Source organism: Notolabrus celidotus, chromosome 2 (genome assembly GCF_009762535.1).
Source record: "Notolabrus celidotus isolate fNotCel1 chromosome 2, fNotCel1.pri, whole genome shotgun sequence".
NCBI lineage: Eukaryota > Metazoa > Chordata > Actinopteri > Labriformes > Labridae > Notolabrus > Notolabrus celidotus.
Window position 1 is genome coordinate 15,371,883 of NC_048273.1, and position 119,378 is coordinate 15,491,260.

Sequence of the window (119,378 nt, forward strand, 5' to 3'; positions counted from 1 at the left end):
TCTTTTTGAACAGCATTAAATCACTCTGGCTCTTTATTGTATTATTTTTTATATACAAGACCTTAAAACATTTAAATTAATCTTTGCATGTAGTCCTCTATTACACCGTGTAAATGTATGTATTAGATTTAAGTTGCCTTTTTACTTTTGGTATGAGTACAGAAATTAACCGCAACATTTTTTTCTTTTATTATCAAAGTATTTGTATGTGCTTCTTTGTTGTCCCCCTCCCCCTTCTTACAATAAATAATAAATAAAAAAGTGCTGTTGTGGTATTTTGACGATCATGAAGTCATTTGATGACAAAATATGCCTAACATATAACATATTTTTGACTTTTTGACCTTGAGTTGGACAAATCAAAGCATTGTAAAGCTCTCAATCAAACTCCAACATGTTCAGTTTGTCTCTGCAACTTGTGCATTGTCTGCAGAAAGCTGTTGTTACTGTCAAATGTTTTAAAGACTTGGATTAATGCCGTTTCTTAAGAAATACAAATGTGCTTGTTTTATTTTAGGGGCACAGATAATTATTTTTGGACTGATTGTATAAAAAAAAAAATACAGGCAGAGCATTCAGCTGTGACTTTGTTGGTTATCATTTTTGATCCAGAGACTTATCAGCATGGGCGTCTGTAGACCTCCTAGCAAAAGGCAAAGAAAGCAGAGTTGAGGCAGGCCTTTAGCCTCATTGCCAACAGCTGCAATGTCCACGACTGCCATTTAAGTTAGACATGCTCATAAATGTGCAAAGCTTATTAACGTGATAACTTCAAAACAAATGACTTGTGAAAAAATCCACCCACCATACAGTTTGTGCATGTCGAGAAATGGGCTGTTCAGGCCAAAACCATCTCTGAACCAGGCTGTAAACGTAGGCTGTTTTCAAAACCGCCTACTATGCCAGCAGTACAAAATTCAGTATGTAGTATGCATTATGTGAACAAGAGCAAAATCTGCAGTAATGCCAAAACTCCCTGGATGTTGTACTGATTTGAGAAATTTCAATGTGCATCGGACCAGTCTGCCTAGCGTACTGTTTCCCACAATGCACAGCACTAACATTCTGCTTCTTCTTTTTGCGTATATTACGGGGGGCGCTCAGTTTTTAGGTGCTGTGAAAATGATTAAATTCCATAAAGACCACTTCTTAATTTTTTTAATCGTAACTGATCCAAAAGAAGTAGTTACGTTATCAGCTTGGTCGTTGTTTACTTCTGAAATCGGAAATCAAGTGACGCCTGACCCAGCGTACTGCAGAACAGATCCAACAGAGCAGTCATACTACAAACTACCTTCAAACGCAGTATTCAGTATGCAGTACATAATGCATACTACATTGGTGGGTAGTATGTAGCAGGCGGTTTCTAAAACAGCAAGAGCCTTATTAACATGATCATCTCCAGCAGCCTGTTGTACCAGCTGTGCGTGAGTTTGAACGTAGCCTAGTTTGAACGTAATTTCTCATTTAGGAGGGAGTTTACGCTCTACTAACGTTTTGGGCATTGCACCAGCTAAGATGGTTCCAACGTAAGTCTAAGTTACAACTTAATTCTTACACTTGGCTCCAAGTAGGTGTAAAGTCCTCCGTAGAATACCGGTTGCTAGGAGCGTCGTTTTGAAAGGTGGGATCATTTGGAGGATGAGGAGATACAAAGGGTTCTCCCAGCTATATTACTTCGGCAACGCGTTATCTGCGAGAGATTACAGATTACATCCTTTGGAAAAATATGATGACCAAGATTTGCACTTCAGAATATCAACGTATGTTATAGTTGATAATTTGACCACTTGATATCACTGTTATTATAGACACTGTAGATTAAGGATTTAGGCTTTAGTCATCACCTTACTATGACACTTTATCAAGATTTACATAACTTTTGTTGTTGTTCTGTGACTAGCAGCAGTTGGCAGAAGTTTGTTTCAGCAGTTGGTCAGTTCGGAGACTATTAGGCACGAAAGAAAATGTAACAACCCCTGCATCAAAATTGATGCTTTCCTCTGATTGGCTGCTGGAAGTGTAAACGTCATATCTGTGACAATGTTTAGTTTGGACGTTACAGTCTACTAGTTAAGATGAACCTTACGTCTCTGTGGTGCAACAAAACAATGACACAACTTAAAGGTGACATATCATGCAAAATGGACTTTTTAATGGTTCTCTACCTGAAATATGTTTCCCTGGCATGTCTACAAACCCCCCGAGAATGAAAAAAATCCATTCTGCCCCTGTTTTGATTTCTACACCTTTCTGTAAATGTGTGTGAAACGAGCCGTTTCAGACTTCCGTGTTTTTGTTACGTAACAACAATATCCGGTCTGTCACGGAGTCAGAGCTCGGAGCCTGTTCAGCCCATAGACTGCATAAAATACAACTCAACTTCTCCATTTCTTAATTACCTGCACAAATGTGTGGTAACAAGGAGCTTAGGAGGGAGGCATGCTAGTTGTAGGCTGTCTTAATAAACACAAAGGTCAGTTTTACTCCCAACGTCTGCAGATTTGAAGACCTAGTGGATGATTTTTATTTATCATGGATAAGTGCTAGCGCTAGTTAGCATAGCCACATAGCTACATGCTCGTAGCTGTGTACCAAGACACACGTCGACATACTGATAAATAAAACAACAAGAAACACTAAATCTGTGACCAATCCTTCAGAAAGGTCCTGCTACAGGCGCCTCTCCATCAGGATCAGATTCTGGATCAGATTCAGAGGGTTGAAGTAACGCGATCTATGAGCAGCCGGGCATACTCAGCCAACATGTAACCATTAGATCAACGTGCTGGAGAGCCGAGGCACAGCCACTTCCTCAGGGGGCGTGGTCAGAGAGAAAACAGAGTGTTCTGAGGAGGACTGAAGAAGAGGAATTTTCAGGCAGGCCAAAATCTGATTTCAAAGTGTTTTTTTGAGCATAAACTTTAAAGACATGTTTTGGGGACCTCTTAGACCAATATATATTGATGAAAAAAGCGTGATATGTCACCTTTAAGTTACAAACTAACTAGCTTCAAGGTATGATTTAGGGTGGACTTTACACCCTAACTTAGGACATAACTTTCACACAGCTTGTGTAACAGTCTGCTGGGCTTTAGAGACCAGCCTCAAGTGAACTCTGAAGGAAGTGCAGTTCCTAGCACTTTCATATTGGCTTCACTTTTAACATTGGAAGATGTTGCCGCTTTCAGAGGATGAACCTAAATAATACGGGATACCCTTTCTTTTCTTTTTGCACAACCGTGTGTGTCTTTTGTTAACATTTTTAAAGAACCACTGGATAGAGTTATTGTGAGCATGTTATTAAGCCAACGTTCGCACTTTGCATAAAATCCCCCCTTAATACAACCTCAGAGCTTCTAGCGATGCAGTGAACAACAACACAATCTATTTTTAAATAGTTCCAGTGTGTATATTTTAATGCGTTGTGGATCATCAGCAGGCTTAAGGCATTGCTCTGTCTTCTTACATGTACGTCACACAATCCACAATTAGTAATAAATACAGTACAGGGAAAAAACGAGCAAACATCTGTCCTATCCTACTCATGTCTCATAAAACTCAAGGAAGACAATAAAGGGCAGCTTTCATAAAATAGCACACACACACACACACACACACTCATAAACACACACACACCTGTTTTTACACACAGGTTAGTAAAAACAAAATGCTTGGCACAGTGAATTACTTGTACCACATTGCAGAGTACTAGCTAAGCTCATACCGAGACACATTTGGATACTTCGCTAAGGTAGTATTTTTGCGCAATCTTTCCCAAACCAGTCTTTAGTCTTTGAAGGCAATAACAACACATGAAAAAGTTATATTGTACATATCTGGCAGTATCTGAATACTGGCACAGATAGGCACATATAGGTCCAGGTGTAAAAGGTAAGAGGCCAGTCAGGTGGGATGATTCCTCGTCAATGAAATGCTTCTATTTAGCGTCCTCTATAAAAATCTGTTTCATGTATCCATTGTATATTTCTCTATTTCCATTACAAACTCCTGGGGGACAAATATCACAGAATTAGCACTTCCAGAGTCTTTCAAGTGTTTCTCAAACTCACGATAATGCTGTGTCATAACTAAGTGTCACTTAAAGAGCAAAGAATTCAAGGCATCTATATGTTTTTCAAGCAGGTTTTTACATTGTACATCTGTCCCTCCTGTCCTGTCCGCTCCGCACAAAAAGTGTTCGTCATGGAAACACTATAAGTTGGAGATAAGCCTCATGAGTATATGCACAGCAGACACACTCATGGCAGGTGGCTCAGCTGACTGTAGACGTGCTCCAAGATCTGAGAGTAGGCCTGGTCTTTGGGAGCATGGCAGCTCAGAGAGCCCTTAAGAAGAAGACAGAAGTTTGTAGTAAGTACAGCTGGTGTGTGAAGTCTGGAACATGGGATAGTACCAGGATCATCATCTTGAGTCTGCCTAGTTTTTAAGATGTCATTATCCTACCTTAATCTTGTCCATCATGGTTGTATCAGGACACCAGTACTGGCTGAAGTGGACGAGATCAGGAGCTGCTCTGTAGTAGTCAACCAGCAGCATCTGTGGAGGAAAGAACCAGAACCTCTTTACAATGAAATACAGTATTACCAAAAAAATGATCATACAACAATTTTAAGTAGAAGCACCAAGGCTGCTGTATCCATACCATCTCATTGAGCACATCACTGGTGAGAAAGTTGTCCTGTACATAGGTGACCTCCACAGCCACTGGAATACCATAGTCATTGGACCGTTGCTGCAGGGAGGAAACAGATGCAAAAACATGAGCATGAGTATGATATACTATTTAAAGTGACAGTAAATAAGTATGAAGGTTTAACAAAACTTTACCCTCACCTCAGGGGGTGGCACGACCCAAAATGGAGTTATTGTGGATGCCACTCCTTGATTGCCGTGGTAATATGGACCTGCATGAGATGTAAAGTTGATGAGTAGGTGATAAAGTGGCTAAACATTTACATATGTGCAGTTAACATCCACAAAAGACTCTCCTTACATCCACTTACTCTTGCTTGTATGATAAGAGGAAAAACACAGATATCAATAAAGGCCAAACAGTACAAGTAAAGGCACACACTTACCACAGATGATGCCCAGACACGGCTGGAAGCCGTTGTTCGAGCCCTGCAGTCTCAGCTGATGGTCCATCTGGGAGTCGATGTCCTGCAGCGACGGCAGAGCAGGACCTCTCGGGTGACTGTGGTACCAGCCCACCAATGACAGCCCGCGCATGAACAGGTTCTGACAGATCTGGAGTAGAGTCAAGATGACAGAAGGTGATCAGAAAAAAAACAACTCTACTTTTGCTGTAGTTGTTTTACTTTAATGCCAGAAAACTGAATTTAAACTACAACAGAAATGATCATACACAGGTCAGATTAATCTCTGTAAGAAGTCTTTTTACAGCATAAGATTATATCAAAGTTTCAACTGTTTTCTTTTTTTATATTCAGTTATCTAGCCAATGTCAAGAATTCAAATAAAATGTGAATTGCTACATTTAAACAAATAATAAATGTGCAAAAACTTAAGGTAAGGAAACTTTTTGAAAAAAATAATAACATCAAGGTTTTTTTTATCTCAGGACAATTCGGTCAGTGATTGTAACTTTTGTAAAACTGCAGCTTCATATGAAGTATAAAAAGTATTAAGTCTAAGCGTTAAAGCAGGAACTAGCCAATGTTTTAACTCCAAAATGGATGAAACCTTTGGATCAAAACTCTTTTAAAGTGACTGAAATGTATTATTGTGTCCTTTGGTTCCGTCTCTTGGAAAGAGAGATACATGTTGAAAAGCACTGGCTCCTGATCTGCCCTGAGACGCTGAAAGGACCTGTGAATTTTTAAAACGGGTATCGTTCCGCTTCATGTTTTCTAAAGGCATGCATGCTGTTTTTACAGACTACTGGTTCACTCTGTATGTGTTACCTCCTCCTCCACAGCAGATGCGGCTTCTCTATCTGCCAGCCTGGTCCGACAAGGAAAAGCCCTCAAAACGGTCAGCACTGAAACACAACGACCACAAAGAGAGCCACGACAGAGCTGGTTTCACTTTTATCTTCCACTGATGTATATTTAACAACATGAGGTAAAGTAACACTCACATTGCGTGTTAGTATCCCATCTGCCTCCGAGGTATCCCACCACCTCACTGGTGGTCAGGTGGCAGTGGAAGTCCTGATGAGCAAAAAAACGTAATAATTCTGTGTACTCACATGCTTCTTAATATCAAATTCCCTTCTCTTAGACGGTGAGTACTTACCATGAGCAGCAGCACATTACTGGATACGGCTACATTGAAGGGCTGGAATCTGTTGATGGCTGAGAAGGCCGAAAGCTCCACGAGTGTGTGAGGATCTCTGAGGATCAAAATTAAAGTATATCACACTCTAATACACTCTGACCAAGAGGAATGCATCCCTCACATGAAATCACATCAATCTTTGAGAATCAAAGTCAGTACTTGGCAGCATCTCTGGTACCCAAGGTGCAATATCTGACAGGAATTCTCTCTCTGTCGGCCCTCCGTGAAACCATTATGTCTGGAAAAAAACGACATTTCTTTTCCATCTTGTTGTAACTGCATGTATATGAAAGGTAAATGTTTTCACTTAGAAGAGCCGGTAATTATACCATGAAATCCAGGTTTGCTGTTCTTGTTTTTATCATCTGGCTGGACAGCTGTTTTCCCTTCCTCTTCATCCTCATCATCGTCCTCCTCACTCACCAGGCTCTGGCATCACAAGAAATGAACAATGAGTGGATAAAAATGTAGACCAGGGTAATGTAGTCAATGTGGGGTAACAAATTCAGAAGAATGTGGACCTGATGGGTCATAAGGTAATTGTTATTTGAAGCTTTAGTACATGAAAGGTTTCTGTTGTTAAAATAAGCCGGGGGAAATTATACTGCAGTAGAATGTGCTTCAGTTTTTACAGAGGACTCTAAAAAATCAATCAACTTATTTCTCTCTGTGTATTTTAAACCAGCAATCTTTGTTTTTTTCAGATTTGCCATTTTTAGAATCACAAAGTTAGCAATTTGGGAATTAATTTGAGATTATTTGTAGATTAACAAAGCACTTTTCTTTGCATCCTAAACCTTTAACAATCAGCACCTACTTTGTTACAACTCTGCTTGTCCTTCTTCAATTTACAGGAAATTCATGAGCAGAAATCTCACATTTGTCTAACTTCTCGCTCTGGGAAAACCCTGCAACAGTGCAGCTATGTTATTGGTTGTGTTTTACTACCATTAAGTTGAAAAGCTTCATCTTAAACCAAATAACAAAAGTGCTTTTTGAGTACTTATGACTGTATGTGAGCTGCTTTAGAAGAACTTTTTGTTTCTAAAGTTGTCCAATTCAAAATGAAGGCCATGTTTGATCTTGACAAACATTTAGCTTTCTACTGCTTAGGATGTGTTGTTCTATTGGAAATGTAAGGCTATGAGACTGCCTGTCATAAAAGCTACGTTGTTGTTGTCTTCTCACCATGTCTGCGCTGGGTTGGTACTTGTGCAGCCACGTGGTTTTGTACTGGACCAGCTTCTGTCCTCTGTAGCGTACAGACGCCCAGCCACAGCCAGACTTCTTGGCCGGGTTTACCAAACGTTTGCAGTGTGTCGCCCAGGCACTGGGGGAGTTGAAGATCTGGCCTGTCTCCACCCATCTGATTTTCCCATCAGTCAACAGGTCTCCAACAAAGTTTTTACCCTGAGGAAACAGAGAACTTTTCACTTTAAACAAAGTCAAACCAGAATGAGGATTTACTCGTTTTTAACTACTGCTTTTAGCATTTGCTGTTGTGTCATGGTTAGTTTTAACAAAATGTACAACCCAACATGATATAACAAGGGCATAAATAACGGATAACATCCTTACTACACTCATCTGTAGTATCTTGTTATTACCAAATAGTGTATGGCCAGCACCCCGTCCCCTGGTTCCACAAGCCCGTCCTTGAGCAGCACCCTCAGAGTGATCCCTCTCCGGGTCAGCAGGGAGCCCCTGCCGGAGCTGGAGCGCAGGTCTGCCTCCTCCCCACCGCTCAGCTCCTCCTCATCCTCCTCTCCTCCATCCTCCACCACCTGTGGAGAGCTTGGTGGTTCTGAGCCTGGACACACACACACACACACACACACACACACACACACACACACACACACACACACACACACACACACAAATACACACAAATACACACATTCATACTTCATGGAGACTGGTGTGCTTGGGTCCTCTTGGATTAAATATACTAAATATGGGTTTAATAATAGTGTTGAAAACAAAACTAGAATGTAGGGATGTTATGATGCATTTATTTAATGTTTACTAATTCAGCAGTGTTGGATTCAAAATGAGTTAAGACACCTGATAACCAGGAAAACATCTGTATACTCGCTACATCAGAGCACAACCTTTTCATAAACTCATTGTTTTAATAATAATGACTTAAAAAGGAGAACTCCAATGCAATGGCAGCCTTCCTCCATCAGAATGGCAGCATGCTAAGATGATAGCAGTCCTATCACAGTGAGAAGAATGTGATGAGGGTAAAACAGCTATAAGATCATCTAAATTGGCTTTTCATTAATTACGACTCGGCAACGCGGTTGGTCTTTGTTCCCCCCCACCCATTAAGATACGGCTCTGTCCGTAAAAGAGGCCTCTCCTCCTTCTGTTAATTTAAAAAAGAATTACAATTAAACCTCTCTTTCATTATCCTCACCCATATCTCTTGAAAGCGTCCGAGAGCGCCTTTAAATCCAACTCGGTGGATAGCTGCTCCTTTTCGGGGCACTTGCCGCTGTGTGGGACTGAGCTCCGGGCAGATTTCACAGATACACTTCGCCACACCAGCTCCTGCTATTATTCAAAAACATAAAATGAAGGCGTCTGAGGCTCTGCAGTGTAGTTTCCTTGTTGTGTTGCTTTAATGTCAGTTCCCCTCCCCTTTCTTTCTCCCTCTCCCCGTCCTTGTCACTCTCCCTGTGTTCTTCTGTCTGACGTGCCATGCCGGTTTATCTGCCATTATTCGCACATTCATTAGACTATAAATACTCCACAGTCAGTGATTAGATAAAATAATCGGTTAGGATTACACCAAATGTCTTGAATGTTGTTGAAATCGCAGACAATAGAGCGGTAAATCTGCGTTTCCTCCGGAAAAGATGAAGTGTCGCCCCGTGCGCGTTAACCACCCGCTATTTGGCATTCAGGCAGATTAAAAGTCCATCCTGAAGACTGCGAGGTCTCTGTGTGCAAGAAACACTGCACAGGAGCGAAGACCAGTGCTTGGTGTGGGGTTATAATACGACCTAGTCTCGTACTTTTCTCAGTTACACTGTGGTTTTCTTCCCCACCGATGTGTTCCTTCTTTTATCTCCGAAAAGAGCCACAATTACCGGGAAGCAGCCTGCGGAGGGCAGCAAACCTCCGGCAGAGTTCAGTTCCTCTTACCCCCACGTGGTGCTAACAGGCCTGTGTTTAGAGTAGACAACAGGAAAGGACCGATGGCGTTTGACCCATAAAAGCTCTGTGATAAATAACTCAGCTGAGTAGAAAACTTCTACCGTGGGATTTCTTCGTACTTTTACTTTGAGTCTAACGACTACATGACAGATAGACTTGCCAAATAGCCATAATGACTCTACATGCAGTACACTGGAAAAAATGCCCCTCCAAAAACTTATTTCGAGGTACTTTTACCTTCAAATAAGCAAAAAATAATGATCTGCCAATAGAACAAGTGAGCATTTGCTTGGTAAGATTTCTTAAAATAAGACGTAATATTTAGAAAACTGTGATCTTAAGATTAGCAGGGAAAACTTATTTTAAGCAATATTTTACCAGTATTTTAAAGATTAATGTCTCAGAATAAGCCAGGAATTATAATGCCACTTCTCTAGGTTTAAGACCATCTTGTACTTGAAATAAGATTAAAAAGTTTAATTTGAGCATTTTGAGATATAATGTCTTCTCATGAGCTGGATATACTAATATTCAGTCATGTTGTTTTTAAGGATAAGCTAGCTATGCTCAAAAGTAGGTGTTTCATTGTGTGCATGTAGTTTGAGGATGTATATATTTTTTCTGATTTAGAAGAAACAGTGCCTGAAAACTGTAACCCACCCTTAAAAAAAACTACTTTTTCTTTCTTTCTTTCTTTTATCAATTGAGTGGTTTTCTGATAGATTCTCCAATACAATGCATTATCTTCAACAAATAAGATCTCAGCTTGAAAAATGTATGAAATGTAAAATAAACCTTGTTTCTTCTAAATGAAAACTCAAAACAAGATCATTTCAAGATTGTTTGACTTAACAAGATATTTAAGATGCATTGTCTTAAAGCAAGTCCCTCTATCTTGCTCAAATGTTACTTGTTAAGTCAAAAAATCGATTTTTCCATTTAAAATATAAGTGAAAACAACTTGGTTTACACAACTTGATACTAGACTCAAAATAACAAAAAATTCTCCTAACTGAATGTTGAAATTTATTGAGGTGAAACAATCTCAGCTTTTAGTGTAAGGGTGCTGCTGGAATGTGGAGTCATTTTTAAATAATTTAATAATTTAAATATTTGTGTCAGGAGCCCCAATAGATGAAGAAGAATAAATCCTTTATGCTGTTCAACTTCAGAAATCATTGTGTCATCAGTATCAGTGTCACAGATAACTATAACAGTCTCAGCTGATGACTTAAGACAAGCTATAAAGACATTCTAAATTAGACTGTATCGTTGAAAAAATGCGGTATCTAGTCAAGCAAATAAACATACATGCAGTAGGCTATTTTTCTTTACACGTTTGTGTGGAAAAACTAGTTTTGGAACCACAATAGTAGCAATGTTGCTGAACAAAGACTTAATGTACCTTGGAAATACAAGAGCTTTAACAATCATTTAATTAACAATTAATATACTACCTAGATCTTAGCCAGTTCTTCTGACAAACTTAATTACGTTTTAAAAATGACTTAAGGGGACATCTGAAATGAATAAGAATTTGTTTATGCACATTGTCTTTTATTTCAAATTTATAGGGTATCTTCATAAACGTTTGTAAAATGCATTCAGTAGCTCTTTCCTCCCCTCCACCCCACCCACAGAGAAGTTTTTACAGTGAAGCTGCTTTTACAATGTGCCACCAGGTAGAACAGGATTGTCAAACATGGGCAGACTTGTCCAGTACTTGTCTTGTTTTACAGTACAGGTGTATGTATGAATTATATTTAAGTTATTTGTTTAGGCTGTTATTAAAAATAACTTTGTCAAAAATGTATCTCAGAAATTTTATCTGTGAATGTGCAGATACACTGTAAAGAACACTGATAATGTAAAGGGAACAGGTTTTTACCACGAACTGAGTTACCCTTTGTGATATAAAGGCTGTTCTGTAAAGCATCAGCAGCATCTCAATGGGTTTTTCATTTACCACAGCTGCATGGTAAAGCAAAGGGAAATGAAACCAGGCTAGTCGTCACAAACACTGTTTTAAGCTCGGGACTACCGAGCCACAAATCCTCTAGTTATAATGAAACTGTAGCAAGCTCACATACATTGAGAACCCTCCTTGTCTTGATCATCCCAGTTAAAATTACCAAGGAACAGGAACTAGTCTGTCTACTTTTAAGGGTGTATCACTTCTTGGTGGTTGAACATGTTTGATGGTCATGAGTGGACTTGTTCTCAATCTTCAAACAAATAACTGGCAAAGAGGTATAGATATTTGAAATTGAAGACTCTTCATTAGTGATTATATCCTATGCTGCTATAGGCTTAGACTGCTTGGGGACTTGATACTCCAAGCTCTGGCCACCTTATAATCTTCAACCATAAACCTAGCCCTGACCCAACCCATAATCATGAGATTAGGGTTAGGGTAACCCTAACCATAAGCAAAACCTTAACCCTGAGCCTACGCCATAACCTTAACCCTAATCATAAACGTAACCCTAATCTGAACCCTAACCCTAATCATAACCCTAATCATATCCTCAACCCTAACCCTAATCATAACCCTAACCTTAATCTTAACCCTAACCCGAATCATAACCCTAACCCTATTCAAAACCCTAACCCTAATCATATCCCCAACTCTAACCCTAATCTTAACCCTAACCCTAACCCTAACTCTAACCCCAACCATAACCCTAACTCTAACCCCAACCCTAACCCTAACCCTAACCCAAACCCTTACCCAAATCTTAACCCTAACCTTAACCCTAATCAAAACCATAACCCTAATCTTAACCCTTACCCTAATCATATCCCTAACCCTAACCCTAATCTTAACCATACTCATATCCCCAATTTCAAAGGAAGTCTACATTACCTCAGGAGATGACACGTAGATGTCTAGATTATTTAGCAGTGTACCTTTACGTGGGCATATGTTGAGCATGGTTGTGGTTTGCACGCCTAAGCTTAAAAAATTTCATGGGCCCATCTTTAAACATAAGATAAATAATCTTGAATGGTCATGCTGTATGCGTTTTCAGGTGTGTTAATGTGTATATGGATTCCTGGGGATTATTAACTGAACGACAACGGGAGGTTGCTTTAAATTGAAAATAGATGTGTGTGTGTGTGTGTGTGTGTGTGTGTGTGTGTGTGTGTGTGTGTGTGTGTGTGTGTGTGTGTGTGTGTGTGTGTGTGTGTGTGTGTGTGTGTGTGTGTGAAGGTTTTTTAATTACAACACCAAATGTGGACAGGGACAGACATCGGCTGTTCCGGTCCTGTCAAAAAAGTAGCTCAGTAGGGGGCCCCTTCTGAACATGGGCCCTAGGGCGGCTGCACCCTCTGCCCCCGTGGTCACTCCGCTTATAGTAGCAGGTCTATCCTTAACACGACAGGGCTGCTTAGATGAACTTACTTTTGCAGGTCTTTTCATTCAACCATTTGGATATTGTACTTCAAAGGCACAGTTCTCATTACAGTGTGAAGAAAGTGTTTTAATTCCATCCCCCATAGATGGTCCATGTCAGGGTTTTGATCCCAGGATCCTTGCATGGAAAGGCAACTGTCATATCCATCACACCACAAAGATGCTTGACAGTGATTGCTTTTTTAGGTCTTTTCATTCCATCAATTTGTCTTAGTTGTTTAAAAGCACAGTTCAACCTCATTGTTAGGAAACTGTTTCTTTTCCATGTTACATTTGAAGCCCTTAGTGGGATTTGAACCCTGAACCATCACACTGTAAGGCAGCTGCCCTGTCCATCGCATCACAAAGCTGCTTAGCAGTGCATGCTTTTTTATACGTTTTCATTCCACAATTTTGTTAACATAGTTCAAAAGCTCAACCCCATTGTGAGGAAACTGTTTATTTTCCATCTTACACTTGAAGCCCTTAGTGGGATTTGAACCCCGAACCATAAAGCAGAAGCCCTCTCCATCACACCACAGAGCTGCTTTTAAGTGCTTGTCTGTTTAGGTCAACAACGAGATGTCTTCCATTTTATTTATTTATTTAAATAATTTTAACTTGCTTTTCTTACCCATTATTATAAAAATGTAGACAAACAAGTTACATTTGAATTAAAACCTGCAAATAAGTCCATTTCATTAGTTTTCTGCTGTTCTTTGTTGCCAGATGACTCCTAAAGTCAGGGTTAGCTAACAGTTGATTAACAAAAGGATCAGTAGCAGCACGTTAATTCACAGCAGCACAGGAAACACAGACACATGTGCATGTAGGTAAACTAATTTTGAAGCAACATTTATGTTAGGTTTCAGTTACGGAAAAACCCAGAGGCAGGCTGAAGCAGGTAACAATTTAGAAACAAACAATTTAATGTTAAGAAAATAATAATTAAAAACCAGGCAGTGAAGGCTGGGAGCTGGCTGGCCGGCCAGGAAAGGTGATCCTGATGGCAATGCAGGGAACACAGGCAAGGTTCAACCAAAGCAGTACCTGAGCAAAAAGAACACAGGTAAGAATGGACAACTTCCTAAGCAAAAAAATACATATCTAAGAAAAGCTAAATAGTCCACAGAAAGAATCACTAGAGACACTACCGAACAAGACAAAATTATCTGGCAGAGTAGTAAAGTGAAGACCAGGATGATTAGTCAAGTGGAGCCAGGTGTGCCCTGTCTGTTGCTGATAGAAAGCCAGCCACACCCCCTGCCACTCATATACCTGCAGGAGAAGGAAAAACAGAAAGGGAAGGGGGAGAAGGAGAGCAAAAGCAAAACCCCTACAACAAAACCAAAACCAAATAGAATCATCCCAATTTAACCACTTCGAGGGACAGTGGGGGTCACAAGTCTTTGGCACCTATATTTTGGGGGTCGCAGACTGAAAAGTTTGGGAACCCCTGTTTTACCTTGTTTTGAAAAGTGCTAAATAAATTAAGATTATTATTATTATAAGAAATTGAAATAATAATAATTGTAAAAAATATATATTTAAAACAACAATATTAATATTAATATTAATATTATTATTATTAATAATAATAATAATAACCTGCCAACCTTAGACTTGATGAATTGAGTCAAACACTTTTATTATGGGGCGTTACCTAGCAACCGTAAACAAGCTGCCATAAGCAGAGTCGAAGCGCGAGAAAAATGATCGTTTTAAACATTTAAACACAGCCATTCGATTGATAATATAGCTTTTATTTGTGCATTAGCTTAAGACTTCAACTCCCAGTTTGTTTGTTTTTGTTTGAGTAGGAATACATTTTATCGCCAGCGTGAAAAGAGGGAAGACAAACTACAATGCTTACCCAAGGTGACCAAGCGAGTATCGGCAAAGTCCTCAGCTTTCTCCGGGAGTGGGACCGTGGTGACAGGACGGTCCGCGGCCGACTGTTGAACACCTTCCTGATCCAGAACACAGGAAAGACGTTCTATGAGCTGGAGCTTGAGTTCGCTCAGGTTGCTAGTCTGTTCCTGGCTCGAGTGACCACCTGGATGAGACTCACGTATCCTTTCTTCATCATTAGCGTGTCAGTGTCAGTGGGGATTCAACACTGTACACCAGTGGTGTCCAAATTATTTTCAAAGAGGGCCACATTTGATGTTGTCAGATTACCTCAGGGCCAGTGGCTCCTACTGAGACTTAGTAATCATAGTTATATCAAGTTATATGAAATCTCTATTGAATAACAATTATTTTAATTTTCTTTTCTCAATAAATCAGTAACTAGGAAGTCCTCAGTTCTCCACAAGCCACGTTTCATCAGCAAACTGTATCTTCTTCAGGAGGAAAAAGTTTTTCATTAGGGTCGGGGAATGTGGGAAAAATATTGTCTCATTATTTTTCTATGGCAAGATCATCTGGATTTCATCACACTTCATTTTCCTGTTGTTTTTAAGACTTTTCTGACCAGCAGACAACATTTTAAGAACTAAATAATAATTTTCCTGAGTTCTGAACAATTGTTATGCACCTAATTTTGCCTTTTCTGGACAATTTCATAATTTTGATCTTGTCTTGTGTCCTCTTTTGTGTCTTCTGAACTTTTAGTGTTTATCAAGAACATTTCCACATCATGATAAAAACATTAGTTTGAAAACCTGTCAGCTTAAAGAGTTCTTGTGTTTCTTTTTTATTGCCGTCTTGCAGAATTCCCATTGCTTTGGCTTTATACAAGTAGTTGATATGAAGCTTTTTGAGACGTTTCTGGATTGACTTTAGTTTTGTGTGTGCGCTTGCAAGAAACTGCAAATGTACAGATGATTCAGAATGCGATTAATTTCTGTGCTATAAATAACACGTTTTTAGATTGGAAGCTTGGGGCCATAAATGAATGGACCGTGATTGGACCCTGGGCCGTACTTTAGACATGCCTGCTGTACACCTTTAGAAAAATTTGTGGAATAATAAAGCAGCACAAAGTATACCAACTCTAGAGGCCAGTCTTTAACTGAATATTCAGATTCATGTTTGGCACATTTTTGGGATTGCAGCTTAAAGCAATAGGGGTTTTTCTTTCTGCATCAAGCCAGTAAGTGAGATTTAATACTCCTGTAAAGTTTCTCTGCTTACATCTCAAAGCTTTGTCAGTGACCTTTTTTTTCTCATCCCTTAGTGATCAGTACCTTGTGGAGTTTGTAGAGGATGGAGGTGTTCTCACTCTCCTGGAGATCTTGAGCCACTCTAAAAGTAAAGAGGAGGATAAGACAGCAGCCCTCTGTCTGCTGCTCACTGTTTCAAATGCTGGTCGCAAGTACAAAGAGTTCATCTGTGAAAGCAATGGTAAATTTGCCTGGGAAACATATTCAGTTTATTTGTGTACAGTAGTAATTTTATGTGTAATTTCATGCAGATGAGATGCTTTTCCATGCTACCAGATTCTTTCTTTCCTGTGATTCATTACTTGATCTGCAAGGCTCCAGAGATGTGTTTATTTTGCTTTGAGCTCTATGTGTTTATTTTTGCAGGTGTGAAAGTCATAGCAGAGTCCCTGGCTACATCAAACACTGATGACACGCAAGAGTCAGCTCGAGCCCTCCTGGAGTCCCTGTCCCATGGAAACCCAAAATATCAAAACCAAATCTACAAAGGTCTGATTACGCTCATGACTTGTTCCTCTCCAAAGGCACAGCAGCTGGTCCTGTGCACCTTACACATTGTGCAGGTACAGCAAGAGGGTGCACACTCCGTTTTTATATAAAAGCATTACTTCTATTGGCTTAAAGGCATGTTTTTGCCCTCATCTGGCCACCTTGTTTGATATTCATGTATGGTGAAGAAGAACAGACCTGTGTTCAAAGAAACATGTATATATTTAACTTGCGTTCCTCTCTAACAGTCCAAAATGAAAACAGCCCACCATAACATTGTAGAGCCTCTGTTACACATGCTCAGGTCCCTGCACCTGGAAGTTCAAGATGCAGGTAAGCAGATATCAGATTTTGTTGTATAACTTCTGTTGTGCTGACGATTATTTTTTAAGGATGTATTTTAGCATTTTTGTGTCTGTCCAAATTTTTGTTTGTATACTTGCTTTATACTTCAGTTGCAGTCGTTGCAGATGTCACAGAAAAATCCCCTTTGTGTAAATCTCTCCTCTTCTTTCGAATGTAAATTCTGTAGCTATAAATCTTATCCTGATCCTGAAGCCTTATGATGTCAGGCCAGTGCTGCTCAGTGGACTGGTCGCCCTGCTGAGACCCAGTAAAGAAGAAGTAGAGCAGCATCAGAATACAGAGGGTAACATTTTGGCCCATAAATATTTAGTTTTTCAACTATATATTTTTTTTAGACTTAACACAGTACAATAACAAGTCCACTTTAGATAGAATTTCATATTAATTTTTTCATGCATTTAATCCTATCAGAGTCTGAGATAACCCAGATGACAGGATCTCTGCCTGTGTTTGTGCAACAAGCAGCTGCAGCTAAAACTATGCGGTATGGACTCCATGTGTACTTGTTGCAAAAACAAACGTAAACTGAACATTACATATAAATAAATGAAATTCTATTGCGCAATGTTTAATGAAATTTCGATGAATGATACTGGTATACTGTTATAATAACTTGTATTACCTCATTGTAACAGTTCAAGCTGCTTTAATACAGTAAGTATATATTCTTGTTATCTTGAAGCCTGCTGGCTGAGGGAAGTCAGGAAGTTTCCAGCGAGCTTCTCTCTCTTGGTGTGATCCAGCATCTCCTTTTTGCTGTGGGCAACAGAGAGCACATCGATTCCCAGATACAAGCCAGCTTGGCCTTACAGGTACACCCCTATTTGCTCTCCAAAATGATTCCCAAATCTACCATGATGATTTCCATGCAATCTTTGCAGAAACACTATTGAAGAAAATCCTCTAAAGATGAAATTTACTGAACAGAAGAAAACTTATACATTTTTGTAAAAGTAACGTTAACTATTTCTTCCTTTTGTGGGATAATAAAGAACAGTATTCATGAAATTCATAGAGCAGATACTCCATATCTCAACAAATTTGGTGTCCAGTATTGTGCTGTATCACTTAAATGCAAACCTTTATAAAATGAACACTATGATACATTCACATGTAAAAAAGCACTGATGCCTTTATTCATGTCTACTCAGCATTTTGTCCACTCATACCCTGCGATAGAGGAACATGTACAGAGAGTCACTGGCAGTACACTGTTTGCAGCACTAATGGTAAGCTTTGATAACATGTTGTTTTATAACATTGAGAGGTAAAAGGTTCATGTGGATACTGCTCAAGGGTAAAAACCATCTAACTAACTGCTTCAATCATCCTCTCTCTGCAGTACAAAGCTGAAACTTTGTACATGAATATGGATGAAACACAAGCAGAAATTCTGCAAACTAACAACCTGCTCATAACTGAAGGTATAATGGTATTACTAGTAGCTCTTCTTCAGACTGTTCAAACATACTCATTTTTTAATCTAAGTCATAATAGTTGTTTTACCTGGTAAGTCTTTGCTCTGCAGGTTTTGATGGTGACCAATCCAAAGGCTGACAAGGGAAACAATCCATTAAATTCGGGGTTTCCAAACTTTTCAGCCTGCGACCCCCAAAACATTGGTGCCAAAGACTCGCGACCCCCCAGTGACCCTCAAAGTGATTTAATGTGGCTTCTTTTAGCTGGTCTGGAGAAAATTAGTCTACCTATATGAGCATGTGGCTGTGTTTCCTGTGTCGTTATGAATTTACCTACTGCTACTGATGCTTTTGATAATTAACTGATCACTAACTCTAAACTTAGGAGTCATCTGACAAAAAGAAAGGCAGAAAACTCATTACATTTTCTATTTTCAAGGGTTTATTTTAAGTGTAGCTACTATTTAGGCTGATTTATTTTACAATAATGGGTAAAATGTACTATTTTTAGATTAAAAAAACATTCTGGAAGACATCTCACAACCCCCCATTTGTGTCTCGCGACCCCCCTGGGGGTCCCGACCCACACTTTGGTAACCCCTGCATTAAATGATGCAGACTTAAAGAAATGTTGAAAATATGATTTGGACTAAGAAAGCAGATTTATTCTTAATTTCCTGTGGACTATTTAATTTAGCATTTATAAAAAAACTTGATCAATGGACTTTGATTTTGTTAAAAAATTGCAATCTGTAATCATTATTGCCAAACTGTACATTTATTTATCATAACATTGCTTATCATGTTCTTAATTCTGCGATTTTTTAATTTGTTTTGTTCGAAGAAGTACTGAAATAAAATGTATATTCAGTCCAGTGCATCTGTAATAGCCTTATTAATGTAACATAAGCGCTACACATGGTGTTTACACAATCTCAAATTTGACCCTCCCACCGGAGATGACGTACTATGACGTTTCCCCATTTCCATGCAGCTGATTGGACGATCGGTGACTGACTGTCTTCACAGTGGCGGGAGCTGAAATAAATCCGCAAGGTAAACACTACCATCCATGCTGCGGAGCGAAGTTACTAATGTCACTTGGTTCCTTGTGTAGACATGAGCAAGTTAAGGTCTGTAGTGAGCAAAGGGAAGGGAGTCGGACAGGAGATGGTAGAAAAAGCAAAACCCAAGAGGAAGAAGTCAGCTCCTGCAGTGAAAGAAGGTGGGTACTTCATGCAAAAGACGAACACTTAATTCATCCAAAAACAATGTGTGAGCTTTAATGAACCTGCGCAGTGTTGTCTATCGGAGCCTGACTGGAAACACAGCTGCTGCGTTTGAGGTTTATGCAAAAACTAAATGCTTTTAATCTATCAAACACATCACGTATGGATGGACACGCTCGTGAGTTTTTTTCAGTCATGTCGCTAGAAGTAACTACAGAAATGATAAAGCACATCTACAAAACCAAGATGCAGATAACATTTATTATTATTTGTTAAGCAGTTGTGAAGTATTCACCCCCGTATCTTGTTTGCTCATTAGTATAACCATTATGTTAATAATCTTTAACTCAGAGTATTTACAGTTACAATTATGAGAACACCTGACAGATATGAATAAATTGACACTTTCTTTGCCTCCAAACGTGATTTCATCTCATAATGTTCATGAAACACGGAAATGGTTGCTCTGAGCACAACAAATATCAAATGAAGTGAGTCCACCCTTTGCAGTAATTACAGCAGCATCTCTCTGACATAGTATCAATGTATTTCCTGAGAACTTCAGCACTAATGTTATCCCATGCCTTCTACAACTCAAGCCAAAGGCTTTCCTTTGAATGTGTGTTTGAATACAATAGATCTGTCCAGTTTATTCTCCAACTCGCCCCAAATTTGCTCAATGGGGTTGAGGTCCAGACTTTGAGGGGGCCAGTCCATAATTTTTAATGTTCCAACAGACTCCTTCTGTCGCAGGTTGTTCCGGCAGTAATAAGAAGAATGTTTTCAGTCATTGTCCTCTTGGGAAATAAATCTGTGCCTAATAAGATGACTCCCAGATGGTACTCTGTGCCTCACCAGAATGTTGTGGTATACTTTCTTATTCATGATGTCATCAGTTTTCACTAAGTCACCTGCTCCTGAGGCTGAAATGGCATTTTGATATGCTTCATTTGTCTGTCTGAAAGTTTATTTTTTCTACCTCTCCTCTTTTGGTTCTGGTGTGAATTGTTGGCATCATGGCAGCTAAAGTCTACCTTACAGTGCTTGGACCTCATCTCAAGCCCTTGGCTATGCGGTGGTAACTCCAGCCAGTATCAAAAAGGGCCTTTATTCGTGTTCAAGACTACTTCTAGAGTCTTTGAATTTATACCACTTGGTGATGTGGCCTCAGTGACAAAACCCTGATGTTCTGGGGTGGAGCTAGACTCTCAGCGCAAAGGGGGCGGAGCATCCTCAAGGGGCCCTTCTGATAGTCAAATTTACAACTGTAAAACAGCTGATATATTTTCTCCTTTATCTTATCAGTAAAAAACACATTCTTACTTATTGATCCAAGACAGCCAAAGGCAACAGGTTCCTTGTCGAGTTCAAATGTTTCAGCTGCACCAAGGACAGCACACAGCACTCTACTGAATTGATTAATGAATGGTTTAGCACCGACCCCCATGGACAGAGACAGGCAGGAACATTGTCCAGTACTGTTTTTCTCAGGAATAACATAAACATAAAACAGAAGATAGGCACCGCGGTTTAAACGCAATTTCAAAGGAAGTCTACAGCACCTCAGGAGATGACACCTAGGTGCCGAGATCCGTTAAACATGTCAGTTAAACATCAGTGTTAGGATCCATGGCACACAATGAATAAAATTAATTGACCTAATAGACACCTGAAAACACATTACAACCACAGTCATAACATAGGATTCATTAATAAACATGGCCAAAATATATAATTAAACTTGGGCTACCTACAGTGGTACGATGTAGAAAAAAAATGCGCAGTCCATTTGTAGTCTCCAAGGCAATTATTATTGATTTGTTTGTAAACATTTGAATTATTTAGCAGTGTACCTTTACGTGGGCATACGTTGAGCATGGTTGTGGTTTGCACGCCTAAGCTTAAAACATTTCATGGGCCCATCTTTAAACATAAGATAAATCATTTTGAATGGTCATGCCGGATGCGTTTTCAGGTGTGTTAATCTGTATATGGATTTCTGGGGATTATTAACTGAACAATAACGGGAGGTTGCTTTAAATTGAAAATAGATGTGTATGTGAATGTTTTCTAATCACAACACCGACTTTAGACAGGGACAGACATCCGCTGTTTCGGTCCTGTCAAAACAGTAGCTCAGTAGGGGGCCCCTGCTGAACGTGGGCCCTGGGGCAGCCGCACCCTCTGCCCCCTTGGTCACTCCGCTTATGCTGATGTTACTAATCACTCAATGAGCAGGGTAAGCCTTGTACATTCAAAAGAATCACACAGATGTATCCTAGACTTGTGCATCACCATCAATTTAACCATGATCACACTTGCAGTGATAACATATCCTTCTTCTGTGAAGGAACATGATTGTGTGATAATGACAGTGAGATAGGCCTAGCTTCTTTTCTGTAAGGAAAATGACCTAAATCTCCTTATGATAGCTCTATTCTATGGGTAATAGAGCCTGATGATGACTTTGTAGGTATTTCATTAATTTTATGGGTATTTTAATGGCCAATTCAACCAAACAACTGAAACCTCTTAAATATGCCAAGTGTTCTAATAATAATCTAAAGTTGTTGAAGTTTGAATGAGAATGATTTTTATGTACTTTTAGAGAAAAACACAAACGCCACATCACTGCCCACATACCATACTTTCCCTGATCCTGCTGATGTTGTCCGGCTGCGCTCTGACCTCCTCAACTGGTACGACAAAGAGAAGAGAGAGCTGCCATGGAGGACTCTGGTAATCAGTTTTGTCTGTCCTTTTATTTCTTTATTTAATGACATATTATTATGAAAGTAAAGGCAGATTTGTAGTAAGTATGGTTCAGAGTGAAACAGTACATCTCATCTTGTTAACAGAAAGTTCTCATGGCCACTTCAATGCAATATATTATGTGTCGTTGCTATTCTGTTAGCTGGTTGGAGATAGGCTTGGCAGTTTTTTTTTAACCCTGCTGACTTCTATAACTAATGAATACCTTGTATTCTTGCACAGGCTATAACAGAATCTGACCTCAACATCAGGACATATGCAGGTAATGAAAAAGTTCTTGTCAATATCAAAATGTATATTTAACACTGTTTGATTCCCTTTACAAGACCGTTTCTTTTTTGTATAGTCTGGGTTTCAGAAATCATGCTGCAGCAGACCCAAGTTGCAACAGTAATAGACTATTACAACAAATGGATGAAGGTAGGCAACTGTTTCTGTAACATTTAAAATGTTGTGATTGTTTGTCATGTGATATTTGAACGTCTTCCCTCACTGTGTTCCAGCGGTGGCCCACTGTGCAGGATCTAGCAGCTGCTACACTGGAGGTAATGATTTAAAAGCCATTACTAGAGATTATTGTGATTTTTGATAGTATTGATTTTAGATCAAAAGTGTTTATTGTATTCATATGTAGGAAGTGAACCAGATGTGGGCAGGCCTTGGTTATTATTCTAGAGGGAAACGACTGCATGAAGGATCTCAGAAGGTCAGTGATGAGCTCAAACTGATGCTACATACTGAGATTGTTCTCTATGCTACATTTACTCTCAGCTTGGTGCACAGTGGAAATATTTATAAAAAAAGACTCAGCCCAATAATGTGAGCTGTTGACAAACAGTGTTATTTGTAGTAAATTGTATCTCTGGTCTGTTTCAGGTGGTGTCAGCGCTAAAGGGACACATGCCTCACACAGTTGACAGCCTGCTGAAACAGCTTCCTGGAGTGGGACGCTACACTGCTGCAGCTATCGGCTCCATCGCTTTGGGCCAGGTGACTCATTATACACCTTACAACACCTGGAGAAACACGTCTCAATAGCTGCACTGCCTTTTTAATCCCCAAATTTCTGTTGCCTAGGTTACTGGAACTGTGGATGGCAATGTGATTCGGGTGCTGTGTCGCCTGAGGGCCATCGGAGCTGACAGCACAAGTCCTGCAGTAACAGAGGCACTCTGGTCAGATTCAACTTCAAACTGTTGATTTCAAAGAACCTGAGTAGCATGTACCTTTAAACATATCAGTGTTCAATTCATGTTGTATTTGCTTGCTTTGCACAGCTATTTAACAGGGGATTGGATATTAACTCTCAAGCAGAATGTCTAAATCTAGACATTATAGTTTAATTGGATTTGAAATTAGGTCACTTGACAATATTTGAATGTGAAGAGAACCCTGTGTTGAAAACTGAAAAATATTAAACTTCAAAATTGGGCATCTAATGAATCTAAATCTATCTCGTATCAGTGTGGTTTTAAAACTAGTTTCAAAGCAGCATAGTTTTTAAACTTCTCCAAATACCGTCTCAAAATGCCACCATTTGCACTCTTTCAGGAGTATAGCTAACAAACTAGTGGATCCTGACAGACCTGGAGACTTTAACCAGGCCATGATGGAGCTGGGTGCACGAGTCTGCACCCCGAAAGGACCTCTGTGCAGCCAGTGTCCCATACAGACTCACTGCCACTCCTACAGCAAGGTAAGAAACATGCCATGTGCTAAAGCAGTGTGAACAGGCATGCTTTATTTTATTGTTAACTTGCTAAAGAACTTCAGCACTTAATAACACAAGCTAAGTGCTAACATTGAGTTTAAAACCTTGTATCATGATAGTAGTCATACGGTGTTTAACCGTGCAGGTGCACATCAAACAAGAAAAAAACTCCCAGAAGCTGTTGGGGAAGCTTGACAGGAAGCCGTCCACCCTGCCTGATATAGAAGACTGTAGTAAGTGTCCTCACAGACCTCCACACACCTTCATCTGGACGTGATTTCATATTAAAGGGTTTTCTTGCCTCTCTCAGTAAATAGTGGGACATGTACGCTGTGTCCCTCTGAGCCCTGGAACGATGAGTTGGGTGTTCAGAACTTCCCCAGGAAGCCGGCAAAGAAGCCGCCTCGTGTTGAGCGAACTCTGACCTGTGTGGTGATCAGAGCAGGAGAGGGGGGAGAGGACGAGTATCTGCTCACACAGAGACCAAATAAAGGTCAGTATGGTCAACACTTTAACAGGTCACATGTAGTTTATATTTCTACTAGATTTTTTTTCTCACTGCAGCTTTAATTATGATTAATCTTATAAGGGCAAACTTTAAAGATGTATTAAATGCAGGAAATAAAAATCAAACTGTAGAAGGAGGTCATGTTTAGTGCACTGCATGAAAAATATCAACACAGGATATTTGAATACATAGGATGAGTCAAAAATTACAAATGTTTAAAATACAATAGAACTAGATTAAAAAATAATGTGCGTGCGTGTGTGCGTGCGTGCGTGCGTGTGTGTGTGTGTTGACAGGTTTGCTAGCAGGCTTGTGGGAGTTCCCAAGTCTTCTGCTGGAGGAGAAAAACTCTGATGTGAAACAGAAGAGGGCGCTGTGTGCTGAGATCAGCAGGATACTGGGAACTAAGTTGACTGAAAGCCTCCTCCAGTATGTGGGAGAGGTGAGCTGCTTATGTATTATACATTTTCATATGCATAATAAATCTCAATAGGAACCCTGTTTGCAACATCTGATGGATCATTGATTGGCTATTTGCAGGTGGTCCACATCTTCTCCCACATCCACCAGACCTACATGGTTCACAGCGTATGTTTGAGGGACAGTGATGCACAAATGCAGAATGAAAATGCACAATGGCTTACCAGAACGGCTCTGCAGGAAGCCGCCGTGTCCACAGGAGTGAAAAAGGTTTTTATTCTGTTCACTGTGTGTGTGGAGTCATGTAGGTCAGCGGTACCTGCTGCATCAGGAATAGACTGATGCAGCACAAAGAGCAGGGCTTTTCAACAGAGATGCTTTTTGCAGTTTCCCTGAATCTCATTACACGTTGTCACTACTTTTCAGAAGGGGGCTCCAGTTAAAACAATCTACTCTTATTGATACTGTGCTCAAAAAGTTAGGTGTAAAAACTAAAAGGATTCTTGTTATTGTGAGTCGTATAACTGAGTTTAGAGCCCGTGGATGTACAGTTAAAGCTGAGTGTTCACTTGATTGTGTAAAGAATCTGAAAAGGAATAAACATGTCATGTCTCCTGCAGATTGTGAAGCTTTGTGATTCTGTAGTTGGCGCCAAAGAACAAACCTCCAAGGTAAAGCTTCTCCTGACTTCTATATACTGAAACATTGATCTCATTCTATAATCCTGTACTAAATAATGATGCTAAAGTCATCATTTGTCTCTGCTTGTCTGACTCAGGATGGAAAAAGGAAAAAGCTCACTGATAAGAAGAACGACAAGAAACAACCAACCCCCAAAAAACCCAAACTGGATGCAGCTAAAGGGGGCAGCAAACAGCTCTCCCTCAACTCCTTCTTTAAGACAGTAAAAGAGGAATCAGATTGATGCATGGGAGTGTCCATCATCGTGCCTTTTCATACATAGGTGCCTATTTTGCCCCATGAAGGTATTACTTTAGTGCCACATTTCCATTACTCTGAAAAAAAGTTTGTTTACAATGACAATTTATGTCATGATATTCCTGTAGAGCACTTGGAAGTGTTAGAAACCTATAGTTGATCATGTAGTTGATATTTTATGAGTAGTTCTAGAATAAAGTCACTTATCTTTTTATGTCAAATCTATACATGCTTTTAAACTGAGTGTAAGATAAATATATTGTTTATTATCACAAAAAAATGTTCTACTGGTTGGCAAGAAAGTCACTGTGTGATAAAGCTCTGAAACCATGTTATGGCTTGTGTGAACTGCTGTTTATGTTGAAATCAAGCACACTTTTTCCCATATTATTTTTCATCATAAACATGAACTGCGTTTTCATGAAATTAGTGTAGCTTTTACAATATCAGAATTACTATCTTTCTACATAAAGGTTACTAAAATTAAGTAATGTCTCAGGTCAGAAGTATTGTAGTTTATATGATGTATGTATGTATGTATCCTAAAGTCCTACATTCAATTAAATTATTATTTTGGAAAAGTAGATATAACTGGAATTTTAAATTCGCCCTGTTTTGTATCGGTTTTATAGTTTTAGACAATTGTACATAATTAAGGAATGCTAACTTGATACTGCGTCATCGTGCGTCATACATCATCAGTGGACTTTTAACTCTTGGTTTACTGATAATGATTGGGATTTTGCACTTCAGCTCAGTCTTTCTTTGAATTTAACTGTTATTAATATGAAGCTTTATTGTTTTTTGATTTGAAACAAATACGAATAGACTTTTAGGTCTGCGTTAGTTTGTAAAATTGCCTCATTTGTCTGTCTGGCTAGCTGGCTATGTAGCTTGCAGCAAGCTGGTGGCTATTGAAATTTGATTGACATGGATTTGCATTTATCTCGCAAAAAAAATACACTACATACGATACATCGAAATAAAAAAACCTAAGCAGAATATTTATAGTACAATGCAAGGGCGAGTTGGTCACATTACGGGGGGGATACAGCGCCTCTTGCTGGGCTGAAAGTGTAACAAATGGTTCACAGTAGCGCCAAATGTGTGGAAAAACAGGAAGTGAACCAAAAAGCTATTGATCATCTTCACTACCGTTCAAATTATCTCAGCCAGTGGACAAACTTTGGCGTCTTTGAGCATTTCTGTTTCTGGTACAGCTGTTTGGTCCAGTCTGTCCTCAGTTAACACAGAAGAAGCGAAGAAGAACGAAATCTTGCTGCACGCGGGAGGGGCTAAGAGTTGAACTTTGTAATACTTAGTAGTAATTGTTTCTCAATAAGAGTGCAAAGGTCCTGTAGTGCTGTCACTAAATTTGGAGCGTTTTGCCAGGTGTGCATCGGTGAGTGCATTTTGTGTCTGTATTAGTCTGTGCAGATTTGTTTAATATAGCCTGTCATTCATTCGTCATCTTTGTTTTCAGATGGCTTCTGCATGGCAAACTGTCCTCTCTGTGCACCAGAGAATAGTGGACAATGGAGGTATGATGCTGATTATTTTTTACCATCATGTTCAGTTCATTAGCTTGAGTTTTGCAGCACATTTTCATTTATAGAAATGATTCCCAGTTTGAATAAAAACACAAGGCAGTGTGTGGGAGTTGGGAGCTGCAGATGTGCTTCTCAGCTTGCCTTCACAATGAATGCTTTGTGGCTTTTCACATGATTTGCCACCATAACTGTGTTAAACTTCTATTATCTTGTTACACTGGTAGACAGAGGAGTTGGAGTCACCAGAATACAGGATTAATACGGACTATGTCAGTATCATACTTAAACTCCCCCTTTAGTTTTTTCCTTGTCATACAAATATTGTTTGTGTTAAGAAGAAGAATTTGGTGCCAAAAACTTCAAAAATGACTGCAAACATTGTACAAATTTGGCAGCTGCAACCCTAATTCCAAAATAAGGTTGTGATACTGTGTGAAATATTAAGAACATTTTTTTCTTGCAAATTATTTTAGTCCTATTGTAACTGAAAATAGCGCAGACAACATATTAATTGTTGAAACTGAAAAATATTATTGTTATGAAAAATATATGCTCATTTCTAAATTTTATGTCAGCTACCTATTTCAACAATAGGCACACTTACTGTACAGGAACAACAATACACTGGAAAAAGTGGTGATGCAAAAAAAAAAAAAACACATGGAGGAACCTCTCCCTACCAATAAGGTTAATTGGCAACAGGTTAGTAAATGACTGGCTATGAAAAACATCTAGAGAGGCTTAGTCTCTCAGAAGTAAAGATAGAAAGAGGTTCACCACTCTCTAAGAGATGAGGTGAGCAAATAGTCCAAAAAATCAGCATGCAATTGCAAAGAAAATGGGGATTTCATCATCCACAGTACATGATATCATTAAAAAAGGTTCAGAGAATCTGGACCAATCTCTGTACAAAACGGACAATTCCAAAGAAACAATACTGGATAGCTGTGATCTTTCGACCCCCAGACAGCACTGCATTAAAAACAGACATGGCTCTGTAGTGGAAATCACTGCATGGGCTCAAAATCACTTAAAAAAACATTGTCTGTGAACACAGTTTGTCCCTGCAACCACAAATGTAAGTTAAAACTACCATTCAAAGAGGAAACCATATACAAACATGATCCTGAACACAGATCCTGAAGTAGGAAACTGTCATGTGGTCTGATGAATCATAAATTGACACCTTTTGGAAGTCATGGATTTAGTGTCTTTGTCTCAAAAAGGAGCCACTCAACTTATCAGGGCACCGTTTAAAAGTCAGCATCTGTGATGGTATGTGTATGCATAAGTAACCATTGCATGTGTAGCTTACACATCAGGGAATGCACCATTAATGCGAAGCAATATTGAAAGGTTTTGGAGCAACATGTGCTGCCATCCAGACTATGTCTCTTTTAGGGAATACCTTGCATATTTCAGCAAGACAGTGCCAAACCACATTCTGCAAGTATTAAAAGTGCATGGTTACATAATAGAAGAGTGTGGGTGCTAAACTGGCCTGCCTGCAATCCAAACTTGTCCCACATTAAAAACATTTAGGCCATCACGAAACAAATATGTGACACAGGAGACGCTGAACTGTTATGCAGCTGAAATCCTATATCAGGCAAGTAGGGGACATTTCATTTCAAAAGTTTATCTTCTTGCTTCCCAAATGCAAACAAAGTGTTGTTTAAAGAAGAGGTGATGCAACACGATAGTCCCAACTTTTTGTGAAACATGTTGCTAGCACCAAAGTCAAAAGGAACATATATATCATTGTTTAATTCAGTTTCAACATTCGATTTGTTTTCTTTGCTCTGTTCTCAATAAAACACAGGGTTCACATTTTGAAAACCATCAAATTCTGTTTTTGTTAACATTTTACACAATGTTCTTACTTTTTTTGGAACGTTTGTTGAAATCACTGCAGTAATATATTGATTCATTTTTTTTCAAACCGGCCAGTAAGTCCCTGACATAGATTACTGTTATGTTCCAGATAAGAGGACAGACCCGTGGCTGCTGGTCTACTCCCCAATCCCTGTGTCCCTCATCTTCCTTGTATACCTGTGTGTGGTCTGGGTCGGCCCTCGTCTGATGAAACACAGACAACCTGTTGACCTCAAAGTCGTTCTCATAGTTTACAACTTCGCCATGGTTGGCCTGTCTGCCTACATGTTCTTTGAGGTGTGTTTGTGCTGCTTTGTGTTGAAACACAATCGACCCTGAACACAGTACTGATGGAAAGACTTAATTTCTCTTGACTGTTTTGAGTACTTCCAATTGTGTTTATTTTCTCAAAAATGCTGCTTCCTCTTTGGTATTTCTGGTTCATGATATAAGTATTCATATTGATGTGGTATTTTTTAAGTAATTGTATTACTACTTAACAGTTCCTGGTTACATCCTGGCTCTCAAACTACAGCCTCCTCTGTCAGCCTGTAGACTACAGCACCAGCCCGCTCGCAATGAGGGTGAGTGATCTGAAACAAATGTCATCTGAATGTGTTTGTGCAGAGATCTAATGAAACAATATAAGTCTGGGAAATTATTATGAGTAAAAGAATCCTTCAAGATAGCTGATGATGCTATTTTTATGACAAAATATACAGTTTTTGAATGAGTAACATGTAAAACTCCTTCATCCAGATGGCCAGAGTCTGCTGGTGGTTCTTCTTCTCTAAAGTCATAGAGCTCAGTGACACGGTACATTGTATTTCTTGATACATTTGACCTATCAGTGAAAACTAAAGGTGCAAGAATGAGAAAATGATAATTCAACAGTCTCCTCCTCTCCTCTCTTTGAGCAGTTCTTCTTCATCCTGAGGAAGAAGGACAATCAGGTGACTTTCCTTCATGTTTACCATCATGCCACCATGATCTTCAACTGGTGGGCGGGAGTCAAATATGTAGCAGGAGGACAATGTAAGTCAAGTATTTGAAATAATCTTAGATGTTATATTCATACTGATATGGAAATGTATTATACATCTTGTGCATTTCTTTAAAGTAATTTTAGACACATAACCAGTCATGTTTTTACACTGTGTGAATTGACCAACTGACTCACTGAAGGTAACACTGAATCAGTCCCAGATTCACCGTCATACTGCTCAATAATCTCCATGTCATCAGCTGTGTATAAATCCTGAGCCGATAGTAGTCCCTTACACTATTCATTCCTTTTTAATGTGACTTGTTTGCTTCAGTACCCAGCTATTATTTCAAGTTACATCTCTAGTAAAAAAAAGGCTTTAGATTAAGTTTCAAAAGCAGCTCAGCAGGGTAAGAAGAATATACTGAAATACAGACAGACACACCGCTAAAGGGGATCTATGGAATAAGAACAGCACCAGTGTTGTTTTTTTAACTGTAAGAAGGAACAAGTGCTCCAGTAAAACACTAAACGAGGCCAACACAAGCGTGCAATGTGCAATAACATTGTTATATTTTGGCATAATGACATGGAGTGTAATAGATAACAACAAATGTAGAGTGTTGGCTCTACCTCACAGTTTTTATGTCTATCTGCTGTCCTTTGTGTTTAACATACCTGTGTTTGCAACATGTTCCTTCTTAATCCAAAAATAAGTCAAAGCATTTATTTTTCACATCTAAATTGGCACCAATTCATCTGGGGTTAGCACACAGCCAGCTTGAGCTGCATGTGACTTCATCAAACTGATGTGAAAGCATGGCCATTACACTCAGGCCGCCGTCTTATATTTAAAATTAACCATGTCGAGAGAGAAAGTATTGCTTGATTATATGAAATGGCTTTTCTAATTTAGTGCAATAAATTCAGTCGTTCACGGCTTGCAGTGTGTTTATGACGAATGCTCATATTATGATAACAATGATATTGCTATTAATTGCTCTGCCCTACACTAAACTTCAGTTTGATAAATAAGGGTTATCATTGAAAGTGATGGCAGAGTCAAACACTTGTGTTTGTGTTCATTTGATGACTGTTTATATTCCAAGAGGATCAGGCATTCAGTTTTGTCCCCATGCACTTAAGCAGGAATGATGTTTATTGTGTCATGCTGTGATGGTGTCTTAATCAGAAATACAGAGTCAAAAAACAGAGATGCTTGTCAAAATGACACACAGAGGAAAAACAAATTAAACAAATAGTACGTCCAAATGTATCTTGGTTAAAGAAAATTGTCATATTTATTCAAATAAACCATTATCTCAATGCTATCTAGCCTGTTGCATACCAAGAGCAAATTTATACACAGAGTCTATTTTAACTGAAAAAAAAAAAAGTATAACATTTATAAGAAAGTTATTTTTTTCATTCTGCTGCATGCCCACTGATCATCTATGCTACTTGACTACATTTTATTCAGTAAACAGTACTCAACCTTTTTTTGTTTTTGTCTGGTATGATTAAAAATGTGTGATCGTAATCTAACAGCTGCTCTGAATGGTTTTACCCATCCTGCAGCATTCTTCATTGGCCTGGCCAATACATTTGTCCACATAGTGATGTATTCTTACTACGGCCTGGCTGCCATCGGTCCACACATGCAGAAGTACCTGTGGTGGAAGCGATATCTCACGTCCCTGCAGCTGGTGAGTCGTGATTTAAAGCAACTATAAATATGTAGACTTTTTCTCAGTGAAATAATCCAATACAACCCTCTCTGCCTGTCCTCCCAGGTGCAGTTCCTGCTGTTCCTCCTGCACACAGGCTACAACCTGTTCACAGAGTGCGATTTCCCTGACTCCTTTAACCTAGTGGTGTTTGGTTACTGCGTCACCCTCATCATTCTCTTCAGTAACTTCTACTATCAGAGCTACCTCAACAGGAAGAAGCAGAAATAAGACTTTATGAAGGAGCTGACATGACTGTGTGACCAAGTCATCAGCCTGTGTCTGCAGTACTAACCAGCATCCACTAGAGGGAGCAACATGCTCACAGTCTGAAGGTTTACTCAGTGCTCGGCCAGTTGAGCTCTAACTGAATAGTTGACTGAATTACAAATACCATGAAGGATCTGTGTAACTTAGGCATTTTTGGTGAGTTATAATGAATGGCAAATGCGTCATGATGATCATACAATTATTTATTTCTTATTAGAGAAAGGACAAACATTCAAATGACTGATGTAAACAAACTGTACATTTTTTACATATAATAATAAAGTAGGTTGGTTTCTGCATTATTGCTGAATTAATGAGTTCAGGAACCTCTCCAGAGATAATTCAAGAGAACCAACACAAAAATCACAAAAATTGACAAAATACAGATATGCAAAAAAAAAAAAAGGTTTCCACTGTTACAACAACACAGCAAAATGATATATTCTTTTCTACACTTCAGTCTAAAACAGAGTGAAAAATGTAGATCAGAGAGGAAAACATGGAGAAGAAGGAGGGGAGTGTTACTATAACTGAAGTTTAAATATTGAGGCTGAAAAAACATTCTCCGTGATCTTAAACTGCTGATCTGTCCGTGTGTAAGTTTGAGCACCAGTATGAGGACATCAGAATCTGTAAAATTAATAATTCTAAAACAGAAAAAAACACTTAGTGGTCCTTTAATGAATGAAAGTGAATATAAAAAAAATCATTTTTTTTCTTTCAATTTTAAGTCAGTTAATATTGGGATATTTTTCTCTCTCACATAGAGGCTCTCACATAGAACCAAAGACATATCTGAAGGCTTATAAGTGCCGTCATGCTCGTGAAGCATTGGTCTTTTATTAAACTAGAGGTCTTGCAAGAGCAATTAAACCTGAATGATACTGGAAACACTGAGAACGTTTACAGTAGGGGTCAAGCCATGACAGCATTGAATCCTACAATTCCCATAATTCAGTTTGGCATCTTTTATTAGACGTGACCTGCCTGGTTAATAACCCTATTCTTAAAATGTAAGCTATAAATATATGCTAGTTTTAATTCAAGGTTCAATGCAAGTTTGAAACACAGGCTTGCTGTCTCAAGCTCAAAATGTTTCAGGCCAAATTTCAGTATCACTGAAATCACTATGACAGTAATATTATTATTACTACTATTACAGTAGGGAATACCTAAAAAGAAAAAAAAATGTTTAGGTATTAAAATTCTTTAAAGCTTTCCTCAATTTTTTTGCTTTTTTGTTATGTAACTACTCCATAAATGTACCGGTGAAAATGATTTGAATAAGATGAGTGAGAAAAACAGTTTAAAATTGTTGCGTTAAAAGACACAAGTAGCTGGCGCTCAGACATTTTCTAAGGGGATATGAGTCAAAGAGTTTCGGACTCTGTAATAATCACTTGGTTGGACTCTTAGGAAATGAGAAGTGAGATACTTTGCAGTGTTCGTCTGTTTCTTTCAGCTGGTTTCTTGGTGTGATGTCTGTGGAAGCATTATAACAGTAGAGTACTGGAGGAGGTGTGCTGAAGTGTGCCCTGCTCCAGTGCTGCTCTATGTCTCTGTGTAGACAGAGGACATGTGACTCAGGCTGCGGTCGAAGCTGCCCACCTGGAAGAAGATGCTCTCCTCAGGGCTTGAAGAGAACTGGCACCCTGCGCTGCCTTGCAGCTCCTGGGTCAAGCTGAAACCTGGAACTGAGGAGATATGTGCAGTTTGTTTAACATTTAGATGAGATAATTCAGATCAGCTTTGTGGCATATGGGCTCTGTGTGAATGTCCTCACCTGGAGTACCTGCATTGTTGGTCGACATGTGGAAGCCATTGTGCTGATGGGAGTTGTAGGCATGAGAATCTCCTGGAACGTGGACGCCACCAACAGTCTGCTCCATCCTGTAGGAGTCTCCGAAGTGGAAGCAGCTCTGGAAGCTGCCTTGGTATTCTAGGAAATAAGGGAGGATGTAAAGGAGGAGAAGGAGAAAATAGAAACCAGACTTGATCGGCTGCCACCAGTGTCTATGGTCAATTGTCTCAGAGGTAAGTAAGCATCCTCTCCATCCGGCTGAAACCTGATTTGGATCTCAATTTTATGACAATGCTATATTTGTGTTTTAGCTAACTGTGCCAGCCCAACAGTACGTTGCATCTGTCCCAGTTGTCTCAGTCTGCATGACCGCAGGAGTCACGATAATGGGGAAGCAGTCTATCCTTGAGCACTTTTACGCAACTCCCTGACCACGGCGTGGTTTCAGCGACGTCCATGTGTAGATCTTTACTGGGAAAACAGTGTTTAAGGCATTAGGAAAAAAGGCTCTGGAGTGACAGCTGAGCCTGCCATGTTAGGGCGCTGAGAGACAGCTGAGTACATGAGCCAGCATTTTCTTGGCTAATTCAGCGCAGGGAAAAGGCTTCCGGCATGTGGTTTTCCCTGGTCTGTCTCTACAACTCTAATCTCACTCCGTCCTAAAAGCACTCTGACGGAGCTGCGGGGCCGAATCGCTGCTCTGAGAGACAACTTCCTCCCTTTTGGGCCTTTCATGTGGCTGTGTTAGTTCAGTACGCATTCAAAAGAGACACAGACTGTTCTTGTGTGTATTCAAGTGATCTGACACTTGAATCCCTCATAGGAAGTTATATGAAAGTAATACCCGCTACATGTTTCTGAACCACCTGCCGCAGGAAATAAAAATCAGGATATTAAATTGAAACGCCAATGAACATTTCTCAAATCCAAGTCAGAGCAGATTTCCTGAAACAAGCTAAGCAGGATGTCTTGGGTTGGCCTTACCGTCATTGGCAGGCTGATGGTGGTGATAGTGGGAGTACGGCTTGTGTTGAGGGTGGGCATGCTGTTTCTCCAAAGGAGTGGGAGGAGGAGGAGATGTCCCTGTTCCCTTCATCCCTGGAGACAGGAGGGGACCAGACACCCTGAAGCAGACAGAAATTGTGGGTGAAACATACATTAAGACATCTAGATCCATTATCCATTCCTCTTACGACAGTGTCAGAAATGTCCCAATAAAATGCTTCATGCTTTGTAACATCCCAATCAAAGCCGGAGCTACACGCCGGCCTTTGACCACATGATTCGACAAACCCAGCAGAGCATTTTAGCGATCCCGAACACACAGAGGAAGAAACATTCCAGGCGTGTGGAAACTTGGGCTCCCCACACGTAATGGTCCTCCTACCACATATTATGATCTTAAGTCAACAAACAGCAGAGTGTGCATTCAACTAAAACCACCCTCTCCTCACACACACACACACACACACACACACACACACACACACACACACACACACACACACACACACACACTGCCCACAGTGCAGTAACTACAGGCTTTGTGGCCTATGGAGAATAAAGCACAATAGTGTTTACATTCATGACTTTTGAGAAAGAGAAATATTAAGCTGACATGTTTGTGACTTTGTGGACTCTAACGGCCTGGAGAACAACTCAAGTTACCATGCCGGCTTATTTTTTGTGGGTATTGATCATTTAAATAAAAGGTCTGATCCTGCAGTCTGAATTCTCGAACTTCTTTCTAGTGGAGTGTCCTGCCAAGTGTTTGTCAGTCACATCAACTAAGGTCACACTGTGCACTGGGAAAGCCACATTACAGAGATCAAAGAAAATACTGAAATCTTACAATAATACCAGCTGATCGTAATTCCCCCATTTAGCGTCACAGTTAAACTAGTTCAACCTCAAAAAAATCACAGAATGAAATGAAAGACTGCAGCATGCTTCAGTGAGGATATGCAGGAGCTGTCAGCAGCATCCAAGACCACGCTCTGTCTAACATCACATCATCTAACGTCAAAAGTATGCTGATATCATGGCGGTTGTTAGTTATTTAAATCTTTGTCTTTGTTCAACAGTGTGAACATCAATGGATTTCTAAATATTTGGAGAGTTACATCATGCATTTAAGGGGAATTCCATCTCAAATCAAAGTTGTACAAACATCAGAAGAATTGTAAAACCTCCTTCAGCATTGCCTCAAGCACCTGAGTCAACTTTGCATAAAAGTCCCCACTGTGGTCTCACTGGGTCATGAGGATTGAAATTCCTTATAAAATAACACAAGCCTAAAGTGAATCCCTATAAATGCATATTGAGACATTTTTGATGAATACAACTTCTTGGTGGGAGTTAAATGACAAATTAGTCACCATTTATGTCTGTACAATCACTGTGAAGCGAGAGTTTGATAAAAGTTACAAAGCCTGTAAATAGAGGAAGAAAGCTAAAATAATCTGCCCACACCTCTACAACTCAGTGATACACATGGTCTGTGTTGTAGATCTAATCCAAGCCTTATTTGCTAAGACAGGGACATTTAGCATTAGTATTTTCCTTCATCAGATCCCTTTTAATAATATATTTAAAAGTAATATATGTAACCCCCCCCCCCCCCCAAAAAAAATATAGGTAAGTTCTTTTTTGTTGGTACCTGTTTGCAAAAAGGTACCTCTGATCTCTTTGCTGGTTTTATCCAGTACATGGGTAAGTAGTGTTTTTTTACAACCTCCATTTCATCTGACACCCACCCCACAGCAGCAGTTTCAGGCATTGTTAATAACGACATAGAAATGATTCATCTCCATGCTGGTTGTCCTGTTTGCTTTTGTAAGTCATATAGAGACATCACTATATATTTCAGTCCGTTTCATAACAGGTAAAAAAAATCCTCACTGCAGCTTAAATGTTGTGCATTTGACATTAACTTATTAGGACAGCAATCCACTCCAAATCCGACCTTTAAAAAACAGAGTGGGCCAATCACTCCCAAAAATATTCAACAGCCACTTAGTGCCCTCTCATGAGTGCACATCAGGAATGCCAACACATAAACTGCTGCTGTGTTACTGTGTGCCGCTTTGCTGTGGAAGCATATGGTTTGCACTAAGCGCTATATGAATGTGATGACAGAGTGCTGCTGGAAGCAGGCGAGCCCTTAGATGACTGCTCACTGCATGCTGGCCTGGCTGGAGCCTACAAAATGACCTACTCCTTTATGCATGGGGGACGTCCCACCTGGCACCAAGTTGCCAGATATGTGTACAACATGTGGCAAATGAAGGCTGATGATGTCACACGATGAATTAACGCATGCCCTGCAATGCAACATTTTAACAGCAGGAAATACAGTATTTCCAAATTCTTAAGTGATAGTGAGACTAAAACAAAAAGGAAGGTTGTTGTAATTGCTCTATTAACTTATTTGACAACTTGTCATATATGATGTGTTCTAAAATATTAGACCACCAAACTTAATATGAAGTGATGAATAAATTACTTTTAATATCTACAGGAAAGCATTAAACAGCAGTTCAATAAAATCCTAGTAAGGAACACTTTTATTGGCTTATTGAGACTTGTATTGTCAGTATTTAAAGCTCCTGTGAGGAACTTTCAGTTTGTATCAATTTTGGCGCCCCCTGTGGAGAAACCAGTACAACTTATCCCTTTGCTGATTCTGTCCAATATTATGTCAAAGGGCTTTTTTCAAACAAAAAATCTTGTCCTGCTTTCTCTTAGAAGTCAAATGTATCATACATCAAGAATCTCTACTGTGGAAAATGTAAAAAAAATAGGCTGTATAGGTAGCGTACAGTTAATCACTTGACACCTAACCACTAGCAGTGGTCTCAGGTGCAAAAAAATAACTATTTAAAAATGGTCAACTTTTATGCTGATGGTTCTGATTTGCTTTTGTTTATCATAGAGGCATCAGTATCAATATCAGTTTCATAACCAGTTGAAAATTCCTCACAGGAGCTTTAAAGTACATTTTGTTGCTAACTCTTCTGACAACGTATCAAAAGCATACTTATTTATAATGTATAAACTGTGTTGTTAGTATATCCAAGATTTATTGACTCCCTGAAGCAATGCTTGTTACCTTTATACAAGCAGAAATAAGGTCATTTTAGCAGGAAAAGCAGATCAACACTATTCAAATGTAGGAGGGTAGGATTGAGGCCTTTTTGGGAAAAAATAAATAAATAAACATTTAACTTGTTCTGCATTGGAGGTTCTCTCTCTGAGGGCCTCCTACCCATCAATATGTTAATCTGGGTATCACATTTAAGTGCTTAACTGTAAATGTACTGCACTTGACCTCCATGTCCACCTCTTGAAATTCAGGAAGCTTGTGTGCCACCTTGTGTCAGTCCGGCTATGAAGAAGCTAGCTGTTAGCGAGCGCGGCTAATCCATGGGTTGGCACAGGCCCAGTGCGTGGCCATGTGGTCCTGCAGAGAGCAGCATTCCCTCAGGAGCTGCTGTCAGCACAAACTCAGGAAACAGTTATACTGTTCATATTTTTACAAGCTGCCTCTATGTGCAGCTAAAGTGAATCATAAGCTAATCACTGCCAGCTGCCCACAGCCCTGCTCTCGTTGGTCTCTAGCTTGCTGGCTACTCAGGCTGGAAGTATGAAGGGTATCTTTCATATTCCACATTAATCTCTAACCTGATATTCATCTTCACTGGCCATCCTGCATTACTCTGCTTTTTCCAGCCAGCCCACCCACTCCTGTCCCACAGAGATGAGAAAGTGATTTGACCTTTGACCTGTTGATTCCTAAAGGTAGAGTTTGATCGGATTTCAGGGTGAGGCAACGAGATTGATGGTCTAAATTCTAATAACTTTTAAGGAGGGTTTAGAGGTGATCGAGAGTGTGGACAGGTTTGAAAAATACCTTTTTGTGCTGTCTGCTACAGCAGACTAATTTTACCTCTGTTGCATGGTTGGTGGGATATGCAAGCATAAACATTTCTGAAGTGATGTACTTGTGGTTTACTAGACCTCACTCGTTGTTTTCTGAAAATACAACTCAGTGGCTTAAAACTTAAGTGGCTCAGTGAGTGCTCCTGTGAGTAATATGGTAAAGCTGATGTCATTCTGGGAATGGGATTTGGTGAAGTTCATGACCCAACTGTAAGCCTGAATTTGAGACAACATGTCTTGTATTGTGCTCTACAGATTATTATCCAGAAATGTTACAAAAAGTTATTTAAGGCTTGTTGTGTGAAAGGAAATCATCCCTTAGAGTCTTGGCTCTTTGTACTCCGGCGTGATGGGATGGAAAGAAAAACCTGAAGATTCATGAGCAGTCCTGCTCTGCTGCTCGTTCGTCTTCTTTCACCTGCAGCAAACTGTCCCACCAGGGAGCAGAGATCAGACTCTGTCCTCCACAGACACTGCATTCTCCACAAACACCCTCGGCCTCCTCTTCTCATCTGCTCCCTTAGCAGCCGACCATTAAGCCCCTCTGATGGATGACAGGGGCTACTTTGGCGCAGAATGGTGGGAACGCTTCTGGTTCTGGTTAGCAAGCTAAAGCTGTGCTTGAGAGGCAGACTACAGCATCCTGGCTAAAGCTAAGCTAACGCTAAGCCGACCCTGCAGGCCTCAGTGTGAGGACTACATTTAGGGCTTTGGATACTTTTAGGGCATTAAAGCTCTGTGAAAGTCCCAGAAAGATAACTACCCTAAACACAAAGGATCTATCCTTAATCACCATCCTTCTTGGAAAAATATTGATGGTAAATCATCTGAATCTTTTGTGTGAGTTAACCGTTTCTGCAGACGGGTTAATCAATGACTACGAATTAATAACAGAGTACCACAAAATGAGTTAGTGACCACATTCTGCCATGACCTACCACCCTAAAAATGTTATTGTTTGGGCTGCGAGATTGACACTCATTTTCTGGATCACAGTAGAATGATAATAGCTGGAAGTCAGACAGTGTAGAGTTACGAGCAGTGAACGTCCCCCTTCAGTGCCCAAATTCTTAATGTAGCTCTGTACCGTCCCCACTGCCACTCTAATTCAATTAGCCTGCGTCAATCACTGCTGAGGTATCAAACCCCCTCAGACTAATATTTGCAGAGGGGCTCTAATATCAATACGCAGGTAAAGGCTGCATACTCTCCCCTCTGCAATTTTATAACCACATATGGCTGAGGCAGTGAATGACAACATTTACCACCCATCCCTCTGTGAGCACAGGCTGCTGTGATGGAGCGGCCGTTTCCATGATAGTCCCTACACACAGACGCACACTCGCACACATGCACTCGATTGCCAAATGTATTTTAACTGGCATATTTTAATATTAGCTTCAGAAAAATGACACTGGTATTTAGAGAGTAAAAGGAGTCTAAATGGCCCATTTGAGCCAGAGTAAACACATTTAGCTATGAGGTCAGAGGCTGCCACACTAGAGGCAGGTTAGTTTGATAATTTTGTCAAAATGTTTAATGTCCTGCTAAACCGTTTGGGAAAAAACAAGTGCGGCACTGATATTGACTTTGGCAGCAGCCTGTATACTCAAGGCTTTAAAACATGTAAATCAAATGCTCCATCTTCAGGCTAATGTGAGTAGACGTTTCATGCCCGGCTCGTTGCTCTGTAGGTCCCTGCCACAACCTCACTTTTTTGACTCCTTACCCCACCCTCAGTACGTTACTGTGTGATGAACAGATAGGGCAACAGTGTGTGTGTGTGTGTGTGTGTGTGTGTGTGTGTGTGTGTGTGTGTGTGTGTGTGTGTGTGTGTGTGTGTGTGTGTGTGTGTGTGTGTGTGTGTGTGTGTGTGTGTGTGTGTGTGTGTGTGTGTGTGTGTGTGTCAGAGCTTTGAGGTAAAATATCTTGATTTTATGAAATTTGGAAATTTGTAAATTGCTGCAATTTGAATGCAGCGTTGTCAACATGTCACAAGCATGAAGGAGAAGGAGCTGGAGGTGGAGACAGAAAGATAAACACGAACACGGCGAGATTACTTGAAAGGCATTATGGGTACTTAAGTTACAAATGAAAGAAAAAATGGGATTCTCACTGTCCAACACAAACATTCAGATGCTTCTCATCAAGCCTCAGAAGGAGCGGACTCATGTCTCACTTTCAATATGTCCTTTTGCATGAGTAACTGCTGCTCCAGCGTCCCCTCCTCAGGTCCTTTTCACTCTTCATTCCTCTCCTTTGCTGGTAATTGTGCATGCCGTCGAGAAAGAGTCACTGCAACCACACCGTAATTTCAACAGCGTTCCCCTCCTGTTTTCAAGGCTTGAAACAACACATCACCTTCCAAATGCTTTCAGGCCGACCAAACATTTCTCTGCGGCACTCGGACGTTAACATCCAGACGGTCTCACCGCCTCGGCTCGTTGCTCTGTTTGTGCTGGAAGTCTGCTGTGCCTCACACCCCAATCACTCGCAATCATGTGTGTTTCCTGGATTACTATATGTAAACTCCTCTCACTCACACACACTCCCACATATGTGCACACATGCATGCACGGCTCTTAGAGTAAGAAAGCTTTCAAATCTCATTCTGTCACAAGCCTGTGCTGTATATACTCCAGTTAAAGCGCATATATACACACAGACACCCAAAGAGCGGACCACAGGGTTAAAATAAAGCATGTTTACGCAACGGGATCACTTTTGTAACACTGGGTTTATCATGCTTGATTCCATCCACTCTTTCTCAATGTTATTAAACTGTAAAAGACTGTTTTCCTTTTCTACCTCCCTGGTTTTCGGCACAATGTTTAGTACAGTACACTCTGTGCCTCCTGACGACACTCGGGCTCTCTATTTCTGCTCCACCAGTTCTCCCGGGAAATCTTCTGCACTAATAGGAAACACGCCGAGTCTCTCACACATACTATCACAAAGGACAAATGAAAAGGATACATGAAAAGAGTTGTCCTTTCTACCTAAGTTTTCTCTTCCGAGATACCTACACTTGTCCCTTCATTTCACTCCGCTATATCGTATCGACTGCTTCAACCCAACAAAGGTTGGGGCCATAATTAAGGGCAAAGTATCCAGATAAGTAGCTCTCAAGCAATGTCTTAAAATCCCTATTTTTACGGCAAAATTACATATTAACAGCTGGGTTCCATGACCTGTTTTGGGGTATGTAGCTCATTTGTATAGTTAGCAGGGGGGTTATTGAAAAAAAAAACCCATCAGTTAAGATAATACAAAGGGTAAGAATTATAAAAAAAAAACTACTTCATAATTGACTGACTAGTATGTTGTAGCAGTTTGCCGGCCAAAGGCCTCTCTCAAATCTATTTCTTTGCTTGTGTATAGGTTGATCAAGTGTTTGGCTGAGTCAGCATTTTCTATACAGCACCCTGCACACCTCTTTAGAAACCAATGGGTGACATCACTGAGACTATATCCATGTTTTGTGCGGCTCATGGTTGTTCTCATCCTTATGGCCCAGGCACAGCAAAACAAGAACACACACACATCCTAAGGGGTCCAGATAGTTTTCCAATTAAAGAATGAAAGTGAGCTTTCAGGACAGGTAGCCTTAAAGAGACAGTACCTGACATCGCCTCTGTCAGACAATATTTTGTGTGTGTCAGAAGCTGCAGTTTCAGGACCACAATTTTGGGACAGCATTTCTGGGGCCCTTGAGTTGTTGTGGCAGTGAGGGTTAAGGTTACAGTTACACACTATAAATAGTTGCATGAGGCACCTATAATGCAGTCCTCGGTGATCCAATGCACTAGGTGATGCTGTCTCAATCAACAAGGTACCTAGAAATTGCAGTGCCAAAAATTTGGTCCTGAATCTGCAGCCTTGGGGTCTGCAGACACATGCTACTTGTGTGGCGAAGACTTGACTGAGGGTTTTCATTGACATCAGGGCGATTTTTTAATCCTACATCATTCAAAGCTACTGCAGAGGTTTAATAAAGCGAAAATATAAAAGTTGTAATGAGCATAATATGGCCACTTTAAACATCAGCACAAGGGGGTTTATACAAACTAAATTGTAAGGTTATGTTTTTGGGAGAATTTGTTGAATCATGTCATCTGAGATTCAAACTCTTCACAATATAAACACCGAATAATGATCCTATCATGCTGTTCTGAGAGTGTCCTCTCATTAAAGTGTGAACAATGTCAGGCCAAACAGTTTGGTCATCACGCTGATGGTGTTGTATCCAGTGGAGATAGGGGACCTTGTGTACACTGATTATGGTGCCAGAAGTAGAGCAAGTGATGTGTCACGTTGACCCTGCAGTGACCAGCACAGCCCCTCTCCTCATGAGGGAGGTCTCAGGGGTTATAGAGTGGAGTTTGTTTCCAGTCAGATGACCAAATGCGTTAAGGGGCTTAACCTAACATGATCTAAGAGGGTTCGCCCTGCTGTGATTCAGGATAATAAATAGGTGAAAAACAACAAAAAACCAGAGGATCCAAATTTGGGAGGATCACACTACTATCAGCGTGATTAATGTAGGATGAAAGATAACAGACTCCTATGTGTAAGTCTAGTTACATGGATATCTTTTGTTTGTGAAAGTAGTCGTAAAATTTACTACAGGTAAACACTCCAATTAATGCTGTACTATATATAGGTACAATATTTTTGGGGGATTCACACACATCACTGATGGTAAACACCTTTCTTATTTTGTAAATATTTATAAATTATAATTATTCACAAATCATAAAAAAAGTCAAAAATCTGAGGTCACTTGGGGGTCTTGCTTTGTGTCAAGATGTTTCTCTCTGTTTGCTTTTGGTAACTTTATCTAGAAAAGTTTGACCCCACGACACTGTGAGAAGAAATGATGAACAGATACTTTGTTAAACTAAGAGGAGATTTCAGTTATTTGTACTTTACACATTTATTATTTTTCTGAGGACTTTTTTGTATAACTTTATTGTGCATCATTTGCACATACCTGTCTCACCATAGAAAACAATTTCAACAAGAGATGTGTGTGATTAGTTGATCAAATGTTTAAACCTCGTCACCCTTACCAGTCGGTACAAGAAATGCTGGTTGGTTAAAACAATTATCAATATTTGTAGCTCTGGCTAATGGTGACTGCTTTAAATTAAGTTAAGGTGTTAACTTAGATTCGGGAGCAGGACCATGCCTAAACCACACCCTCAATCACCTGACAAGCCTACTTAAACGTAGCCAGCCCAGTGGTATGTGCCCTTGTCTGATTCCAGGTACAGCCTGGGGTCAAGATCAGCTCCGTCAGGATAACGCCAAGACGTAACCCCCATCCTGAGTCTCCTTCTGCTGGGCTACTCGATGCACAATTAACTCAATAAATGTTCAAACTTATCTCCTTGTGTGGCGTGGTCCTTGCTAGTGAATGCTGTACTACCTAGATGTAAACAAGAACAGATGCCAGCTGGTATCTCCTGACGAGGCACAGTTTGACAGTACTTTGATCTAGCAAATGGAGATTAATTTGTATGTAGGCTGGTTAAACTGATATATAACCACTCGACGGAAGTCATGTGTCACCAGCACCGGCATGAAGGCTGGTGGTGCTAGCTCTGCTATTGTTAGGCACACTTCAGGGCACTTAGGGGTTTCAAGCCCCGGTGATGGATCAAAACTTTACAACTAGCTCAATTTGGCAATATTTTGATCTAGGAAATCGAGATCAAGTGGTATGTCGGCTGTGTCTGGTTAAAAGGCTGGTGGTGCTAGCTCTGCAAACTGTATAATTTTGCTTGATTCTGACTGTTTTCTTAGAGGTTTTTTTTACCATTTGACTAATCAGATAGTCAGAATTTGAATATCCCTTAGAAGCCTTTGAAAAATAAGTTGCCCTAATTTCGGATAGGATAGGAAAGGAGCACCAAGGAAAGATGATCCTTTGGTGTCTTCATTAGTGCATATCACGCACAGCAGATGTAACATGACATATCTAGACGAAAGAGACAAAAGAGGGTTGCTTCTTCACTCAGAAGAAGCTTCTTGGCCATGTGTTTCAGAGCAGCAAGCAAGCAGCAATAGTTTACAGATTGAAACATGGTTATTGTTTATTATTTCACTGTATTGTGTTCCTATTTTGTTGAGCAGTGCAATTCTATCTTATTGAATTTTAATAATCTAGAAAACACAAGGTTTCAGCTAACTTTTCACAGACACAGTCCTGAAGAAACCCTCTCTAGAGAACTACATTAAAGTTTTATACTTCAAGTATATTTCAGAGTCTTTGATTTTTCACTTTTAATTTAGTACAAAAGTTGAATCTGTACCTTTGCTCTTCAAAGTTATTTTTGAAAGGAGTATCTGTACTTCTACTAAAATAAAGTAGCTAAGTAAGGTGTACTTTTGCCATCCTCTTCCAAACTGCAAAAGTTGTAGCATCTCCCTTATCAATTACTATAAGTGTAGGTAAGAATGACACACAGCTGGAACATCTATGATACATCCATAGAGGACTCACCCATCTCTCGTCCCATCCATGGCAGTCAGCGGGGACAGGTGATGGGGGCTGTTTAGGTCACGGTCCAGTCTGTGTTGTCTTGACGGCAGGTCATTGACAGATGTGGAGGCGGGGTTGGGGGTGGGGGAGAGGAGCTCCACTGAGGCGCTGTGATGGGGGGTGCTGGAGACAGTGTACAGGCCTGAAAGACAAACAAAGCTAATTCAGTAAAGGTGCAAATAAACCCAAGAACCATGCACTTGGAGTTTCCTTTAAGCTAATTAAAAGCCATTTCACGGTAACAGGATTTTGTTTTGACAACCTTCATCCAATCAGAGAGCTCTGTGAAATCAAATGTTCTGTGTTTGTGCTGTTTGTAATTTAGGGTACATTGTTTGTGCTGCCATGGGGATTGGCCCTGTTTGTCCTTTCAGCTGATTGTTCTTATTACACAATAATAAACTAAAATGTTGCATGTGTTTATACAGTGACTTTAAACAGTAGGGTATTCAAAAGGGAGAATAGGTTTATTGGATATCCTCTGATGTGTGTTTGTGTGTGTATGTGTGTATATGACTCTCATGGTTATGGTTTTGTGAGTACATTGAGACACACATGTGTTGTGTATGTCTCAATGTACTCACATATGTAAATGTCATGCTCTTACAACTTTACAGCTCTTGCCTTTCATACATACGATGTGATAGCTTGGTCTTGTTTACTTCCCATTGTCTTCTTCTGTTAAGTTTTTGTTTATCATCCTACTTCCTTCTTCAAATGTTTGCTGTTCAACTTCTTGGTCAAAGCCTGGGGTATGAAATTTCTAGCATTTGCAGAATGCCAAGGCCATATTGGGACCACTTGTGGTGTATACATGCAAGAGAAAACAGATCCCTAACTGCATTATCAAGGTTTGTTAGTCCGACTTAGAGAAATTTGACGTAGTGTGATTTTAGTCTAACAAATATGTATACATGTATTTTAAAAGTCCTGTTTCAGTCAGACTAACACAATAAATAAGTTTCTGTAACATGATGTAAACGTGTGTAGTGATTAATCACAGCCACTCATTTTGCTGTGCCAATGCTACCGGCAGGTTGTTATAATACAGCCTAAATACATTATTTGGGTTTCTGGGGTAGCACCTCGGGTGGCCAGTCAGATTTCAGATGAGACCCAAGCCACCCTGGATCTGCCCCTGCCTGCTCGTCAAAATTACCTGAGTCCATACAGCTCATTGCGCACACTACCACGCAACATTAAGAATGCAAACACATGTCCACTCAGACAGTTATGTTTGCATTTCCCACATATTTAGCCATACACCCCAACTTAGGCATATAAGCATATGTTTAGCCTACAATTATTGCCATTAAGTCAAAGACACTGAGGGGCTTACCTAGTGCAACAGATGGTGTCTGTTATTCTGGCTGGCATAGATGTTCACTCTCTTCTCGAGAGATAGCTTTGAGGTCAGATTGTCACATTATGATGCATGAACTATGTCTCAACACGCTATGAATGACTTGATCAAATCCACAAAACTGCAAAGGAACTTCAAACTTCCTGTCTCTATAAAGATTTATATCACATCATCACTGTGCTCCACTCTGTTGTTTTATGCCACACGGCAGCACCAGCTCTAGTCTCACTTTCTCTGCATCATGGTTTGTTATAACAATTCAATATTCTCTATAAGATCTAATTTAAATAACTAAGGCTCTGTGTATTCTGAATTTGAAGTGGGAGAATCGTATTTGTATTAAACATAACCCCCACTTTAAGATCTCTTGATTAATTGCATGCATCAACATTAACATTTAACAACAACTGAAATCCTACTTTTGAGTTATACAAAAGCTAGGAACCATGTATCACTTTGGAAAACTTTCACCAGCAATATATGCTGATCTGACCTTTTGATTAGACCTTTTATTTCCTTTAATTTGACAGGTTTAAGCTAATCTAATCTCTATTTAGAGCTTATATAGAGGTGCAGAGTCCAAGCTGGATTAGATTTTGGAATCAAGAGTTTTCTTTTTTTTTGTGGTATCAGATAAGTCATCCACCAGTGTTTCATTGGGCACTGACCTGATATTGTAGAGAGAAAAAAGCTGTGGAATTGCAAGATGCATTTACAGACACCATCAGTCATCATCTAACAATGACTTGGCTTTAATTTATGTATTTTACTAGATTTCTGCTTAAAAGTGCAGCTAACAATCTGCTCCTAGACATCATCTCTCAACTCCAGCTCCATTCTTATTTTTCAGATGCTTGTCAGGCTGCAAACAATGAAAAGGAAGGAAGAAGTCAAGTTCTTGGCCATCAGTCCTTTATCACTAAACACTAGCTGCACCAGCAGACCCAAAAGTTAGCTGTCGCTTCTAGAGGCCATCATCGGCGGACGACAGCTGACAATGATAGATTGCTGCTAGAAAATGATAGATTTCTGCTGCATTACTCCAAAAATATTGCTGCTCGAGAGAGCCTTGACACATATCATAGTGAAATCTAAATGTGCAGTCCAGATCTCAACATTTAGGACAACTAAGTGTTGATAAGAGAGGTTACCCTCGACCATCACAATAAATCTGCTTTTTCCATCTCCTTCTCCATTTATTCCATGATTTCTTTTCCAGCATCCACAGGAGAGGAGAGAGCCGTGCTGACTATCTGGGGCAGTTAAAGAAGCGATGAGAAGGGAAGACAGGATGAGATGAAAGTGGGAGAAAAGATTGGCGCTCCTGGTTTTGCCGTTTCCCGGCCCAGCTGTTCTCAAGTGGAAGCATGCCAAGGTCTGATCTGACAGCGCTCTGAAATGGCTACAAGCCTGATTCATTACCCCCAAATCATCAATCACAGACCTTAAATGTTTTCCCCTTTAGCCCCAACATCTGCTACCACACCGGCAAAACAGTCGGCAAATAATGGCTTTGATTGCCTCAATTTCATGTTGGGTTCCTTGTGGAGGGAGAGAAAGAGGAGATCTGATGGCACTATTTAGGGGTCGGTTGAGGTTGAAGGTTTTGTTCTGAAGCCGTTTAGGATTGGCTCTGAAAGGCTTTTGGTCATGTTCAGGAGGAATTAGCTCAGTGTGAGAGCGAGATACAGAGGTGTATCAGTCTCAGAATCACAGCAGGAGTATGTAAACCTCTACACTAAAATTATGATGAGTACTTCCTCTGGTTAATCAGAGAACAGTGTAATTATGCTCTATAAAACAGAGAGGGGCTTCTCGTAAGTGGCTCTGCAGCCTTGTGAATAACAGCAGAGCAGACTTATAACCAACGTACAGGAAAATAAGTTGAGCTCTGACTGGAAGCATGACTCATTTTCTGCTCCACAAGTGTTAATGATGGGATGGCTGCCCACTTTGCCCCACCTCTCCCATGCATCCTATTGGCACTGGAACAAAGTGAAACTCATGTAAATGGGGAAACTCAGTGCCAACCTGCAACATCTTTGCTGGCCTTGAATAACTCTGAATCCCTGGATGCTTTGGCACAGGCTCAAGAGCCAGCTCCTCTCTGCTTCAGAACATTTTAAACAAGTGGGCAAGTAACTTTAACTCCCAAACAGAGGGGGACTGAGGAGAAAAAGCCAAAACTATGAGGCTTGGTTCAACATTCAAATACAAGTTGAGCGTTAACAGTCGTCAAACATGCGCTGGGCTTCCAGCAACAATAACAGAGAGCAACAGGGAGCCTGGATGGGATACAGGCAGAAAACAAGGACAGATGTCCATAAACTGAGGACGCTGCAGGAAATCTCTCTTGTCTTTAAGACTGTTAGAGCCCATTTATCTCCCTCTTGTTACCAATTCAAAGTAGTGCTGACATTTGGTGACGGTCAAATTCATCAATTAGAAATATGTTTTAAAGGCCACATGTGATGGATAAATGTTTATGGCTGTTTGTGATGGTAATTACTTTTGCAGTTTTTGCATGACAAGATGACGGGTTAACATGAAAGGCCAGCTACACAATCAAATGTGCAGGGCTGAAACACTTCCTTCTAAAGTGAAATAACTATCCAACTGCTAAAAATGTTGATATAAATGCTGATATAAAATGTGTTGAAGCAATTATCGTAAAATTACAGGAGTATAATTTGTTTATGTTTGACCAAAGGCGCCGTAAGTATGATTTTTACTGCCTGGAAACAGAAAATTACCACAATACATCTGCAGGAATGTTGACATGGCTGTTGATTACTACCTCTGACTGGGTGATTGCTTTACCAGGTGTTGGGATATCTGGCATTCAGGCATCGCTTGCTGGCCTGTTCTCTAGTTTTGGAACAAATATACCCCAGCTATCAACAATTTGAGACACACCAGTGTCTTCAACTCAAATTCCATACTGCTCTACTAAAAAGATGGTGCTACAATGATTATCACATGATGCATGTTTTATTCCAACACAAGTGATAAAGAAGTATTCCTAATGTACTTCTTGCTTGAAGTTAATTTGAGGACTTAATGTCTGCATTTACTCAAAGTCTAACATGTTTTGGGGGATGAAGGGAATGGGGAAATTTAACATATGGCAAGTAAAACTGGATTCAGAGATGTTGCAGAATGTGTGATGTTCATCTGAAGTCTTTTCAAAGAAATGTCAGAAAATATCAGTGTTTCACTGTACGGAATGTAAAGAGCTACAGCAATTTCTAGGTATAAATACAATAGAAATTAAGTTGTATGGTACTTAATTTATTTAGTTAAGCTTGATAGAGTACCAGCTCTGAAACCATCAGCCATCGTCTGACAATACACCTCTGGTAACAATTGTCACCTCCCACTGTAGCCAGCAGCAAGTGATAAATGACTTCCAGCCAAGACTTCCCTTCGCATGAGTTGTACTGCAAAAAGCAAGCAAAGCTAAATGTGACCCTCCAGATGTGTCTGCAAATTATAAACATTAATTTCTTGGCTCATTCCATTTCCTAAGTAGCACACATTCATTCAGTGCCTGCTTCTGGTAAGTCTCAGTTTCACTGTAAATAGCACAGTTACACAGAGGCTTCACTTTGGCTTACTTCAGCGGTACAAACTTGAAAAATAAAAACTGTTCCTTGCAATTAAAGGGTCTAAAGTTTGTGGAAATAAAATCATGATGCAGATTTGCAAAAGTATGAATGCACTTTTCAATATTTTTACAGAGTATTTTATAAATCTGTCAACCACAGGAGAGGAATAAAACTTGTCAAATGCTTTCTTATTCTTATGGGGTCGGAACGATTAGAACATTCACTTCATTCCAGAAAGTTGGGAAATCTAATGCCAAGGGGTTTTCTCCATTAGCAGATTTTCTAGTCAAGATCAACTTTTTGATCTAGTACAGATTATTATTTACACTTCCATGCAGATATCTGTCAATAGAGATACATTAATTGTGGCCAGATGGGAGCCAGAATGACTTTGTGGCAGATTGCTTTCTACTTGCTTTCGCACTCCACATGGACTATTTCTCCTGCAAACACCTGGTTCATTACATCCCCTTAGTAACGGGTAATTTGTTTGTTTCTTGGGAGTCTCAGCTTCATTGTAAATAGAGTATTACACAAAGGCTTTACTCCACATTACTTCAGTGGTACAAAGCTGAAAAGGAACACTTTTTCATGTGGTTTCCTTTCAATTAGCTGATCTTACTGTGAATAGGAGCCAGGAAGTCATTATGGTGGATTGTATTGAGAGCAAAAACAAGCATAACACAAATCCTGATGAAGTGTGATTGATCAATACTACTCAGTCTTAACAGAAACCAGAAAAGTCCCCATCCTTAAATTCTATATATTTATGCAGAGGCTGTGAAGTGAGAATAAAGAAAGTATAATAATAATGTAAAATGTGTAATATAATACAGATATAAGGAGAGGAGTTATTTTGACTATTAGAAGTATGACATCACTCAGTGCCTTCAAGGGGGAAGAAGCTATATTGACAAGGTGTTACATGACAGAGCAAGATCCTGTTTGCACCTGTGAAGATGTCCTGGCCCAGTCCAGGAGAACGACTATCTTTCCCATTGTAGAGGTGCTGTGAGGAGGCTGAGCTCTGGAGGTGCTGCATGGAGAGACAGTCACTCAGAACGTCCTGCTCCAGATGAGGACAGGGCCGGAGCTGTCGATCACAAATAAAGGAAAAAACAGCAAATGTTTACAAGAACTGATGTTGAGTCATTTTAAGAGAACTACATCTGGTTTGCACGATTACACAACCAGAAGAACAAAACACAGCTTCAGTTTTGTCTATTTGTAGGTCCAACCCAATGTGGGGTGTGTTTTCTCTTTTTGCAATAACGTGATTGTAATGTTAATTTGAAGCAGTAACTCAGCAAACAAGAATACTCTCTCAGTCAGGGGGAACCAAAGGGAAGATCATACGGTCCTTTTTGAGTCATGCGTTGGCCTTGGACCTTGCGGGTAAGTGATCACTGTACCAACTCAGAGCCAATGCAAGATTGCTTCTGTTTCTCTCTCTGCCAAGAGTAAAGAGGGCAACTGAAGACAGATTTCAGCAGAAGAGTCCTTCACACGCCAGGCAGAAGAAACCTTAACTTAAGGAGGCCTGTTTTTTTAGTTGGAGAAATGGGACACCTGCCCTTTGGATCAGAAGAATAGCTGATTTCTGTGATATATATATTTACATATACATATTTCCTTTATTCTAGAGATTTACCTACAGTTTACCTATGAATTTAAAACAGGGACTGGGTCAGGGATACATCATAAATAGGTAAAAGAAAATACAATTTAAACCAGCAGTGTGTAATACAACACTGTTTGCCAGAATCATGACAGTGACTTTAAAAAGGACAATCCACTAAACATGTCATTGGCATCTGCTCCAGCTCCAATATCAGATGAGGTTTTAAGGAAAAACAAGAGCAGTGAACAGGATCTGCAGCAGTAAATGTAACATTTGTTTGAAAAGCCAGATATAGATGATTGGTTTGTGCCACAGACCTCAATTATTGTCCACTTAAAAGACAGTGAAAAAGCATTATTTGTAGAACCAATCCAACATTTTGAATTAAAACATACCTCATCCCTCGATCGTTTCAAAAAGTCACACTTACCTTTTTTTCTTTTTAAAGTGGACTTATGCAAGCTAACACACCAGCTTTGTAGCAGATACAACAGGTAGTTACTGGCTGTACATTTTTAATAAAAATAGTTTTCTTTGTAATATGACATACCTTTTAAAATGTATTTTATCATCATGCAACTTTATCTATTAAATTATTTATCTATTTTACTCAGCCTGCTTTATTAATTTATACAATAAATAACATTTTATTGATTAATACAATAAAATAGTAAGAGTAATATGAACACATGAAAATGTTTCTTCACTTTGTCAGCTCCTGTTTTTTCCAGTCCTTTATTAATGAAATTTTTTTCAACTTAAGCATGGGACTGTTGGTTGGTGTGCTCATTTTATCTTTTTTATTTATTTACTTACTACTTATTTACTAAAGCACTTTTTGTTAAATTATTGTTTTGTGAAAACTTCTATACAAATTAAGTCTGACTGATTGATGTTTTATACCTTCTACAACTCTATAGAACTGGTCTTTTTAAATGTTGTGATGCATCTGGGCCTGTGTCCACTCACAGTGTTTTTCTGCATTGGCAGTTATTGTTTGCCATATAAAATCACTGCACCTCGGCACTCTATGTCCTTAGCACAAAAATACCCTGGGCATCAGCTATTTTCTGTCCCTGTGCTCTTATTTTAACATTGCCATGCTCATATATGTCAATTCTTCATCACCGACTAATCAAAATCAAGAAGGGGCTGATTTCGAAAGTCAACTTCATAAACAACAAAAGCAGAGTCTGTATGGAGGAGAAAGTCACTAAACATCTATTCAAGGGTATCATTTCTAGGTCTAAAATTGATGTTAATGATACAACACCATTTCAATCAATTGTTTTTACTTTTCTTTCCAAAAGGCCAATAAATAAAAGCAAATATGAGCTGTGCAGGACTTTGAAAAACAGCTTTGATGGTCACAACTGAGGGAGGTAGAAGTGCTGGCACAATTTTCACAACGGCAAGTGCTGGTGAGGAGCACTCTATAATTGAGGTCATGGGTGCTGTCAGCAGAAAGTTTGTGTTAATGGACATAGGCCCTAAATACACACTCAGCAAACATTTTAACTAAAGCTATAGGCTACGCTCGAACCAAAGAACAGCAGATAGCATATTTGGGTTACTTTATCAGGAAGTTAAGCTTAATTTTGTCATAATGCAGTGATAATAAATATCTTCAATAATACACGTCTCTCAGCAGAACAAGTCGTGAAATCTTAATGATACTAAGATGAATGTACAGTAATCCAAGCTATGAGTCATTTGGACCAGTACAACTGAATTCTGTATTTAAAAGAAAGTGCTGCCGTAACAGATGAGTTGGTCCATTTTGCTCAGTAGGGTTTTTGTTCAATCAAACATATCAATACAACCATCTGTTTCCCTGTGCCTGCCTGTCCATCAACAAACCCAGCCTTTGTTATTCACTGAAAATCAGTTCCATATCTTAATGTTCTCGTTGGACTGTGTGTAGGAACATTATTCAACATTATCATTGAAACTACTCTTCCCTCCAAGTATCTTCACAGAGTTTATTCACCTCAATGAGTTAGTGTGCGAATAAAAAAACTTTATCTGTGCGTGACTTACAATCCTCAAGACCTTCTGCCAGCGAAATCAAATATGATTGAACAACTCAGTGTTGTTTTATTCCACAGTTTCACAGCTGGCATCATGTACGTTATGATTTCACACTTCGAGCTTGTATGTCAGTAAATGTGTATGGGCATGTCCTCCTGGGGATCCTTATGAGAGCCCTGCAAAACATTCATCACGTGTAATTGGGGCTCTGTTTTCCCCACAGCGACACTCCTAACTCCTAAGTTTTTCTCCCCACCGCTCCAAGAGTGGAGTCAGAACGTTTGTTTGACATTTGTCCATAACATCTGGCCACTGGGGGATTCCACAGTACAGCTTATTAACAATGCTACAAGCACACATGTGTTTCCCTTTACAACGCTAAGCGAAGGAACACATCATCCAGCCTGCCACTATCCAGCCCCTTCCACAACAATGAGGCCTTTCTCTGTTATTTACCCGCTTCTAGTCAGGGAAAGAATCAGCTTTTGACCATGAACATGGTGAAATGTGGTCAAACCTGATCTATTGTTGGGAAAAGACATCCCTCTCCCCCCCAGCCCCGGCCTCCCAACCCTTCAATTAAGTCACTAGACGGATCTGCGGACGATGCACATCAGAACAAGACAGATTACATGTAGTGGTCTGTTTGTAAAACCTTTAGCCTCAAAGTATTGACTTTAAATAAAGTAATGCACAGTAGCTTTTGAAGAGAGCAAAGCCACCCACATGTTTATATGTCCTCTAGGAATTTTAAGGACCACTGCAAAAGAAACACTAATATTTTCTAACAGCTTCCTTAACTCATATGATTAGATTAATTGTGTAACAACTCAAAGATAGAGACATATCTTTCAGTTTCTCTGATTTGATAACACAAATGATGCCAAATAAGGAAATGAAGACACAGGAGTCTAACAATTTAATACTTGTTGAGATTAGGTTGGGCGTATTCATACCAGGGTATTGGCACTTAAAATGCTCTCATTTGGTATCAATTACTTTCAAAAGAATAATGAGTACTGGAGCAATAAAAGCTTCTCTTCAGGCTGTTTTTAGTCATTTTCTGTCATTCCTGTGCTAACACTGCTCTGTTGTTCTGGTCACCCGTTTCAGATGACTGGAGACCAATCGGACGATGCTCAGCAGCATTTGTTCCATGCGTCCAACTTATCAGGGTCATTTTTTGGTTTTGCATGAATACTTTTATGTGAGTTAAGTATCAAAACACTTTCTCTGCCACTGATTTTGACCTCTGCTGAGAACATAGCTGTGTTTATTCAGGATGTTATCTTCACGTTTTTTCTTTATACTCTGTTGTAATGAGTACAATCAGAATAATAAAAGTAAAAAGGCATATCAAGAATTGAAATGAATTTATCCTTTTTTGATAGAAACACCTTAAACTTAAATTCATGGAAATACAAAGGGTCATATTTTATGTTGTTTGTATTTAAAAATAAATACATTTTTATTAATATCTATTCAATGATAATTTATCTATTTCACTTTTATTCTAAACAATGCATTTCTGCTTCATTTTGAGATTTTTTTATACCCTTTTTCCACAAATTTGACTTAAACTGAACTTACTTTCTCAACACATTAATTAATGTCTTATTTGTGTTTAGTGATTTGCTGTATTATTCAAGCCTATAAAGTATCGGCATCAGTTAAACTGCATTAAAAAGTATCAGTATTGTATCATATTTAGACATTTTGGTATCTTACATCCCTAGTCTAGACCAGGGCTTCCCAAAGTAGGGGTCGGGACTCCTTGGGGGATCGGGAGACACTTATGGGGGGTCGTGAGATGTCTTCCAGAATGTTATTATTTTTCAAATAATCTAAAATTGCATATTTTACCCTTTAGTGTAAAAATCTAGACACAAACAGTAGTTAAAAGCAACTCACATCAAGGGACAAAGGGGGTCGCAAGTCCTTGGCAACAATATTTTGGGGGTCATGGGCTGAAAAGCTTGGGCACCCCTGGTCTAGACCATATGAATAAAGTTTCACACTTTATATTTTGATGCATCCCTCTGTCTTACCTTCCTACGCACCTGTTGCTCTTTTGCTGAGTGGATCTTGACATGTTTGCGTAGTGAGCTGGGATCTGTGTATCGTTTGGTGCATCCTGGGATCTGACATGCGTAGGGTTTCTGAGGAAAGAGAGCAAGTGTTCACATTTCATTTCAAATTCAAAAATACATTTAAAATCACTTTACAGTAAAGACAGAGATACAAGAAAATTCAGGTGCCAGAAAAATGTGGGAGAGAGCAAAATAAATTCAGCTAAGACTGAGGTCAATAAAAGTAAAGGCAAAGTGAGAGTCCTACCTTTGGGCTGAGAATGACAGAATTTGAAGAAAGAACGAGAGAAAAAAGCATGAAAAAGAGAAAAAAGAAAATATTTATTATAGGAATGATTAAATATTTCAGCATGAAATTACCTACTTGAATAGGGTCTAAATTCATGACCTAAGTCCACGTTTCTTCTGCTGATGCGCAATATACGATTCAGTCATAACTAACCTGCTCTTTTCATATTAATATCAGATGTGCATGAAATATAGAAATAACTGACTAGAATCAAAAACACTCGGCTAATAATTCAGAATTGTAATAAAACATGGTCGGCTGAAATGGGGCTATAATGGGTGAAAAACATATCTAATCAGATTGAAGCTGGTTGTAAAGAGGGAGATGTGGACAGATTAGAGTAACAGACATGACATCTGTAAAATGACGGCACTGTCATGATGTTTCCTCATCATTTCACATTCTTCCCTTTAACCAAGCAAATGCAGCATGTAGCTAGCTGATTGAGGGACTTTTCCCCCTCCCAGTGATTTTTCTTTCATCCTCAGGAATATAGGATGGCCATTAAAGTGTAAGTGGATACACGTCTTTATTAGCTCTGCTTCCATACCTCGACCTGCTCTGTAAATAAGCCATTGTTATTGCAAGCCTCTTACAGTGCCACTCATCCCCACTGCGTTTGTTTTGCCAAGCAACCCGCCGAATACAGTACAGAACCCTGAGAAAAGAAATCAAGCACAACTTCTGTGTAGAATAAATATCATTAAGTTTGAAAATTATTTTCCCCCGAAGTGTTTTTGGGCAGCCACGGTGACTGCATTTGCGGGGTGTTTATGTGAAGCCATAAGCATTGAGGTCCCAGATTAGCCGTATCATTTGTCCTACTGTGGAAAGAGAGGGTGGTGGAAGAAAATCCTCAAATGATATAAAAACACAGGTTCACATTCAGAACTACGCTGAAGAAAAAGTTCAGAATGATTTACTCTTTCACGCAGTGAAGGCAATGGTAGCCGGCCAACCCAGAAACACAGGGGGGAAATATTTTAGAAATAAAAATATTATTAAAATACTGCTAAAATGGATATCTTTGTCAATTAAAGGTTGGCTGAAAGTGGTGAATTTGAGCCTTTGCAGATTAATAAAAAATACTCCTCACAGCCATAAAGTGTATTTCTACAAATATTCTATTCTGTGTCTTTTTCAGTAATTGCCCTGAATACTAGCAAACTTTTGTTCTTTCTATTATTTCAAGGAACACGGGACACCTTTTGTAACAAGTTTGAAAAACTGTTAACAAATTCAAGACACTAAAGTAGAAATTGTGGAAGAAATTATGCTGATAGTGTTTAATGTTTGATGAACTTCTGAAAAATATGTGCATAGCTCTTCAGTCCAAGACAAATTCCCCCAAAGGTACAATAAAGTATTACATATCATATTGATCGTATCGTATCCCATCGTAGCGTATACCATTGTAGCGTATCGTATCGTACCGTACCATACTATACCGTATAATATCGTATATAGTATCATATCATGCTGTATCGTGTTTTATCGTAGCGTAGTGTATCTTTTTATTGTCATATTGATTAGTTTACATTTTATGAAGGGGAGTGATCACATATTTTCTTGCCTTATTAATTAATATTTTCAAACGTAAGTATATTTACAAGAGGCGTTTGAATTTAAATAATTAATAGGAATTAAAAATGTTTTCTAGACTGTATTGTAAAGCCTAGTTATAGTAAAACATCTTGTTTACTCCCTGTCCGTGTTGGCGTGTGCAAGGTGATAAAGTGAGGTATTGGTGGGGGTTACTGAGACATGACGAGAAGCAGCGATGGATGACTCAACCTTTCCTTTCCTCTCTGCAGGTCAGAGAAACAGGCGAAGCTCTGTGTGCGTTTGCAGCTCAAATCCAAGTCTGTAACGGCCCAAAGCTGCGACCTGGCCTAATGGAACTGATCATTTAATGATCTGTGGTGTGTCACTGCCGGTACACAGAGAGTGAGAGTGTCACTCTACCCTCTGACTGACGGCACAGTAAAGCCTGACACTGTCAAGATGTGGAAACAGGCAGTGAGACTTGGATGGCAGTGTAGGTATAAAAGTAAAGGGGGGTTTAGTATGAGCATTCAAGGCTAGCCAATGATATTGGCTACTTTAGTACTTAATCTGAATGGTTTAACAAGAGAGCTACAGTCTTTTATAATTCTTAATTTCATGCTGTCATCTCTCCTACAGTGTAGTGACCACCCAGCATTTTTAAGTGTCTGCCTGTGACAGGTTAAACATGCATCTACCCAAGAGAGACATTAGGAGGTCACTCAGAGCAGCGACTTAGTTTCTGACCGTGTCCAGGTGAGTGCGCTGATGCTTGGCGCGATCACTGGAGTTGCTGAAAGCTTTCTGGCAGCCGGGGTGCTGGCACAGGTACGGCTTCTCTCCTGTGTGGCTCCTCAGGTGGATCTTCAGGTTCTCCAGACGTGAAAATGCTTTGTTACAGCCCTCGAACTGTGGAGCAGGGAGAAAAGCATACATACCCACACAGACACACACACAGGACACACAGACACACACAGTCAGCCACAGTCAGACAGGTATGCATAAGACCACACAGGGAAATAAACGAACGCCCACATGCATGCATGTACACACATAGAAAAAAGGAATCAATCAGTATCAAGCTGGTGGATTCTGCTACAATGTGGGCTCTGTATATGTGTGTGTCTGTGACTCAGAGAGAAGCTGTCCCACTCTTTCCCTCCGTCCCTTAATCACTGGCAGAGCTGGAGGAGTTCACTCTACACCACATATTCACCAGCTACGGAAAAGTAAGAGATGCTTAAAACATGGGTGGTATAATTGTGAGCATTTTTTCCGTGGTTTGAATTACGCGACCAATCCAAGGACCTTTGTTGAAAACCACGTCCACTTGAAAGACAGCAGCGTGCGTGACTGTACACCTGCCTCAAGGCTGCCGTTGCCGTGTCTAAATTGCAGGGAGAAACTGGAGTGTGCCGTACAGTTAATGGGCTGTAATGCATAGCATGAGATAAGTGCTCTGCCGTGAGCTGTATAGTGCATTAGACTGACAAGTGACAGTGACTGTAAACAAGCTCGTATCCGATCCAGCTCGGCCCATTTGATCCAAAGCACTCAGCCAATGAACACCACAGATTTGTTAACAAGTGAATGATTCATGAGGCCTCTCATGTATCCATTCCTGCTCTTGGGCAGAAAACACAGCTGATTGGTTGATGAGGCCGCCCATGTCAAGACCCCCTGCAGGAGCTGCTGTGTAAAGAGTCACAAAGTGTATGGGTGTACACTGTACAGTTTAGTACGGCTCAATGACACTTACATCTACTTGAGCTTAATCTCATTTAAGTATTCTGCAGCACTGTGCCATGAACATGCAGAGACTGAACTGTCAAGGAGAACAATAAGAGTATGTGAGGAGGTCATGTCTGATTCCGTCCATCCTACAGCCCAGCTATCTCACTACCTAAGACTTTAGATGCATGACAGGCAGATAAATACGATTTAAATGCGCCTTTTTTCAGTTGTCAGTTGTTGAAACAAAACCCAACTTTGTTCTTAAGGTGAATACACATTGAGAATTATCCATCCCTCTGTTTCTAAGAGTTCTTTCTGGAAAAGCAACATAAACAATATGATTTAAACATGCATGACTAATCAATTTAGCATAGGATTGCATCATAAACATAAGAAGAAACTTAAAAGATATTCTGCTCTCTTATCCCAAATGTGCACACACCACAAGTTTTGAAAGCAATGGTTCACTCACTGCAGAGTGTCAAGGTTATTGCACATATCACCTTAAGTGAACTCGTTACATCTCACATGACCATTTTTCACATGAAACATGTTTGACATTACTGGGACTGCTATGAGTAGTTTACGAGACATTCCTGAGGATACAGATTGATCTTCAGACCCCTCAGATTACCAGAAAAATCCTCTCTGAACAACAGTATGGACCAAGTCCTAAACCAGCCATCTCGGAGGTGCAGATCAGGTCTAAACTGGCAAGAAACTTCTGCATTGCTTCTCAAGTCTTTGATCTAGTATCAAAGACACACAGACCACTCAGTAAAATTGGACATATATGTAACTATTGCATTTACAATTTCTACAGAGGTCTATCACATTAACTTAAGAAAAAACAGCACTTTATTTTCTGAATTAAAAAGGTGCCTCCAAATCCCGACTGTAACGCCTGCCTAAAGTGGGCAGGCTTTATAGCCTATACAGAAATCAGTCAGTAGGGGGATCTCCAAATATTTTGGATTCACAGTCTGTAAATATTGATGTTGTTCATGGTCATTCTCCTCTCTCTTCCGAGGTTTCACTGTCTGTCTACTATCCTCTGAATGAAGGCATTAAACCCCCCCTGAAATATTAGTACTCATGGGCATAGCAGTCTAAGCGCACCACATGTACAGAGGCTATAACCCTTGTCGCAGAGGTTGCAAGTTCAATTCCTCAGCCTCAACAATTTACTGCATGTCCACCCCACTCTCTACACCCCACATTTCCTGTCTCTCTAAAGCTGTCCTGTTCATTAAAGGCGAATATGCCCCAAAATCCAATTTAAAAACCCCCCAGAAAGTTACCATTCAAAAGTAATTCCAACATAACTGAAAGAATTGGAGATTCAATAGCATACTTAGTCATTGCCATAAACTCTCATGTTTATTGAGAACTGAAGAGCAGGAGAGCAACTTCTGAATAAAACATGGAGCAATTAATCCAAGTTTAGCCCCTGAAGTGACCACTTAAATGTCAGTGAATATCTTCTAAAAAAACATTTTATCCAAGCTTTAATCTCACCTGTAATCTATTTCTTGTAAAGGCTCAAGCTGACCTCATGGATGAGCTGCAGTTAACTTGCTACAGTCTGTACTGTCCATTGTGGGCTGACCTTTAGTGAAGCCTGCTGACAACAGGTCAGGTTACGGCTAAGAAGAGAGTGACTCCATTCTTCTAATGGGTCTCCAGCTTCATCGAGGCTCACTATACTCATCCTCCTCCTCCACCTCCTCCACCTCCTCCTCCTCCTCCTCCTCTCCTTCATTCACCCACACAGCACAGGCAGGGCCTTCTATTCACTGAGGCTCCATTTAATACAGACGAAACCTAAGCCAGGCATGGTAGAGCCGTGTTGGGTGACCAGGATGATCTATGAGTGTATGTTTGTGTGTGTGTTTGTGTAGCTCAGTAGGAGCATCTTAATCTCTGGGATTTTAGATACCAAACACACAGATCTTAATGCAGGATGTAAGACCTGTAAAGATATGAAGTTTGAAACAAAAACACCGTATTGACAATAGATAAGCTGTTAACTAACACATTTGACTGAGGTTATGAAGTGGACTTAAGTAAAAAAAAAAACTGGGGATGTAACTATGGAATACTAGTTTATTAAAACGTGAAAGAAAAATATGTAAAAGCTTTATACTGTATGGCTCTACTTTATGAAAAAATAAGATTCTAAGAAATATAAAAACTTAATTAAATACAAGTTAAAGCTAAAAATATTAGATTTAAACTTAAGAAATGCCGAAGCTAACTTAATAGTCTTACTTCGGAGAGCTTTAAAACCTACAGGTAAAGGTACATTTACATTACATATCAAACAGAGTTGATACATTAATATCTCTGGACATGCATTCTGTGTGGTGTGGGTGAAGCTGAGACACAATCAGAAGTACTGCACAGCTCACAGACTGACTTCTTAACCAGACACGAAAAGAAATATGAGTATAAATCTCTGATTCATCAACACACACATATTCTGTCTAGACTTCAGCATTCAAGCGTGGAAAAATGTCTCGAAGAGTTCACATTTTACAGTGTTGTACAGCGGAAACATATTATTCTAAAGTCATGCCAATCAAATGTTTCGGATGGAAACGAGAGCTGCAGTGAGGGTGGGAAAGTTTAATAAAAATCTCAGTGCAGAGGGAACATCCACACTGCCATACCAGTCATGACAGACACGGCCCATGCTGGCTGCTGAAATACGGCGCCGGGCGTTTGAGTTTGGAAAACAAACACGGCTATTATTGACGTGCCAAATGTGTGTATTTATGTATAGGGGAATAATCACTCTTTCATTGCTTTCTTTTCCGCAATACAAATTTGAGGCTAAATTATAGTTACGGGCCCGGGGAGGAAAGCGTGTTAATCGTGTAGAGCGTATTATTACTCTGACGGCTGAGAACGAGGCTTTTCTGCCTGCTGGGAAACCAATAGGTAGTGCCACCTCGAGGCATGGATACTACCCAGAGCCCTGTATGAAAAATGTAATGCTTCAATAAGATGTAGAAGCTTTGCCAATATGTTGGCTTAAATTACTTCTTTTAGTGATTTCATGGGTTGTCAAAAAACTTACTTATGATTGAATGTTTCTGAGCTGCAGTGCGATGCTGTTAAATTCCGGCAATCAGGTCTTGTTTTGGGGAGAGAAAGGTGACCATTGGCTCTCACTCATCCAGGTTTCTGGGTTTGTTCCTCCCAAACTGCCCCAAAGTTAAAAATAAAATGAGTCTTTAAAAATAATATAAGGACGTTAAATAAGCACATATGTGAGTAGGTCCCCTGTGCATGTCATGAGAAGCTGCCTGAAATACAAACAGTTTAGAGAGTAATGAGCTTATATACATTAAAGTGGTGTAAACAGAGAATTCTGGTGGCTCAGGCTTGTGACACAGCATTGATTACATCTTTGATATTATCTGTGAAAACAGTTTAGACATCGCTAATCACATTAATTGCTTTAAACATGTTTAGTTTTCCTCTATGAGGCCTTCATCTTAGGTAAACCAGTAGATCGCCACAAGAGGGGGGAGCAACACTGGCAGCATGGAAGAGAGATTTGAGCCCCTTTTGACACTGTCTCACTCTTGAGTGCTGGGGCTTCAGTTGCTCGGTAAACATTCAGGATGACAGCGGGGCCTTGACATGGCTGAAGGGGGCGAGAGCGGCTTGAAAGGGGTGGATGGGCAGCTGATCACAACAGACAGATTATGGGCCCAACATGCAGGCAGAGTAGAGGAGCGGAACAGCCTGAGGCCTTCATGGGAAATGACTCCTGACTTGCGGGGAAAAGGCCAAACAGTGTCGGGGCTAAAAGGCGGCAGTGTACGGCCCTCCTCACAAGCAGCGGCTCATTAGCAACATACTGGTGCAGAGGATGATGGAAACAAAACGGCTGTTTTGGAGCAGTGTACAAAGGGAGGAGGAAATATGGCCACTGACATGCAGGACAGACACCGGATTAAGAGATTGAGTGAATGGCATGAGAAAAGTATGAACCAAAAGAGAACCATAAACTGCAGTCCCTGCAATCCTTGCAGTTATGGTGATAACCAGAGGGGTCTTTTTACTCCCTAAGAATCAGCTCCAGCATCCAGTTGTTAATTACATATCATGTGATTGGGTTAAGCTATTAATTAAAGTCAGATCCAAATTTTAAAACACGGTTTAAACAAAAATAGGGTTACAAAATCAGGCAAAACAATGTAATCCTATATTAGTTTTTATACCAATAAAACTTGCAGTTTGTGTTTTTCAAAAGTTTTCAGAAGGAATGGATTAGCTATGATCCAAAAACAAAACAAAACAGGATTATCCTGTTCTCAAAAAAGGGCTGGCATGAGGCTGGATTACAAGAAAGAAAAATCATAAAACTTTAACAAGGGCAAAAATTGTTGTTATATTTTCATTCTTAACTGCTGAGTATGAAGTTATTCTTCCCCACAAATAATCCACAACAAAGCATTGAGATCAAACACAGAATATTGATTTTTAAACAACTAAGAGGATCTTTCAGAGTATATGGAATTTGGCGCCCCCTGTGGGTGAAGTATGTAATTTCAGAGTCCCATTTAAAGTAACGATAATCTAAATCTGGTAATCTTCAACAGTCTAGACGCTATTATGTATTGCCAGAACAAGGCAGGATATTGATGCCTCTCTTATGCCTCACCTGCAATGTGTATCACACGGAGGCTGGAAGGTGGCCTCTGGCTCTGATCATAGACTGTAAAAAATATGGACGTAGTATCCGTGACGTCACCCATCTGTTTCTGAAGAGCTGTTTTGAGACCAATCGGCTGTGGCAGCCATATTGCTTCTGTCGAGCCAGTGTGACGTAAAGAGGCGGGCTTTGAGCCTCCTAGCCAACAGCTGCAGTGTTCCCACAGGCAGCTGTGCCTCTCATTGGAAGACTAGTAATCTCAATATCTTCGAAATTGCCGAATTAGAAAAAAATTCACCCCTCTCACAGTGAGAGGACATCGAGAAATTAGCTATTCAGACTACACTCATCTTTTGTACCAGGCTGTAAACATGTTTATTAATGCTGCAAAGATCGTCTTTTCCCCATTCATGTGTATGTGACTTCCGGTACTTCCGGAGCCAGCCTCAAGCGGATCCTCGATGAACTGCAGCTTTTAACACTTCCGCATTGACTCATATTTTTAGACCGGAGGTTGCCGCTTGGCTCTGATCCATTGTGGGTTGTAGTAACTGGGGGGATGTTGGTGGCAATTTAGAGCATCAGAACTAGCAGTGCAGTTCAGTCTTGGTGTGTGTGTATGTTGAGCTCCTGTGTGTGTTGACACGTCATGCCTCTCTTGCTAACGCAATGTGAAATCACACACTGAGATACATCGAGGTTGATCTTGTCTCAGTGTGTGATAAAAAACGGGGCAAAAGAAAGCTAGATTACCTGATACTAGATAGCAAAAAGTGGATTTACAGATCCAGATTATTCGTACTCTCCCCTGTATTATATATTTGTGTTATTTGCGTAGAAAATGAGATGATACATCTCAAGGGGTTATTCTTAATAAAGAACTTTCCAGATTAAATCATTTTGAGTAATCGAGGTCTTTGATCTTCACTTCTAATGGTCAAGCCTTTCTGGGGTTGCTACACCAACAAAGGGATCCCCCTCAGAGCACTAACTCTTTGGCCGTGGGCAGTAACTGTGGATCAGGCTTCTGACTAATGATGAGGATATAGGAGTCAATCGTTCAGTTGCTTATTAGCATGAAATTCACTATTACTCATGTTCAGACAGGGCCCCCCATAAAAGAACAAGGTTCCGGGAGACTAACAGCCTCCATAGATTCTCCACTGTACATGCTTTTACCAAATACATCCAGGCTCCTTCACAGCCAAGCCTTACAGATGCAATGAAGGGCAAAGAGTTTTGGTGGCAAAAGAAAGCCCTGCCAAATAAAACATGTTACAAAGTGCCAACGCTCACAAGCAGCCTGTATAACTTTATGAGTATGAAAAAAAAGGGTTTGAGGGGAATGAGTTGGTTTATCACAAGGTGTCTTTCTCTGCCCTGACCAACGAGGAAAACCACCAACACTTCAGGATCTGTTCGGAGGGGAGGTAGCGGAGCGGAGTGGCCCGGCTGCGGATGGGGAGGAACATGTGCGTTTAATCTGCCTGCTTCCAAATGCCCTGTGGCAACCACAGCAAAGAGCAGCAAAACGTAAATGGATGAAATTATATCCATATGATTCAACGAGACAGCTAAGGAGAGGCAGGTTTCTCATGCACTTCGTCAGGATACAAAATTAAATACAGGTTGGCTAAAACATTCACATTACATAGTTTACATATATCATTTCCACTGCAAAGCAGGAACCTCTTAGCAGCCAGCTTCATCTAATACAGCTAGTGCTTTAATTAGAATCTAAGAAAGTGATGGATGCTTTAAAAAAAATAATTCGGAGAAATGTGGATCAATAAATTCACACACATTGCCTTTTTTTCCCTGGTATATAATCTTTTTTAATGTCTCTCACGCTTTGCTGAAGCTTTGGGAAGCCTTGATTTATGATTGCTGGGATATGAGTTCACGCAACAAACAACTGAAAGCCAGGGAGTGTTGTCCAGATGCGAATGAACAAGCGAGCAGACCAAGAGCTCAGCCGATAAATTGGTGGGAGGAAGTAGTCATGTAAATGACTAAAGAAATTGTTCTTAACAGCCATTTTGCACTCACGCCTGAATAGTTTGGGGGCCAGATTAAAAACTTTGTGGATGGCACAACAGGAAGCATTCCTATGATGACTAAATGAGGCTGCTCACATAATGAGCCGGCCCAGCTGTTGGGTACCTCTCGCATACTGTTTGCTGGAGATTGAGGAGGAAGTGTAGTGATGGATCTGAACCCCTGCTCCTGCGGTGGAGGCCTGGCACAGGGTGAGCCTGGCTGCACAACAACATATTGAGGCTTCATGGAAGCACTTAACCCGCTGTGATTCAGAGGCCTTCATTCAGACGTCCACCAGCTCTGCAGACCTGCATCAGATTAGAGAGCTAAGATGTGATTTCCTCTCAAACCAGGCAGCCTGGGGTTTACCGGTTCACCAGGTTGAGGGAAAAGGAAAACAGGGTCACGTTCTCAAAGAGATGAAGCGGACTGACAGGGAACAGGATACGGTTTGTGTCTTATCATGTAGCGTTAGCAGAGAAGCACACAGACTTCCAGCTTGATACCTCTGTTGCCCGAGCATATTAAATTTTCCTTCTGGGCAAAGGCTCAGAGTGTCAAGAAATCATTTTCACACAGATGTACTTTACACCCAACTGTAAGAACATAGGTCAGCTGAACAGTTCTATTTGAAACAGACTCATACTGTGAACATATCACTGGCTCCATCTCCGTGTTAGACACTCTAGGTCTCTTGAAATATATTCTCCCGTCACAGCTGTATTCAAAACTGACAGGACTGTATTGTTTGCAGGGTACTTGGCCTGTTATGTGTAACAGGAGTGCAAAAAAACACTTTTGCTTTTTGTAAGAAGCCCAGAGATCCTTCTGACAAATGTACCCATTCATTTCTTTAACAATCACAATCATGTCTTAAAGCTACCAACAGTGCCACAGCACCCAAGAGTAAACAATTGAGGTCAACACTCTCAAAATGTGAAAAAAAAATCGAATTTAAAATGTAAACATTAATACTGTGAGAAGTTGCAATCAACCAGAGATTATAATCTACAGGGAATGTGCTGATTATATTACTAATTTAAACATTTTTTCCCCTGACATGTTGAGGAATAAAAAGCTGAGAGTTTAATCATTTTATAAGTTAAACAAGTCAGGATGAATTTATGGTGCTGGAGTATTTATGCAAATTAGAATCCAGAAAGGGTGAGCAAGACCCCAACATGGAAAGGACAGGTCTTGTCTCAATATATAATACCCTGTATGTTACATGCACTCATGCTAACTAGCTCTCAACTAAAGCTATAATCAAGTTGACACAAAGTATTGCTTTAAAGAGGATTTTGTTGGTTTTAAAGGATTTACACATGCAGCTTAAAATATAGTCCCTTCAATTCCACAGTTCGCAATGGATTCTCATCAGCCTCCTCACGAGACGATTTAACATATAACTGAACATTTCAATTTACTGTCAATTCACAGGGAAACACTTGTCTGTTTGTTTTTTATTTATTAAACCGGACATCTGCATTGTAACTTAAGTTAGACAAGGTGAACAGAACTTCTGCAGGAATATATATACAGTTGTTCTCATACATTTACATACCCTGGCAGAATTTGTGATTTTTTTTGGCCATTTTTCAGAGAATATGAAAGAAAGGAGAAAAACTTTTTTTTCACTCATGGTTAGCAGTTGGGTGAAGCAAATTATTATCAAACAACTTTGTTTACTCTTTTTATATCATCATGACAACAGAAACTACCCAAGAAGTTATAAATTCTGCCAGGGTATGTAAACTTATGAGCACAACTGTACGTTGTTTCTGTCCTCATTCAGCTCTCTTTCTTCTCAAGGCTTTGCAGTTCACACACCTTTAGACATGAACAAATAAAATGCTGTAATTTTGAACATTTTTGCTATTACATTATTGCTTATGGTTTAAGTCACTTTATAGCAATCAGCAGCTTGGAGATGTAATCACTTTTTGCCACAGTGTCAATAGGCAGAGGTGTAAGATTCAGTTGCCACTTTGCTATTGAGGATTAGTTACAGTTTTTATGGAGTATTGACCCATTAAAACCTGATAATCAACTCATCTGGGCGATGAGTAATACAAGCTGGTCCTTTTTATTTCTGGGAATGCAGGAAAAAATAATGAAGTGACTACCTCAGAGTCATTAAAGTTGTATACAACGCACTCATTTCCTTTCTTTTTCTTACTTTAGCCTTGTGCTGTTTCAGCATCTTTATAAATGTGAGGGTATTCAGCGTAATTGGAAGTTTAACAGAATATTAAGTAGGTCTGACAAAGTAAGATCTCTGTCAGGAGCTTAAGTAAAGGGAGCAGCTAATTTTAAACATTAGATCAATACGCACAGTTTCATCCAGTTTAATGTGTTAGGTATAAATATAGCGGAGGCTTTTACGCTTTTCAAAACAAAGTCAGTAATCAGCACAGACGAGGACATTACTTTTTTAAATGTAGATGAGTATTGACTAACTAACTCCGGGGAGATGAGGGAGGGATTTGGGGAGTTCACTTCAGTGAGGAGACACATGAGTGAAAGGCTTTTAAAAAGAACAGTGACAGTGTGACAGATTGTTTAACCTCACAACCAATCCCGACCATTTATAACGGCTAATTAGAGTGCAACACAAAGCGTCCAGTGCCACAGCCATTAGTAACCATTAAGCCATTAATTATAAACTCATTCAAGAAATCCGAACCCGCCATGAAAAAGACAGACTGAGGGTTACGCAATGAAAATCCTAAACATGATCTGTGTTCTGAGCCGGCGCCGGGACTGGTGTTACTGGCAGTGAATGCAGGATCCAGTTTGACGGGCCCATGAGCTACGGCGTCCTCTGACACCCGGGCTTCAATCTGTCCAGCACCTTTCACCCACACATGCCTCCATTCTCACTCTCTCTGTCTCTCTTTTACCCCCTTCTGCCAATACGCTCCTCTCATTCCAGCAGTACAAAAGGGTGTCAGAGACCTCAACGTGCTCTGGGACTCCATTTCATATCAGTGCTAATGGGAGATGATAGAAAGCAATTCAACTCAGACAGAAATGACAGTTCAGGCATGTTTAATGGATCCTTTCCTTCTGTTAGACTATTGGATAAATACAGCAGAATCCAGTTTGATGATTGGCCTGTTCTTTTAAATCATCATCCATCATTGTTTTAACTTTATTAATAAAGATATTATACGCTTTTTATTTCCTTAACACGCCAAAATAAAAAAAAGAATGGTTTTCCTTTTTTTGCTTTAACCTTATTTCTTTGGTAATTTCACAGGATGAAAACAGTCCAGACCGAAGGAAGAAATGTCACTCACTTGCTCAAAATTCAACATGACTTGAGATTGTATTTCACTGTTGGCCAATTGTTGCTGCTGGTAATGGAAAAATTGGCTTTTGTTGGATATTGCAACAGGTCTTGAAACAGGCCCTTAACTCTTACAAAAAGTCCTGACATTTACCATTTCTGCTTTGGAAAGAAAAAATATCCACTGCTAAAGCACAGTATTGATCCAGTGGCTGAGTTCAAACAATCTGAAGGTGTTAATTTATTTTCTGTGAGGATGTTTTCAGTGGTCAGACAATATTTCATGCATATGTTTTTACCTAGCAACATTAATATTAACCTAAATGCAACTTTATGTGAACTTTGGTTATAAACTGGTTGTCATTCTCAATTTTTCTAACTTGTTTTTCACTTCTGCGGGACAGCCTGATGAACACAGAAGTCGCAGTCAAAGTGTTCCTGTATCATAAAGACGTTTAAGGTAAAGAATTAAAAGCCACATTTTAGAAAACCGTTCAATGTCCACATAAGGCAAGAGTTGACACAGCTGTCTAAAGGCTCACACATACTGTAGCGTACACTGTGCGACTCTATAACCCTGACATGACAACAAATAAACACTGCAGAAGTACCGCAGAGTTGCCAAGCCAAATACCTTGATGCCAGAAGCAATGTAGTTTCCAGACAGAAAACATGCCAGCAAAATTAAACAATAGGTCAACATGGCGTTATGAGCAACACCAGCCCAAGGACTCAGGAGCAGGGCACAGGGGAATAGAGCGCATTTATGCAACCCTCTTGAAGGGGAACCAGACCACAAAGCCTTTTGGGTTAAAAAAAAAAAAAAAAGCTGCTGCCCAAGAAATGTGGTGCAACCAAATGCCACAGTGCCCATGGATTTGTTCACTCGTCAGCATGCCAAGGTTGTGTTCTTTTCTGCTCTCTGCGGGTTTCAGGGTCCACTTTCCAGTTCTGTGGATACGGCTGGTTGCAATATATCAGACCGCGCGAGACATTCAGTGTGTCAGCTCCAATAATGGCTCAGGCATTCTCAGCCAGCACATCACTGTTCATTCACATTACAATAAATCAATTCACCACATTTCAGTGTATACTTCTGCATTCATATTCAGTAATCCAGCCCATACCAGCATGTCTGTGCCCACTGTCCTTTAGGAAAACACATTTGTTAAAGTACGGATCCACTCCCCATTCTTGGGCACTATTATCGACTTACCAACAGCAAAAATGCAAATGTCCCACTATTCACTAGTACTCTGTTAAAAGTTCTTATACTCATAGAATATTTCCTTCAAATTCCCCTCGGAAAAATGTTTATGTTAGCTATAATTTGAGTCCAAGCCTGGTACAGGCTAGCCTCAAACAATTTGCCTGCTAGGTTGCAGGTACATACAATACATAATTTCCCCTGTCTACATACTATACGTACCTCTTGGATAAACTTGAAATCATGCATGACCTTATCTTAATTTCCAGGCTTAATGCCCTCCAAAATTAAATTGGCATACTGGTGGTACTAATGTTTTATTTGGTTTACCTCTAATAAGGATTCAGTGCAGTCTAAATGACAGCTGCTACATGAAACAGTATGAAAGATCTATGTTATGAGAAGCTGGAAGAACAGAAGAAAAACAAAGGGATATTCTCTGACTTAAAGGCTTCTTACGTCTACTGTGATTCTGCCCAAATAACTAAACCAATCTGGTTCTAAATCCTGCATAAATCTTTTTACATCGATGTTGAACTAATCTAAAGCTGAACAGTCATGATGTGAAACAGATGTGTGTAAAAGTGAACGAAAAGCAAAAGGGCTTCTTTCTGGAGACAGTTAGAGATCATTGGGGTGTAAAACTCTACGGGGGAGGTAAATCCAAGCTCAAATATCAGAGTCACACAATCATAAAACAGTGTACAAAAAACTGAATCACACTTTGTCCTCATTTGTCCCAGTGCAGAAGACTGTCGGTCCTCTCTCTCCTATTATCAATCATTAAATTAGATGTGGTTGGTAGAGGCTCACTGTTTGATAAATGTACCGTTAAACACCACAATCCACGCCTCCATATTCTACTCGGATCTTTCCATTTGGATCTCTCTTCACCCTCTGACTCTCTGGTGGTCATTTGAAAACACACACTGAGCGTCCTGACAGTATAAACACACACACGTCTTGGCTTGGAAAGCTCAACCAATTGTAACCAACACTTTGAGTTGTGTGCGCAACAGCTTTGCTCACGCTTCAAAAATGCTCTCAAGTCCGCATTCAGTGCATACCACATCACTTGTCGTGCATAATGCCTTGTGATGAATTCTGGGCCAAAAAAAATGCAGTTTCTTTGGGATGACATCAGTGGAGCTGAATTGCCTGTCTGGCTCCGTTTCTTCCAACCTTCACTTCGTTTCTCAAACATTCAAATTAAAGCCGGCACTCTTACCACAGAACACGGCAGTGCATAATTTAAACTTGACACCCTGAATGTAAACACGTCTTTCGCTACATCATTTATCCATACTTCTCTCAGTGTTTGTTTTGCACGGTAGCAACTCAGTTCCTCATATGTATTAGCTGCAGGTCTAGCTCTGTCTGCTGTGTGGGTCTGGCAGAGTGAGGGATACTGTGGTCCTGGGGCTATGACGCAGCCCTGAGGCAGAAGTGGTCCCAGTGTGTACAAATGTCCTTTTTGTTTGCTTATATGGTGGGTGCTGTGAAGGCGGTCAGAGGTAAATGTCGCTCTGGGCTCGGATCTGTGCAGTGCCCTCTGCCACACTGATGAGTCAGCAAAAAGAAAAATCTCTCAGAGATTTACCTTTGTTCCACACATACAACAAACTAAACAGTTTGGTTTGTATGTTTGCAGAGCTGCTGCTGTGGCACAAGTCGTAACTGGGCACAAAACGAGGCCAGTGTGCTAATGTAAGGAGTGGGAGAGGATGTAGCCTCAGACAAGAAAGAACCGGTTATGCCTGCCTTGTAAAAATGCCACAAACAAACATTTCAGTACGCCTCCAAAATGCACATGATCCATGAAGGAGTACAGCGAAAAGTACAACTGTTCATCTTGAAGGACCAGGGGAAATTTTTACAAGTCTGCAAAATATTCTAAAAAATGCCCATGAACTCAGAAGCAGATCCTGCAGCCCTTAACCATGAAGCCTCCTTCCCTTAGTTGTATAAACTGACTTTGCATCCCTGAAACAGCCCCCTGATGAAGATGGAGACCCTAAAAACACACCCAGGCTTCATCCATCTGATGTATTAGTAAACTGATCTGGCTCAGTAGAGAGGTTAAACTGATTAAGCTTTTGGATGGGACACAATTATGACACAATCTCTGTGCAATGCATAACCAGCCACAGTCCTGGGTCTTCGGGTTTCCGATACCAAAGCGTGATAAAATGTTGAGGAAATTGGGAAACTCAAAATATTGCATTCCAGACAAATGCAATTAGAGTGTATCACATGTAGTAAATCCTGAATGCTTTGATACCTGGTGATGAGGTTGAAAGGAAGGTAGCTGTGGAGGTTTGACCTTTCGGAGCAAGAGTTCAGCAGTGTACAATATTGTCATGACAATATTCCTTTGCTCATGTTGTTCAGGTTAAACCTGTATTTCCACGACTGGAAGTAGAAAGGTAGAACGTAGAAAGGTTTCCATAATTTACACAAATACAAGTTTGTTATTTGCTTCATCTGTGAGACTAAAAGTTAATTTGACAACTTTGGTATATTTCTGTACTGTACTGTAATGTACTGAACATCTGTTTGACTAGACATCTGGACACAACTGTTAACATGGTGACCCAGCAATTAATTTTTGTCCTCTGTGGAGGACATGCATTTTAGCTATCTAAGTTAAGCACCATATATGCAGTCTGTAAAAACCCCACTGTCCGGTGAAGAGGACATCCGGGGGACATCTTTCTAATGATGTCTCACTTGCGGAGGTGTGGCCAACACATCAACTTTCTTTTCAAAATGGCTGCAAAATCAATTTTCACATTTTATGGCACCAAAAGAGGTGAGGGATCTTTTTTTTTTTTTTGCAGATATCATGTTTCTCTTGCAAATACTCAATTTGATTCTTCAATGTAAGAGTCAGTAAGATTTCACAAATGTACAGTAATTTTAACCCTTTCAAAACACAACTTTTATTCGGTGTCCTTTGTAGTGGACAGCAGGACTAAATACATCAGGTGACTTTCAAGGGATGAGTATGCATTTTAAAATGATATGTTAATGTTCTGATGTGTTCCCACTATATAAGTGTTTTAATGTTCATGAAATGACACAAAATCTTAACAGAAAAAGACAAATTCATGATATAATATAATTACATTCTGTGACTTATCAAGAACTAATGTCTGCTACAAGGCACAGATGATACAAATTAAATTAACAACATTATTGATTTTTTTTTCTGTAATATGTTTCTTTCAACCCCAATACTTATATTATATAGAAACACTTCACACTTTTTTTCTTCTGTGTTTCAGGAGGTTTAATACCTCATGTGAAAAAGAAAAGTGAAACTATACAACCCTAGCTCTCAAAGAGACCATATCTAAAAATATTTCTGACATAGGATGAAATAAGAGTTTTAAAAGACACCAGTTTGAGATTCATAAAGAGTTCTTTTAGTTACAAATCATGTAAAACTACCACAGAGGTAAAAAAAAAAGAGAGGGACAATATAGACTAAAAAAGAGCCCCTTCCTTTAATGTTCAGCATTCAAGTTATCAGAATTTGACTTTTGAAAGTTAAAAGCAAGTATTGAGTTTTGAGGATTTTGAGTAACTTTCAGTTATCTAACCTTTTATGAAATATAGACCACAGAATGCTCCTCAAGTGTATAATATGATACTTTTATCAGTACGAAATGTTGACAACTATGACAAACAAGCAGACTGTTACATTACTTGTTACTTGAAACCAAGAGTTTCAGTGTCTGACTACACAAACACATCTAGGAGGGACTCTTCAGCATTTATTGTGGTTGCGTATCCTCAGTAAGTGTTGAGTGAATCAAAGACTGTCCTGTATTCAAATCTGAATGATAGATAGTGGCAGAGAGAGGGTGGATGGGGTGGTGTTGGCAGGGTTTGACAGTATTGGACAACATTTCTGCAAAAGATCGACTGGAAAATCAGTTTTTTTTTTGGTCTGACAAGAAGTTGGCCCGGCTCACTCAAATAAGCAAAGTCCATCAATTCAAAGCTTTCATTGGCATGCCAAAACATCAGCATCAGTCCCAGAGCCTTCAGAGCCAGCAATTTCATCATACCAACATCACGTGTGGATGGTATTGTGTTACTATTAGAATGAAGAAGGGACTGCCAAACAGCATAGAAGACATCACAGGGAGACGGAGGATAACCACAGGATGGGAATATGGATATGTAGAAAGTTATTAGACTATCTAACCACATAATGAACTCATTTGGCTGGGGAATGACTGACAGAATGATTTAATGGAAAACAGAGGCACAGTATCTTCATATAAAGTTGCTATAAAATGATCTTCACCAGGTGCTTATTTGGGCCTGATTAGGTCTGTGTATTTGTGCCAACTTAGCAGACTTCAGGAGATCTGTCTCAGAAGCATGCAGTTACTCCTGACATGCTAAATCAATACCCTTTCTAGCCTATTGACCCTGATCTCTTTAAATGAGCCATGGCCAGGCCTCTCCTCTCCCAGTGCACCACAGTGAACGTGAGTGTGTGCAGCCTGATCAACTAGTTGGCTTTGCTGATCTGTAGTATTTTGTATTGGTAATAAAGTTTCCATGCATGCCTGAGTTATCTGGGTCAGTCTGCTGTTACATTGTGAATGCAAATTACTGATTTATACATGATTATTTTAAACTAAGCCATGACGTACTACTTTGAAGAATGAGAAAACTCCAAAATTTTGTTTTCTCAGTCGCTGAAAAGCCAACACATTCATGGCTGAGCGTCTTTCTCTAAGTGCTCACACTGCGCTGAAGGATCTTGTAAAAGAAAACAAAGACTACATCAGGTACCATTACTTTTGGTTCCAGGTGGTTCAGAAGCTGGACTCTGAGATTCTGGCCTCTAAATTGTCCAGACAGGCCAGAGTTTCAGAGTCTCATACGGGTACAAACACATTAATATCAACGTCACTCGCCGCCCGCACCCAGTGCCCAGACAGCTCCAGTTTCAGGCGGCATTCAGAGGAAAAGTCCGGTCATGTGCTGAACCTCAGTTTTAATTAGCTAATGGCGCTCCCTGTTTCATCTCCTGTGTCCGAGCTGATTGCTCACAAAAGACTCCATTTACCCCCGAAAACACAGACGCCACCTTGGCACAAGCTCACGCTCTATGTCTCAACATCTGCAGTCGAGGAATTTAGCAATTCTCCAAAAACCAATCTGGCAAATCTAAATCTTTGTTGGTTTCATACGAATGAAAAAAGGAAATTCCATGATCTATACTTTTTTTTCCAGCCAGTTTGACATCCAACTTTCCTTCAACAAGTGGTTTGACTGAGTGAGTCAATGAGGTGTGTGTGTGTGTTTTTAAGTTTGCCTGTGTGTGCACATGTACATTGGAAGGGATCCAATTAAGCAGCTAATACCGGCTGTGTTTTATCATTGTGAAAGAGGCAGGCAGCTTTCTGTCACACATTTGGCTCTAACATTTGAGTTAACAAATATCTATCAGTTATGGAGGAATTTTCATTGGATTGGAATTATTTGACAATCACATCACCTTGATGGTAAGAAGCCTTGGGGAACATTCAAATGTATTCAATTGAATTTCTAAAGGACTTAATGAAGACATTAATCTCCATTCTTAAAGCTCCTTCGAGCTTATAAAACAGAACTAAATTACAAGTGAAGTTTTTTTATGACCAAAAGAAGCAAACAAAACCATCAACAAGAAAAGTGATTATTTTTATGTTGCTATGCTACTTTCTAAAACCATCGGCAGGGGGTAGGTATAAAAACAAGTCTTTAACTGCACACTGCTGATACAGCCTTTTTTCACATGTTCCACAGCAAAGATTCTTGATAAGTGGTAAATATGAAATTTAACGGAGAGCAGAATTAAACATTTTCTCAACGAAAACTAAACCTACATGCGCAAGACAAAATTAGCAAGGAGTGCTTTGTCCAGAGGGGGCACCAAAATCAACACAAACAAAAAGCTCTTTAAGTGGAGCTTCCATGAGATATAAATCAACATCACAAAGATTTCCTGACTTTACCTTCAATTAATCAAAATGTCTTTATAACTTGGTCTTTTTGTGCATCAAAACTTGTTAAAACTTTTGTGGTTGTATAAACCACTATTCATACATTTTTTTCCCCCAATAGATTCCCATGATTTTTCAAAAGTTTACATGTAAAAGTAAGAATAAAATCCATGTCACAGTAAATCTAAACTAAAATTTGTGACATGTTATGTGTTCTGATTAAAATAACAATTGTTTTAAGTAACGCTGACCCACCAGTGAGATGTTTTCCAGAGTTTACTCTATTATAAAGGTATTTTTGAAACAAATTCTCATGATTTACATATGGCTTAAACTGGCTTACTCCAGTCTGACCACAACTCCACTGTCCATTCAATTAAAACTTTTTAAATTATGTTTTATTTACTGTTTGTTATTTAAACTCTGTTTGTTTTTAATGTTGTAAGGTGACCTTGAGTGCCAAGAAAGGCGCTTTTAAATAAAATGCATTATTATTATTTTATTATATGAACCCTGTTACATTTCTGTATATACTGCATCTTTTACAAGATTATTTGAAATCCCTCACATAAAGAAAGTTGTGTAACAAAGCACCGAGTAAGGCTTCATGTGTTGAGCCACTGACTCAATCATCTTTCCCACTCAGCACTAAAGCAAGCATAGATCCACATAGATACAACTAAAACAGCAATGCCAAAGAAACCACATACAGCGCAAAGGCCTGCACTCCTGCCTGAAGTCACTATTGCGTGTAACTGCTGTGCTCTCTCCACAAAAAGCGCCTGCATGGTTCAGGAGGATATTTTCTGACCTCTATATAGTTCACAGTCCATTTTTGAGACGTTTCAAATCCGCTGTGCCGGCCTCTGTCAAAGCAGAACAATATCAAAGTCTGGGACCATGTCAGGGCTACTCCTGCTGGATATATTTTTAATATTTATGCAGACACAGGAAAAAAAATGTAATAAACTAAAACAACAAGTGAATTAGGCATGAAACACAACAGGATATTGCAGAGAGATTATGTTGTTTCCTTTTGGCCCATGCCCTTCAGTGTTTGCCTGCCCTACACAACAGCCCAGGGCGGCCTTTAATTGGCGAGGAGAGGGAACCAAAGTGAAAGGTAGCAGAAGTTTTTAAGAGCTACAAACTCAGCCATAGAGGGAGCTGACTTTACTAATGCAGAATTTCTTAAAATATTATCCAGTTACAGAATGTGACAGGTCCATGCAGGGGTTTGGGGGGTACAACCAACGTGTTGTGATAATGACTTTTTCCTGCCAAGACGCAGTGTGAAGCAAATGTTGTGCAGCTGTGAGACGCGATACAGTATATATATATATATATAGATATATATATATATATATATATACATGTATAAAGAAAGAAGGAGGGAGAGGAGAGAAATGTGTTATGTTTGGATATGTGGAGAGCCCTGTTTCATGAGCGCCTGCTGGAATCTGCCGCTGGAAAGATAATAAAAGGATTAGCTCTGGTGTTTCTAGAGCATTTGGTCAAAAAAACAGAATGTCTCATCTTTTTCCTCTACATGAATTGCTCGAATTCTTGAATGCCTTTGTCTATTGCCACAAACACAAGAGGAATCAAAGCCAGTGGCCAAGAGGCACACAAGCTCAGACAGAAAAAAGAGAGAATCTAGGATGGGTATAACTGAAACACATGAGAGCACAGGCTTTTTATAACGCACAGAGACTCTGGGTTTCCTAAAAGTACATGGTACATACTTAAATCGGTAAAGACTATATGAAAACATAAACACAGTTACAAATACACACAGAAAGTGTGTTTATTTTCTCTCACCCTCCCAGTTTATCTGCTGCAGTCCCACATCAACATACGTTCAATCCCTGCTGATTACATGTGTTGATTTAAGCTTGAAAACATTTCACTATGTTCTGTCGGAAAAGCCAGAGTGTTACAGTTCAACATACTGTACAGGGAATCAATACTTCCTATTGTGAAAGCCAATGGAAACAATGTCTCCTTTTTTATATATTACAACATGGTTTTGTATATGCGTGTTCATGTGTGTGTTTGTGTGTGTGTGTGTGCTTGAAGGGTGATGGAGGGGTTAGTGTGTAGCTGTAGTTTCTCTGTGCCTCATGTCCGCAGACAGAGTCCAGTGGCTCGTCCACACTGAGCTGAATTGTTCCAGTGCTCACATATGGTAAACATCTCCAACAACGCACATAAACACACACTCCTCCCAGTGACATATTCATGCATGCACATACACTGCATACACAAACTACCATTCACTCAGTGTCTATTTGCTTCAGACCTCGCTACATTAAACACATTAAACAGCACAGAGCGCCAGAGAGGCACAAGAATAAAAAGACAAATACAATTCTAAAAAGCATTTCCAGAGCAGAGTTAACAGTTTGGAAACTAAAATTCAACAAATTACCTCCATTTTTTTAGTTTCTGCTGAGCCAAGAAGGCAGAAACACAAAGTGACGCAAAGCAGCAAAAACAGTTGAGTTTTTGTCTTTCAGCTCAGATGTGCACTAACAAGTACCAGAATCAGTCAGGATAAACATGAATTTCTAATCCAACCCCACAGAAACCTGCCATGATAAACAACTTTCTATTAACAGACCCTCATCTCAGCTAATTCTACAAGCCACTGTTATTTAGAAAAATAAACAAGCCCTGGTTTTGTTTTTATTTCAGAATAAAAAGGCCTTGAGATAAAACAGGTGCTGCAGCAATATTGCAGACTCAGTGCTTCAATAATTAGGGTTTGGATGAGTTCCTGAACTTGAAGAGGAACACTTCTGACAGGGGCTTTAAGAGAAGCCGTGAATTAAGCAAGACGAGCGAATGTTACCGTCGAATCCCTCAGCTTCTGCGGACTACTGCATTTCTCCCCGTGTTTGGCTTGGAGATGAAGCACTTAATACTTGTGGGACAGCTCAACATTTAAAGCTCCCATTTGAAAGGATCGAGTGTTGGGTATTGTTTGGTTATGTTAACCATATGTGTTGGCTTTTCATGATCTGAATCCCTTCTCCAAAAACAGAGTGCTTGTGAAAATAAACATGGCTTCTCCCTACACAAATTGTGGACTAATTGTGTATTTGGACTGAATCGTTCTTGAGTTTGGAGAGCTTTTTCCATTCGCTAACGGACGCAGGGAAGTGACAGCTTGACATTGATTAGTGTGTTGACTTGTGGAATTGGAAACTTACCTGTAAAATACACAATCACAAATCTATTTATGCTGACAGGGAAGTAAAGCTCTCACCACATCTCCAGAAGAAAGTTCTTTCTTTTTTTACATTTCCACTAAAAATACAGAAAACAATAATAACTGTTTCTCAACCAAAACAAAATAAAAGTGTGTGTTGAAAAGTAATCAGCAGTGAAGCAAGTCAAGTCTTGTTTTCTAGACAAAATGGACGTGAACCTTGTTGAGAAAAAGTCATCTAGAGGAGCTTTGAGAAGTATGTGCTACAGTTACATTTTAAATAGTTGACAAACGGATGCAGCTACCTTATCTATCCAAAAAGAAGTTAGTTCAAGTGTGTCAGCTGAGTATGACGTTTTTTAAACTCTATTGGATGTACACATCATTTACCGCTCTTGTCTAGATCAGTGTTTGGTATGTGATGTTACAGAGTTGTGTTGACTCACCATACACTTGTTTGGTTTCTCTCCAGAGTGAACCCTCATGTGAATGAGTAGCTTGTAGCGGGCGTTGAAGGGCTTGTAGCGGCGAATGCAGCCGGCCCAGAAACAGGTGAAGTCCTCACCTTTGCGCTGGTCGATGTGAACCTTCTCAATGTGCCTCACCAGCTCCTCCTGCTGCTCGTACGCAGCACTGCAGTCAATCCAACGACACACCTGCTTATCAGCTAACATTCCTCCTCCGACTTCTTCCCTCTCTGTTGCTGAGTGAGAGCCAGGAGGGCCTCCGGAGGTCTGTTTGAGTCCCAGGGAAGAGGTCTGAGGAGCTGTTTGCTGGCCCTGGTGGTGCAGCGGCCCCCCAGGACTGGGCCCCACGTACTGGTGCAAGTGGTAGGGTGGAGGCATGGCAGGGCGAGATGTGTGATGAGGGTGACGAAGGTGCCCGGAGCGCCCACTCAGGTGATGGTGGTGATGAAAGTGGTGCTGAAAGAGTTCATCTTCACTTGGGGAAAAATCATCCAGGGGCTCCTGCTTGAGGGCAGCTACTGATCTTTGGCCCCCATCCAGGAGAGCCCCAGATTCAGGCCCTGAATGCAGCATCCCAGACATCAGGGCCCCACTCATCATCAGCCCTAACCCGTCCTGGCCTCCCCCTTCTCCTCCCACTCCTCCCCCAGCTGTTCCTCCAGCCCCCCGCCCCTGTAGCATGGAGCCCTGCTCCTCGCACAGCCCCTGGCCCTGCTCCGGCTCTGCTGATGACACTGACGAGGAGGATGATGAGGATGAGGAAGTGGAGGAGAGGGAGAGCAGGCAGGTGGCAGGTGAGGAAAGCTGACAGCTCTCTTGCAAAGAGGCCTGCAGGGGGCTGCCGTGTGGTGGGGGCCTCTGGGGGGCTTCCCTCGAGCAGGAGTTAGAGGGTGGGGATGTCGAAGAGGAGGAGGAAGAGGAAGAAAAGCCGGCACTGCTGGCTTGGCTTGGCGAGAGGTTTGTGCGGAACCCGTTGACGCAGGCGACCATCGACATCTGTGAAGAGGAGCAGATGATGGCGGTGATGTTGATCTCTTCGGATACTGCGCCAGTATTTGATGGGGAACCCGTTGCTGCAGCGGTGGACTGCGAGGCCAGAGACAGGCAGCGTCTCTTCAGACTGCTAGCACTGAGCAGCCGCGCTGAATGACGGGAGCCAGTTGGGGACAAAGCCAGCGGGGAGGAGCCATCTTCATTATTAAAGGCTTGTACTGCGTCCCTTGACACAGCACCACCTACACCGCTCACTGCACATACGCCACTACCGTTGTTGCTAACTTGCGGTCCTCCAATAACCTCAGCCCTTGTGACCCCTAAAACTTGGCCCACCCTGCAGTTCTGAAACCCCGACTGAGTTGCGCTGTTGACCCCGGACCCTGTATTGGAGATCTTGTAGCCCATTGGGTTCTCTTGTTTGATTGGGTAGGGGAGAGAGGAGTGAGCACCAGTGGCACTGCTGCAGCCCAGGCCCGGTGAGGCCCCTGGCAGGGTCCTTTGGAAGGCAGGGGAGGATCTGTAAGGAGACAGAGACAGACGGGAATATGAGCACTATTAGCTTGCAGGATGATGACAGATTGTGGCTGGTTGATCCTTCCCACCAGCAGCACTGTTAGAGCTTAGCCCCCTGCTAACCCTTCTCCCTCTATTAGGCAAAATATGTCATCATTAAGGAGTCTACTGACCTCTATTTGAAAAAAGTCTTTATCATAAAGTAACTTAGAGTGTAAACAATAATACTGTGTAGGCCAAGTTATGGATTTAGGGGCATGTGGTGATGTTGGACACTAGGTACAATCCAATGCCGACGATCCAAAGTGTTTTTATGAATAAATGAAACAGGATCTGGCGGTAGTGGGAGGATATGAATGGGCATTTATGACTAAGAATAGAGAGAAGGGGGAGGGATGGCTGCTTAGACCGAGAGGCCACTGGCTAGTGTGTCCATCTGACAGGCTTTGATGACACAAAGGGGTTAAACCCAACCCAACATTGGGAATAAATAGGGAGTCACCTGTTTTGGTGGCATAATTGCAGCCTAGGAAGGGTCAGCGTTTACAATACTGTGTATTATGGTGGGAATCTTTGCCCCGCTGAATAGGGAGCCCAGGTCAGATTTCTCCATGCGTTGCTGTGATCTCCTTCATAATCATTCCTGTCAGTTGGCTCATTATGGATTTTGTCCAAAGCCCCTGAGTGATGTGAGAAGAGCTTTCTTTTCTCCGGGCTGTCTCATAAAGGAATCGTCTTTGTCCTTCCCCCTGAGCACGCTGAGGGAATAGCAGAGCTAATGCTACCTAGGATTTTAGAGATCCATGGGCAGGCCTTGTCGTCGTTGTTGTTAATAAAGACTTGACTCCCTCTTTCGTTCTCTTCAGGAGGGACATTTCCTGTTAGGCTGAAGTAAAAACATTGAGAGACGATACGAGAGGGGTGAATTTCTGTCCAAGAGAACTTTTAGTTTGATAGGTAAGAAAGAAAGAGGAGGGAAGACCCCATAACATAGTTCACTATGAAATTCTTTGGACTAACAGTAGTCAAAGATTGCACAACAGAAGAATCGCATTAGTGAAACATAAATGTTGTACTTTGGACCCCTTTGTGTGTTTTCATGAGAAAGAAAAAAAGCTTTCCAGCTACACATGTGTGCATGTGCTTTATGAAAGCACAGATAATGAAAAACACATTGTACCTGCATATTGTTAGTAATAGAACACCATCAGGAAGCATTTAAAACTGGAACAGGAACAGGATTAAGTGAAAGCTGCAGTGATAGCGACAGTTTACCTGGTGTCCTGGTGAGGGCCGTCCTGCAGATGGAGGTCGGGCGTCGGTCTGTCACAGTGGAGGCTCTGGGTATAAACCCCCCCTGAATGACCCCCCACCAGCAGTGGCAAGCTCTGCCCACATCGCATGAGGGAGGCCTGAGTGTCACCCAACTCTGTGTCTGCACCCTTCTCTGAGCAGTAGGCACCGTTCACTGAAACAAGAACAGGAGAAATATCACTGAACCGGTTTAATTGTTGGTTGAAGAAAGTATCACAGCACTGTGAGCAAAGCAGCAACTCTAACTCAGCCTCACATTTAAAAACCTACCCAGCAGATTGGACTTAGTGGTCTACTGACTGTCCTGGAGGAACAATCAGTTTATAGTGGGATGGCTGCCATCAGTGACATGTTGAAATCCTATCAGATTATTAATAATCTCTTGAGGAATAATTATTGGCTGTCACAACTGCAGATTCTGGTGATATATACAAAGATCTTTGGCAGAGCCCAAGTAATGACAGTAAGAATAATGCTAGGGAGATTTATTTCCAAATATTATTGCTGGAGTAATTGAAGAATTGTATTCCAAATGGCGACACGTCCTCTTTGGAAAAATAAACTCACTCAAATAAATGTGTCCGGAAGATCCGGCCAATATAAGTAATAATAATAAAATTGTCACTGCTGTTTCAATTAAGAGTTGAAATTACAAACTGTTCAGGAAAATAACCACCAGTTGTTCTAGTGTGATGCAATAGAAAAAATAGAGATAATTACTTCATTTATTTGTTATTGCATTAATTAATTAGTGAATAATTATTCGGGGAAAAAGGGTCATTAAAGTTGGCAGTTAGTGTCAGTGATATAACCTCTGGGTGCTAAGGCAGGAGAAGTTAGACTTGCAGTCTAACATGTGTTTTACTTTTTGTTCTAAAAGTTTCTCCAAAGTGGTGCAAGCCTTATTCAGTTATAATAATACAAGCTATTGTGAAGGTATAGCAAATGAAAATATATTAATTTAACATGATTTTAATTTTTTTTGCAATTATCTTTTATAGGAACACTGTAGTCAGTGTTCCTCATCTTTAATATAGCGGATGGTTGCTGTTTCTGTTATACAACAATAGTTTTTACTCCTTGTATTTATCAAACAACATTTGCTTTTCATTTTATAATTTTTATCCTCCAAACTTGAATATTTAATAAGAAAAATAAAACCCCTTTAAAAACATCACTAAAACATATCAAAACAAGAGAAGAAGAGATGAAAGTGGACAAGGGGAGGGCTTTGCTGTATTAGGAAATATTTTTGAAGGGTAAGCCGATATCACCACACATTCATGTGTAGGCGGCCGCTTGTCCCCTGTTCCAACTTTCCTAACTCAATTTCTCAAATTCAATTTTCTCCTAATGATGTTATTGACAATGTTATCACACACCATGAGCTATTATTAATACAGTCACCTAAACAGCCTGTATGTAAGAGACTTATAAATGAACAAATGAAGATGATATAAGGGGTCAAAATTAACTGCTTTTGAAAATAATGAGAGAGCTCAATGAGGATTTGGGCAGCAGATGAAATAAGAAAAAAGACAAACAAAGGGGAAAGATATGACAACAGGGGTAACAGATGTAGAGGGAGAGCAAACAGAAGAGGGGAGGAGAAGGTTACAAGGACAAACAAAAGACGAGAGAAAACAAGAGAACTTTGTGAGCCATGTTATCCACAGTTTTAGTAACATCTCTTGACATATCCCTCCTACAGCTTATGAACATCAGTCTCTTTTGCATTTGTCTTGTCACGGGTCACAGCGGAAACACAAACGGCAAAGCGAGCAATGCAAACAGTCCAGTATCACCAGGGGAGCAAAGGAACAACGCTGGTTTCACTCAGAGCCACTAACAGGAGGCAAGTTGTCTCTCAGCTCTGGTCTGTTTTCAAGCAATACAAATCACTCTGTTTACCAAATTCTTATTTCTTTCTTACTGCTTGTTGGCTCAAGGTATACAACTGTGCCTGTATTAAAGTTTCAAGGCCCGATGACGTGACGCCAAGTGTTTCCCTGCCTCGAGTCAGGAGTAATTCAATCAGGATGGTCAGAAGTGACATGACTCAATATGAAGATGACTAACATCATCAGAGATCGCTTAATTAGGCCTTGACTGTCCTCAAGCATGCACACAATAACACAAACAAGGATATAAAAATACTGCCATCATAAAGCACTGGATGGGCTGGCAGTGGGTCAATGAAGCCTTGACTGGATGCACATGCTCGCTCTCACACATGCATCATAGTCACCAGTGAATGAGACACAGACACACACCAATCAGTCATGTCCTGTGTACCCCTTTTGTACATGATAAAGAATACATTCAGCAAAAATAAAAAAAATCTATATGAAGGTCTGGCTGCACTGGCTCCTTGTTAGGAGGCAGACTTTTATTTACTTACGTTTTGAATTGTTGTTTCCCTTTTCACTGTATGTCTATAGTACATGAGTGACAGGATAAGTGGAAACATTTAAAAGACTAAAAATGGTAGAGACAAAAATGTCATAAAGCTTTATTGTAAGAAATCACTGTCAGTGAGTATCCAAATCAAATTTCGGTGACATTCTGACTTTGATTTCCAGAGATACTTGAGATTTAGCAGATAGTGTCCCTTTTGTGGAGACCCTGATTTTCAATATTTTCCGTTTTAGGTAAGATACCATTAAAAATGAATACTTGTTTATACCTGGACAGAGTCTTGAATGTTTATCTATTGCACGATAGAATAGTTCAGATTCAAAACACATTTTTTCAATTTGTTTGCTTTAAAGCTCCTGTGAGGAACTTCTGATCTATGGTGATGTTGGTGCCCCCTGTGGACGAAGCAGCACATCTTATCTCTGTACTGATTGTGTAATTCTGTAATTTTTCCTGTCAAAAAATCTAATCCTCCTTTCTTTGAACAGCTAAAGACTGTGATTATTTTTAGTGACACCTATCCCGTGGCAGCAGTTACAGGAATTAAAAAAGGAAAAATATATCAGTTCTGTTTATCGCTGACGGTTTTGTTGCTTTTGTAGCTCATAAAAAGGCATCAGTTCACTGTACATTTCAGTCTGTTTCATGACCAGCCAAAAACTCCTCACAGGAGCTTTAAACTATTTTATTTAATAAAATTCTTCTTCAGTTTAAATCAGGGGTTCCTAAACTTATATACCCCCAAAATACACTGTAGGTGCTACAGACTTGTGACCCCCACTGTTCCTCAAAGTGATTAAATGTAGCTTTATATTTCATTTAGCTGGTTGCAGAAAATTTGCCACCTACATGGCCTTTACCGATACTAGTGATGCTTTTGTAATTGTTAACTAACACTAACCTTAGGAGTCATCTAGCAACAAACAAAGGCAGAAAACTAATGAAAAAATTAGTATTTGTAATTACTATCAATTTTCGATATATATTTACAGTAATGGACAAAATATTACATTTTAGATTACTTAAAAAAAAAAAATCTTGCGACCCCTCCATTAGTATCTCGCAATCCCCCAGAAGGTCCCGACCCCCATTTTGGGAACCCCTTGGTTTAATTGGCATGAAGATTTGTGAAATTTCTCTTTGGTAAACATGAAAAGAGATTTAAAGAAACCTCATATACATGATACTCATATACAGCAGGCAAACAAGTCGGATTTGAAATTGAATCATGACTAAGCATACATTTAACAACACCCTACCCAACCCTCATCATCACTAATACTAAATGTTTTGACATAATCAAGTTTGGGAATGCTGCATTGTACAAACTTGCTGTTTAGCTAAACTACATCTACAGTATAAAATACATCCAACCTGCAATAACTGATTTCTTTTCCGTTTACACACAGCTGAAATAAGCTTGTAAACACAACATTGTGTGGAGAGGGTGAAACAAAATTGTAAAGTTGTGGTCATTTATATATAATGATCACTCAATAGAGCAGTAGAGTCAGGTGATATTGGCCTGCAGGTTTGTCACTATGACACTCCTTTCTACGTGCTGATATGTGATTCAGTAAAAGCATGAAAATATGAAGCACTAGCTCATCTTATACTGTTCCAAAATTACACCCCAAGAAAAAAGATACTAACTACATTTTGTTACATTTGATTAAGAGTAGCAAAAATGTGATGAAAGGTTTTATAGATTTTCAGTTTAGCTCTCGCTTCCACTTGGAGCCTTAAAATCCAGGTCAGGGGGTTTCTTATAGAAGGGAACGCCCCCCCCCCCCCCCCCCCAACAAGCATCTAGAGTTTTATTCATATCTGGGAGTTTTTCTGTGTCATAAAAGTATTCCTATGTAATGCTGTAGATCACGTATTCAAGAACAAACAAGGCTCAGTACTTCCAGAACAGGCTACAAAGGTACAGACCTGCTGAGCCTGTGCTCCTGTGTCCAACACTTATGACAAGTTCTATATCATTTTAGAAAAAGCACAAGTGGATTAAAGTGTCCCTATCCAGAGAGACTCCTTCTCTGCGTCTCCAGTTCACCAAACTCTGAGTGTTAAATGAGTGTTATAAGTCTTGATCCCTCGGCTACAGAAAGTTTGCACTCGGGTGATTTAGAGCTTTGCTACATTAACAGAATCAGTCATGCTCTGGTCAGGGAAACAGGCTCCTCAACATATGGCGGCTTGGATCAGACCCAGCAGTAAATTCAGTTTATATTGAATGTGCCATGGTAATTCAGCGGAGAACATTTCATTGTGTGTTAGAGTTTAGTTTGATCAGGAGGTGGGAGCCAGAGAGAGCAACAGGGACTGAGGTGAAATGTAAGACATGCAGCAGCAGGGACAGCAGAATAGTGAGAGAGAGAGAGAGAGAGAGAGAGAGAGAGAGAGAGAGAGAGAGAGAGAGAGAGAGAGAGAGAGAGAGAGAGAGAGAGAGTGTGTGTGTGTGTGTGTGTGTGTGTGTGTGTGTGTGTGTGTGTGTGTGTGTGTGAGAGAGAGAGAGAGAGAGAGAGAGAGAGAGAGAGAGAGAGAGAGAGAGAGAGAGAGAGAGAGAGAGAGAGAGAGAGAGTGTGTGTCCAGATTAAAGAGGGAATAAAAGTAAGATGAAGACAGAAAAGGAGATGACCATTCTGCTTTTGAAGGTGTTGAGTTTATGGGTGGTCTGCTGCGCTAGGCATCTTTCTGCACATTCCTTTGGCTCTCAATCTGAATTTTTTCCTTGATATGTCATGGGGAGAACTTGCTACATTTAAAAATATGTCTCTGTGTAATAGGCTGATATATTTGACAGAAATTAAAGGTACCTTGTGGTTATATACCACCTATACAATGAAAACATGCTTACACGAGTGGATCCTTTTTCTTTTATTCAATACACATATTTTTGGCAAATTGAGAATAATTTTTAAGCATTTTTTAAGCAATAACCTAGCACTGCACAATGGTGTATGATAAAAAAATAGTAGTGTTCTTGCTGAGGCAGGCAGGAAGGAAACTGCAATCAAGTAAAAAATTGATTTAAACAATAATTTTGAGTTTGAAAGTATCCCAAATAAATATCTTAGCGCATGATAAAAGAGGATATAATGGGATTCACCAAACTTTCTAGACCCCAGATTCCCAAGAAGGAAACACTAGATGTCAATCAAACAACAATTTAACAGGAAACTCTTGATCTTCCCTGTAGGCACAGTATATATTAAAAAAATCCTTACATTTACGGTTGATTGCAGCAGATGGAAATTGAGTTTAGTATTGTTTCCAGTTCCAGTGAGCACCTTAGAACGAGCAGGGTGGGATGCTGCTCTGATAAAAACAGTTGCAAGCATTCAGGGCCGATTAGGAGTGACGCCGTTAGGGCGTGAGATCAGGTAAGCAGGGGCAGAAACAGAGACAGAGAAAGAAAGAGGCAGGACAGTGCCAAAGCACCGGGGGCAAATGTTGTTCTCAGCACAGAGACCATGTACAGATGTGCTGGCTCATCCTCACAGAGAGCCACTGATGTCAGCATTGCTGAGTAAAGACGCAGGCACAAAGAAGGATTCCATTGTTATCCGCCCTTTAAAAACACCACCCTTAAAACAATCACTATGAAGAAGGACCGTAGGGAGAAAACAATTCCTGCTGTTGATAACATGGTACCTAATAATACTGGGTTACAGCTAAAGTGGTGTCATCCGCTCCATAAATGTCATCACATGGTATCTATTCACCTCTCTTCCTCCTGTATAATTAAAGTTGCCCGTTCCTTTCAGTGGGCTGCACAACGGGATGACTGTAAACTGAGGCGCTCACTGAGACATATTAGAGGAGAAGTTAAATTAAAGGAGCAGTTCGCCTGCTTTTATGCTCTACTTCACTTTAATACAGAAATGAATGCTTCCTACATGAGTGTAATTATGAAGGGATGAACATGGTTACTCGAGAACTTGTTTTGGGACATGTGTGATTATTTTTTGGCTGAGGTTATGGAGGGGAACAAGGTTCCAATCGCCCCATAATACCATCGCTCTGATGTCATCCATTTGTCATGCTCCTTTCTTAACTAAATCCTCTGGGAAAATGGCGCACAGAGCTGTAAAACCTCGATGCATCACGGTCATGAGTGGAAAGTGAATTCTAATCCGTCTCCTGCTGATTAATGCAGCCACTGTGACCATGGGGGCTGAATGTAAGACAATGGACAGGAACAATGAAGGAACACAGGCTCCGTCATTCTGATAATTAGGGTAGTACTCACTCCTTAGTGGAAGGCTGCGGTTGCTGTGACCGTGATTACAATGATTGTTGAACATGCTTCACATACTGCATGAATTTCACATTGGGGAGCATGGCCAGTGAGGGCGCGCTGTAATTATACACCTTTACAGGCTGCCTGCGAGGCTGATGATCAGAGTCATGTTCAAGTTCAGCAGTGTTGTGCCTTGGCTAAAACTCTCCCCTGACCTCAGTGACTAATAAATGACTAATAAAGCACAGCAGACACATGTCTCCAATCTAGCAGCACGCAGCCTCTCTTAAATTACAGCCATTATCCAAGATATGTAGTTATGACTATATTATCATACAAAGAATTCCTCTTTATACAGTACAGGAAAGATCAAGCCTCATCATCTCGTAGTTTAAAGTCTGTGTTGCTGTCTTGCTCAATGAATCTGTCTCTTTCTCGCCCTCTCTGGCATCATTATTTCTCCACAGACAATACCACTCTTCCATCTGATCAGCAGATGGTCTGGACAGCATTATTATGTGTAATTGGTGGTAATCTGGGGCGATTTTTTATTTCGGTGACACTTCATTTTCTATAATTCTCGCCTCTCCCTTTTAAGTCACCTTAGCGCTGTGTTAAGTGCCAGAGTGAGGCTGTGTTTGTGCCAGCGTTTAATGCGTTCAAGTCTTCAGAGACATGCAGGCCTCAATGAAAAGCAGATGTGCAGATGGATGGATGGTTTAAGGAGAGGAAAGGGGGGGCGATCAGAGGTGTACTGTACTTAAAGACGGAGAAGCGGGGGGAGGCGGGATGTCAGGAGTGTGATGCAAACATCTGAACCCAAGGTACAACAAGCTGCCAAAACCGCAAGACAGATGCCTCTGGAAATGTGATGTGACACCTCAACTGGCCCCACTTTGGCTCCATAAATCATAACATTCAGCACTTAAACACTTAATAATGATCATTTTATTCCTGTCTGCCCCCACCTGCTGCCATCGTGCTCCCCTCCTTCTCCTTCCTGTCTTTCAACACAAGACGAGTCAACAGATACAAGTGTGCGACAGAAGGCCTCGGGACTTTGTAGAGGGATGCTCATGCTCTGGTTTGTGGGTCTTGTCCGCTGCAGATGTTGTGTATTAAGGTCTAAAGCCTGCCCGGCTTCTCCGAATCTCATAACTCATGTCTATATTTGTGTCTGCGGCGTAGTCCCGGAACTTATTTGTTTGCTTAGTAATGGATGTATGATTGAAAAACCTGAGGGCACAAGTAAATGAAAAATAACATTGTCTATGGAGAAAGCTCCTCTTAAAGCAGGTGCGGAGTGAAGGGAAGAAGGAAAACTCGATTAAATTACTGCAGGAGCACAGAAATGTCAGTGTTTTTGTAAGAGGATTACCAGTACCAGCAGACATGAGAACTTTCATGGGGATAAGAATCAATTTGTACTCGCTGATTTTACCTGCTTTCAACCAGGTATTTACGTTCCTGCTTATTTTCTCATGGTCAGCTTGGTCACACGATAACTTCAGAGCTGTCAAAGTGAAGAAGGGAGACTTGTGTTGCTTCAGAGGCATGCAGCTGCAAGCCTCTACAAATTTTCAGCACAGCATTACAATATTATGCTTCAGCTCCAAACAGTAATAGAGTTAAAGAAATTATATTCCCATCTGAAAAAGAGCTGCAAACCCAGTGGTCAGAGGAAACCTCTTGGAGGATACATCTGGTTGTTAGAACTAAATGGTCACAAAGTTTGAAGTCATGTTGCTGAACACAGCGGTCGGTACATGATTAGCTGCCTTTAAAAGAAAAGGGCACATGTTGTGGGAAGCAGGCGTCCTCACAATACCAGGCTCTTCAAGTGGAGCAGTGCTAACCGCAGTCATGAATACAAACAAATAGTTGGCAGCCAACAACCCTCCCATCCCCTACAACCCCACTAACCTACCCCACCCACCCCATCACCCCATCCCAGTGCCAGGCTCAGTGCCCGCCAAGGCCCAAAAACACCAACCGCTCCACCACATGGATTAAAATAAAGGCCATAAGGCAAAAGCTACACATGTGGGAAAATACTGTGGGATTATGTGACTCCACAAAAACAAACAAACACACTATTTTTCTCACACAAATACACACACTCTCAAAGGAATACACACACACACGCACGCATGCGCGCACACACACACACACACACACACACACACACACACACACACACACACACACACACACACACTGAACTCTGAGATAGATACACTGCATGACATTGTGCTGATCACTTCTCACTCCCTCCTTCTGATCCAAGCAACCAATCATCTCCTCTGCTGTCCTCCCAGATTAACATAATTAATCCTTACACTTGTGCATTACACCACCTGGTGGCAGCACCCTGTCACTGGCTGTGTCATCCAGCCCATACATTACAGAAGCAAACCAATCAACAGGTGAGCAATATAGAAATAAAGGTCTAACAGCTTCAGATAAGACATGCTGTTGAATTTATGAGTAGTGCAGCCCTTTATCTGTTTTTAGGCAAATGCTTCAAAGTGACTGAAAAACATTACTCACTCAGATAGTCTGATGCAACATGAGGAAACATGATTTGATGGTAATTATTAAAACCTAACCCCAAGACAGTGACCCGAGACTCATAAATAAAGCATATTCTATTTTTAGATCTGATGTTCAATGTTTGATTGTTGTCTTTTTCACTCGAGATTTGTTTAAAGCTGCTGTGAGGAACTTTCAGTTTGTGTTGATTTTGGTGCCTCCTATGGGCAAAGGGTACATCTCATAGCTTAGCCTAACAGAGCTCGTTCTGTTCACGCCAAGATACAAAAAGTCTCATCCTGCTTTCTCTAAACAGTCAAATATGTCACTCCTTGAGAGTATTTGCTTTTGAAAAAGCCAAGGACTGTTTCTTTGGCATGCTACTAATCCTCTGGTCTGAAACCTACCCCTGTTGTAGCAGTTTCATGCATCAAAAATTACAATGCAGAAAGCAACAATCCTGTTTTGGATGGTCTTGTTTGCTTCTGTAAACAAAGAGAAATTGAAATCTGTTTCACAACAAGTAAAAAACTCAACACAGAGGCTTTAAACGCATAATGGTTGTGAACGCTGGTTATATAGTAAGTAGGGCTGTCAAATTATCAATCACATTTTTAATCCCTTGTTTGAAATTAAAGTCATCCCAAAACAGATTTTAAGCCAAATTAATAATATAAAGCAATACATGCCAACCTAAGGACATCCCCTAGTCCCGAGTCTTCCACATTGACTGGCCTAAAGTAATTTGCCTCCCGGTTTTTGTGATGTGGTTACCCGCTGGCATCCGTCTGATTAGCTGCACTGGAATGTTTAGTTTGTAGGTGTTAGCATGAATTTGAACATCTTCTGTGATATTTTAATTGACTGGCCTTCAGTCAGTTTCCACATTAAGCAAATACAGTCGTTAAATCCTTCAATTTAGTTTCATCTACCAGTCTGTGGTGTTTCACACACTCCAAAATAGTTCCCTGCTTGATTTTGTGGTGCGGTTACCTGATGACATCAGCCTAATTAGCTGCACCTGTATGCTTAGCTTGTAGGTGGTAGCTCTAACTTGAAGTACTTCTGTGATTCTTTTAGTTACATTTGGCACAAAAGGCTTATTGCTTTTAACTCGTCAATTCAAGGAGTTTTAATGAAATGTACCATTCAGAGACGTAGTGGTGTGGTTATTTTCCATCACGGTAGAAGAAGGGAAGCAGGAAAAAACTGAGGCCGCTCACCAGGTGTACCAAAAGGTGAAAAATAGAATTGATTTTGGAACTTAATCGCATTGCAATTCACGCATAAACACTGACAGCCCTGATGAGGAAGGTTATAAAGAAAACAAGGCTAAAAGTGACCGACCTGCTATAATCCTTTCTATAATTTGTTTATTTGTTTGCTTGTTTCAAAACTGCTTCAGCTCATGGTCATTTTGGAGGCTGTTTGTTTCATTCTGTCTCCCTTATATTCATTCTAACATGTTATTTGGCAGCATCTGCTTTTGCAGAGTGAACCTCTAAACTGGTTACAGGGTGCACATTTTCATTTATAATGTAGTTTTCCTTCTCTCTGTTGCAGAATACTATACATAAAAATACAGACACTATTGTAAGGTCTTTGAATAACTGCACAATGCTGAGAATACACTCAGAATGAGATGCATTAAAGTTTCCACACACCAAAATGATCACGATCCACAGAACAGAGTTATTATAGCATACCCTAACAAAAAAAGCACTGAGCTCAAGATACAGAATCCCAGACTAAATCTCTGCTAAATCCAAGAAAAGGGACTTGTAGAAGTTGAAGACACTGTCTGCTAACTGACCTTTGGAAAAAAAAGTAGAAAAGAAAAACAGCAATGCAATGATTGACAATCAGAAAAGCAAACATATCATCTATCTTTTTGTCAAACTCTTTTGGAGCATTTGTTGATCAAATAAAAAAATGCATAGTCAACAAACCACATTAAAGCCACCAGTAGCCACAATCCATCCTGACAATCGCTATCAAAACAAGATTATGCCCACAAATCTGTTCACTGCCAGGATTAATCATAGACAATCACAAAGTTTTACAGGCGATGCTCAGCCAAACCACATCCTACAACTTGACTGAAAAGCCACATAATTGTAACGGCCCTACAGAGCGTAAAGCATCAGACGGGCCCATGCACCGACTTGATAGACCGTCAGACTAACAAGACGTAATGCAGTTGGCCAGCAGACGTGACAGGGATGTCTGGCTTTGTGACAGACACCTTTATAGGGCTGGTGAACAACGCAGCTCCAGAGCCAGGCCAACAGGGCTGAAACCTCGGCATGGGATCAGGAGGTGCTTCAAAGCCAGACAAGAGACTGCTCTGTTTGGAGAGGCGGCAGTAAATACTGGCAGAGTAACGCAGCCGGTCCAGAGGAGTGACAAGCACCACACCCTCAGAGAAAGTGTCAAAGCTGAGACCTGCACGCTACTTCACAAAATCTGATTATTTTTTCAACAACAACTAGAAATAAATAACATCACAAGTTCTTTAGGGTTTAAAATCAGGGTTTGTTTGCACGGTTTACATCCTAAATCTGCAAGTGCCTGTGTGTTTGTCTGTGTGAGCATTTGTGTTGAGAATAACCAGTGTGTAGAGATCTGCTGTAAAAAAAAAATAAACATGGCAGTTCAGTGCAGAGTTGCCTTTCCCCGGTTTAAACAGTAGGCCTCAGAAAGCCTGTGTTCCCACTTGTGTCATTTCCAAACACAGCAGATGTCATTCTGAAACTGTAGTGAAATCAGACCAATGTATCAAACATCAGTGTAGCTCTTAACTTGTTCAAATATAAACATTTTCAGTCTGTACTTCAACTATCAGCTGAGGCTTTATTCTCATTTACTCTCAATTTTTATGCTGGTTTGACTTGGTGCTTAAAATCACGAGCCCACTGTACAGAGGCTATAATCTTTGCAGCTCTGTTTCCATTCTGATCTGCAGCCTTTTGCCAAATGTCAGGCCCCACTCCCTCTTCCTGCTTCTTTCTCTTTCCACTGTCTTATCTCTTGATAATTGTCACATAAAAAATGGGTTATGTGTCACAATAACAAAAGGGAGGCTCATGACAGTAAAGTGTAATCTCTAATATTTTTTGATTTTTCTAAAAAAAAGAAAAAACGTTCAGATGGGACAAAGAAATGCAGTTGCTAACATAATTATTTTATAGAATAAATTGGCTTTTGACATTGCTGTGGTATTGTCAGTTGAAAATATGGGTACTGTAAAACCATAATTGACTGTTTACATTTTTTATTGTATCCTGTTTTTGTAAATTTTATAATGTGTTATGACGTGTTAATTACAATGATTTGTCATTGTAGTAACAAGATTTGCACATGTTTTTTGTACACAATTATTTTGTATGCCAAAACTTCAATAATTAATCAATAAATAAGTCAAATTTGGTATGCATTGCTTTGAGTTTGAAGATTGTTTGACAACTTATATTTTCAATATACAATAAACACAAGATCAGGTAAAGATGGTGACCAAGCTAAGTTGGTAATAGCATTAAAAAGCTTTCATATGGTATAACACTGTTTAACAAACTGTACAGGATTAAAATATAAATAAATGAGCTGACTATTTGCACACATTGATTAAGAGAACCTCAGATAGTTTCAACCTTATGCTTATGCTGGCTTGACAACAATGTTAAACAGGAACAAGGTTAACATGCTAACTGTTTAAGTTTCCATAAGTTTAGTTTGGGATAACCAGAGTACATCAAATCCATTCAGAGGGGAACATAAACATCTCAACTCAACTTCAAGGCAACTCACTGAATAGTTAATGAGACATTCCACCTTGAGTGTGTGAATGCTATTTTGGTGCCTCAGACTGTATTAATGTGGACGTAGTCTCAGTCCCAAAGATGGCGTTCACCGTGTTGGAACTGCTGACTTCAACTAACTTTCAACTAATCTGGAAATCAGTAGAGAGGCTAGGTTAAGGCTCTTAGCTTAGCCGTCTAGTAAATTGCTATAATACACCAATCTGTCAGTCAAATCAGCAACATCCCTAATTATGGGTTATCATGCATACACTTAACACAACTCACTAGCAGACCATCACACTTAAAATCCATGTGACCAGCAGTCCTAAAAGAAGGCACTGCATAAACCAAATTAAAATTGAGCTTCAGTGTAAAAGAGCAGCTAGATACCTTATCGTCTTTCTGTAGCTCCATTAAACATGACAGTGCTAGCTGAACCTACCCCCGTGCCAGTTGCCTGTTCTTTTGGTCTGAAAAGCTGTCAAGTACAGAACTCACAGTACTCCTTCAGCCCTCTTCAGCCAGCACCCAATATTTACAAGCAATCCCAAATCTGTGAGAGAATTCGATTGAACACAGATGGCAGGAAATTCCTCGGAAATGACAGTGGCCAAACCCAACCACAGAACATGAGAGGATCTTTATGTAGCAGACCCATCGAGGCCCATCTGACATATCGTCTCTCTTCTTCTCGCCCCGCTACACCTCCTGCCATCGATTACAATTTGACAAGAGTGGAGGTTTATGTGACTTCTGTAAAACAAGTGATCAATTTGCAGCAATAACTGTATATTTTTTAATGGTTTAGAGGCAGAAGTGGGGGAGAAACAAATGAATAGTTAGGGGAATGTCTGGAGAAAAATTCCTTTGATGGTCGGTGGTCTGACTGAGAGGTTGAATTTAAGTGTTGGTAATTAGATCACATTTGAATGGAGAGACATTTGAAAATGATTATTTTCTTACCTACACACAGTGCACATAACCTTCTGTTATTCACACAGGGGACGCTAGTTGTTTAAAACAAGGGCCAAACCAGATGTTTTGGGAACCAAAAGAGGAATCCAATTTCACTTCCTACATCTTTGTTTCTTTTGTTGTTTTAGCAGAGGAAGAATAAAGGAATGTTACTTTGAGGAATGGATATGTTAAAAGCTTGAATAGTAATTGCTTTGACTTTTCGAAGTTTCCGGTTTAAGTTGAAGCCTTCTCCACACTGTCCACCACTAAATATTAGCCAGTCAGGATGATTAGGGGTTAATTCACCTCAAAAATTGAGCTCTTAAAGGAAAATTAGTTTTTCAAAAACCCACAATTTGCTCTGACAGTAGAGGCACAGAGGGAAGCTTTTATTTTTATTTGATTATTGGAGTTATTGGTGTTGCTTCATGTCCCTGGTCTCAAAACCCCGACATTTCACCACACTAAGAAAGTTTTTCTTTTCAGAAAAAAAGAGACTTCTGCCCAAGTTGACTGATACACAGAATACAGCACACAAAAGGTATTGCACAATATGTACGAGACTTTAACTGTGAAACAAGTCATTATCGGATGATACATAGCTGCAGGAGCGTAGCGGACGAAGGGTACACAGGGTACGCATCCCCCGTGGCTGCCGTATCTGTCACCTATGTCCCCCGCACTTTTCTATACTGTGAATCAAGTTTGACAGCCGTTCAATTAATTTTAACAAGTCTGAGCTCATTTTTCCAAGTTGTTCTGAGCGCGCCATGAGTGGGTGTGAACAGAGTGCTCTTCCTGCATCCGGTCAAGCACGCTCCAGCTGTTGCTGTTGCTTCCAACTAGGCGGGATATAAGATGTGCTATAACTCAAAGCAATCAAGTCAGCTAAAAGCAGAAGACCCTGCACTCTTTCCTTATATCTAACAATTTAAGTTGGTTATGCAATTTCTGCGTTTGATAAGTTCATGCTTGTATTCAACTCTCAGTCACAATAATATTCACCATGATGCAGGAATTAAGTATTAGATGCTCAATATTTTCTGGGGGAGGACCCCCAGACATCACTCTTGTTACCTCTGCCTCAGTTTGATTCTGACCATGACGCTTCACTGCATGTCTTTCTCTGCTCTTCCCATGTTTCCTATCTCTCTTCAGCTGTCCTATCACTAAAAGCCAAAAAATCCCCAACCAAAAAGTAAAAAAAAAAAAATCAAAACAACAATATAAAAATGGCATTTTGCACTAAAATCTTGACAATGCTAACAATTTGTCCCCCTCACTTCTGAAATGATGGCTAAGCCTCTGCATAGCTGTTTGGTTATGGTTTTAGAACATTTCAAACTAGATGTCTGTGAAGGTTCTCAGTCATCCCGGTTGAGGTAATTTAAAGCTTGATCCAAAAAGGCTCCACCAAAATCAGCTTTCTCTTTGAGTCAAGCTTACACTTTCCTCAAATCACTAAGCCAAACTGCAAATACTAAAAGATCAAGAGCCAAGCTAATAGAGAAGAACAGAATAGAAAGTAACAGAGCAAACATGAACTAAAGTAAACAGTAGATGTTTCACATTCAATAATGTATATTGAGTGTAAGATAATATATCTTGCAGAGTAGGTAATGGATAATACAAGACAGATATTGTAGAATGTGTATATTGTGCAGTAATTAAATAAATTGCACATTTGTTAGTTGAACAGTAAATAAAGTAAACAAGTAGTAGTAAAGTGAACAGACTGTTCTTCCTGAGGAGACTCAGATCCTGCAGTGTCTGCAGCAGGCTTCTAAAGATCTTCTACCAGTCTCTGGTGGTCAGGGCTCTGTTCTTTGCTGTGCCATGCTGGGGGGAAGGCATCAGGACAGGTGAGGCCAGCAAGCTTAACAAGCTGGTAAAGAAGGCCCGCCCTTTGGGTGGCCTAGAACTGGACAGTCTGGAGTCAGTGGCTGAGAGGAGGATGATGGACAAACTGCGAGCCATCCTGGACAACCCCTCTCACCCTCTCCATGATGAGCTGTGGCTGATGGGGAGCTCGTTCAGTCAGCACAGAATCCCATTAAACTCATAGTCAACCTCTGCCATCAAAGTGCACATACTTGGCTAACAGAATGACCATTAGGTGTTGTAGAGGACCCTCCTGCTTGAGGTCTCACCTCAGTATTGGAGTATTTTGTAGATATATAGAATAAATAGGAGTGGGCCCCAGGTTTTCCACCGAGTGAACCTGTGTTGGGTTTCAAACCACACATACCTAAGGAAGTCAGCAATACTGTTCTTTTATTGTGTGGGGAGTCCTCATTCACCAAAGGCTTCGGCACGAAGGACCACCCCTCCTCACCGCCACACACACATATTCACAAACACAGATCACACAAGGAGACAGGAACATGGACTCTAGGTAACTCTAGATGGACAGTCCAGCAGACATTATACATCACTCCACATCAAACAGAGCTCCATAATGCTGCTGTGAGGAGGAAGAGGAGTTGGGTGAGGAGAAGGAGGAGGAGGTGGAGGGGGGTGCTACTCTGAGTCGACCTCTCGTCTTTCTACAGGTCTACAGGAAGAGCCCACTGTTTGAGCTCTGATAGCATGTCTCCTGTGGTTACAGGGACTGAGGCACAGTGGGGCCTGTTAAAACCCAAAATGGTACCAAATGACACCTATGGAAACACACTCAATCTTGTGTGGTGGGGGGTCAATACACAGTTATTTACACAGACAGCAGCAACGTGTGTTGGAATGGACAGGGCCACCATCAAAGAGCTTTATGAGCAAATATATTCTCAATGTGTGTGCATTTCAGATGTCCAGGCATTAAAGGCCTCCTGTGTTTTCCATCTCTTGTTTAATGGCTGTAATAAGACCCCCCGCACAATGTGAGTTAGCCAGTGGTAGCAGCTACAGTGAGACGGGTGTTTTGTGTCATTGGTGGAATGATTTCAGGGTTAGGACCTTGTTGCTGTTTAAATGCGAGGGTCGGACCCAGGACATTTCATTACATGTCAATCCCTTTTTATAGACTGTTCTTAGTAACTGTGATGACTGAATATGTAGTTTTAAAATAATTTATAGTCTTACAGTGTACGCTGACACATGAGAAAAACACTACTTTGACATTGGTATAGAAGGCAAAATATATCATATCTGCCTGTAGAGCAAATACATACAGTATGTCATTTTGATGAGCTTGGATTAAGACAATTGGTCCATCTTATACTTTCACTTGTGTATATTGTTTCTGTCATGCACATGGAATTGTTCTATTTAAAGCAGAGTGTGCAAAAGCCTTTTCGTTGATAGATATTTGGATGCGTCTGATTCCAGAAGAAGCTTAAACAAGCGATAACGACTGGAAATAAAGAAATCATTCTTCATCACCGTCTTGCCCTCGTCCATGTGTGTTGTTTGGCTGCAAAGTAAAGTTTGAAGCTGTCTGTGTAAGTCTGTGAAAAGTCTGAATAAAGAAGGAACCTTGAAGGGCTCTGGCCTGCGCCATGTGTCAGGCCTTTCACATAACCTGGCATTCATTGTGAAGCTCTTTTACGAACCATAAAAAATATTCATTTCGCCCCAGACCTGTTTTCCAATATAGTCTCCAAACCCATAAAATGCTTTGCTTTTCATTTATTTTTATTTGAGGAACTTTGAAATGCAAATGTTTGTTTCCTTGCTCGTAAAAATTGAGAGAAGACATCTTAAAAGAAAAATTTGATGTGAAATATGAATTCTGGCCATTTTACATCATCCCTAACATAAACATGCGGGTTCTCAGTGCAAGTCTTTTTGTGCTGTTAAATGAGTGTACTTTGGCAGGCTGCAGCGTACATATACTGATGCTTTGCTTCTCTCATTGGACTCCTTCATGGCTCAGAGCTCTGGAGGCTCGTAGAAGACTGGCATCTTTACAGTGGCCTAGATTGGCCATATTTTCGTGTCGAATAACAGATCTTGGCCCGTAAAAGTGGGAGCTGTGGTAAAGTGTGCATTACATTCACACACAGCCAATGCTATCAACGACATGGCTAACAGGTCCTGTTGACCTTTGTTGAATTGAATGTAATGCAGCCTTTTGTGACCGTTAACTGAAAGAAAGATGTAAAGTGATGTTAGATAAGAGCTGGAGGCAGTGATGTGATCAGGGGTTATGTGCCTGGCAGCAAAAGATTTTCTTAGAAATCTTTGCAGGGGAGAGAGAGTGAGAGAGAGAGAGAGAGAGAGAGAGAGAGAGAGAGAGAGAGAGAGAGAGAGAGAGAGAGAGAGAGAGAGAGAGAGAGAGCAAGACTGGAAGATAATTAATGGAAGTGAAATTTCAAACCATCTTTCCTCACTGCAGGAATCATGAACCAAAAGAAAAGCTTGGTTTTTAACTGTCAGGCTAGTTGGCGGGTAATGCTGTGATGATGCAACTTTGTTAGCAAATCAGCTATCATCTCAATCCAGAAATCATTCAATTCAAACCAGACTGTCAAAATCTTGGCTGTTTTGTTCATGGTTGTCAGTATGGATTGGTGCTTGCTGATTTTGTTGATTTACCTTCACTGGGAATGTAAATCACAGTTTGAGAGTAACAAATGCTTACAAGGGTGAAAGAAAACATGTCAATTTGGTGCGAAAGATTTTGTATGCTTTGTTTGTATATCATTATGGAAAATACAGGATTTCACAATGCAGGAGAACCTTTATTCATACAGATCTTTTTCAACTCTGACTGAAAAAACACAATCCCTGCAAGATACTGTGACAGGTTAAACAATAACACTCTTCTCATTCAGTGCAGTGATTGTATGCTTTTGCTCAGTGAACATTTCCTGCATCATTAAACTGCTAAATCCCTAAAAGCCTGAAACACAGTAGGTCTGTGTGTTCCACTACACGCTGTCAAACTGCATGCAGCGCTACAGCATGTATGGAGCTGTGTAATGCCGTGGAACAAGCAGCAGGTATTTGTTAGTTAATCAGCATTTGAATTAAGCTAGGGGCTGAGGCTGTGTTCAGGAGCAGAGCGGCTGTTTTGACTAAGCCATCTCAGAGAGGGCCCGGTCATGGAGTCTCCCAGCATTTGTTAAAGATTAGCAGCCCAGTCCTGATGCATCGAGCCCAGGTCAGGCAGAGTGCAGGGCTCGGACGCAAGGCAAGTTTCACCGTATCTCTACCATCTGCAGCTTTCACACAGCATTTCTACAAGTCCGGGTACATGAGACACACAGAATAATGTGATTAAAGGGTTTTTTTTGGGGGGGAGGTTGGAGTTCACTGAGGGGAGGTTGAACAGAAGTTGTTGCTTCAGGAAGCAGGTTTGACAGACAGTCAGTAAGGTCATGCCACAGAGGTACTTAAAGTAAATACAGAGCAATAAGCCTATCAAGATTGTCCTTCTTACTCGTTATACTAAAGTTCATAATCTGTGTAGCATCTGTGTATGATTGTAAACCTTCTTTGTGTCACGTTTTGGTCAGTTTCTTTGCAGAGTGCTCTATCAGATGTGAGCAACTTCCAGTCAGAGTATCTATGCTGAATGAAGGAATAACAATAGCCCACATGCTCTCTGCCTGTCATTAGCCAAAAGACTAAATGAAAACCAACTGTGTGGGAACAATAAAATAATTTGTCAAGGGAAAAGGCTGAAGATAAATTCTGCAAAGCATTTTCCAATTGGCTGAGGTTTTGGGTACTCTGTGCCAAGTGCTCAGCACCTGGCTGTCACGGCTCTAACGCTGCCTAATTCATTTCAACTTCCAAACACACGCCTATTAGATCACTGTCAGTACGAGCTGAAAGAGCCTGATTAGGCTTTTTATCGGTATCAGTCAACATGTACTATGAGCTGACTTTATAAGAGCAAAAGTTAGATAAACAGAAAGGAGAGAAGGGAGCAATCTTGCTCTCCACTTATTTCTCTGCTCCTTCTATCTGTCCACTAAATCTGTGACTCAGCTTCAGTGAGGACATACTGGGGAGGAAGCCAGGTACTCATCCTAAATATTCTTGTCAAGAAGGCGCAGATGATATATAGGAGACATTTCCTGCTACGGGAAGGTTTATTGGTTACTGAAGCCGTGTGAACCCCTCCAGTTTGAACAGATCCAAGAATCTGAGCCTATCAGTTTTAAGGCGAGTGAAGCCCCTCTTGATGGGTTTTGGCTTTGTTTTTTAAAGTTTAACGCTGAGCTGCAGGAAACGGCTGTAAATGTCAAGCCAGCTAGGACAGCTATGCACCGGATTCCATTAGGATCACATTGTTGTTGTTTTTAACATTACCTACCCAAGGTCAAGCAGCTGATGGCAATTCAAGAGCTGATAAAAAAAGACACCTCTTAGTATAAAACCACAAGAACACACAAGACATTATATCATACAGTTAGTGCAAATGACTTGATACTCAAACACACATTGATATTAAGTGTGTGTTAAAGTGTCCAAAGCACTAAAGCTACTAAAATCCCAAAACCATCAAATCCTAACCAGTTTAGGCCTTTTGTTTATGACAGTAAGCATCACAAAATATTCAAAATTGGTGTAGCTCCTGAGTCATTTAAAGCTCCTGTTAGGTGTTCCTTTTTGGCATAGTTGAGCACTAACAGAGAGATCTGTCATGTTAATAGTACAGAGTAATGCCTCAAAGCCATCATTGCCTATCGCAATTAATAAAATAAAAATAAATTAGTCCATAGCGTTGATGCTCGTCGCTTGTGTATGCTAATAATTTCATTTATTAGTATTTTAGACTCAAAGCATTTCTTAACTCTCTATTCATTGACCAATAGCCATGAATCATTTTTCACATAGCAGTCAGTACAGCTTTTTTCATTCAGTTTAAAAGTTTAGTTTCATTAAGAATTTTGCAAACTTAGTGAGTCCATCAGCTTTCATATCATATGTGCATTTGGACTTGCATGCCATATTCTCAGAGGCTTAAAATGACTGTAGCATGCAGCATCTTTGGTGATTGATTGTTGTTGAAAGTATCCCTGGCTTTGCACTGTCTTTGCCAAGTTTTGAAATTTTGAAGTATCATATACAAAGTTGCGTGTCTCATTTTGGAATCCTGCAACAACTGGCCAGGCGGTGTTGCAACAGAGTCCTTTCTGTTGCTAGATCTCTGCTCTAATTAGCTGGCTAAGAGTGTGCATATTTTATTAACTTTTCAAGGCTTTCATGCTTTGAGGTCATGAATGTGTCCATCTATCCTCAACTTTCACCAAAACATTTGCAAACACACACACACACACACACACACACACACACACACACACACACACACACACACACACACACACACACACACACACACACACACACACACACACACACAAAGGCACAAAAACCCACACCATCCAAATCTGCTCACTACTAAAACTGCCAACAACGATCCCCATAAGAGATCCTAGAGTCCAACATGATGTTTGTGTTAAGCGGTGTATTATAGAAGCCGACTTCTGGGTCTTAGGGGGAATGTTAAGCATGTTAATGAAGAGTGCATACTGAGGCTATTACTCAGTGTAATATGGATCCATTTAACACACTTATTGCACAGCCTCTATCAGCTTTGGTTCAAATGGAGGAAAGGGGTCCTACATTTAATGCTAGCAACAGTAAATCAAAGTAAAAGGGAACTGATAGTCGGGAAAACATGGCCAAAATAAACACGGCACAGTTCTCTTTAAAATGCACTCTGATCTAGTGAATGTAAAGCAGACAGACACAACAGGAGACAGAAGATAACAGATGTTTCTGTTGTTTCCAGTGGAAACTTGTAGAATGAGCAACCAGCTCGTCTGTGCGTTGTGGTTTTCTGCTCCAGAGGGTGAAATCGAGCTGACATCTCTGGTAGGTAGGGACATGAGTGCAGTTACTATACAAGCCAATGTCGTCTCAGATTCCTTCAACTCTATGTTGGGCAACGCTTTGTCAATGATGATTAAACTAAGACTATGACATCTGATAGACAGATCAAGTAGTCAGCCTTTGTATGTGCTAAGAAAATGGACTGGGAGTGCAGTCAGCAATGCTTGCTGTCCTCTTTAATATGATGTCAAAGAGTCTTGTAGATGCTTAACATCCATCTGTCAGTTGTTGTAGCTACATAAGCACCAAGTTTTAGGGAGTGTAGCTAGTATGAAGCTGGAAAAAGAGTAACTAAGTAAAGAGTACTTTCATTTTGTTTCTGTTCTGGTGCTTCATGAGGAGTTCACAAACTGAAGACATTCCCACACATAAAAAAAACATCACACTGCAGAATCACATCATGGGAAATTGCATCCTCTTATCACATTCTCTATCTCCTTGCTCTGATATTAGCCCACTGAAAAACAGCCTGCCCTTTCAAATATAATTGTCTGTAAAAAGTCTGTAAAATAACCCTAAGCATTACAGATCACAGCGCTGGCATAGAGCCTCTAAACTTTATTAACATCCAGAGTCGGCCTGGCCAAGCTCCCAGCTCCCTGCAACGTGGACTTACAGGCATTAACTTGAACAGAGCAGCAGCATAAGTTTCTCCAAATCCTCTACTTCCTCTCTTCTTGTAGCGCTGTGTTGTCCAAATTCACAACTGAAAAAAGAAACATTTTCACAAGACACACGTCCACCTGTGTTACAATGCTGCCTGTGTGCTGACAAAGGATGAACAGGGATGATATCACTCCACACTCAAGGGATGGTTTCGATTTTGAAAAATATATAAGCTATAACAAATTGGGACTGTAAGATTTTCTTTCCAGTGATTGTAAATATATCTCTGGGAGAAGGAATCCACAGATATGGACTTAAACCTAGCTGTCTATCAAGGTCAATAACACATAGAGATCTGCCAAGATATAATGCAGGTATGAAAATCTGAGTCCAAATCTGCAGACGCCCAAGTTGTCACGCTCAGGGTTTGTGATTGATGTAAACCCACATCTTTCACAGACATGCTAGAGTGTATTTTCCCCATGCAACCTTTCCTCCATCATTCCTTTGTGCACTTATTAGTCCTGGTGAGCAAGTTAATGCAGCGCAGGGTCTGGATTGCTTTGCACATGACTAGAGAATAAGTAATTCTTCCAGAATGCTTGGCTTCTATTAACGAGCACTAATAAAGTATATAAACTGCACTATTAGACTTTATAATGTCTTTCATAGTCCTCTGGGGCAGCGCCAGCCAATGGTGCAGTGCGCTGACTGGGCACTGCCCCATGGCAGCTTCCTGGCAGAGACGGGGAGAGAACAAGAGAGAGGATAAAATTCAGGTTTTTTGGCTGCTTTCTGCACCACTCTAATGAAGGCATTAAAACCGCCTCAGTTTGCATCATGTTTGCACATTTGTTTTTGACCAGTCAGTTGGAGCCGGTGCTTGATTGGCTGATTCATCACCAACATGCCTAGCCATATAAAAAAAAAGCCATTTCAGACACTGTTTTAAAAGCTGAGTCTAAAAATGTGAGTGTTTCAAACTGTTGCTGAAGCAGCTTTAAATGGTGACCTGATTCATCCTTAGCAACCATGACTCTGTGAATGTTACTAACATCTTGATCATAGTTAAAAAGGATAAACAGCTGATTCAGTAGTAACATATTCTCATGTGGAAAAGATGAAATCCTCATGATTGACTCAGACGTCCAGGACTGCCCTTTCACACTCAATCTGTGCTCTCACAGCTTGTTTAGCCCTGCTCCTAATATCCACTTCTCTCTCCCTCCCTCTCTCTCCCTCTCTCTCTCCTTCTCTCTTTTCTCTCTCCCTCTCTTTTCTCTCTCTCTCCCTCTCTCTCTCTCACCTCCCCAGCTGACAGCTGCAAGGGCCCAGTCAGCTCTCAGCACCACTCTGGCAGAGGCAGCACAGCGGCGGACGGCCGTCCTGACTGCCACAGTCAGAGTGGAGCGGATTTTTCTTTGATGAAACACAGCAGTGTCGAGCCAAGAACAGCAAGTGGCACAGCCGAGATGTAAATCAAAAACCCACCCGTGTGCTAAGTCATACACAGAGAGGTCTGCGAGAGGAGTCGCTGCTGTCTGAAAATGCATGAGTAATAAAGAGTCTATAGACGTGTGGTCAGCCATGGCAAATCTGTCCAGGCAGAAAGAATAAGTGAGACATAGCTTTAACTTTGCTACAAATAATCTAAAGGTATAACAAATCTGGCTAATTTACAAGACTTGTCAGCCTATTCCTCTCATCAGCAAAAAATGTACTGCTTGAAACTTTTCAAGCACTTCTCGAGGCAAAGTTTGTGCTAAAAATACATTTTTACGACGACATATCTGAGCCAACTCTGCAGATTTCTCTTGATTAAGCCGAGGCTGGGAGCACGTTTCCTCCAGAATTCCTCTGATATTTCAACACTTACTCAAACCAGATCATATTTTTGCTGAGTGACTGTTTGGATTCCTTGGCAGAATAAAAGTCAAATGCTTTTGGTTACTGGAGATGCCGTACTCATACCACACTGGTCACATAAGAATGAGAACATCTGACCTGACTGACACTGACTGTGGAGAGAGAAAAGGCAGCGGTGTGGCCGCAGTGCTAAACTTCTACGCTTTGCATCTGTTTTTTTTGTGGGTTCATACATGCCTGACTTAGTGTTGCAACATCAGAAGGCCAATCAAAAGATACTCCAGCTAAAAAACAGCCACAACTTCCCATAAATCTCTTTCTTCCTCTTTGATTCCAACCTCAGTCAAGTTGATGCAACACTCATCCCTTCCTCTGCCACTTATCTCCTCCTTTCCACACACGTCATGTGTAATTCTGGCCAAGTTTGATGGAGGTGATTCAGCTGTGCAGATGCCAGATCAGGGGTGTTCTCTCACTCTCCCTCTCTAGTGGCTGTGACTCAGGACGCACTCTCATTCCATTACCCAGCATTCCCTCCTCGGCTCCTAAGCCAGACAGAGGTTTACGGGAATACCGCTGCAGAATCATCACCATGCCTTTGCTTTATGAATCAATGGAACATGCTGCAAACATTACACCCTGAAACACCCTTCCCAGGCAGCACCCTCGCATTTGCCCATAACTCACTGCTGAGCTCATGCAAGACGCAAAGACGTGGGCTGAAGCTCATGGGAGCCAAAGAGTACAGACTGGTGAGAAAAGAATGTTACTACCACTGCATCACTTTGATATGCATACACAGGCCAGTATGTAGAGTCGCACATGATTTAGAGGCACAAATGCAGAAAGAGTGAATGTTAAGATGTTCCGCAGTTGGTTCTTATTAACAAATAATGCCTAAAAAATGTAATGGTTAACCTTTGACCAGTCTTTTACAACATGTGGGAGGAACTGCTGCTTTAGCTTCCTCAATTAGCCTCAACTGTACTTAATAAATACATATTTTGGAGTTGGAGTTGATTTTTTCTCATCTCACAGAGAGCAAAACCGCAGCGGTGGCAAGGATTCAGTGTCTCAATACAGCAAGGAAAAATAATATTTGCTTATGGATAAGAACGTTATGATTATATGGTTATATTTTTAAAACAGAAGGCAGTAAGGTTTGGTTTTACTGAATGGCAAAAGCTCAAATTCTTACAAAAGGACATCATTAGGGTCAGGCACATTGGCTAACTTTCCGGTTTCTGCTAGGGTTATCTCCTGTAAAGACTTTGGAGGCTAAAGAGCTTTGATTTTCCCTTGTCTTATCAAATTCTTGACCAATGCTTTTCATTTCACAGTAGTCCTACCAAACCAGACGATGACACTATAGTGAATGACTGATACTGAGTCGAAGCGTGGGAGAACACCACACAACTGTTTTCATTTCCTGCACACAGGCTTAATCTCCACAGAGGGATAAAAAGGTCAGTTTAAGATCATGAAAAAAGAAACACCTATCACTTTAACTGTGGTCAAAATACAACTCATCATCTGCACATTCATATGTGATTAAGCATCCATTCATTTTATATTCAGAATCTAGTAAAATCTGTTTAGTTTTTTAATCATCAAGCAACAAGTGAACAAACAACTATGATTTGAGCGCCGCTTACACAACTATGGAACTAGACTAAGACTACAGTCAGGGTCCTGATCCACAAAAAGTATAAATGGTTTAATAATATGAACTGCCCCCAAGTCAGAACTGGAAAAAAATTACTGGAACTAAAATGAATGAATGCTATCATCTGAGCATATCAAAGCAAAAGGTACAGCTATAATAATGCAACTCAGGAAATTCATAACCCTGTAAAACAGCTGACGTTAAGATTTCCTAGGATTATAGATATAACAACACAAGTGTGAAGATTTACTTGCACAAAGAGACTCCAGACGATGACCTAAAGAAGAGATTGTAACATTTTGAATGAAGTAAATTGACTGCTTTAAATAGTGTGGACTGTAACATTGTAGCTTAAGCTGAGCACCATATTGTAGATCACCGTAATGATTCATGTGTATTTGAAGAATTGTGCCAATTGCCAGCTACTCTTCCTGTAAAATACTGAAAAAGTGAAATTAACTAAATGTATTAAACGTAGAGCTGGGCGATATTGAAAAAGATGTCATCACGATAACACTTTTCATATATTCAGTCGATATCGATAATTATTACGATGAACATCGATGAACATCATTTATATTAAAAAGCAGAGTTTTGGTCCTGAGTGAAAATTGAAGACGGTTTGTTAGGATGTAGTTCTCTGATGGACTTCTTGAATCTTTCATTTTATACTATGCTAATTTACATGTGTGTCAGTTTAGCAGAGTATTGTTTGAGTAGTGTAAAGTTACGGGCAGAGAGATATTGTTCCCACAGTGCAGTGAACGCATCACGGTTATTCAGTGGTCAGTTATACAAGGTTTTACATTTTTTTCAGTGTCGCTGTCGCTCGCTTCAGCTGTGTTTACATTCTACTCCAACCCGCCTACCTCTTAACCTGCAACTGGTTGGCTGTTCAATGCCGTCTTCTTCTTCTGTTCAATGTTGGGTGGCAAATAGCATTTAAGGCACATTAAAGGGAAAGGGAGGAACGTTCCTCCCTTTCCAATGGTTGGGCGGTGCGATTACAGGTTTAGATATATCACATTTTTATCTAACCTTTGTTATATTTTTGCTGAGAAAAATTATATTACGATAATTATCGCTATCGAATAATCGCCCAGCCCTAATTAAACGTGTTTCTTTGTGAAAGCTACTGGTCTCTGTCATTAAGTGTCGTACAACGCTGAGTCTGAAAGTAGTGCTGCATTATTCGGGTTGTTTCTCATAACAGTCAGATTATCGCCCTGCAGGCTGACGTCTACAAAAGCTTCTGGGGAAAACACAGGAAACGAAGTCACTGTGAGAAAATTCATCATTGGTGCCAATGCCACTCCACCACAAAAGTGTGAACATAATTACATATGTGTGTGGGTCTATTACTGTGCATGCTGGCATAGTGTTTTTTTTAATTAACAATGGATGCTGCTGGTTTCATCTGCTTGCAAACAGGTGTTGAAACAGAATGTTTACATATTGTACATATTATGTTTATAGAGAGAATGTCTTTGTGATGTTTGCTGTCTAAACCCAACAAACCTCTGACAATGATTGAATACAAAAATCCATTACTCATCTCTCGACATGCTGAATCCACACACAGAGCTCAGCATTGATCTGAGAGAGCAAGTGAAGGAGTCCAGCTCACTCCTCTAACTCAAACATTTTCCTCAAATTAAGCCTACAGACAGAGCAGCTTCGTCCCAGCCAGGAGAAACTTTAGTCAGGTATCAAATGATGCTAGAGTACACACTTCATTCAAACCTGATATTCTTTCTCAAGAGGAGTCGAGTGTTTTTCTTTGCAAGCACAATATTTTCTTTGCTGGTGGGCACCAATATTTATAGCACAGAGGACCTGCAGTCGGGGAAAGGATGATCGGCCGCTTTTGAAAAGCAACACACATGGTTTTAAAACTTAAGCACCAGGTGTGACATAAGTCACTATGATTTGGATTTCATTCAAGTTGATGTAAAAAGAATATCCAATAATTGTCTTTGGGTTAATGCCGGGGAGAGTCATAAACATTGAAGCGGCACCGAATCAGGTTGGAGTTTTGACAATTCTTCTGTCGTCTGCTTACTTAAGGGACTCATTATCACACTTGAATAACACGGTCTGACTGCTATAGTAAGAGGTTCAGTAAAGCTTAGACTTACATTTTCTGGATTAAGTACAATTCAGCAGAGTGCCACTGAACACAAATGTCTCAGCACACTGACACACCAGATTCCCTCTGACAAAATCCTACCTCAAGGATTAGATGAAACATCAGAGGTCAAAGGTATTAATCACATATTATTCTGAGTAACAGTTCATATTTTGCAGTCACAGGCTTCATGTTAAAGGTCAGAAATCTCCAGTGTGAGGTAAGTTCTTCCTCTGCTGTCCCACCTCCACCAGGAAGAATATCACAGTCTGTCTGTGCGGAGATTCATTACAGTATAAATCTAAAGCAGCGATAGAGAATGCAGTTTAAACTCCAGCACTGTCCCCAAATGGGAGCACGTAATATGATCAGCCTGAAATGAGGCATGATACAAAAGACTGATGAGTACTGAGATCACTTCATACTCCATGCTCACCAGAAGAGACATACAGAGTATATTTCTATAGAATACAGATTGCAAGATGTAAGCTGTACAACACTTTTCATTATCTAGACATGATTTTAATTATATCTGAACATCAGTGGTGTTAAGTTGAATCAGTATGTCTTTAAGAAAGAAGACATTATGCACTCCAAATGGAGCCTGAAAACTAAAATCAGCAAAACCACAAAATATTGAAATTATTAACTATCACACAACTGCCTCACAGACACAGAGCCAAACAAACAGATATGTATGTGTCTGCTTCCATGTCAATCTTCACAACATAATCCACAAACACATAACACATCTTGAGTTCCCACAATTTACGGGAAGTGAGTTCAAAAGCTTTGGGAAGACAATGAGACGATTCATTCTGCTCCGGGATGTTGGGGATGGAGGGCTGAGGGCAAAATCTGCGCTCTCTACGAGAACTCATAAATGCTGAAACACATTCAGCAGACATATGGTTTGTGTTTAGTAAGAAGAAACAACAATCAAAACTGTTGATCCTCTTCTTGCTAGAAGGATGATTGCTAATATAAAAGTCTGTTCCGTCTAATCATAATTTAAGATGGGGCTGTAATTACCTCCGCCCTCTCACAACAACACTCTGTCTAAACAGGATGGAGGAGGCTTCCACTCAGGGCTAATTTTCCATCCTGGATGATATCTGTATGACAGTTTTTATTTCATCCATGTAAATGTTTTATAGCTTTTGCTTGTACTGGTTAGCCCAACTCAAAGGTTATTTTTTGCACTAAAGGAAATTTATAAGCTATATGAATTTTAGGGAGGTAGAGGAGTAAACTATCCTGAGATTAATACCGATATTGTCTAAAATTTTATGAAAAATAGTTAGGAAATCCTTCAAAAGTTATTACTCTTTGACATATTTATTTAACCTAAAGTTGCCAAGTTCTCCACATTTAATTGATCACACTGTTTTTCCTGTAAATTGAACACTGTCACGGCTTGTTACAATCCATAGGAAATGCACACTTGCTTGGCAGTTATTATACATCACTTCACAAAGCCTTCATGTGCAACAGAGACTTGGATTCTGGTGTTATTTATGAAATTGGCAATAGAGCCAAAGGAGATCTGGGTCTAATTAGCAGACCTAATCCACAATTGCAAACAGGGCTCTCAATACAAATACACAGCTGCATCAAAGTTCTGCTCATGTGCAGCCAAGTTGAATCAGCATTATTTTAGATGACGGCTTTTATCAACCTCAAAATATCTCCACATGCTTATTGGTCTAATTAGCAAGACTGACAAAGCAGCTGTTTGAATTATTTTGTGTTGTTATTTTAATTATTTGTTATAATAGGAGCAGTTATCATTACTTGTAATGTTATCCAACCGCTTCGAAAATGCGTAAAAAACACTTAAATGATGTTTATCCACTTTGTATCAACTGAACACTTGACGGCTCGTGCTCACGCTTGAACCTACTGGGCTTACCTTGCAGGGGTGGAAGCGGCAGGCACGAGCGCGGAGCTTTGGCTGACAGATGCAGTTTTTCCTCGGCTGCGATGAGTCTCCTCGGGCTGGCGCAGTTCATATGAGCCGGTGTGTCAGACGGGCTCCGACAAATCTGAGCTCCAAAGGCAGCGCTCCCGGCACGGCGCGCACACATGTCCGCCTTGCTGCCGTACATGGAGAGCGACAGGCCGGTAAAGTCTGTGAAAGTTGGAGTCTGACAGTGGCTCACCATCCCGAACAGCGAAGAGTTCTGCATTGATATCTCGGCTTTCCCATGCGGTGTGAAGTAAGCGCTGCTCACATTACCTGCGCATGAGAAGATAGATAAATCTCTGCGTGTGGAGAGCAGTTGCAGAAATGCTACACATAGAATAAATACAACAATGAAACTAACAGGATTTGGTAACACCTACCTTATCCAACGAGCCAATGAGGAGCAGGAAAAAGTGTAATTGTGGGCATCAGCATGTTGATCAAAGTGGAGCTGAAAACATCTGCAAGCCTGGTCGATAGCATCCTCTCAGTGTGGCTCGTGCATCAGCATCCCATCTCTCTCTCTCTCTCTCTCTCTCTCTCTCTCTCTCTCTCTCTCTCTCCCTCTCTCTCTCTCTCTTTCTCTCTTTCTCTCTGATTGCCACCCACTAACTCCGCTGCTCTGTGGGAATCAGGAGCATCAATGAAGCCTGCATCCGTGTTTATGTGAGTCTCTGGATGGTGTTGATTGTAGTTCTGAATTTAGATGTAACGTTTGAGGTGTCCTCTATGTGTGGGATATGGCTTATGTAAATTGGGTCTTTAAAAAGCTTTACTGATGTTGGCTGCTTTTTGTAGCCTACCTCACCTATCAACCACATCAACTTTATTGTTTTTGTTTTTCAAAAAATGTTGCTTAGGCTATATAATCAAGAAAATATTACTTAGTTTTTATTTTCCATTTTGACTATTTAGGGAAGGACGTACAGCGTAATTGGCCATTCTATTAGGCTATGTAAAGTAAGCATGCATTCACGATTAAGTAGGCTGCAGCTTTCTTTATGATGTTCTTATAATATAACTTCAGCATATGCAGTTTGTTAAAAAAAACGCAATGGTCAAATACGATTGGGATAAGAATTCTTATTCTGCATTTTTTTATCATGTGATTTAATTCAAATATTTTCTTCCACTATTTCTTGATTTTTAAAAAAGGTGATTTTAAAGGTAAAAGGTACTAACAGTGTTGTCAGAATAAGGCAAACACGCAGGCTACTGCATTTTGATCGGCGTTATTTCAACGTCATGATGACCCTTAATCTGCTTTTATTTATTTGGGCCATGTTCCATTAAATCAGCTGAACAATCTTTAAAAGTCAAAAACAACTTTGATTTATTTAGAACAAACAATTAGATTTAGAAGTGTACCTACTGAATTACATCCTGCCTTTCTGTTCTTTCCTATAATCAAGTCTGTCAGGAGATCTGTCCATCCACAGTAGCACCACACTGAAACACCATTGCTATACACTATTCCGTAGCGCCATCTAGTGGCTTCTCTGTGAAAGGGGAACTCCTAATACAAGTCAGCTGACATTGTTGGTTACTAAACACTTAATTATCATGCAAATACAAGGGGAGTTGTACAACCTATCGAGAGGAACTTAAAGTGTTTTGTAACGTGTTTTGTTGGCTCAGGTTTTCCTGCACGGCCAATCTGAATTCTTTGGATACAAAAATGCGGAAATGCACGACTGAAAAACTACCTCTCGATGGTGCATTTGCGTGCTGTAGTAAATTTTAATCCAGCTAGATAGTCAGTCACACTCCTGTGCAAGAAATTGTTTGGACATTTTGTTTTGTTTTTTAATCAATGTCATTTGTCCCCTCACTAAAAAAAATGTGAACCGTAGTTTTATTTGTATTAAACAAATTTAGAATATGTGATAATTTGTTATTTTAAGTTCTCTTCAGTGTGCTGCATTATAGTGGTTAAAATATTCCCAAATCAAAATTTAAATAATTGAGTCTGGTTAATGTTGAATTTGTGACTAATTTTTATTCTTGTTGGTTAATTTTTCCAACATTTTTTTTCTAGTCTTTCTGATGGTGTAGCAACACTTCCTGTTTCATATTGATTTAGAGTATTATAGACAGAATAGTGAGTGGTGAACAAATGAATGCGTGGAGGTAACCCGTTGCTGCCTTTCCATAATAATACTAATAAGATGTCATCTTCTTATTCTTAAAACCTTTTTTATTGATCTTTGATGCTTTTATTTACTTATCTAATTTTATCTATTTATTTTATTTATGGATTTTTGAAAAACCTCTCACAATGTTTTATTGGTCTACTGTCTCAGCACTTTATTCTGTTTAATTTAAGTTTATTCTTGTTAATCTTTTGCGTTGTATTTTGTTTTTGCATTGTTTCAGAACTCCTACACTCATCTCTGTCTGTCAAAGGTTCATTTTGTCTTCCTCCTGCCATGCTTTGCTTGTCAAAGCACTTTGAAAACATTTGTTTTTAAAGGTGCTATACAAATAAAGTAATATATAAATAAATAAATAAATAAACAGGGTCCTTCGGTTACAATTGTGCTGACTAAATCCTTAACGAAACCAAGCAGGGACGTGTGTGTGCTCCAACGGCAGTGATATATATATATATAAAAAAAGTATCTGGAACACACAGGACCCAAGTTCAGATTTCAACCGAAGTATTTGCCACAATTAATCTAGGAATTACGAGCTCAGCAAGAGGCCCTGAAGGCAGCTGCTATCGAACTTTAGCCGAGTGGGCGTTAACCGACATGTTAAACACTCGGATGGAAACTTAGAAAGAAACACTGCGGTCAAGGCAGATCTCCACCAAGAAGCAAACATGATTATGCAAAAACTGATGGTGTATTTGTCGACAGCATGGATGTTGTGCTTTATGATAGGAGTGAACTTCATACTCCTGATCATTGGTTTTATATCACCAAAACTCTCAAAGAAGATAATCCTGAAAATGGGTGAAAAGACCACGATGACTCAGAATCCCAACTTTAAGTTTGAAGACTGGGGCCATACGTTCTGCTCATTACAATTCATCAAAACAGCAGCTCAGCACATATGGTTGTCGCTAGGACAAGAAGCTTTTGTGGGAGGAGAAGCTCCGGACTCACCTGTGGTCACCATGGAGGGAGCCAAGTCAAGTGTTTGCAAGTTCTTGAAAGGTGCGTTATCACCTGCAAGATGTGCAATGTTGTGCATTTGTGCCCTTTGTGCTCCTGAATTTCAAAAGTAGTTTTTTTTTCTTCCTGCAGGCAACAGACCGCTGGTGCTGAGTTTCGGGAGTTGCACCTGACCCCCGTTTATCTTCAAACTTGAGGAGTTCAAGCAACTCGTCAAGGACTTCAGTGATGTAGCTGACTTTCTTGTTATTTATATCGCTGAGGCCCATTCATCAGGTGGGTGAGAGTCGTGTCAGGGAGATTATATTCTTTCAATTAAGATACATGAGGGTCAAGCAAACTTTATTCAGTTGACAAAATACATGTGTGTGATGCATTTCCATGTTTGTGCTCGATCCTCTACCTAAACACACATTTTAAGTGCATCTAATGCAGATTCAATTGATTTGTTATTCAGGTCATGGCACTGAACCCAAGTTTTCACTAACAACAGCTGAGGGCTGGGGGTGTGGGTGGGAGAGAGTGGGCAAGCTGTCTGTATTTGTATTTGCAGTGTTTGTTACGTAATATGTCTCTTATATGCTTTATTTCTACTTGTGTCTGAAGACCTCAAAGTGAGATGCTATATCTGAAGTGGCTATCCTTTTCCTAAGTTCAACATTTCATAAGCTAAAATCTAAATGAACAAATATTGCAGTCTTGCAGGTTAAGGTTTACATCTTTAGGGAGATTACATCACTGAATAATGGAATGAATAAAATTGTTCCTGACGTCGCCTTTTAACTTATGCTTTCAAATCTGGTCCAAAGTTCACTCTGATAAAAGTGCCTCTACATCTGATGCTGGAGTATACTTATGCAACAATAATAAACCTGGATTTATTACTTTCTCCTGAACCTTCACACTTCTGCATTCCATGTCAGTCCAGTAAAATCACATTTCTCTTTCTCAGATGGTTGGGCCTTTACCAACAACTATGATATCAACCAGCACCAGAGCGTGGAGGACAGGCTCTCTGCAGCACGGATCCTGCTTCAGAAGGAGCCCCTTTGTCCTGTGGTTGTGGATGAAATGGACAATGTCGCTGCCACAAAGTACGGTGCTCTACCTGAGAGGCTTTACATTTTGCAGGCTGGGAAAGTTGTCTACAAGGTGAGCCTTTGCACGAGTGTCATTAAGACACATTCCTGTCTTAATTTAATGTTATGAGTTCCTGATTGCTCACATGCAATTGCGTGATTAGAGGTAGCACAAGAATTGTGTTTGTTGCCACACTGTCTGTTCAGATGCTATCCTGTAAGGAGGGGCAGCTACGCCAACAGTCACAACACTAGATGTTGGCATGGAGCCAGGCTCAAGCCAACCCTACCATAAATATAGACTCGCTACATAGGACATGGCAGACATGTGGCTCTGATTTCTGATATTTAATGAAGGTGGATTAAGTTTCTTCACTCTGTGATTTTAGGGTGTTGTGGGTCCTTGGGGCTACAATCCAATGGAGGTGCGTTCATTCCTGGAGAAGATGAAGTAAGGATTCCAGTTGGGTCATGTTTTTTCCACCATGTTGTTTTTATGTGAAGAGGTCTCTTGAGTTCAAGAGGGGATGATATTGCTGACATAACAGAATACCATACTGCTTGTATGTTTACTTAAGAATTTCATCAATATACTGTCACATCTGCATGTAGTTTTTCAGCTGTTCTCTATCATTTCTTACATCAGCAACAAGTAGAAATATCAAAAACTGTCCACTAATGTTCAGACTCTCCTGTACAATGAAAATGTATCTTAACTGACAACCTCTGAACTGGAGCTCAGCGCTCAGTGTTTCGTAGTGACGGCTACAGTTTAAACCGTTGGCCTCTGTAGCCTGATGAAGTTAAACACGGAGACACTCCAGTGAAAAGCTTGTCTTTGAGATTTCTGAGCATGCACAGAAGATGCATTAACATTAGCTTCCACAGTTTGAAAGGCTCTAAGATGTAAGGTAATGACAACACTTATTTTCCACTTTCCTCTCGCAGGTTCAGTCATAATTATCATTTGCATTGTAAACTCTATGAACTAATGTAGTCTTTGGTTGTTTGTGAATGCTCTGAGGTTATTTCGCTGGAGGCTGCTTTTTACATGATGATTACAGTGCAAACCTTGGAAACTGTGGTCTGATGGAAGATAATAGAAAGTAAGCCTTCTCTTAATTATGTGAGAGCATTCATAGTTTGACTAAGATATACTAAGCATCTTTTTTTAACAGTCTGCATTATCTTTAAATGTTCTTCTGTTACAATCAAATTCTGCTTTGTAGTATAATAAAGAATAACCCAAAGAGTCTTGCATCAAGGTCTAAATTCCTATGCAGCATGTGGCCTGAAAGTTTTTTGTTGTTGTGACTGAGATATGCATATTTTTGTGTCTCTGCTGCAAACATATCAAGCTGCAGTTAGAGCCATTAGAAACTTTAACATGAGGAACACCACACCCGTGTGCAACTGTGTGCTGCACATCTGTCCTTGTGACTCAGCCTATCTCACCCTATTCCATTGTGTCAAAATAAGACTGTTTACAATGCTAGGTATTTTTTACACATAAAATGGCTGCAGGGCTTTATAGTTGACACA

General features: G+C 40.2%; 6 protein-coding genes across 13 annotated transcripts; 4 read left to right on the plus strand and 2 right to left on the minus strand.

Annotated features, from left to right (window-relative positions):
• Nucleotides 1-3,388: 3,388 nt before the first annotated feature.
• mpnd (MPN domain containing) lies at nucleotides 3,389-15,054 on the minus strand. 5 transcript variants are annotated; one of them, XM_034709181.1, is made up of 16 exons: nucleotides 14,763-15,054; nucleotides 14,044-14,167; nucleotides 13,846-13,939; nucleotides 8,750-8,886; nucleotides 7,932-8,134; nucleotides 7,513-7,734; nucleotides 6,654-6,753; nucleotides 6,484-6,562; nucleotides 6,283-6,379; nucleotides 6,125-6,197; nucleotides 5,949-6,025; nucleotides 5,103-5,271; nucleotides 4,858-4,928; nucleotides 4,667-4,756; nucleotides 4,468-4,560; nucleotides 3,389-4,349 (listed from the first exon to the last, which is right to left on the minus strand). In XM_034709181.1, the coding sequence occupies exons 4-16, from the start codon at nucleotides 8,751-8,753 to the stop codon at nucleotides 4,263-4,265; spliced, it is 1,365 nt and encodes a 454-aa protein (XP_034565072.1). In that variant the 5' UTR covers nucleotides 8,754-8,886; nucleotides 13,846-13,939; nucleotides 14,044-14,167; nucleotides 14,763-15,054; the 3' UTR covers nucleotides 3,389-4,262. The 5 variants fall into 5 exon arrangements, with proteins under 5 accessions (XP_034565072.1, XP_034565065.1, XP_034565080.1 ...); XM_034709174.1 differs by lacking the exon at nucleotides 14,044-14,167; XM_034709189.1 differs by lacking the exon at nucleotides 14,044-14,167 and having other exon boundaries at nucleotides 14,498-15,054.
• armh1 (armadillo like helical domain containing 1) lies at nucleotides 13,857-19,299 on the plus strand. Of its 2 annotated transcripts, XM_034709226.1 has the most exons (12): nucleotides 13,857-13,958; nucleotides 14,710-14,960; nucleotides 15,918-15,986; nucleotides 16,071-16,237; nucleotides 16,423-16,619; nucleotides 16,794-16,878; nucleotides 17,078-17,194; nucleotides 17,323-17,395; nucleotides 17,594-17,723; nucleotides 18,063-18,140; nucleotides 18,254-18,335; nucleotides 18,440-19,299. In XM_034709226.1, the coding sequence occupies exons 2-12, from the start codon at nucleotides 14,755-14,757 to the stop codon at nucleotides 18,466-18,468; spliced, it is 1,233 nt and encodes a 410-aa protein (XP_034565117.1). In that variant the 5' UTR covers nucleotides 13,857-13,958; nucleotides 14,710-14,754; the 3' UTR covers nucleotides 18,469-19,299. The 2 variants fall into 2 exon arrangements, with proteins under 2 accessions (XP_034565117.1, XP_034565108.1); XM_034709217.1 differs by lacking the exon at nucleotides 13,857-13,958 and having other exon boundaries at nucleotides 14,551-14,960; nucleotides 18,440-19,298.
• Nucleotides 19,300-19,354: 55 nt separating this feature from the next.
• On the plus strand, nucleotides 19,355-26,243 carry mutyh (mutY DNA glycosylase). 2 transcript variants are annotated; one of them, XM_034709154.1, is made up of 15 exons: nucleotides 19,355-19,554; nucleotides 22,167-22,297; nucleotides 22,553-22,592; nucleotides 22,677-22,750; nucleotides 22,834-22,875; nucleotides 22,965-23,036; nucleotides 23,207-23,320; nucleotides 23,408-23,505; nucleotides 23,882-24,026; nucleotides 24,187-24,274; nucleotides 24,352-24,534; nucleotides 24,846-24,991; nucleotides 25,090-25,239; nucleotides 25,590-25,640; nucleotides 25,748-26,243. In XM_034709154.1, the coding sequence occupies exons 1-15, from the start codon at nucleotides 19,449-19,451 to the stop codon at nucleotides 25,892-25,894; spliced, it is 1,587 nt and encodes a 528-aa protein (XP_034565045.1). In that variant the 5' UTR covers nucleotides 19,355-19,448; the 3' UTR covers nucleotides 25,895-26,243. The 2 variants fall into 2 exon arrangements, with proteins under 2 accessions (XP_034565045.1, XP_034565053.1); XM_034709162.1 differs by having other exon boundaries at nucleotides 19,368-19,385.
• A 738-nt stretch (nucleotides 26,244-26,981) lies between these two features.
• elovl8b (ELOVL fatty acid elongase 8b) lies at nucleotides 26,982-32,614 on the plus strand. The gene is made up of 8 exons (XM_034709234.1): nucleotides 26,982-27,310; nucleotides 27,392-27,449; nucleotides 29,443-29,630; nucleotides 29,837-29,917; nucleotides 30,093-30,149; nucleotides 30,254-30,368; nucleotides 31,897-32,024; nucleotides 32,112-32,614. Exons 2-8 carry the CDS (start codon nucleotides 27,392-27,394, stop codon nucleotides 32,274-32,276), a joined length of 792 nt encoding a protein of 263 aa, XP_034565125.1. The 5' UTR covers nucleotides 26,982-27,310; the 3' UTR covers nucleotides 32,277-32,614.
• On the minus strand, nucleotides 32,504-114,183 carry LOC117830838 (zinc finger protein GLIS1). Of its 2 annotated transcripts, none has more exons than XM_034709142.1 (11): nucleotides 114,019-114,183; nucleotides 113,585-113,911; nucleotides 83,570-83,762; nucleotides 80,765-82,298; nucleotides 58,899-59,060; nucleotides 56,276-56,386; nucleotides 51,527-51,668; nucleotides 45,566-45,746; nucleotides 35,101-35,240; nucleotides 34,108-34,254; nucleotides 32,504-34,009 (listed from the first exon to the last, which is right to left on the minus strand). In XM_034709142.1, the coding sequence occupies exons 2-11, from the start codon at nucleotides 113,859-113,861 to the stop codon at nucleotides 33,867-33,869; spliced, it is 3,030 nt and encodes a 1,009-aa protein (XP_034565033.1). In that variant the 5' UTR covers nucleotides 113,862-113,911; nucleotides 114,019-114,183; the 3' UTR covers nucleotides 32,504-33,866. The 2 variants fall into 2 exon arrangements, with proteins under 2 accessions (XP_034565033.1, XP_034565026.1); XM_034709135.1 differs by having other exon boundaries at nucleotides 34,099-34,254.
• Nucleotides 114,184-116,371: 2,188 nt separating this feature from the next.
• dio1 (iodothyronine deiodinase 1) lies at nucleotides 116,372-119,089 on the plus strand. Its single transcript, XM_034677048.1, has 4 exons — nucleotides 116,372-116,799; nucleotides 116,890-117,033; nucleotides 117,710-117,909; nucleotides 118,226-119,089. The coding sequence occupies exons 1-4, from the start codon at nucleotides 116,463-116,465 to the stop codon at nucleotides 118,289-118,291; spliced, it is 747 nt and encodes a 248-aa protein (XP_034532939.1). The 5' UTR covers nucleotides 116,372-116,462; the 3' UTR covers nucleotides 118,292-119,089.
• Nucleotides 119,090-119,378: the final 289 nt, after the last annotated feature.

Excerpts from the sequence above, each read along its gene's own strand:
- mpnd (XM_034709174.1), bottom strand. Across the intron at positions 5,272-5,948 it reads CATCTGCTGTGGAGGAGGAG|ATCTGTCAGAACCTGTTCAT; the intron begins GTAACACATACA and ends ACTCTACTCCAG. Across the intron at positions 4,350-4,467 it reads CCATGATGGACAAGATTAAG|GGCTCTCTGAGCTGCCATGC; the intron begins GTAGGATAATGA and ends CTTCTTCTTAAG.
- armh1 (XM_034709226.1), top strand. The coding sequence starts at position 14,755 with ATGCTTACCCAAGGTGACCAAGCGAGTATCGGCAAAGTCCTCAGCTTT. Across the intron at positions 16,879-17,077 it reads CCTGGAAGTTCAAGATGCAG|CTATAAATCTTATCCTGATC; the intron begins GTAAGCAGATAT and ends TAAATTCTGTAG. Across the intron at positions 18,141-18,253 it reads CACTGTTTGCAGCACTAATG|TACAAAGCTGAAACTTTGTA; the intron begins GTAAGCTTTGAT and ends CTCTCTCTGCAG.
- mutyh (XM_034709154.1), top strand. The coding sequence starts at position 19,449 with ATGAGCAAGTTAAGGTCTGTAGTGAGCAAAGGGAAGGGAGTCGGACAG. Across the intron at positions 22,593-22,676 it reads CAACATCAGGACATATGCAG|TCTGGGTTTCAGAAATCATG; the intron begins GTAATGAAAAAG and ends TTTTTTGTATAG. Across the intron at positions 24,275-24,351 it reads GCCTGATATAGAAGACTGTA|TAAATAGTGGGACATGTACG; the intron begins GTAAGTGTCCTC and ends TGCCTCTCTCAG.
- elovl8b (XM_034709234.1), top strand. The coding sequence starts at position 27,392 with ATGGCTTCTGCATGGCAAACTGTCCTCTCTGTGCACCAGAGAATAGTG. Across the intron at positions 27,450-29,442 it reads GAGAATAGTGGACAATGGAG|ATAAGAGGACAGACCCGTGG; the intron begins GTATGATGCTGA and ends GTTATGTTCCAG. Across the intron at positions 30,369-31,896 it reads ATATGTAGCAGGAGGACAAT|CATTCTTCATTGGCCTGGCC; the intron begins GTAAGTCAAGTA and ends CCCATCCTGCAG.
- LOC117830838 (XM_034709135.1), bottom strand. The coding sequence starts at position 113,861 with ATGCAGAACTCTTCGCTGTTCGGGATGGTGAGCCACTGTCAGACTCCA. Across the intron at positions 83,763-113,584 it reads GCCGCTTCCACCCCTGCAAG|TGAACGGTGCCTACTGCTCA; the intron begins GTAAGCCCAGTA and ends TTCTTGTTTCAG. Across the intron at positions 56,387-58,898 it reads AGCGCACTCACCTGGACACG|AAACCCTACGCATGTCAGAT; the intron begins GTCAGAAACTAA and ends CTCTTTCCTCAG.